The 131,333-nt window shown below is 43.5% G+C and overlaps 1 protein-coding gene across 3 annotated transcripts; it reads left to right on the forward strand.

Moving 5' to 3' along the window:
• Window positions 1–1,910: 1,910 nt before the first annotated feature.
• Window positions 1,911–59,883, forward strand: HUNK (hormonally up-regulated Neu-associated kinase). 3 transcript variants are annotated; one of them, XM_048934153.1, is made up of 10 exons: window positions 1,911–2,297; window positions 21,107–21,399; window positions 29,559–29,614; window positions 35,384–35,519; window positions 37,303–37,430; window positions 43,722–43,857; window positions 48,202–48,370; window positions 49,417–49,500; window positions 54,510–54,690; window positions 56,538–59,883. In XM_048934153.1, exons 1-10 carry the CDS (start codon window positions 2,031–2,033, stop codon window positions 57,179–57,181), a joined length of 2,094 nt encoding a protein of 697 aa, XP_048790110.1. In that variant the 5' UTR covers window positions 1,911–2,030; the 3' UTR covers window positions 57,182–59,883. The 3 variants fall into 3 exon arrangements, with proteins under 3 accessions (XP_048790110.1, XP_048790109.1, XP_048790111.1); XM_048934152.1 differs by having other exon boundaries at window positions 1,930–2,297; window positions 54,627–54,690; window positions 56,538–59,880; XM_048934154.1 differs by lacking the exon at window positions 1,911–2,297 and adding an exon at window positions 5,697–5,720 and having other exon boundaries at window positions 56,538–59,878.
• Window positions 59,884–131,333: the final 71,450 nt, after the last annotated feature.

A 131,333-nucleotide genomic window follows, 5' to 3' on the forward strand; every position in this document is an offset into this window, starting at 1 on the left:
ACAAAAAGCTGGACACAAGCCAGCAGTGTCTGCCTGCTGCTTCAAAGGCCAACAGTAGTCTGGCCTGCATCTGAAGAAGGGTGGGCAGGGAGAGGAAGGGAATTGTGTCCCCCTGCTCTGCCCTTGTGAAGCCCTATCTGGAGTGCTGTGTCCAGGCCTGGGGCCCCCAGCTCAGAAAAGACGCAGAGATGTTGGAGCAGGGTTCAGAGGAGGGCATGAAGATGTTCAGAGGGCTGGAGCATCTCTCCTGTGGAGACAGGCTGAGAGAGCTGGGCTTTTTCAGACTGGAGAAGAGAAGGCTCCTGGGAAACATCACTGCAGCCTTATAGTACTTAAAGAGAGCTTCTAAACAGGAGGAAGATGGACTTTTTACACAGCGACAGGACAAGGGCAAATGGTTTTAAACTAGAAGAGGAATAATGTAGATGTGATATAAGGGGGATATTCTTTCCTCAGAGGGCAGTGAGGCGCTGGCACAGCTGCCCAGAGAAGCTGTGGTGCCCCATCCCTGGAGGCTCTCAACGCCGGGTTGGATGGGGCCCTGGGCAGCCTGAGCTGGTGGGGGCAGCCCTGCCCACGGCAGGGATTGGGGCCAGGTGGGCTTTGAGGCCCCTTCCAGCCCAAACCATTCTGTGATTCTGTGGTTTCCAGCACCTTCTGGGGTGGCCATTGTTCCCATTGCCTTGTTTCAGTTGACTACACAGGGAATACACTCAGGAATTCTTGAACTGTCTGTTCAAAACATATAATAGGTTCCTTACTATATAGCAAATATATTTGCAAAGCCTCTTAACATAGTTATATCTTTAAATAATGATATAATATAGTCATTCCTCAACTGGAAAGCTGTGTGGCTGTGCGCTGCTCCCAGTGGCGGTGTGTAGCTGGCTACCGGCTTCCCACAGTGGAACCACACTGCTGCAGCCACAGGGAAGACACATTAGAGGCTTCTGTACAAGGAAGGATGGCAGAAGCACCACAGAGGCAGTGGGTCTGCTGCCCTCATTCTGCTTCCCTACTGCCTAAGGGCTGAGATCCTGTTCAGATTGGGAAGGCTGGATGAATAGGAGAGCCTTCAAACTGTAATTCACTGCTGTTGGGAAGGTAAAATTGTCATGTTTCTCGGCTCTGCCTTAAATGAGGAAGTTTTACCAGCACCGCGATGTCAGTGAAAGCTGGTGTGAAAGCAGAGCACGGCTCATCAGCACCTGTGCCAGCCGCAATCCTATTAGCGGTGCAGCGGAAGGGACTGGAGAGCTACAGCTCCGCATTAAGAGCGGCGCTGAGGCAGAAGCGTGGTGTAAAATTGCTTTGACATTTTTTAACGAGGAAGAGAAGAGCTTAAGAACAGGAGGCACAGCGTGCACCAGCAGCCCTCTAGCGGGAAAGCAGCAAAGCTTTGGTTTCGGTCAGCACAGCTGCGTGTGTTCCGGAGGCTCTACTAACGCGGCTCATGCAGGCTCAAGGAGAAAAGGGGTCCTTGGTTACTTTCTTATACCACTGAATCGTAGAATCGTTAAGGTCGGAAAAGACCTCTAACCGCCAACCCGACTCCACCATGCCCGCTAGCTATGTCAATAGTAGCATAAAAACTGTGAGACGTGGGTTATTCCAATGAATTAGCGGCTTTATCAGAGCACCCTGACTAGCGGCGAGCCCCAGCCGGGAGGCTCCTTTCAGCATGCATCGCCGTCCGGCTCGCCTGGGGCTGCGGACACCCCACTGCAGCGCTCGGCGGGGTCAGCACGCCTGCTGGATTCAATTACCGCGGGCTCGAGCCGAGCCCTGGCCCCCGTCCCCCCTCCTCCTCCCGCTCGCAGCGCGGCGCTCCCGGCGGCAGCGTGAGGAGAAGCGGGGTGGAGAGGAGGCGGCGCCGGCTCCGACGAGGGGCGGCAGCCCGGGCCCCCCGCCGCCAGCACCGCTCCGCCCCTCGCCGCCGGCGCTCTCCGCCGAGCAACTTTCCGCCCTGCGGCCGCTCGCCCCGTTCGAGCGGGGCGAGGCGTGGGGAAAGAGCGGCGCCGGGGCCGGGCATGCCGGCGGCGGCGGGCGACGGGCTCCTGAGCGAGCCGCCGGGGGTGGCGGGCAGCGGCGGCGGCGGCGAGGCGCGGCGGGCGGCGGCGGGCCCCGAGGGGAGCTTCCTGGCCGCCTGGCTGAGCGCGGCGGCGGCGGCCCCGCGGGAGAGGCTCCGCGACTTCCAGCACACCAAGCGCGTCGGCAACTACCTGATCGGCAGGAAGCTGGGAGAGGGCTCCTTCGCCAAGGTCCGCGAGGGGCTGCATGTGCTCACCGGAGAGAAGGTATCGGGACGGGAAGGACCGGCCGGGGCGGGAGGGCGGCCGCTCGGTGGCGCCCCGGGGGTTGTGGGAGTCCCGGCGGTACAGGGAGCCGTCCCGGGCTGGGGCTGCGCGACCTACGCCTTGCGGGGGTACTCGCCTGTGTCCCCCTTTGCAAGGTTTGTGCTTGTGAGAAAGCGCTGTTTGAAACAGCACGATACACAGTGTCCTACCGCCGACCTGCGACGTGTGAGAGGTGTGTTTTTGGTGGCACGGTACGTAGACTTCTACCACTGATCCACCGATCAGTGGCAGAGTGACAGAGTGCAGACACTCCTCGCTCATTGAATGACAGGATGTGCTGCGTGTGTCTTTGGCGGTGTTACGGTTCGGTGAGCAGAAGTTGCTGATAGTGCTGCACATCACAAGGTGCCCTCACGCGTGTTGTGTTGTTTCATCTAGTAAAGAAAATGCACCGAGGAGCTCTGCTTCTCGTCTCCTATCTGCAGTCCTGTAGTGGAGTGTTCCACCCATCAGTCAGGCTCTGTCACGACGAGATGAAGAGCAGCGGGCGCTTGGCTGTGCACTGAGCACGGCAAGGCATGCTGGAGAGCCCTGCTGCAGGGCTGTCCCGCTCGCGTTGAAGCTGGCGGGCAGAGCTCTGTTTAACATTGGGCACCCCGCTGCTGCCGGGTGAGCTGAGAACAGCAGAATCTCCTCTGGCTCCAGCAGCGCTGCACGTACGCTATTGTTAGGGTTGCATCTCTATAGGGTTCATGCAGTTCTAGGCTTGTTTTTTTTTTTCTTTTTTTTCTCTCCTTCTTCCAATAAGTTTGTCACAGAGTGAAATTTTGAGTAGAGCTCTGAATTTCCTCACGACAGAAATGATTGCTGTCATATCGGAATGCAAAAAAGATTTTTTTTGTTGTTCTTCTCTTCTGTTACCAAGCGTGTGCTTCTCCTTGGTAACAGATACATCCAATGATCCTTCTGTTGATAAAAGGCACATGCACATACACGTCCTTCCCACCTCCACTTTTTGGGTTGCTACATTTATCTCTGTCTGTGAAGAGGCAAAAATAAAAAGCCCAGCCACACGCCCCTCTATCTCAGCTGCCAGGGCTCTTGCTTTATTTATTTATTTTTTTCCCCCAATGTCTTGAATAAGACATGTTATGACAAAGTGACAAGAAGAAGCTCTAGGAGAATCTAGAGGAATGGGCTGCCCAGAGAGGTGGTGTGGTCACTGTCCCTGGAGGTGTTCAAGAGCCGTGTGGATGTGGCACTGAGGCACGTGGACAGTTGGTGGGGATGGGTGACGGTTGGACTGGGTGATCTTTGAGGTCTTTTCCAATTTTAATGATTCTGTGATCTCCCTTCCTTCCTGCTGAGCCTTGGTGTCCCTATTTGTGGCCATCTGTGGCAGTCTCTGAGTGCTGTCTGACCTTACCTTCTGTCATAGGATCAAATCAGGCTCTTGCTGTTGACTTCAGTGGGTGAAAGATCAGTTGCATAGTTTTAAACTCACTAATTAAGGGTCCATCCTACCAGAATATCCACCTATTTCGTTTCAGGTATTTATGGATAAGCAATCTGAATTAGTGGATGGAGATAAGGGCACTTAATGACTTTCTTCAGGTGAGGTCCTATCTCAGCGCGGTTCCTCTCTCTGACTGGAGGGGGAATGCTTTCCATCCCACACATGGTCTCACCTGAGGATCTCACCCCATCCAGAGAGCTGGTGGACATTCAGCTCTTCAGGGCATGTTCCTCAGCCATGCTCTTGTGTGGCCTCCAGCCAGAGGAGGCTGAGGCGTGCTCAAACTGGATCTGCCTCACAGCTGCTGGTAGCTCTGCCTACACTGAACCCACCACAGGCGACTGAGCTCTGGCTGTAACATGAGGAAGAGAAGGAAAACATCTGCTTCCTTGGACTCCTTTCCCTGGGAGTGTGTTTGGGAGGAGGCTGAGGCTGGCAAGTGTGGAAATTGAATGAGGAGAGAAGGAAAGAGGCAGCATGCGAGCCAGGATTGGCAACACTGAGGGACAGAAGGAGGTTCTGTGGGAAGAGGACATTTTCATAGAATCGTTTGAATTGGTAAGGACCCTTAAAGTCCATCTGGTCCAACACCTGCAATGAGCAGGGACACCCACAGCTCCATCAGGTGCTCAGAGTCCCATCCAGCCTGGCATTGAGTGTCTCCACAGGTGGGGGGCATCCACCACCTCTCTGGGCAACCTGTTCCACTGCCTTACCACCCTTACTGTAAAAAACTTCTTCCTTATATCCAATCTACATCTCCTCTTTTTTCGTTTGAACATGTTCTTCCATGAGAAATGTTATTGCCATGGCAAAGTCCTTCCACAAGAGCAAGCCAAGTGCTGGAGAATTAGGAACCATTTGGTACTCCAGTGTCAGAGCCCAGGTGAGCAGTGTTGGGCACAGACCTCCCAAGAACAGCTAACAGAGTCAGGTTGATGCTAACAGAGTTACCCAAGGCATGAGTAAGCAGCTGTGTGTGACAGCCACGCTTGGCCATCTCTCCATGCCCACCTCCATCCCTCAACCCCAGGAGTGACATCGCACTCATCTGGAGTTCGAGGAGAGTGTTGCCCTGTAATGGAATGGCATTGGCCTGCATTCAGCAGGGTGAGGGGCAAAGATTGGCTGGGCTTAATCTTTGGGTATGTTAATTTGCGGGGAAAGTTAATCTGCAGGAGTGTGCACTTAAAGTGTTTGCAAGTGGGGCACAGTGAAGCAAGATGAGGAAACAAAGCCCTCTCCTGCAGACGGCTCACTGGATTGCTGTAGTCACTGCAGTTTTCTAGGCTGATGCTTTATGAGCCTATTATTCCAGGATTAGTGCCTGCATGTACTTTGAGATAAAAAATAATTGACATCTGATTTCTGTCTTGTAAAGCCGTTGTTGAGCAAGGGCGCTGCCTAAGTTTCAATAAAATTGCGGTAGTAGTGTGAAGTAGGGGTCTTACTGCTAATGCCTGGTAGCTGTTTTGGCACAGTCCAAGCTGTTACCGTCACCAGAATATCTGATTTCAGCGAGGGTGCCCAAGCAGGTTTTGATTTGCAGCAGACTTTAGTGACTGTGGAGGAGTTAATGCGCATTATTGTTTCAGAAAATTGTGTATTTAGAAATGAAATCTGTGGATTAATGAGTCCCCAGCCAGGCTCAGATCCATTGCACTGACACAATGCATTGTACAGAATCAAGGCAATTGCAGAGTGAATGCCAAAAATCTGCCATTACCTCACCCTGAAACGGCTAGAAGCTGAAGAGGTCTTCAAAAGAGCACAAGATGCTGTGTGCTGTGGGCCAGGCGCTAGTTGCTTTACCAGCTGCTCCAAGGGCAGCTGGATGGGCTGTGCACATTGAGTGCAGTGCGTGGGACTGGAACCAACAGCTCCTGAGCACGAGAGGGTGAGCTAAGGTGAGGCTTTGAACCTTCACTATGAATGTCTGTAGCACTGGATTTGAAATCAAATCTTTTGCAGCACTTCTCGGGGTTTGTATTACCAGCATGTCAGGCATGTTATTATTGTCTGGGCTGGAGAAATGTTTGGTAATGCCTGATGCAATTAAGTGTATTTTAGCTGAGCACAGGAGAATGTTGAACAGATTATTCTTTCCATTGCTTTTGAATAAAAATATCACAGCCTATAATCTAACATTTTTGGGTAGAAGGCTGATTTGTTAGATCAGCGCAGGCAGTCTTTATTGCCAGTCCTAAGGAAACAGTTTCTCTCTGAAGAGCGAGCCAATTTAGATTTAAATTGTGGCTATGAAACCCTGCTGGGATAGCTGCATTGTTATCCCACTAACTTGTGGAGCCTCTGCCCAGGATACTCCCAGTTTGTTCCAACCCTTGCGCTTGAGGCTCAGCATGGCCTGTCACCGGGCAGCAGAAAGCAGCCATTGCAAGATAATGTTTTCTGTAGTTCTAAACAGCTGAAATTACATTCCTATCAGTGCAGCAGGGGTAGCATCATGCTTTGTTGGTAGGCTGACCAGATTGTACCATCTGCTGTGGACCCCGATGAAATGACTCCATAACCCTCAATAATTCCGTGTGGCACTGCAGGATGGCCCTATATTGAGGGGAGAGAATGGTGTGAGCTGAAGTCTTCATAAGCAAACTTGACCTGAGATTGCTTTTACCTTACTTTGAAGTATAATCTTTGTCTCTACAAAGAGAGAGATGGAGGTAAATTGAGTCATTTGATTTCTCATCTGCTGAAAAATGTGTTTATCAGTTTCTCTAGTGCTATTGTTACACTCCAAAAGGGCCATTTTTAGTTACAGTTAGTTGAGTAGTTTTCTGTAACAATGTTAGTGGGAAGCAGCTGCTAAAAATACAGTTTACCAGCTTTTATGAAGGTGAAGCAATTAATATTGAAAGTGGCCTTTTCACAAAAGAGTTTGCTTTCTGAATGCATTTCTGTATTAAAAATACTTTAATTTCTTTTTCTTTCTTTCTTTTTTTTTTTTTTTTTTTTTAAAGACTCGTGGAAGTGCTACGTGGGCAGCGCAAGCACCCTGTAGAGAGCTAGCAACACCCATTGCAAACCCCAGGGAGGGAACAGGGGAGGTGATCTGAAAGCACACCTGGGCAGCGGTCTCACAGGCTCTCTGTCCCCTGCTGGTGGCACGTTGGTGGCATGTAGTTTTGTGAAATGCATTCAGAGCATCACTGGCACGTTTCTGTTTGAACATCATGCGTTCATCAGTGGGTGTGAGGCTTGGAGGAGCTGCACCTTTGTTTTGGGAGCTCTAGATACCTCCAGGGAGGCAAAATGAGATGCACTGGTGGTCTGGCAGGTTGTGTGACTGCCCTGCATCAGCCAGCGTGGTTGTCTTCTGAAATCCGGCCTGTGGCTGAGAAAACTGTTAGACAGCTTTTACCTTGGTCTCAACATCTCATTTCTAATCTGCTGCTCGTGTCAAAGGGTGGTTGTTGAGTTGCTTCTGGATGTACCACTGGAAGCAAAGGCTGGAGCGATGTGTTTTGCACCATTTCCATCTTCCAGCAGCTTTCCCTAGAATAGTCACCAACCATTCAGGAGAATATAGGCAGGTGGACGTAGAGAAGCATGGACAAAGTAGTGCTGGTGGATAACAACAGATGTTACAGTGCCATATTTCCCCATGCTGTGTCAACTTGGCCTTGAGTAAATTTGCTGTTCTCTTCTTGTGTTCCACCATGGACTTGAGAGAATGGAGGCTTGACTTGGTGGCTAGATGCCTTTGGGCATGTTGGCAGATGAGATTTTTGCCTCCTTTCTGCCCTCAATGACTGTGCCACCCCTGTGGCATTCCTCTTCTCCGTTTGGGAAACAAATGTGGTGTGGGATTCCCACTGAGGACTTCTGCATCAGGATTCTCCGCTGTCAGACTTGTCTGTGCCCAAGAGTCAAAGCTGCCCTATAGTATTGCTGGCTTGGGAACAGAAAATTGTGATTTATGCTCACACATAGTCCTAGGATCTTAACCTTTGATTTGAGTTTTCAGGTCTTTGTGTGCATGCGGGTTGCTTTAGAACATCTTACCAAGCAGATGGGCCAAGAAGTTATTTCTTAGTAAACAAAAGCCAAGTTTCTGGTGTCATCACTGGTCTTCCAGTTCCACGCTTTCCTTTTGTCTGCTCCAAAAACTGTAAGGTTGCAGGCTGCTTCTCCTTCCGTGATACTTGTATATCAGTTTCTTTGACGTGTTTGTGCTCTCACTGTAAGTATTGAATGAGTAGTTCTCTTCATAGCCATTTCTCTACACATTTTTTAATTTTATCTATCTCCCAAAGAAAAGCTTGTTTAGAGAAAGTACTTACCATGAATTTGCGTGGTGGCTTTCTTCAGGGGTGCTTTTCATTTTTATTAACAGCTGCCAACCGTTACACCTGGGTGATGTGTTATGATGCTGCTTGTAATTGTAGGCACCAAGGAAATGAAATGAGGGTGTTCCTGCAGCCTTAATTTTGACATTCCTGTGCTTTTAAGTGTTTGCTTTCACAGCTTTGACACTATTCTTTTCACACAGGCTTGTATATATGCAAGTAGATGCATAATTTGTATTGAAGCCACTAAATGTGTGCTTTGTTGACATATGATACTTCAGAGAATGATTTGAAGGGTGCTGTAGCAGTTGCAATGACACGAGGGAAGACTTGGCTGGAAGCAGGACCAGAGAGCTGGTTGCTTTGTCAGCACAAAACTCCCCAGTGTGTGTTATGAAACGTTTAAGAATTTGACAGTAAGGCAGACTGCTGATGTGCAGTCACCTGCTCAGTCTCGTGTAGGAGCACCTGCTAATAGTTTGTTCACAACTAGCTGCAACAGGCGCTTGTTATAAAGCTACACTCTTGCCTCTAACCCTTTTCTATATTGCCCCCTCAGAGTAAGCAGGTATAGGCTTGAATAGGCAAGAGACTCTGTTAATTACTGCAGTCTGTCTTCCGGGAAGATTGTTTTAATATTTTTCAGCTGTAGCTTGCAACTTGCTCTGCACTGAGCCGAATTGATGCACATGTGGCAGTTGCTTATCCTCTTGAGATAATCTGCTTTCAAGTTTACATTCAGCGGTTTTAGGGATGTCACTAACAGTGCATGTCAGCAGTGTGCTGCTTTTCTTATAGACCATCACAATTTTAGTGACATGGGCGGGATTGAGGAAAGCTGAGTGTTTAAGTTGAATTGACACCAGGTGCTGATCTCATGTGGTACTCACATCTGGATCCTTGTGTTTGTTCTTGCAAGTTTTGTATTTTTAACATATTTAATGGCGTGTAAAGCTGTGAGCCTGTTTTTGCAGGCATGTGTTACCTATAAGTGTCTTGGCAATTAAAACATTTCTTTCTTTCTACATCTTGCAGTTTGCCACATCTCTCTCTGCAGTAGGAGCTGGAGAATGCTACCATAGCTTCTTGCCTTTCAGTGGACATAACACATTAGGCATCTCTGCCCATTTGCCCTTGTGAGTTGTTTGTTAGCCAGCACTCAGGAAAATTGAAGTTATTAAGGAGCAGCACTTACCCTTCACAAGGATATAACTCTGTGAGTAAAGCAGTCATAAGATGACACAGTGACCCTTCTGATGACTGAATTGAAATAATAGTCTAGAAACCAAGCTGTTGTGTTCTATAAACAACTGTATATAAATGAGCTGGAAGTCTGTGTGCTGATTACACAACTCTTCAAGGTCTTGAAGAAGGATCTTAACCCATCCATAACAGCCTGCTGTAGGGAGTCCAGTGTGCTGTAGGGAGCCTGCTTTGGCAGGGGGTTGGACTGGATGATCTCTAAAGGTGCCTTCCAACCTCTAAAATTCTGTGATTCTGTGATAACTAGTGGTTATGTAAATACTGGCCAGAAGAAGAATTATGTCAATTGTTGGCTGATCTCCTTAAGGGCACTGATGTAGAGTTGCCAGTGCTTTTGCTGGGCTGATTGAGCTGGTGCAAATGAGGAGGACCAAGAAGGCTTTTTGTGGTAGGTTTTACTGGACGAGCTGCAACCACAAGCACAACTGCGGGGCCCACACTAGGACAGAGTATGCTCATTCTTAAGCTGATAAGGTAAAGCACTGCCAAACCTGTTTGGTATCGAAGCATAGTCAAACCTCCTCCTCATGAAGGGAAGACCACTTCAGGAAAGAGGGTGAGCAGATAATGTGGTCTGACAGGGGAAAGCACCCCTAAAAACTGATCAGAAAGCTGGTGCCACCCTGACCAAGCTTCCCTTTCTATGAATGCTTTGCTGCTATACTGTGCTGCTGGGCTACAGGCTTGGCACTTCCAACACTTGTCCCAACAGAGCTCTTCTTGTTCATGGTGTGCCATCAGAGCTCAGAGGAAAATCACTGCAACAAAGGGAACTAAAAAAAGATAAGTTATATATACGGAAGTTCTTTTGCTCTCTGCCTGTTGTGGAAGATTGTCATGGAAACATTTTTTTTTCTTTTTTTTCAGGGAATAAATTTATTTTCTGTGGATAATGCCCACAAAGCTAAGAGAGAGAACATATATGTAAGAAGCTTCATTAGAGATGCCTAGCATTTGTAAATGTTTTATCTCCTATATTTGTATCACTACAAAGGAGGGTGATACCTGGTCTTCAAAAGCAGTGTCTCCTGTTGATGTAACAGGCATCTTTTTTTCTTTCTTTCTGTCTTCTCTAAGTCAAGTTTTGGATTTGATCACTGAAATGCAAAACAGGGATTGTTTAGCATGGAGTGTGGTACTCCATAATTACTCTTCAAGTCCGTGATCATGCAAGTGGGAAGCAATACTGACCACAAGGTTTCACACACATTGGTGTTGGAAGAATGCTATTTGGTATCGAATCTCTGCTTTTGTTTTCCCCCAAGCAATTCGAGATCCTCATCCATCTCACTGTGACAGAAGTTTTCAGCACTGAAAGGGCAAGTTGTAGTTTATCAAAAGCAGCTGGATAGGATATGGTTCATTTGTAACCAGAGCATAATGCATGCCTTGCTGTGCCTCAGCTCTAGCTGCTTCCCAGTGTTCTGACAGCATACTGGGACCATGTCTGGGTAGAGGAGGCCTCTGTTTCCCAGCAGTTGTCACACTAATTTTTCTCCATGATGGCTGTGAATAGCCATCAGCTTCAGACAGTGTAAGGTGAGTACTTTGCACATCTCAACTGGTTTTCTATCTGCTGCAGTGTCTGCACATCAGGTTCCCATGTGCTTGTGTGACAAGACCTGAAAAAACATCTTTCCTGCTAGCTGATAATACCTCGATCTCAAAAGAGATTTCATATTGAGTGATGGACGGTGTTTTAGCATGTCAGAGAGCCCCTTTTTGCAAAATACCTAATATTTGGAAAGTGATACTCAGCAAATATTTTTCCATTTCAATGGTAGGCAAATCCAGCTGTTCCAGGCATTCAGATACACGCTTTCTTTTGGCAGTACATGGCCCAGGCCTGAAGGCTGGTTTTGACAAGTTTCTAAGGATTTCTTGAGGAACGTCAGTATTGCATCCTCATTTATCTTTGCCTCCGGCTTTCTGCCACCACCACGTCCATCATTCCCTGCATAATCTCTTTTGGCTTGTGTAGATATCCTTAGAGGCCGGGGAGGTAAAAAAAATGTGCTCTTGTCTCTCGGGGGACACCATTATTGCTACCCCATTAATTAGCTGACCGAGAGAGCAATGAAAGGTCACCGGGTTTCTGCCGAAGGCTAGATAGACCCCAGCCATGACCCACTGTGTTCTGCCCATAGATGAACCTGTACCCACACCCATATGTATCTCATGCACATTCAGCTGATTTCGATGTATAGCACCGAGCAAAAATGTAACTTGTTTCTGTTCAGAATGTCTGGGAAGGGCAGAACTGCTGTCCTTTCTTTCGTCAGATAAGGGTATTAGCTTCTGTTTGTAAGTGGGGAGTAGGCAGTTGGCTTCACAGGAACAGCAGAGTAGTAGTATGTCCAGGAGAAGATAACAGTTGTTATTCGTGAAGTATAGCATGAAATTACCCATAAATACGGCGTGAAGTAAAAAACATATTGAAGGGAAGTATGGATGAGAATGGCTCTTCTCCAGTGAAGCGGAGCTGCTCTGTAGAAACAGACCATGTCAGACAAGGCACTACTGCATTAGATTAGCAGTTACCTCTTTTTTCCTTTCCAACTGACTGGAGGAGGAGGAAGAGAAAGAGGGAGGAGGAATTACAGAAATATGGGGAATGTCATACCGTGTGAAAGGGATTAAGGTAAACCATGAGGAAGCTCTGGAGCACAAGTGTCTCGGGGAGCAGCTGAGGGAATGTGGGTTGTTCAGTCTGAAGAAGAAGAGGCTCAGGGCAGACCATATCATTCTCTACCTCCACTTGAAAGGTGGTTGTGCTGAGATGGAGGTTGGCCTCTTCTCCCAGGTAACAGAGATAAGACGAAAGGGAATGGCCTGAAGTTGCATGAGGAGAGGTTCAGGTTAGGTATTAGGGGAAAAAAAAAATTCTCAGCAAGAGCAGTGAGGCAGTGGCACAGGCTGCCCGGGGAGATGGTGGAGTCACTGCCCAGGGAGGAGGTGTTCAAGAGCCATGTGGATGTGGCACTGAAGGACAAGGGCTGGAGAAGTACCAGGCATGGGCTGATGGTTGGACTGGATGATCTTAGTGGTTTCTCCAACTTTAAGGATTCTGTGATTCTGTGAGGCTCTCACTCACAGCCTTACGATGCTGTTTATTTTAAAGCCTTCATACGGTCTGCCCTTGCACATGGCATGGTGGGAGCAACCCCATCGTGTGTCCTTACAAAGGCCAGTGCCTTGACACATCAAAATTCCACATTCTTATGGAAAGCTAATTTTGCTGTGCTGATGCAGTAGGCAGCCAGGTGCGTGGGTGAGTTGGGCTGTCTGTAGCAGCATCAATATTTGCATGACTCTTCATGACACTTCGTGTCTTCAGTGCCACAGAGCTCAAGCAAAGATCTCAGAGTTTTCAAAATTTACATCCCCTTGATGTCGCTGCTAATGGCTCCCAGAGTATTTTGCCTAGCTCTTCTAGGACAGAGCTATTCTCCTCACATGTCCAGGCATTAGTGCATAAAGGCATCATGGTCATCGTCATCCAACTTGACTTCCTAAGTAAGCTGATGTTCTCTTTGAGAGTATCTGTATCAGTGTTTTATTGAGTTATTGCATACTTCTAAGAGTGGGGAGGGTGGGAATTCAGAGTCTACTTTCATCTCGGTAAGACAAGATGTTCCTTTCACTGCTTCACTGCACCTGAAAAACATGGATTGTATTTGCAGCCTGAGTTTGCCCAACTTTACCTTTTGGGGAGTTAATTTTATTTTGTTAAAGAGCTGTCTATTATCTGCAGTCTTTTTCTCATGCAGGTACTTGCAGAAAACCAAGTCACTGTTTATCATTCTTTTAATTAAAAACTTGGAGCTTTGGTCTGTAACTCTGTCAGGTACTTCATGGACCTCGGACTGTTCCTGAAACTCTTTTCAGAAGGAACTCTTTGCAAACGTTCAACATCGTAACCAAAGTGCTTGCACCATCAGTTGGTTGCAGTAATCTAATAATAGTCCCTAGTGCCATGTGCAGGTGCAATTAATACCTTTTCTTCCTTTAACAAATACATCCTGCTTATGCTTTTTAAGCAGGTTAGCTGTGACAGCAAGATGGTTCATTTGCTTATTTAAAATAATCCACAATCCTTTTGCATGTTGCTGGGTGCTATCTTTGTTGCATTGTAGGTAATGGTAAGATCTTATCTTCTGGCGCTTTGATTCTTTTCGTTCAGGCTGCCTTAAATCTGAAGCATATGAATGAGGATACCCGAACTACTTTCCTATTTAGAAAAGTTTATGCTTCTTTAGGGGCTGATTTAAACCTTCCCTGACTGTCTAGTCTGCCAACAGTGAGAGGTCCCCTGCATACTAACACATTTGTCCTGTACTGATCTCTGCAGTAGCTTTTTTTGTCTCTTGCTAACTCCAAAACTTTGGGCTTATGCTGTCAGGGACTCCGAAGAAAAGAGAATATTTTAACAGAAGTGACTCTTCCCCACATCTTTTTTTTAATTGTTGATTTTTTCCTAATGCCAGGAAAGGAAAGGAAAAAAAATATATATTTATTATATATATATATCATATATATATATATATGATTCAGCTATCCTACAAGGAGAAATACAGAAGTTATCAAAGGTTGAACAGCACCGCTCAAGAGTGAAATGCAGAGATGATAGTGCTTGTTTAATGTAAAATCTCAATGCAGCTCTCTCTGTACAGCTACTGAGAAGCCTCTTCAGTGTGTATATATGCATATGCATATATGTTTAACTCAGACTCAGTTCCTCCTATGCCATTCGTAGCAAGCATACCAGGCAAAGAGAAAAGGTATCAGATGGCCATGGTTGAGTGGTTGCTCTTCTGTATCCTTGATAAATAGAACAGAACAGAAATTCTTGTGGCAGATCTTTTGCGTTGCTGTAGGTTTGGTTGATTGCTGACTTTGCTGAGATGAGTGACAAGGCTGTAATGAGAATAGATAACAGTTGCTTATCTTTTTGTGATACTTTTAGAAATGCTCTGCAGTCTTGTCTGACAGCAGTTCTTGAAGGGTGAATAGGATGCTATCATTTGTGAAGGAGTTGGGAGCCATGCAGGGCAGCCAGGAGAGCTCTGCCAGCAATGTCCCCCGAGCAGCATTAAGCAGATTCTCTGACATGGCTGGTATGGGCTGCAAGGCAATTTGGCCAATGCCCAGCAGCAGGCGTATTGTCTTCCTTACATGTTAGTGATGTTTACTCCTCCAGAGGAAGTTAAATTTGTGTTTTATAATGGTGCTTAGACTGACAGTCGTGGCAGAAAACCTCTGGTTTCTTTCTGTCCCAAGCAGAGTATGTGTGGCCCTTTCTGAAAGAGTACAACTTACTGATTGCTGGTATGCATTTACTTGGACGACCCTTTTCTATAATGCTATTTATTAAGATACCAGAACTTACGACATAGGAAAATATTCTTTGCATTAGCTGTTAAATCACAGTAAATTTTATAGTACAGAAAAGTACCTTTTTCACTGCCCAGCGAAAAAGTTGACATTTTCTAATTCTTGGATTGAGTTATGTAAAGCAACTTCTTATATGTCTGGTTGGTTGGATGCCCAAACCAAGATACTCTTAAAGGGATTGCTTTCAGGAATGTACTGAGACTTGGGCAGGCTTCAAAGTTAGGTCTGTCAAATATGATTTGAATTGGCCACCCAAAATCACCAAGCAGTCTTGAAAAATAAGCTCAGATTTTTGTAGTAAGAACAGTGGTAAATACAAAGCAAGCTACGAATAATGCCTTTCACCAAAAGGAGGGAAGAAAATTAGCTCACTGCAAAAGTTGTCTTGGGCACTGCAAAAAAGAACTGGAGATTGGCTTGTAGTAACGATGGCTCTAGGGAATATCTGCACGGTATTCCTATTTGTCTCATTCTCCTGGCTTAGCTTGAAAGTTTGCTTCAGGATGGAGGCCCGGGCCTTCCTATTAAGTGTCCTCTCAGCTGCGCCCTGTAACCTGTGAATGAATGGTCAGGATGACTGGGACAGTGCTGAGAACTGGCTCTGCTGCCTGGCTTGGCATCACCTCCAGCAGGGCTGCCAGAAGTAGTTCCTGGGGAGGAAAAAGAAAGAAAGAAAGAAAAAACAAAGGAAAAAATTAAGGAAGAGGGGCAGATGGGAAATGGGGTGTCCCTCCAATAGTCCATAGCTGGAGTTTCTTCTCTTGTGTTGTGTTGGTCTCCTGGCCAAATCCCACGGTGCCTGCTGGATTCTTATTCAAACTGGCTTCCTCTCTGTTCAGCTGAAGTTCCTTTTGGCAGAGATCTGCAGGAACTGGCTTCCTCTTATTTAAAGGTAGGAGGGAATTTGCAGAGGGGAAAATATTCAAGTGGTTGGAGGAGTGGGAAAACTACTTAAGAGTCCTCAAAATGTCATACCCTTATTATGGGAGGTCACACGCAGCCTTCTGTTCTCAGTAAAGTTAAACATGTCGTAACACTTTTTTGTCAGACTGGTGCCACTGCCATGAAGTTGTTCTTCTAGTCGGTATTGCACGTGTCTGACATGAGTATTGTTTAAGACCTCTTGACTTTGACTCAGCAAACAGGTCATTGAGAAAACCCATTTACTGGCAAGCAGAAAGGCTTCTTTAGCGATGCATCCTTCTGCCAAGTGACAGCCTGCAGAAAGACACTCAATCTGGTAGGCAAGAAATCCAAGGCTGCTTTTGGACCTGAGTCCTCTGAATGCTAGCTTACCATGTGACTGCATGTCTGCAGTCATACGATGGTTAAGTTAGGTTTTATTCAGGTGGAATTATGGTATGCCTTTAACTACATGAAGCCTGATATTCAACAGGGAAAAGCTGGGTAGAGAGAGATATTTTTTATTGTAAAACCTCTGAAAAACATACTGCTCTCTGTCAATTTTGCATGTGTTTGAATATTAGCCCTATGTATTGGCTCTGGGGTTTCCTTGGGGAGCTCAACAGAAAGCCACTGCATGCTGCAGGCCAGCTGAGCCTGAGGCAATGTGTGCTGGAGAAAAGGCAGACTTAGGCTTGGCAGCAGAATGCTGGTACACTTAGCCTTTTGTGGGGGATCTGGTGAGGTGTGTTTGCAGATTTGAGGGCAGGGGTCTACTGCTCAGGTAAGTTGTTTCTCCATCAATAGGTTTTTCTCTACCTTGTAGCTGGGGAAGAGACGTGGAGGATGGAAAAGACAAGGAGGAGCCAAAGCATTCTTTGTCCTTGTGTAGGATTGTGGGGAAACCCAGCTACTTTCCCTGAACTGCCTTTTATGCTTTGTTGCAATTCCTTGTGCTGAGGCATGGCTGTTTACAAAGACGTTGCAAAATGTGCTTTCTCTGGATGCCTCAGTCATCCAGCACCTGAAGCCCGTGCTCCCAAATTTCTTCAGACAACATCTGGTCCTCTGAACTGTGTCTTCTCTGCTTTTTCTCAGGTCATTGCTATGACTGTTTTCGTGCTGTCTGGTGCCAGCCAACGCCACCCCCTGCCTCTCTCTGCAGCTCCAGAAACCCTCCTAAAACACTGACTGGCAAAAATCCTCCACCCACGTGTGTCAAACGTGTGCCTTTGTTTGGGTGATGGCACGTGTCTGTATTTGCTGATGTTGCTCTAGCTGCTGGGTTCTGCAAGCATCGTGACTGTCTCCTCCAACTATCTTTGCAGAATAGTGGTGTTTACACTTCCCCCTCAGCTCCCTTCCAGTACGCTTTAGCCCAGCCTGAACTATTTTTGTGCAACGATTGAGAGAAGCAGCAATTGCTCATATGATGTGTCACACCATAAACTTTGGAAGGTAATTCATTCCAGCAGTAATTCTAGGATTCTGGAACCAAAAATATGGCCTGTTATTCATCTCCGTATCTCATAGCATAATCTAAACCATTTATTTATTTACACAGAAAAGGTTTACCTAAAAGCAAAGTGTTGAATGTCAAGAGCCACTGTTGCTACATATTCAGAATAATTACTTGTTTTATCATTTGTTTTTTAGTTCTATGCCAGTGTTGGCCAACAGTTCAGGTCACGTGATAGAGATCAGAGAGCCCCCACGTGAAACCTGGGAGAGCAAAACAGAATAATTGTTCTATCTGGAGTAGGTTATGAAAGCTTGAACGCATTTGTTTTATGGTTAGGTAACATCTACAGTATTTTCTATTTTGAATGCATTTTCCTTCTATATGGAGGGAATTTTCAGATGCATACACAAATACATGAGGCTGTGCATGTTAAATGCATTGGGGCACATTCCTTCTCCACTTACCCTGGTATAACTCTGGGTGAACTCAGTATCCCCGATTTTGAGCTAAGTCGACCCTGGAATTACTGAGTGCACAGTTTGATCCTTAGAATTCTTCTGTATGGTTCAGAATTGAATTGTATATTCATGGAAAATACAAGAAACCTCAACAAACAATCACAAAAACGACCAGAGCTCAGACAGTGCGTACCCATTTGCACAACTCTTGTACCATGGGACACATTTCATTTAGTAAAGCAAAGGGACCCTACAAGAACGCGAAAGTGAAAAGAGCAGTGCACAGGGAAGGGCAATTGACTAGGAAGGCAGGAAAATACATGAAAGGAGTAGGACAATCTAGGATGAGCTGAGAGGGAGAGGTACAAGTCAGATGCAGTTATGGAGAGTGGATATGGAAGTCGATAGGCTGCTTATGTGCTGGGGTCAACTGTGTATTTTTCCTTCAGATATATCAAGTTTTCTTTAAAGATCTTGGTTTTTGAATCAACACTGAGATGGGGAGAACAGCATCCATCTGAGATATTCCTGTACTGTGGCATAGACTTAGGAGAGGAAGAAAGGTGCTGCTCCTCCTCCAGGAGCAAAGCAAGATGGCACTGAAACCAGTGTCCTGTCCAGTATGGGAAATGAAGTCTCCTGTAGGCTTAACTGGCATTTCAATCTTTTCCCTGTGCAAAGCCATTTTGAAACAAAACTGTTATTGCCTCTTTTGTTAGTTGTGCTGACAGACCTCTTGGACCCAGTGTAAGGGATGTGGAAGGTACTGGAAATGTAGCCCAGAGCAAAGGGTGGGTATGAAGTCAGCTCTGCTGAGGTAGGTAGGGTGCCTGTCCAAGCATCTGTTAAAATCAACGAGAGAATTTGTCCTTAAGGCACAGATAGCAAGTTCTTTGTGATAGTAAAGAAATTGCTAAGTAATCGTGTGCATGTGGTTGGCTCTGTCTCTCTGGTTCAGGTGTTTGCTCCTGTTGCCCGCAGCTTTGCTCAGCCTGTGTAGGAGACATGCCTGCATTTAGTAATGTGCTTTTTTTTAGTCGGTGAATTCAGGATGATTTCCTGATACGTATAACAGGTTGCCACTCCATTTTGTTAATAATCCGTATTGTGTATCCCACAGCTGTGGAAAATATCAACATTTTGATGTGTGGTTTTTTTTCCAACTTTCGCAGAGGTTGTGTTGTGCTGCCAGCAAACAAACTGGTATATCATGTTTCTGTTACCCATTAATTTGTTCGTCCTCACCAGAATGACTTCTGTGGTTTGCTGTCCAAATAATCTGTATAAGCCTCTGTGTTCTTGGTTTTATCTCACTAGATGGAAGAACTTACTAATCTAGGACTGTTTCCTTGGTGAATCACCTGAGGGTTTCAGAAATGGTTAAGTAGAGCTCTGATTTGCCTGTTGTCTTATCTCACAATGAAATGATCTTTCTTTAATGTGACTAGTCAGGAACGTAGCTCACAGGCATTTATGGCTCTGATGCTTCTCCACATTTCACCCAGGCAGCTGTCACGCATGTGGTGTTTAGCCTTGTCTTCTTATCAAAGGTATTTCATTAGAATAATCTTCTAACAGCAGAAATGGATCCAGATAACAATGTATACCACAACACTGACTTCTGGTTGTTAAACTATTAAGCCCAGACTCCTGTAGTTTTATTCTTCACGTCCTCTGCCAGTAGAAATTTGTCTTTGACTCAGTCAGTCAAATGACCTGGGTCAAATTTGGTTGTTGTATTTTTTTGGGTTGCTTTTATTTTCTAAAGGAAGACCAAATTGTTCACTACTTTAACCTTTCCTTGGCTTGTGGAAAGCAAGGTAAGGTTAGCCAAGCTGGGAACTGCCACATGCTTTGATGTGTGCTTGGCATTTCCCGCGTGAGGAGTGTGGCCAGCTGTGTTGTGTGTAACTTTGTCTGCCTGCTGTGGAAGACCAGCAACCCCAATGCTATGAATTGTGATGATGTAGTTGGCTGCAGCTGGAAGCATGCCATGAGTGGGTGGCTCATCAGCTGCGAGGAGGGATGCCTGTTTGACTTGGGCTGTTTTCTGAGTGCTGAGAGTTAGCAGTCGGGTCAGTAAAACTCCAAGGCTTTCTTCTTGTTCCTCCTTGTTGTAGGAGTAAGGTGATGCAGGAGGTCCTCCCAGGCCAAATCAAGGCACACAGCAGATATGCAAGTGTAGCATCTTTGTGCCTCCCTCATGGAGGGCAAAGGGATCGTGGCATTTCTTGTGCCGTTTGTTGGCCTCGTACCTGTGCAAGCAAGAACCTTTTCCATCAGTTCCATGCAAAATTCAGTGTCTCACAGGAAGACCAAGCACAGCGTTTCCCTCTCTTCATCCTGGCAAATGAGCAACTGTCACTTCGGTAACAATCACTGAGCTGTTGGGGCTCAGAGCATGCATTGAAGGACTTCCTTTGTTGCAGAGCTGTGAGGAAATGAGGAGCAGGGGAGGAGGATTCAGCGCGCCTTTGTTACTCAGCTGACATATGCTGTTAAATCATTATCTGGCACAGCTGACCTGGAAGTCTGCAGCACCCACTCTAAATAAGAAATCTCAATAAATAGATATCTACAAATTTGAAGCAGATCAAAGCAGATACTTATATTGAAATAGTTTAGTACCTCTGTTAAAACAGTAAAAGGAATCAGGTTCTTTAAGCATGCTGTAGCATAGCCAGCCTCCTCCTTTTGTTCTCGTGTGGTGTTCTGCACCAGCAGTAAGAATGAAAACACTTGGAGAGGGGATAGCAAATGCCGTGATGTGAAGTCCCCTCTCTTCTGTTATGTGCTTTCATGATGAGCTTTGGTTGACATGGACAGCTCTATATAGTGGTACATTTAAAAACAAAGTTTTGCCTTTCTGGGTTTTGCAAAGTTGCTCAGTTATAGAGGTAATGAGGAGATTGTTTCTCAAGTCTGCTTTAAAAGAACATGGAGAAAAAAAAAAAATGTGCCGGGAGGTTGGTACCAAAATAACTTTGTTTTTAGTGGTACTTTTTTTTTCTTTTTTCTTTTCAGTCATGTAAGAGCTAACACTTGGCTATAGTTTAAGAAACTTGTCATGGAAACATAGAATCTCAAATCGTATGGCCTATGTGGGGAAAAGCCAAATATGACACATCTTGTAAATATCAACTTGGAGACTTTCTCAGAAAGTAGATGACATTAAATGTCCAGCATTGTGTGTGCTGAGTATTTGAAAATGGTTAATGACATTGTTGCCTGCCCTTTGTTACTGATTTCCTTGCAATAACTTTTATCTGTCATCGCTCAAGGGGATAAAGAGCTAAATTGTCAGGCTGGGCTTGCAAAAGCAGCTGTTTCTCTGACCTGGGTAGCTGTGCCTTAAACAATGGTGTATCAGTTGAGAATGACAAAGTTTTATTTATTTATTTTTATTTTTGAGCTTGTTTGTGCAAGGTTAAAGCAATAAATCACTTATCGATTATCACAAATCAATCATGATTGCTAACAATCCCCTCTCCTCCATTTTTCACTAGGTGGCAGTGAAAGTAATTGACAAGAAAAGAGCCAAAAAGGACACTTATGTCACCAAGAATCTACGGCGGGAAGGGCAGATCCAGCAGATGATCCGCCACCCAAACATCGCCCAGCTGCTGGATATTCTGGAAACTGAAAACAGCTACTACCTTGTCATGGAGCTGTGCCCTGGTGGCAACCTGATGCACAAGATCTATGAGAAAAAGAGACTTGAAGAGCACGAAGCACGCAAATACATCAGGCAGCTCATTCTGGCAGTAGAACATCTTCATCGGGCAGGCGTAGTTCACAGGTAATCTTGAAAACCCTCCCTGGAACAAATGTATCCCAGAAGCAGTATCTATGCATGTGTTTATGTAGCAAGGTGACTTCCTTTTCAAAATGTATTCCAGCCAGCGTTTTGGCTCATCTTTATAATACTGTTTAGATGTTCAAATTTTAGACAATAAAGGTATCTCCAGAAAGCACTTGCCTGAAAGTTTAACTTTAGGTGAGCACAGAGGAGCTGCACCAACTCCATGTCCTTCAGCATAGGCCCATACTACTGTAGTACTGTTTTGCCTCTGAAGCTCTGTACTGCTGTTACCTAATGAGCAGCTGTGCTGTTCCTTTGAGGGCGTTGACTCTGCTGTTTTGCAGGTAGAAATGCAGCAGTGCAGGGAGATGAACCCATTTGCCCAATATCAATCAAAGACACAGATGGGATGAACCATAGAATCATTAAGGCTGGAAAAGACCTTTAAGATCCCCCAGTCCAACCACCAGCCCCCCCCCACGTGCACTGCCCACGTCCCTCAGTGCCGCATCCACACGGCTCCTGAACACCTCAGGGACGGTGGCTGCACCACCTCCATGGGCAGCCTGTGCCACTGCAGCACTGCTCTTGCTGAGAAGAAATTTCTCCTAATATCTAATCTGAAGCTTAGGGGATTGGTTGGGATGGGACCACAGAAGTCCCTCGTTTGTCTTTTGTTTGCTCTTTCCACTAATCTTATTACCCCAATGGGACTTCACAAGACTGGAGAAAGAGGAGTACAATGCAGAGTTTGTGGCTGTTCAGTTCATCTCACAGTATCTTCTCAGGAGAAACCCAGAGCTGATGCTCTGTGATGTATTTCTTTCTTTAGGACCTTCTTTTAATCAGTGTATAAGCAGGATGTGGATCTTTTTGCAGAAAGATACTGTAGTTAAAAGTTCACCTGAGCTCAGGGAGAAGTAGGACAAGTTAATCGTGCAGAAGTCTTCTGAGGTTTACAGAATAAAGTATAGCCATACCATATCTCTGTCTGAAGTCCATGAGCAGCACCTGGTAGAGGATGAGAGAGTGCAGGTGGAGATATCACACATGACTGCCTGTCCCTGTTTCCTTCTCCAATTCCCTGCTCTTGGCTGCTATGGAGACAGGAGGATGGTGGGCTGAGTGTACCTTTGGTCTGACCCAGTATGTCTCTTATTCTGTTCTAAGGTGTATTTATAGGGAGCTGTCTAAGAAAGAGACCACATTTTCTAAATTTGGGCCAACTGGAGTTAAGTCTGAACTCCCACGGACTTTGCCATGTGACACCAAGCAAGTCATGTAGGCCCCATCCTCTCAGTATCAGGAGCCAGGCACCTGGATACTTCTGCAGATCTGCATCCGAGTCTCCTAAACCGTGCTTACACTGTAGAAGATGGGAGCTGTCATAGGCACCAGTCCACAGGGCTGCTGTGCAGGCAATAGCCCCCCAGTTGTGCCCATCTGGCCCTAAAGCTGCTTTTTTTGGTCTTGAGGTCTCTCTGCTTGTTCACAGAATCACAGAATCACACAGAATCACACAGAATCACACAGAATCACAGAATCACCCGGGTTGGAAGGGACCCCAAGGATCATGTAGTTCCAACCCCCCTGCCTAGCAGGGCCACCAAACATACACATTCAGATCAGGTTGCCCAGGACCCCGTCCAACCTGGCCTTAAACACGTCCAAGGACGGGGCATCCACAACCTCCCTGGGCAGCCCGTTCCAGGGCCTAACCACTCTCCTTGTAAAGAACTTCCCCCTAACATCCAACCTAAATCTTCCCTCCTTCAACTTAAAACCATTTCCCCTAGTCCTGCTGTCGTCAGCCCTTTTGAAGAGTTTACTCCCCTCCTGGGTGTAGGTTCCCTTCAGGTATTGATAGGCTGCAATGAGGTCACCCCGCAGCCTTCTCTTCTCCAGGCTGAACAAGCCCAACTCCCTCAGCCTGTCCTCATAGGGGAGGTGCTCCAGCCCCCTGATCATCTTAGTCGCCCTCCTCTGGACCCTTTCCAAAATCTCAATGTCTTTCTTGTACTGAGGGCTCCACACCTGGACACAGTACTCCAGGTGGGGCCTCACAAGAGCCGAGTAGAGAGGGACAATCACCTCCCTGTCCCTGCTGGCCACCCCTCTCCTGATGGAGCCCAGGATCCCATTTGCCTTTCGAGCTGCCAGAGCGCACTGCTGGCTCATATTCAGTTCCCTGTGATCCTTTAGGATTGGTGCCACGAGGACAGATAACCTTGGGTGCACTGAGGTCTTATCTCAAACTAAACTTCTGGTACCACTGTAATACAAATATTTGAGCAGCAGCCAGGTTTAGTCTGTAGGTTCTCTATCAGCAGTTGAACTGCTGACCTTTTTAAATTATTAACCCTGCAGTTTGGGGCATTGGAAAGGAGAAAATCTACTTATTGCTTTAGGGGATCGATTTGTATCCCATACATATGGAAAGGGGGTCAGGAAGAAGGAGAAAGGTCAACATTTCTGAGATGGGCAGAGAAAATGCTGTCAGGAAGAGATGAGGATGCTGAGCTGCTAGCAGCAGAACCTCTCACTGGAAAATTTGCCCTCTTCTTGCTGGCATGATGTCCAGTGCACTTCTGGGGGGCTGGCAGGACTGGTTCCCCTCTTGATCAGAGAAGATTCAGACCCATGTTATTTGTCCAGATAACTAGCAGACCCAATTCTGTTTTTACTGTTAAAACATTTTCTCTAGTTTAATTGTTCAGCATCTTCAGTTGTGCTGTTACCAAGGTACATAGGGCAGCATGGGGACACAAAAAACATGGGCAGCCCAATCCAGATTTCTTCTCTCTCTTTTGCATGCAGAGAGATGGAAGAAAGACTGGTAGTCACTGCTAGAGCTATCCTTCAGCTTCTTGAGCTATTGACTGCGGCAGCTCTAAAAACAGACTACTCAGCTGAAGAGGGGGGGAAAAAATAGTGCAGAAGGCTGATTCATGCTCACCCTGGATGAAATGACAGTGTTCTGTTGTTGTTATTATTGTTATTTTTAAAGCAGGTAAAAATAACGGCGCTTTCATTGAGGTGGTGGTGGTGATCTGTGGGCGTTTGCAGTCGCTGTGTGTGAAACAAAACACGGCGCTGTAGGCCGGAAAGTGGTGTGCTGTTTGCCTCTCTCAAAATACTTGCATCATTCACACCGATTTGGGTAGAGCATTGAAAAGTATGCACTGAACCACTGATTACAAAAGTCACCAGCATTTTGTCTGCGTTATGCAGGGAATAATCTAGATTGCTTGCTGCCTTCTCTAATTCAGGGTGAAAAGAAGCTGAAAACAAGTTGTATGAAACTGGAATACGTTATTTGATGGATATTGCTCAGGCAGCTTCATGATTTTCAATCAAGACTTGGCATGACAGAAAAGCACATGGATCTTTGGAAAAGAGTTGGGACCCAGAGCTCAAAAGCAGTGCTTCTTTTAGGAAGCAGTAGGACATGCAAGCAGTCTGAAAAAACATCAAGGAATCTCATTTTATTTAGAGAGGGCAAAAAACCCACACATGAGTTTGACTCTGTTTTAAATGATAAGTATTTCTTTTCCTATGGTGTACAAGACCTGCAAGCTCCCCAGTGCAGGAACGGTCTCTTTGCTGGGTCCAGTTTTCAGAACTCTTTGACTGCTTTCCTGAAAAAGAAAATGCTGCTCTTCTAAATATAATTTCACACAATCGTTTGTGTTTCATTCCTTTTATCAGCCGAGTTGGTTGGCTGCTAAAAATACACTCGCAACAAGCTTAGCTGTGAATCAGGTAGGAATATTTATCTTTCCCTCTGACAGAGGAAAACAAACCCAAATGGCAGTATCTGGTGAAGCTTTCTCTTTTCAAAGGGTGTTTACACAGGCCTTCATGCTGTCAAAAGGCAGGATGAACAATAAGCCCCTTGGGAGAGTAAGGGCAACAGAGAAAACGAAGTGAAAGCCTTGGTGCTTGCAACTGCATCCCACAGGAAATTCTCAACAACCCTTTTAAAGTCATTTTAACAAAATTCAATCCCATTCAGTGCAATTACTGTCAGGATGTCAAAGAAAAGAATTTAATGATGTATTGGTAGTGAAGGTAGCTTTCTGTGTTCTCCCTTCTCCGGTCTCTGTGGCAGCATATTCATACCTTCCTGCCATTTTGTAATTAAAAGCAGAAGAGGAGTCTGAAAGACAAAAGAATATACCTGAGGCTTTGAGCAGAGTTTTTATATTATTCCATAGTCTCCTGTCCTTTCCCTGGCACACCTAGAAGAGTAAGGTGAGGTCATGATGAGTTGCTCAGGGTGTTGCAGGATTCCTGCCTTGGTACCCGCTGCTTTGACATGTTGGCTTTGGTAACTTCCCTCTTATTAATTTTAAGTGCCAGTAGTCTGCTTGCTGATGCAGTGTTTGTGACAGCACTACAGAACAAAGTCTCCTTTTGAAGTGCAAAGCTGGTTTGTCTTTCTATTTTATGTCACACTTCAAAACTACCTTTGGGCATTCTCTCTTGGATTGCTCTGCTGTAAACAAACTAAACATTGTGTTAGTAAAAACAATGGACTGAAATCCGCATGTACAGATGCCGCTGCATTGAACTCAGGGACTTTGTGACTGATAGAAGCAAAAAGGGGGAAATAACACTTTGATAACAAAGCAGTGTTTTTGGAGTGTCTGATAAGATGATGATGAACCCAAGTCTCTACACCCTTTCCAGCTCTTTCATGGGGCTACAAAGTGAGCTTGTGGGTTGGTAGTTGAGATGTGATTTTATGTGGTACGAATCCGAGATAGCTTGCTTGATGCAGCAGGCTTGTGTTGCTTAGTGGAGCTGCTGGCTTGAGTAAGGGTTTCCAAAGTGGTCTGTGGAGCCTTATGCAGAGCCAGGGAAAAGTCAGCCCTCTGAACAAAAGAAGAAACTCCAATCCCAAACAGGCTGTCCTATGGAGCATGGCCCACTCTCAAGGAGACTGAAGGTCTCTAGCAACTTTGTGTTTTCTCCCCATCTTGATTCTACCTACTGTGCTACTTGCACAGCTGCATGGCCCTCCCAGTCACAAAGCAGCTGTGTCCAACTCCACAAACCTGTTGAAAAGTGCAAGGCATGTGCAAAATTATGGGGACCTGCAGGGACCTGTGTGTATGCGTACTACTTAATTGCTCTGGGACTTCCCATTGATTTCCAAGAAGGACTTCAAGTGTTGCATGAGTCACAGCAAGTAGCTTGTATTCTGCCTTGCAGTATGCAGCCATTAAATACAAGCAAAAAAGAAAAAATGAAACCCCAGAATAAGTATGCTGGAATGTTTGTTTTTTTTGTTTGTCAAACTGATTGTAATATTGTGCATAAAATTCAGTGTTCCCTAACTTTTCAGTGCAGTGGTGCTGTTTTTCCCACTGCAGTAAGTTAACGTAAATATTCAAACCAAGTAGTGACTCAGGTAAGTCAGGTAAATACAATGATGACAATAGTAATGATGATAAACCAAAACTGACTCTGTTCCATGTGCTTGGAACCAGACAGAACTCACATAACAAAGCATTTAGGAATTGGAGCAAAAATCTGTCATGTCTCTACAAGGTGACCTTAAAACAGATATAAAACCAGATTGTATAACTACACTTTTTGTCAAAACGAAATAGCAGGTAATTTGGTGTATTGTTAAAGTCACTTAAAGCAGTTACAGAATAACCCCTCCATTCCAACCGGCCTTGTCCAGACCAGTAGGCTCTATTTGTAGTTCTGCAGCCCTGGCTATGGGTGCCAGGTTCTTGCTGAATATCAGCACTGGTCTTATGTGTGCACTGCTGGTGGAGTGACTGCTCAGAGGGATCGGGCTGCTTCATGGTACTTCCTGTGGGCTTCATGCCCCCTGGAAAGTCTGTGTCCATAGCTGCAGTGGATCTCCAACTATGGTCTAGTCCAGCTTTTCATGGTCTGGTTTTGTACTGGCTTTGTCTTGCTGAGTCTAGTTAATGTGGAATCTTCTCATTAGTCTGTACCAAGCAGTGAAAATACACTGTTGTATTTTCCAGCATCACACAAGAAGTAGGGCTTTTGTGTTGATATGGACTGACAAAAATGCAGCACATGTGAACTGTTAGATCAGCTACCACTTACTGGCAAGTCTGCTGAGAACAGACATGTGGCTGAATGGCTTTAATTAACCAGGTCTGATTGCTGACTATACTGAGGCTCTTATTTTTCTCGGGTAGCTCTAAGATTCCCCCTTAATATTTATCCTTGCTTTTAACATTGAATATTTTTAAATATCTTGCCTTTGTTTTTTAGCTCTTCTGTTGCTTATTTGTTATTCTAATTGCATTTCTTCTCACCTCAACTTACAGTTTTCGTCTTTCCATCCTCTTTCCTTTAGTTTTAAAAGCTTACCTTTTCTTTGCTGATGTTTAAGGTACTCAGAACTTCCAAATCTCCATGCTTCTTGCTTTGAGTGATTGCGCTGAGTATTTCAGCGTATGACTTGAAACCCCATTTACTTCTATTGATTTTTCAAGTCTTTTTTTCTTTCCCATGCTGGTTTTTTGGCACTCTCCCCTGTTAAATACCCGGCCCCAATATCTTTCTAGAGGCTAATCACACTGTCTGTGGAAAAACCTCCATCTGCAAGTAATAAAGGCATGACACGTGAAGAAATAAACCCTTTTTTGGCAGTGGGGGGAAGCAGAAGTGGGTTGATCTGGATCCATCTGGCAAGACATATCAGTCTTGTACCAAGCAGTTGCTCAGCCATGGTGGCTGCCATACAACAGAAGCTCCCTTTGGAGGAGGCAGAGAGGTGGATCTGTAGCATGTTGTGTTGTATGAAGTTTCCTGCAAAGAGAAGAATGCCACCGAATAGCTGAAATTCACACAAAAAAGTTTTTTTGATAGGTATATGTATTGTTTGTCCAGTTTCTTCTTGTGCATGAACTAAGGAGAATCTCCAAGGAGAGCTAAGTAGGTATGGAAACATCTGTTGGGAGATCTTTGTGAATGTATTGATGAAGTGAGTGTCATCCTACATACAACTACTTTTCCTACATGGTTTTATTTGTAACATAGCATGGGCATAAATTGAAGTGGAGAGGAACATTTTTTAAAAGGCCTGGAGTTGGTCACAGCTATTTTTCTTTCTTTCCCACATTCTTTACACTTTGTTTGGTTTGGTTGGTTTACCTGTCTTACTTTATTAAGCATTTTATCTTCATCTGCAGTATTCCTCATTACTCCCTTTGCTGTACAGAGGCAAAATACCATGGATGTCACTGCTTTCCCATAATCATAGCTGATGTCTTTATTATCTAGTTTTTTTTTTTTTCCAAATCATACTGGGAGAAGTATCACTGCCAGTCTGAGCTATTGATCTCCCAGCATGCTAATAGTTAGAAATACTTTGTGTCTGGATTGCAGAAAAATTCTTGTAATAAAGACACAAACAACTGCTAGAAGTCATGGAGTGGTTTCTCGTGTTATAATTAACTTTTATACTGTATGTAAGCAGTTTGGGACTTGGGGTTGTGTTTGGGGGCTAGGGTAAGGAAGGGTAGGGTGAGGAATCATCTCTGGGATTTTTTTTTTTAGACATAGAATGTGATTTAGGGAAACACAATCACATTCGCAAATGACGAAGAGCACATGCACTTGTGAACACTTACTTCATTTTGCATGTCAGCAGGACATTCAGTGACCATGTAGAAGAGGACTGGTTTTGTTTCTCCTCCCTCCCAGAAGGCTGGCTCTGGCCCCCAGCATTGTAGGCAGTAGCAGAGAAGAGCCATTTGGCGCCTCAGGAATCTGCAGAGGATAGTTTATTGAAGAAGCTTTGATTATCAGAAGTAATGAGAAGATAACCTGCAACTGAAAAACAGATTTGAAAGATTTTCTTGTACAAGGTTTCTGCAGACTTGGATAAGAAATCCTAAGAATCTGATTAGGTGATACTGACAAATGTTTGTAAATTCATTTTGTGCATGAAGAATTGGGGTGAACCCCTGTGTGAAGGCACTGGTAATTATGGAGAGAATACAATGCATGGAGCTTTCTGCTTTGAACGTGGAACTGTGTGTGCTGGTTTCATAATACCCGTTATTATATTTGCATCTTGTAAAGAAACTGATGAATGTGATGGAAAATTGCTTCATTATTTCAGAGCCTCACTCAAAATATTTTATTTCTTTCAGAGACTTGAAGATAGAAAATCTGTTGCTAGATGAAGACAACAATATCAAGCTCATTGGTATGAACCTAGTTTGGCAATTCCAGTATTTAAAATTGGTAATTTTATAAAGAGAATTCTTGAGTCTTCATAACCCTCCATGTGACAACTGCTAATGTTGCTGCAGAGAGGAGCTGGGAGAGTATAGATAGCAATCAAGCTGTTCCTGACAGCTTCTTGTGAAAAAATGTTCCAGTTATTTCAGCTTTAACTGGGTACGGGCACAATCCTTCATCTTCTAACAAGTGACTTTCCTATTTAAATTAGGAACCTTGAAAGCATTAGAGAACTAGCACCACAGAAGTCATTTATTTTATTATCTTTATAATTTCGTATTTACTGAGGGATGGATTCTGCCCCCATATGCATATGCTTCCGCTGAAGTCGGTGGGAGTCATACACATTTTTAGCAGCTGGCAAAATTTGGTCCTCTATTTATATTCTTTAAATTTTATTCTGGAACCCAATTATTTTAGATGGCTGTTTAAAAAATAAAAAGATTAATTAAAAAATAGAGACTTTGTTGTATTCAGGAATCAGTTGTATGCAGTGCTTGATTCATTCAAGTTGAGCAGACATTTTAGATTAATCATCTGTGGGTGTACTTTCTCACTGCCTTTGCATAACTCCCATTAACGCTAATGTGTGCACTGCAAAGAAAATATGCCCTTTTAAAAAAAAATAATAAACATTTATATTTATTTCCTTGCCTCCACTTTTGCCAACAGCAGTGTCTGTGGTTGCAGACTTAAAACGCTTGCCTGCCTTTCTTCAAAAGGTTTCATCATCTGAAAAGGAATGAAAAACACTTAACATTGAGGTCAAATGGACAGTCAGTGTAATATATGAAGCACATACGTCTCCAAACAAACAAGAAGAGCATGGTTAATTAAATTTGAAATTCTTAAAAATTACTTAGGGAATTCAGTCTCTAGAAGAATTACCACAACTTTTAGTTGGTACTCTGTAGTGAATCAAATGTCTCTGGAAAAATAATAGCAAAAGAGAATGCTGCATTACGTCAGTTACGGGTCAAGAGGATACTGATATGTTACCATGAATCATTCATCAGTAATGATGGATACCACCCATTATCTTGATTTAGCGGATAAGTGAGACCAGATGGTTTGCAACAGTGCTGTATGAACATCTGATAGATTTAAAGAATTTCTATAACTTTCCTGTTATTGAGTGTTTGATTACACAATGCTATGTGAACTTGACATCCAAAACCAAATCTAATCAGATGATATGTGTTCAATTTAGACTTACATGCCAAAAAAGAACTTCAGAGCTGTTTCTGCAGTTTAAGTTGCTTCAGTTGCATAGAAAGGTCTCCTCACAGTGGGTGGTGTGGGATGCATAGAGAAAGAGACAGATCTGTAGCCCAGCTAGCATTGAGATAAATTGTCTTCAGGTCTGCAGCCTGATGTTTTTAAGCAGATTGTACACGGTATGTATTTTAAAACAAAGCAATTACATCCCACTGTCCAGCTGGGTATGTTATTGAAAAATAAAGGTTACTTTATTAGTAATAATTTAATTGTAAGCAAAAACAGATTGAAAATCAGTCATCTTAAACACTTGCATTTTATCAACAGTCAGCTGAAGTCCATTGTTTCCTCTCCTCCCATTCCCAAAGGAAAATCTCTGATCTAATATTCCAGAGAAGCCACTAACTTGATTAAACAGCCCCAGACAGTTAGGATTTGTTTTCTGGTACAAACTGAATGTCCCACGTCCTGCTTCTGTGCAACACACTCAACGGAAATGTTTCAGCACCTGTCTGGAGCTGGTGGAATATACCTGTTCATTTTCTTCTCATTGTCCTCCATGCTTGTTCCCTCACTCAGATCATTCCACTTATAGTAAAGTATGTAGTGTCCTCCTAGAAACATGATGAATCAGTTTTGTTGTCATGTAGTGTAGCCCAGGAAAGTTCAGCGCTAGCAAAGAGTGTTTTGAGGGATTATATGCTGCTTTTCATGCTTTCAAGGAAAGACACTGAGATACAAAGCATCGCACATTAACTGCTTTGGGGTAGGAGTTTGCTCTCCATGTCTGGTGTAGCAGCAGACGCTCTAGCATCTAAAAATGGAAGATGAAAAATGTAATGTAAAGTGACATTGGAAGTTCCTACTTGTTCATGCATTTCAGTGAGAACTGAATCCTTTGAGTCCTTTCTTCATCCAGCTGCTTAATGACACTTTTTTAGTTAGAATATATTCTTAGATAGTATTATTAGAAAAATTCCATTTGCTGTGCTAAGTGGACTTATTCTTAGCTGGGTAAGTCTCAAGTCTGAGAACATTGGGAGTGGAAATGCTGGAAGTAATTCACTTCTCTTTATCTAACAGCCAGTGATGGCAGGTGTCTGATAAAGATGCCATGAAAGGTCACTCACAGAACTTGTGAAGCCCTTGGCTGTCTGCTCAAGGACCTGCAACACCAAAAGGATCTTGCCTATATGTAGCTCTGCTGAGGTCTCTAGAGCGCTGCTGGCGTACACAGGGGTCAAACTTGTCCATGAGCTCTCACTTTGTACTAAGGCTTGTGCTATTAAATAGTTTCTTTGATATCCCAACTGTCACAGCTTCAGAGATAGCCGTGTACCCATAGCTTAATGTTGTAATGTTGATTTCCTGGAGGCGTTGAGAAGTAGCGTAATGCGATACTTCGATAGCATGAAGAGTGGGGGTGGTGGTGCTTCCATGTCATAATATTTACGCTGGAAAACCAAGTGTGGCCTTTGATCTGAAATCTGTAATTAGCTAGGCTTATTGAAAGAAGCCCAAGACAGAACAGGGGTAGCAGTAAAGTTATCAGTGCTAGTGGTAATTCCATTCTTACTGAGATTAAAAGTGCATCCTTAATGCAAATCAGCTGGTGATTGCAATGCGCTGCTATGGCATTCATAGCGATATTCCCATTTATTTTGCAATGAAATCCCTGTCCCCAGTCTGCATGTGTTTGCACACATTTTTAATTCCAACAGACATGAGAAAAAAAAAAAAGTACACCAGCTGAGTTTTAATGAACAAGCACAAGTCAATGAGATGTTTGTAGCTTAAGCAAATAGGATAGTGCAAACTTTCACAGGAGGATACCTCCCTTGATAACGACAAGCAGATGCTAGTTTGCACCAGGTCAGTATATAAACATTATGTACTTGATTGTAAAGCACTGTATTGCAGTCAAATAATTTTGAGGTGATATGTCATAGTAGGATAAAGACCACAACTAATACCTTGTAGAGGTATTATTTATAGGAGTTTTTAAAAGTATTTAGCAGTTGACATAACCTCTCTCAGGCCATAGCTAATAAATAAATTAATTAAGAGGTTCCTCAGAAGTATTTGTATAAGCCCCAGAGATAACACATATCTAGCAAAGATGTTTAAACAGTGTCCAGAGACAGTTATTTTCCATCAGAGGCAAGGAAATTGCCTTGATCCTCCCTTCAGCTGTTACAGTGCGCTCCAGCAAAACCCTTTGAGCCTCTGTGACTGTTAAAATATGGTTGTGCTGCAGTTACTTCCCTCTCAGAGAGCCAGCCAGTCCGCACTGTTCTTTAAGTGCCTTAACCAGCACAGTCACTTTTATATGTGTATGTTTTGTAAGTATTATTTATTTGTAGCCCCATTTCATAAAGGAACAAGGCTTACATGAATGCCTTGCCAGGGTGCTTTTAATACCATAAGGGACTCCTGTCTGATTTCTGCCATATTTAGCATGAGTTGAATACTAAAGGACAGGGTATTACTTCAAGTCCCATGCAAATAAGCAGGCAAATAAAGGAGAGGGACCCTGATTAGTGGAGGGAGATGTGGGCTCAGCAGTTACTTCTCATTTTTGATCTACAAGATGCAATGCTCTGAGCCCAGTCAAGCAGGTGGGTAGCACACCCAGAAGGCTTTATGAGATGTGTGGATGCAAGACACAACTCTATAGGAGCAGGGTTCAGTGGTCTACTACTTTGGGCTGTCTAATTTATATGCAAGATCACTTTCATTTTAAACATGCTGATATTATGAGAAGTTTTAAGAAGACTGAATGAATAGAAAAGGAGATAAACAGATGTCAGTGTTCTTGATAGTAGTATTTTTGTTGCAGCTATCATGAAGAGCAAGCTATTAATAAATGTGAACATCTTTGATTGTGGCTATTCTAAGTCTTCTAGTCATGAATATATTGCCCTGCTGCAGAGGCAGATTTCCCAGCCCACATTGCCCTCGTCCTTGTGTGTTTGCCACCCTTCTTCCCCTTTATTATGTCATAGAATCAAATAATCTTTATGATCAGTAAAATCATCTGGTTCAACCATCAAGCCATGCCAGTGACTGCTCTAGTCCATGTCCCTCAATGCCACATCCACACAGCTCTTGAACACCTCCAGTGACTTCCTGTGCCACTGCTGAGAACTGTTTTTTCCTAACACCCAACCTGACCCTCTCCTGGTGCAACTTGACGCCATTCCCTCTCGTCCTATCTGTTTCCTGGGAGAAGACCCCCACCTCAGAATAAACTCCTTTCAGGTGGTTGTGGAGAGTGATGAGGTCTCCCCTGAGCCTCTTCTTCTCCAAACTGAACAACCCCAGTTCCTTCAGCCGCTCCCCATCAAACTTGTGCTCCAGACCCCTCACAGCTTTGCTGCCCTTCTCTGGACACACTCCAAGGCCTTGATGTCTTTCTTGTAGTGAGATGCCCAAAACATATTCCAGATGGGGCCTCACCAGCAGGTTGTTTGTCCTCTTTCAAGACCCTATGCAACTCCTCCTGCTTTCCCTTTTCATCTCTGATGCCATGACTTCATAATTGCTTTCTACCAAGCCAAGTGTGGGCCACTGGGCATGCATGCCCTGACTGCATGTTGCCCCTGGCCTCTTTTGCCACTGCTGCTGAACAAGCCAGAGGCCATTTTCACAGCTGCTCTCTCCTAATTTCTGTTCTTGCTTAGTGTTTTAATTTTTAAGATCCTTTCTGAAACACAGCTCACCCTGAAGCCATACCAGTGCTGAAGTAGACAAAGGAGATGGGGAGAACACCCTCCGTGGCGCCAGCCTGGGCTTGGGCTGGCAGAGAGCACTTGTGAAACTGCAGTCTCATTCAGTGCTGAGGGACCATGTCTTGCTCCTCATCTGTTCATGATGCCAACTTTTGCCGGTCCCTTGCTATTCCTGCCAGCAGAGAACATCAGATACACCCTGGGGCCAGAAATGGCATAATTCAAGACAGAAAGAAAGGGAAAGAGCCAAATCAACACATTCCCCTTCTTGCTCCAAGATCTCCCTGCATTGTTTTAGAATTGAAATGCTGACACTGCAACCCTTACTGTGTGTAGTAGTTATAGAAACAACCTCCCTGCCTTAAATGTGATGGCTCCTTTAAATCAAACAAAGGAAAATGTTGGAGAAGCAATACTTGGCCTCCTAGCAAAGCACCGCCACAGTACGGAACCCCTGACTGCCCAAAGTTAGTTTCTTCCCCATGGCCATCATGTACTGCATGGCACAAACACAACTCCAATTGAGCTTCCAATTTTGAGTGAAACACAGTTGCTTTGTGTATAAAACTGATATTCATGCATGTTTCCAGACTTTTTCTGTTGCTTGTCAAAACCTCTTTTGATTTAGCACAAATTGTAGACAATTTTTCATGTGACTGATTTTTTCCTAGGCAGTTCATTGCATAGCTTTTGGTTAAGATGTGCCTTTTCCCTTTTCTGTTTTGCTGTTTTACAGTTTTGCTGTATCTGTCTCTTTCATAACTGTGTCTCTATGCTTTTCACAGACTTTGGACTGAGCAACTGTGCAGGCATCCTGGGTTATTCTGATCCATTCAGCACCCAGTGTGGGAGCCCAGCATATGCAGCCCCTGAACTTCTGGCAAGGAAAAAGTATGGGCCCAAAATAGACGTTTGGTCCATGTGAGTTACTTCTCTAGTTTATAATTTGTTACTTTTATTGTTACTGGCTGCTGAAATGGGAAATAAGCAAGAAAATCTGTTTAATTAGCATGACTCTTTGAACTATTTTATACTAATATCTTGATTTGAAAGAGAGCTTTTGCATAACCGTATGTAGATTGATAGAAAGCAGAACAGGGTGTGATTGCAGTAAAGCCCAACTTGATCGATGACTTTGAGACACATTAGTGAGACACGTGTTGTGTCTTCTGGCACAAGATGATGAACATCTTTTTCGTTTTCCCTGAAGGATCCTCAAGCTTTTACACAGTCTCTGTGCACTATCCACAGTCAAGTCTGGCAGAAGTTGTGAAATCCATTCCAGTCATCATTTTGAAAGCATAGCAGTTAGAAGGGAAGAAGAAATGGCCAGAATATTTGTGATGCTGAGCACCTAGCAGTGTTCAGGCAAAAGAATAGACAGCTACGGAGGAAGCTGAAAAGATGTTCTGGAGTCATTTGCTTGTGGTACTGTCAGTACCTTCTGCCCTCCTGTTGGCTATGGTGTCAGTTACCACTGCCTGTCCTGAAGAAGAATTAGATGAAATCAGCTAACTTTTAGCCTTTATTAGTATCTAAGGGTTTTCCCTCACCAATGAACTGGGGATAATAAAATATTAATAAATTTAAATAAAATTATGGAATTGCATTGTTTCCGAAGTTGAAGTGTTTGAAATGCTCTGAAAATACAAAGTACTGTATAAGTGCTGCTCCTGCTAAGAAATGTTGGCCATTGTTTATATGTGAGACTAGGGCATGGATTAATTAATCTCTCATATTGGTCAGCATTGTGATACCTAAAGACTCTAGAAAACTTCCCCTATGGAAGCCTGATCCTGTAGCCCATGCTCCAGGGAGACCCACAGCTAAACTGTCAAGCAGCTACTTCATTTCTTACCCTGCAGTGGGCCATCCCTCCACATCAAGGGTGAGATTACCAGCCCTGAGGAATGCTCTTACTGGTACTGGAATGCAAACAGAGCACAGTCATTCCTGTAAACCATTTAAACTTCTCCAGTAATAATATCCTGCTTTTTTTTTTTTTTTTCATCTAAGAAAGAAAAATATGGTTAACCCCTGCCCTTCCTCATAGCTGAACAAATGGTTGCTGTGATCATAGTTCATAAAAGCACACTGGTTTGGTTTCTTTCTGTTCGCATGCATTCATTCAGCAAACTGGGAAAACCAATTCCCAAAAGGAAGGAATTCCACTCAATTGAATTTAAAGCTCTTTTAAGAGGGAAAAGAATGAGAATCCACTTTTCATCACTGGCTCTGCTGGGTATAAATAAGCAATAACTTTTCTGCTCTGAAAAATGTGATTGTTCACACCTGATCTTTGTGCTGCACCCGAGGCCATGAGGGTCAGCAGAAACTTTTGTGCACTGAACCAGGACCAGTGATGTTCCTGTTGACATAGGCAGTCATACCCAGGGCAGCAGCGGGACATGGCTGCTGAAAGCATGGCATTTAAGCAGCCTGATGGGAGACATAACTGTGAAGCAAAATTGACTGAGAATTTGCCTAACAGCTGGGCTTGGTTCTGTGAGTCCCAGCTTATGTCCTACAAGTTGTGTGACCCTCCATGAGCAAACCTCTGCAAATTCGTGCCCAATCATTGTGCGCAACAGAAGAGTTCCTAATAACTGTCAGACATTAAAGATGACATACAGTCAGAAAGTCTAAGCCTAATTATTTCCTTGTTCCTGATTATTTCCATTTCTTTTTCTGTGTTTTCTTTAAGTGGGGTGAACATGTACGCGATGTTGACTGGAACATTACCTTTTACTGTGGAGCCGTTCAGCTTAAGAGCTCTGTACCAGAAAATGGTGGACAAAGAAATGAACCCTTTTCCCACCCAACTCTCCACAGGTAATCAAAAAAGTGCTTTCAGACTTATTCAGATCCAGTTGGTGGGAACCATTGCATTGAATTTGGGATTGCATGTTGTGTTACCAGCATGGTATGCTAATCATGAAAAATGGTCTTTTTGATTTTAGTCTTGAGCAGATCTGCAGGAGTTGTTGCAGTATAACTCCTTTTGCTTTAACTTAGGTGTATAAGCTGGAGAAACACCAAGTTGTACTGAATATGAGAGAGGAACAAATCTGTGAAAGCCTCTGAAATTGCTTTCAGAGAATAGCTGGTCAGTTTTTCATGTTCAAATATTTTAGCATAGGTTATGGATATATAAACACATTATTTTGGAGTAACACATTCTTGGGAGTTTTCATGATTAGGATTGTGTGATCATAGAATCATAGAATGGCTTGGGTAAGGTGGCCTTGAATGACCTCACACGGGTCATGAAATAATGACACACACACAGAAGGTTATTTTGGAACAGTGACCTGTGATAAACTTTGTGTGTTCATAAAATGCAAATTTGTTGTTGCGTTAATATTAGAAAAATTAACTTTTCTTCAAAGCCATGTCACTAGGCAACAGAATCATTTTTCAGCTTATAGCAAGACTGTGTCAGCATTTGGAATGAACTATGCTTTGTACTTTATTTTTGTGTGCTAAATTTGATGTTCATGGAGAGCTTCTGTTCTTGTCTGGCAGACTGTTTGCAAGGAAATTAAAAGACTGCTCATAGAAAAAGGGTGAATGATCGTGTATTTTCAGTCAGTACACTAATGACAGCAAACCACTATCATGGGGTATAAAAAAAGCCCTTACAAGTTGTTTCACAAGATGAATGCTCCAAGTACAGATTTCCCTGCTTGCAGAATAAATAGTTAAGGATTTTCTCACATGGGTTATCTGTGAATGAAGTGGAATATATTGTTCCTCTTTCACTCAGCATCTGTACGAAGTACATGTTTTCTGCCAGGAATAAATGTTGCTGGCGTGTTATAAAGTGGTAGGTTTACAAGTGATGGGATGCTGCAATCTTGCTTTGTATTTTATGTGGTTGGAGTATTTGCTCTTTCCATTCTGGAGACTCCCCTGTAGGATTCAGTTGCACAAAACCACTGTTAGAATGTTCTACCATACATGGAAGCCCTGCTGAGTAAATTAAAATAAAGATTATACTGACTGTTTCACACTGTACTGATCTAGAAGCCAAATCTTTTGCATCAGTTGCAACAAATTACTATTACTCTTGAATTCAGGGACTTGGATATAGTTGTAAAGATTTGCCAAGTTTGCCAAATAGTTTACTGAACTGACCTCCCACAGTGAGGCTTTTACCAGAAAACAGCTGTTGTTTAATGGCTGTGCAGTAGCTTTGAACTGATGTACTGCCTTCCCAATCATTGTTTTGTTTCAAGCACAGCTATCTTTGTGTGGGAGGTTTCACTGACTTTACAGGGAGAACTCGTGTTGAAGTCTGAATCACCCATGAAAGGTCTGGAGAAGACCAGACCTTATGTAGCAAAAAAGATAATACTACTTTTGACAGGTTTCCTTTTGCTGTTTCATTCATCCTACAGTTTTATCATGGAGATCAAATTTTCTCACAGTCACATCTTTTGACATTACAGTCTCCAATGAAAACAGTCTTTGTTTATCCTCTAAGAACAATAGAAGCTTGAACTTTCAGAGATGATGGAAAATTAGTGGAACAGATTTAAACTTGTTAACCTTTATTCAACAAAGTGTGAACAAAGGTATGCCTCACTCCTTGATTTAAGCCAGTAGGTTTGCACATTCGCCAACATGGCAAACTGTGATTTAACATGACATTTGTTCTTGCTACATTTAGATTTTGGGTCAGTAGATAGAAAATCGGCTGCTCTGCCCTGCAAATTGTTTTATTGGTTAACCTCTTAGGTAGAGTGACCTTCTTTTTCATACATCATGTTTCCTTTTTCTGTAAATTCACGTAGAGATTGCAGAAGAGATATCTTGTAGTAGTATGTTTTGCTTGTTCCTTGTGTTCTCTTTTAACATTTAACTTCACAGCTGCTGAATGCAGGGCTCCTTTATAAAACTAGCTGTTCTTATCACTAAACAAGAGTATGCTTTATTTGTATTAGTTACAGTTTTGTGTGACTATGGATACCCAAAGGAACTGTGTAGCAACAGAGAAAACTGTGGAGTTAGTATTTGATTTTCCCACTTAGGAAACAATTTTTCATTAAGCTGCTTACACAACAGAGCTATCTGATTATTGATTTGAGGTGAGCACAGTTCAGTTATTAAGAAAGTTGATATTCACCTTGCACGCATTCCTTTTTTTTCTCAATTACTGCTTCTGTGTGTTTATGGTCTTCCTTTCAAACTAGAGAAGTGCATTTGAGGCTAAAGAATCTCTTTAAAAAGGTGTGTTTTTAATCCTTAGCTCATTCACTTGATAAGCTTTCTGTCTAGATGATGGAATTTTTGTTAGAAAATCCCACCATTCAAATCTGAGAGTCTGAAAGGTAACATCAAGTGGTACACTATCTTTTAATCATCACTTACATGTTATCCCCTTTTTAAAGCCTGTCAAACACTATGTACCGCATGTGCAACTGTGTATTCCATGCTTTTGCAGCAGAGGAGAAGCATTCCCCTTTAAGAGCATTCAGAAGTCAATCACTTAGAACTTCAACACACGGGTCAACTGATAACTTCCATTTCTTCTGTGAAATAGAGATTAATTGCTATCATGGAATCATGCAACCATCAAAGACCTCTAAGGTCACCCATTCCAACCGTCAGTCCACCCCCACCATGCCCACTGACCACATCCCTCAGTGCCACATCCACATGGCTCTTGAATACCTCCAGGGACAGTGACTGCACAGCCTCAATCAATCAGATCCGTCCTGAGAAGTTATTGCATCTCAGCTAAATGTTAACCGCTATCAGGAACGGAGAGGCAGTGCTGTTGCATGGAGGTGCGTGCAAATTCTTAACAAACACAAGCAATCATCTGTCCATGCCTGTAGTTCAGAGCTTACTCTGGCATTGTAAAATTAAACAGCCTTATTTCATTTTCTCTGTCCAGTTTCATAAACAACAGCTGTATGCCTGGTTTTAGTCAGGCACCCACTTATACTGTGGCATCCTCTGAACGAGACACTAAGTTCATTTTATTCATGACAAAGAAATTGGAAGCAACAGAAGTCTTGTAGCCCATACCTGAAGCTCTCCCTATTTCTGTTCATTACTGAACTCAATCTATTAAAGAAGCTTTAAGAGAAAGTTGTTGGGTTTTTTTTTTTTCTCATGGTACTAATCTCTCATTTGTCTAAAGAGCAAACTTTGCCCCAAAGTTACACCATGGAAACAAAATTCCATCAAGTGCAGCTCACTGGCTAATCAGATTAGTGCTGTCCTCGAGTTCGTCATAAATGAGGCCCTCACATTCCCTCACATAATGAAGCATTGGAGGGATAATTCACAGCATCCTTTGTTCATGAAGCTACTTGGTTCAGCATGAAAAGCAGCTTCAGATGGGTCCAAAAACCGGTTCATTCACTTCATGTTTACTTCCTGAGGGATTAATTTTGCTGTCCTGCAGCTGTGTGGCTAAGTGAAAAGGACTCATTCTTCTTTCTACCACCTAACAGCTCAGGTGGGCAAAGGTGCTGCACCAAATCTTCTCATTGCCTGGGTAGCACTGGCAAAGGAGCTTCTCTGGAGGGCTCCCGTATCTGGAATCAGTTTCCCCTGGTCTGAACCTGCTGCACTTCATACTGCTTCGCAAGCCGCCTTTAATCAGTCTGTCTTTTGCCAAAGGGAAAAAAACAGGGTCTTTAAGGAGCTGTTAGCTGATGTGGGGGCCGAGGGGGATGGTGGCTGGTTTGGGGAGGGGCTGTTTTGTGTTAGGAAGAGTGCTCTGAACCCATGGGATGTGTGCGGTTTCTAGCAGGAATCACTGGGAAGAGAGGAACTAAAATGGCAGAACAATGGGTTACTTGTTTCCCATAACGGAGGGGTTGGCGCCCAAGATGTGTTGACGTGCAGGCTTTCAGGGTACGCAGGGAACAGCCCTAACATCAGCTTGCAGGAGATTTATGAACTTGGATGTAGTCTCTTCCTGCTGTTTCCACAATGCTGCTGTCATAAGAAAATAACAAAAATGTTGGGAAAGACTTAAATTGAAGTACCTGACATAAATCAGTGATTTGTGAAGACAGAGCTTAGAAAACACCTAGCTCATGCCTAGCTGGAATGGTAAATACATAATCATAACTCTCTCTCTTCTTAATATAAGCTTCTCAGTGCTAGACCTGCATTGCAATGGATATCCTCTCAGGGCTTTCTCCGGCTGATGTCTGATGGTTGCAGGATGGTGAAACTAGAAGTTATCCATGCTGTCTTGGCACCTGTCAAATTTAATATTGACTTATTTGATGAGAAACCCTCCCTTGCCCACTGCTCTGCTCTGATGCATCAGCCCAGCCAGTCTGTCACTTTGGACTCAGAGATCTGAAAATGCTTGGGTCGACAGCCAGGCAAACACAAAGAAGTCTTGTAGAAGAGAACCCCATAAAGGCAATGGCACTGCATCTAGGCTCCTGTTTCCAGACGAACACATTGTGAGCAGGCATATCATTCTCTTTCAGCTGAATATGGGAGGAAGGATTCATAAGGGTTTCACAGTGGTGCTGGTGAAGAAGATGAATCATGGCTGCTGTCCTTCAGAATAGGGATCAGTATTTCCATTTCAGGCTCTTTAACTCCCACATAGAATCCTGGAATGGCCAAGGTTGGAAGGGACCACAAGGATCATCAAGTTCCATCCCCCCTGCCACAGGCAGGGCCACCAACCTCCAGATCTGGTGCCAGACCAGGTTGCCTAGGGCCCCATCCAACCTGGTCTTGAACATCTCCAGTGATGGGCTTTGAGAAAAATCCAAGGATATTAAATATTTCACCAAGTCATGGGCAAAGTACACCAGTGGTCCTACTACTACTGCCCAAGGTCTCTACACAAGATCTCTGCAAAATTTGGATTCAAGTAGATAAAACATGCACAGTAGAGTCTAGAGAGTGAACTGTAGCTCTGTAGCAGAATGAGGTGGAAAAAAGCTTCCAAATTGCTGTCCTTCGAGCTGGAGAAACCTGCTGCAGCCATCATTTCTGTTTTTTGGTTGCCATTGACATCATTCAGGGTGCACTTGCTATCTCAGTTCACTGTATCTCCTCTACAAAATTATTCTGGTTTTGGCTTTCCCAGAATTAGGTTTCTTTGTCTTTTCTGTAGGGAATGGTAGAGGACATATTTAACTTGTCATTGATTTGTAGTTGATAAGCTGAATGTAACCTTGATAATTTGAGGAATGAAGACTAGAAACAGTTAAAACAGAATTTATCTTAAGCTCAGACATTGACTTATTTTGAGTCTTAAAGCAAATCACTTGATTTCGTCGTTCATAAGCATGTAAGAAGCGCATGACTTACAAATACAGGAAAACTACTTTTGAGTTTTTTTGCAAGAAAATCCCAAGGGATGGTTGAATGTTATTGGAATTTGAAAGTTCAGTATTTGAAAAAAGAATGAAGCCCATTAATTTTACTCTTTTAATTTGGCCAAAACCTCCTGCAACTGATTGTAGTCTGGATGGAAGCCAGAAGAGAATTTCTCCAGTCAATGGGAGCAGAAAACTCAGTTTTCCATGTCTTTCCTCCCAGCTCTCCATCCCTCCCCTCCTCTCTGCTCAGCCCCTGTCTATCTTTCTGTTCTGTACTCTGTATGAGTGATTTTTTGATAACCTCATTTCTCAAACAGAAATGAATAAGTTTTGACTAGCTTGCTCAGAAACTTCAAACAAGCTCTGTAACAAAAGGTGCTTTTTCTCATCCCCCTTATGACTCTATAAATGTTTGTTTATTTCAGTTACCAATCCTGTATCAAGCTTTCTTTGTTTTTCAGGACATTTAAGCATACTGTATAGAAAAAGTTGCATTTTAGTATTTTAGCATTTAGTTCTTGATCAGGCTACATGGCATAACAACCCGACTATTGTGTTAAGTCATAAAGTATATCATAGAATCATAGAATCGCAAGTTTGGAAAGGAGCTACAAGATCATCTGGTCCAATCATCCTCCCACTACCCTTGCTACCACAAGCAGTAAACCATATCTTGTAGCTCCTCATCCAGATGCCTCTTGAACACTGCCAGGGACAACGACTCCACCACCTCCCTGGGCATAGGGATATATATACATATATATGGCATATATGACATAGCTATTGTCTTTTCTTGATTTCTTCACAGGGGCCATCAACTTTCTACGTTCTCTACTAGAGCCAGATCCTGCAAAGAGACCAAACATCCAGCAGGCCCTTGCGAATCGGTGGCTTAATGAGAATTACCCTGGGAGAGCACCACCTAACGTCCCATATCCAAACAGGTACAAAAGAGTGGAGAAAACCTGCCAGTGTGTATGTACATTAAAATGTGAACAGCTCTGATGCTACATTTTCATTCTTTATATGACAGCATCCCACTGCATTTTCTGAGGTTGCTTTTTTGACTCAATTTTTAAAGCTATAAGGATTGGTCATTAAATGTGTGCTTCCCGAAGTGGTCAAAAACAGTAGCTTAAATTAGAAGATGGCATATGATACAGTTGTGAGGTAGTCTGAAGTGCAGATCACGTGAGCTTACAATGGACGTGTACAAAGACATCACTTGTAGTCTTGTTCTTATTTGTCAGTAGAGCCAGGATGTTTTGCAATAGCTATACCCATTTCTGATGCATGTGTGAGGGTTCTGTGTATTAGGTAACCATGCAGACCGTGGTGAGAAAGCTCAGAGTTAAATAATCTTGCCTTGTTGGTTGTTGATCTTTAATACCTGTGCTGTACTAAGTGTGGGACTAAATGCAAACAGATAACAAATCTCATGTCCAGACCAAATTGCAATCTAAGGAAAAATAAGGAAGAAAGAAAAGTACTTCTGGTCCACTTCAGAAATAATCTTTCTTAACTTTCAGCATCTTTAGTATGGAGTCTTCGCATGATCCAGTCAACCTGGGCTCTCATTATAGTCAACAGAGAAAAATTTTTACAGAATGATTTGTCTGACTTCTCTTTGATTCTGCAGCAGTGACATTGTGCCCAGGAGATTCTGCTTTCTCTCCTGTGACTGTAAATGGAGCCTCAGGCAACTCACTTAGAAATGCATGTCTATATTTGATCTGATAAAACCTCCTTCCTGCATCAAAGCCTTTCCGCTGCGTCTTACACACAATCTTGTACCTGCAGAAGATGTTGTAGGAGTTACTAGCTTGCAGGCCAATACACAATCCAGCACTGAGGCAGATAGAGCAACTTGAAGCTTAATTTTGGAGCTTAAAATTTGATAGTACTCCAAAATTTCAGTCCTAACTCACTAATAGGCAAATCACTATGAGAAGAGCCTGACTTCTACCCTACTATTTATTCAAGTGCTAGATCCTGATACAGTATACATCTAGGGGTGTGACAGTCTTTCTTTGAATGTCAGAACCACTGTCCCTACTCCAAAGTGATTTGTTGTTCACCAAATAGGCCGTCTTTCTGTGTTGATGCCCTGAAGGTCTAAGTGCCTAGGCAAGCTCAGACCGTACGTACAGACAGCCTTGAGCATTCATCTGAAATTGCAATTTTGCTGTTAAAAGTGCCTCCCCACCTGTTTTCCCCTCTGGTACTGCTATCCAGGTGAATAGGACATGTTTAAGAACTGGAGGACCTAACTCTGTGGGGCTGAGAGACACTTTTCCTTCTATGCACAGGGAACTGCGGTGCAGTAGCTTACCAGCAGGCATTTCCCTTCCAGAGTTAGTGTTTCAAGTATTGTGTTGTGGACAATGATTGTGACTATGTATTTCTTTGACCTGAGCAGAATAAGATGTCTCTCACTCACAGAATCTGGTTGGAGAGACATTGAACAGTTTGGATACTTGTTATCCAAAGGGTGATATCGCTAGATCCATCCACTGAAGCATATGTGAGGCTAACTGCATGCAGTGGGATCATAGAATCATACATAGAATGGCTTGAGTTGGAAGGGACCTTAAAGGTCATCTAGTTCCAACCCTCTGCCTTGGACAGAATTGCCAACCACAATACTCAGACACATAAGAAGGATTGTTTTGCAGGGAGCAAGACGGAGAACAGGCAGACTCATTATCTCAGCATTACTGCCTGAAATTTAAGGTCAATTGAGTTAATTTGTACAACAAATGGAAATCTGAGTTTCCATGGTGCACTGGACTGTACTGAAGTGCACTCTACATATGAACATTATATGGTAAAGAAGGAGAAAACAAGTGTAAACTGAATGAGTCGTTAAGCTAATGAAATCACTGCCATAATGAGTCTAATCAATCTACTAAACGTGGCATCTGTTAAATGAATGTAAGTGTAACTGAGAGCTGTATGGGTAATTTAATTCTCTTGCTGAGTGTGTTCTATCTAGGAAGAGGAAAAAAGAAAGAAATACGGCTTGAATGTGATTTCAGAATTCTTCTGCATTTGCAGGTGCATTTTCATGCCTCTGTTTTTGAGTTGTTAGCTTGCAGTTATCAGGCCTTAGTCAGGCTGTGATGGAGGTACCACTTCAGAGCTTGCTCACTGGTGCAGTTAGGTCATAGACTCATGAGAGGCTGGCCTCTACTGGATACCATAGCTGTGCCACGGTGCTTATGGAGTGCCTATTAATCATTTTCTCCTAAAGGCAATCATATGTAAGAACAGAAGAAAACACAGAGCTGAACTATAGAGAGGGCATATGTTTGTTCATGCATTTATGCAGATAGGGTGATGATAGTATTCCTTTCCCATTACAAACACTTTTAAACAGCTCATTAATGCAGAATGAGCTGCTACCCTTTCCCATTAAAGAAATTTGTTACTTTTTTTTCCTCATTGCATTGTTTTTTCTCGTTGTTTGATGTGAAAACAAGAGCAAAGTAACTACTCGTTCTGTCAGAACCCAAATTGTATGATGAAGTCAATGAAGCTGTAAAGGATGAAAGCCATACAGAATCCTTCTTTACCTTCTTTTTTTTTTTATTTTTAATTTATTTCTACATTATATTTCATACATTATATTTCTACAGTTTAATTAGTTTATTCCTCAAGATTGGCCTACCTAGAATTTGTCATACTGAAGCCTTGTAGGGAAAATACAGTAAAGTTTGAAATATTCAAAGACTTGGCTTGCCTCTTTTTAAACTTGTTCAGAAAGTATTGCTGGGGTCAGACTCAGCAGGGTGTCCAAGTTTCTGCTAGTGTGCAAATGTGGGTAAGATAATATCAACATTGTTCTGAAATACCCACTACTTAATTTGCAAGGAATCATGCTTTCTATCACAAACAAGAAGCTATGTTCTGTTCTTGCAGTCCTCTTCTACCAATTTCAGGTAACAACCATAGTTACTGAGACAGGAACATAGTAGGAAAAGAGAAAGCATGGAGATAATGTAGAATAACAGCAGAAACTACATTTTCAGGAGAATGTTCTCTCAGGCTTTTTAAAAGCTTGCTGTTATTAAAGAAATTCCCTGAAGGCAAGCAAATATTTCCAGTTTTGCTCAGCACTTCAAGCAGAAATTGCTTAAATTTTTTTTGCTGTCCAGATGCCTTACTGTGCAATGGCCAAGATGAGTTTTGGTTATGAACTCTAAGAAAACCACCCAAGCATTCTTTAGCTGCAGAATGCGTGTTAATAAGAGTGCTGAGTAAAGGAAAACAGTAATTGGAGATTTTCCATACTCTGTTTTCCATCTCGTCTAAGTCCTTCTCATATCAGACCCAGACTGCACACCAGGCATTCCTCATGGCAAAGGTGTACAGAACAAGGGTGTAGCAGAGAATGGGTGAGAACCGTAGGTAGTTATACCTTTCTCTCTATATATACATAATAGCTCATAACTTAAGCTTCCCTGAGTTGCCCTGGGCAAATATTAGGCTTGATGTTGGAAGCAAGGAATATTTTTTAGAAAGCAAACAAAATCCAGCATTTCTTTGGAGATGGATAGGAGTTGATGGGTACATCTGGGAATCTGGCCAGCACATTTAGATGCCTAAATAAGAGTCCTCTGGAAAATCTGTTTTTAACATAGCCTGCAAAAGTTATTTACCATTTCAGAGGCTGCTGTACTGCATTTCTCACCTTGGCTAAGTCTGTTACAGACTTTACAGAAAAGCACATCCATAAACTTGTATTGCATTTCTGCTTTTAACCAACATGATTATAATAGCAGCTTTACCATTTTGAGAGCTGCTGTAATAATCCTTCCTATATGTCATCTTTCTCTGTGGTAAAGTTCTTTAGCTATTTTGTGCATGAATATTGTGCAATAGATGAGGAATGGAGCTGAACACTGGTGTTTGGTTACAAGAATCATTTCAGAAAGCAAAATGTCACTACCTAAGATAGATTTTGCCTCTTTTCCTTCAAAATCAGCCGGATTCTCGTGATGGTTTTCATCACCATTGATCACATCTAGAATAACAAAGTGAGACATCCTGAGCATCACAGTGCTATTTCCCTTCATAAGGTCAGTTTGAACTGGCAGGAAGAGTTCTGTTTTTTCAACTGCCAGGATGTTCCATCTTGTGTGTGGTTCCCTAGCAATCTGCCTTTTTCATACCTACTCATGGCTGCACTACTGAGCCTTCCAGATCCCTTCTCCAGTGTTGCTAACAAGGCTCTGTCGCTGGGAAGACAGTAGAAGCAATGTGCTCTGCTTCTCTTCTTTCTGCAGAATCCACTTGGAGGACCTCAGCCAAAGCGTGCTGCTCCATATGACTGAGAAGCTTGGCTATAAGAACAGCGATGTCATCAACACTGTGCTCTCAAACAGGGCAAGTCACACACTTGCTATCTACTTTCTTCTTAATAAGAAGCTGGAGCGCTACCTGGCAAGCCTTAGAGTAAGTACTGCTTGATGTTGATTCTTTGGACAAGCAGGTGAGAGGGTAAAAAATGCTTAAAAGTTTCTTAAGGCATTACCCATGTTGGTTTATTTTTTCCCAATTCTGTCATAGTAGCCATGAAACGGAGGTATTCCTTGCAAACTAAAAGCATTATTTCAAATAATAATTCTCCAGGTTACTGAGATAACTACTTATAGTCTTTACATCTCGTGAGAAGTGTTTCCAGAGAAGTACATTAGTTCTCCATAGAAAACTAGTGATAAATTTGCCATCCCAGGATAGGCTGTTGTGCAGTCAGTGTATATGTATGCAGTTTAGCCCACTTGACTTGGCAAATGTTCTCCCAGACCATTTTTCTCTCTTCTTTAGCATTGCTCTTCGTAAAATCCATGCCCTTCAGTGCCTGTGCTAATGGTGCACAGCTGCCCAGCTCACCTAGCTGAGATCCCTGAAGGGAGCACCCCTGAGAGCCTGCAGTACCTTGTGCTTCCTTCCCTCTGCTGTGGAACTGCTCTGTGAGTGGCTGAAGGGAGCAATCACCTTGCCACACCACCCTTTCTTCTACATCTGGGGCAACTGAACTCCCTAGCTGTGTTTTGCATCACACTTGCTCAGGTATTAGGATGGGCAAGGTGCACAAAGACAAGCTGCACTCCCTCTTCTCATGGCCTCTCCACATAACTGTCTGTGTTCAGGCGAGAAGTCTTAAACAGCTAAGAGTCTGTGGGCTCCTACATCACATTGTCAGTAGGGTGGGTTTTTTTCTTTATGAAATGCTTTTTCCCTTTGAGAAATTACCCCGGATTACCTTTTCTTCTGACAACAGCTTCTCAGTTTTCTCTCTTTTCAGTTCTCATAACAAGTATGTTTTAATGATGGCATCAATGATGTTTAGAACGTAATGGATCATATTTATCATCTCCATAAGTTGATGCGACTCTACTGAATGCCTAGAGTGGACATGGTCCATTAAGCAGTAGCTAAACATCAGTTTTCTCTAATTATCTTACATACTTTGATTTTCTGTGCTCCTCTCTCAACAGAAGTCTGAACTCCAGGACAATATTTGCCACAAGAACCAGCTGTACCAGATTGACAAGTACAAGGCAAATAAAGACTCCTATGAGGTAAAGCTCATTAAAGCTTCTTAAGGTATTTGAAAAGCAGGCTGAATTTGAGGATCTCCAGCAGTTGCAATTAAGACAATGAGTTTCTGGAACTGTGAGGAAAAAAAAAGATCCGCACAGAACAGTTCTCTCAATTTCTTTTTGAAAGAAAAAACAGCAGCCGCCTGGAGTGGAAGTTTCAAGATGACTTTCAGCTTTCGTGAGGAAAAGAAATCCTCTGTTTAGCAAAGTAAAACAAAATTTCTTCAGGGGGCCCTTTAATTTCCTTCTGAGCTGCAACTTGCTCTAGAAAACCGTATCTTCATTGTCTTGAGTTGAAAGACCTTGGTGGTGCAGGGCAAAAAGCTGAGTGACTGCCAGGGTTCACCTTCCAGGATAGTTTGGTGTAGATCTGCATAGCAGAGTGCACTGACCTGGCAGAGCCCAGGCTTAACTATTAGAAACAGTAAAACTATATTAGCACAAAACTCTGCCCAAGTGAATTTTTTGCTTCCCAGCAGAACTGATTGAGAACTAGCCCACTGTCTTGTGAGGGACTTCCCTTGGCCAGAGCAAAGATTGAACCAGGTTACTGTTCAGTCTGTCTCCAGTCTTCTTGCGCACATTAGAGGAGGTAGTTTATATTAAAGGAATCCTCTCCTGTCTGCCTGTCTGGATTTTTGTTCTCTGGCTGTTACTTGGTGAAGCACTAAAGTTACAACGGTTGTGAACTATACAAGTTGTATCTTACAACATGAGTAGCAGTGTTCCGGAGGAGCTTGCTACTCTTCAGTGCTGGATTGATGATTTAATTGCAGGGACAGATCTGTTTCGTGGCTGGTTTTGTTTATTTTAAAGACTGCTTGCAAATTTAATAGAACAGCTGAGTCGCAAGCCAGATGGAAATATCAGGGCAAAGCACTTTTACCATTCTTTTCTCACATAAATTGAAACCACCTTACTTAAAATGTATTAGCAGTGGGTAGACTCAGTGAATATTGTATTTCAAAATGCTCTGTGGCAGTTTACCTCAAACTGCTGCAGGCAAATGTCCTCTCAGAACTCAGGCAGGTCCCCAGAGGTTGCGATGCAGGCATCCTGCATCCTGATGCTGCACAGTGCCCGAGAGCCCCAGGAGTACTCTGCATAGCATTCAGGCACTGGCTTACTGCTTCTGTATCCATGCTGCATGTAGGGGAGTCTGCAGCAAGGCCTGTATGAGCACCTGCACAGAGCTAGTGTGCATAACTAGTAATGGTGCAACTCAGTGACCCTAGTTTTGTTTGTATGCATCCTTAGGGATGAAGGCTCTCTCCAGAGCCTCTCCTGTGCTCACAGTTAGTCCCAAAGTAGCTATTTAGAGGATGAGGGTGTGTCTTTTTTATCTTGAAATGGTTACCTTAATGCAATCTCAGTGCAGACACTGTGATAATGATACAGTATAATCTCTTTCTACATGGGCACAGCTGAATATAAAGCATGTTGATATTGCGTTAGCTGTATTTACACGAGGGGATTGTATAACACCAGGACAGTTAAAGCGGCATGCCTGGGTGAATGCAAGCCCCGAGATGCTCCTGCTGCTTACAGCTGTGGTAGATGTCTGCTAAAATGCTGTCAGGGGGATGGATGGAAGTGTCTGGATTGTGCCGTTGGGATCAGCAGGTGCTGCTGGAGCTCAGGGTGACAGAATTCATAAGCTGGGAGTGATTCGTGAGCTGTGATCATGGTCCCCCTGCCACCCTCTGTGCCCAGCCTGAAAACAGAGGCTTTACCTCAGAGGCTTTACCTGGTTCCCAGACAGATGTCCCCAAGGCAGCATGGCTTTGTGTTGCCGTGGCAATACCAGGAGAGAGGTGGTCAGGCATGGCAGAAGCAGCTGACTGTGTTTCTTCTGCCTCACTCTGTCATGTGAAATGAGGACGCTCGGTGGGCCACAACCAGCTGCCAGCAGCACAGGCTGTTGCTGGGCCATGCAATGTAGCACATGGGCAGGGGACAGGCCTAGCCCACCTGTACCTTCAGTGTCCGAAACTGGGTGGTAGCACTGGTGTGCCAGGTCTGAGGTGCTGAGAGTTTCTCTCAGGGCTAAGCATCTGGGTGGCTTTGCAGGCTGGCCTTACTTTAGTGCCTGGGGCAGTTGAGCAGTGTCTTTTTTTGCTGGAGAGGCCACAGGTGGTGAGCAGTCATTCCTGCAGCAAACCCAGGGACCAGTGCTGAGGATTCCTGCTTTCCCTAGACGAGCCGGTGGGCTCAGGCTTGAGGAATTTGTGATTTTAAGAACTTACATCGTCATCCTATCACAATATCAGGCATGGCCAAGGCAAATACCTGTTATCTTCCTTTCAAGTCCATTGCTAGGACTAGTGTGGATTTTAGGGTCGAGGTCAGGGCAGGAAATAGCAGAGGCTGATGTAATGCTGAACCTATTCAAGTATAACATACCGGCACAACCCTTTCATTGTGCAGCAGCATGCCATTGCGTGGCTGCATACAGCACGGTGAGGAGTGAACTTCTGTAACTCCCCCAAAGGAACACTTCCTTTCCTTCTTAAAATATAATAGCATGTGGAAACTTGGGAATTTAGGATTTTCATTGTTCCCCGTCCTACAATGATCATCAAAGAGAAGGAATATTAGTAAATTTAAAAAATAAAAATAATTTACAGCATTCTTCTGGGATATAGTAATTCATTGCCGGATGTTTGAATTTGCTTTTTCATCAGTGCTTCAATGGTACAACACAACTGTGCTGCGGCTGCTAGTAAAACATTACAGCAGCGTAAAAACAAAGTCATGGGCATGTGGAACAAAGAATCATAGAATGATTAAGGCTGGAAAAGACCTCTGATGTCACCCAATCCAACCATCATCCCACCCTACCATGCCCACTGCCCACATCCCTCAGTGCCACATCCACACGGCTCCTGAACATCTCCAGGGACGGTGACTGCACCACCTCCCTGGGCAGCCTGTGCCACTGCCTCCCCACTTCTGCTGAGAAGTTGTTCGCAGTATCCAACCTGAACCTCCTCTGGCACAACTTGAGGCCATTCCCTCTCATCTTATGGCTACTACCTGGGAGAAGAGTCTGACACCCACCTTGCCACAGCCTCCTTTCAGGTGGTTGTAGAGAGTGATAAAGTCTCCCCTCAGCCTCCTCTTCTCCAGACAAATATCTTCTCCAGCATATTTCAGAGCAGAGCAGTTAGCGGTTCTGGCTTGGCACTTGCAAAAAGGCTAAAAGTATTGCAGTGCTGCAGTGTCCTGCATGCTGACAGATGCTGCAGCTACCAAAATGCAGATCACCTACCCAAATAGCAGAAAGTTGTTAAACAATTTTAATGGACCCCTTTAGGCTTTATGTAGTCACCCACTTTGCAGTCTCACCCACTTTAAAAAAAAAAGATATGTGGTAGAACCTAGTCTCTGCTGAACTTGGCAGCAGAGTCTTGCAGCCTTGGGAGAAAAAATAGTTTGGTGAGCTCCAAATTAAATGCGGAGCTCCCGCTGACTTCATTGTTGTAGTCCGTTATTCACACAGCATTATTATTATTGCTGCTATTGTTGTTATTACTGTTGTTATTATTTCATCAACATCAATAGTGACTGTGCTCCTGGTCAGGTGTGGTGTTATTTCAAGCACAGCACAGGCAGAGAGGAATAAATGTTCTGTCACTGAGATGGCCACAGCCTGTAAAAGCAAGGGGGAAGGGATCAGGCTGATCAGGAGGTGTAGCACAAGGAAAGCGATGGCTGATCCAGATCCAGAAAGTGTTATTTTATTCTGTGTAAGAGTTAGCCAGCCATAGTTGGCTGAGGGAAAAGCAGTTTGAGGAAATAAGGGATGAATGGAGAGAAGGCTGGGGAACAATGAATCTGTGATAGTACACTGAGAGGAAGAAGGCAGTGAGGGGCTCCCAGAGATGTCCCTGGTTCTCTCTCTCCTATGTCACCTCACATCTTCTGTAATAAAACTTAAAATGGGAACATGTTCCTGAAGGTCTTCATTCTGATTCTGTGACTTCTGAAAGTTCAGAGATTAATGATCCCAGCAGTGCCAAACACCATCTGTGCGGAGGGCCTGATGTGATCAAGAAGAGTTCTGCTTTATTATTTTCCTTTTATGTGTCTTAACATGTTTCCTGAGTTGTTTAGTGGACAAAAAAAAAAAAAAATTGTCTTCTGCATTCTTTCCCTCTGTCCCACATGCATACACATTGCTTTCCATCACACAGATGCCCATCTAAGAAAACAACCCCACAGAATCACTAAGGTTGGAAGACCACTAATGTGATTCAGTCCAACCATCAACCCATGCCTGTGACTGCTGTAGACATATCCCTCAGTGCCACATCCACACGGCTCCTGAACACCTCGGGGACGGTGACTGCACCACCTCCCTGGGCAGCCTGTGCCACTGCCTCACTGCTCTTGCTGAGAAGAAATTGTTCCTAATATCCAATATTAACCTCCCTGGCACAACTTGAGACTGTCACTTCTGATCCTATTATTGTTATGTGGGAGAAGAGGCCGCTGAATTACAGAATTATACACACAGAGAATCAGAGCTCGGGGATGTGCAGCAAAGGCCGCGTTCCTCAGGATACTGTGCAGACAGAAGATGAGTGACTCGAAGAGTTTAAAATACATTAAAGTTCTCCAGATCACCTTTGGAAATGCTCGAGGAAGTGCAATAAACAGAAATCAAAGACAGTTCTTTTGTGTGTGTGTTTAAATGGGCAGGCAAATTTCAAATCTGAAAGATCATAAATCTTTGTGTATTTGCTTGAACAATGTATCCTAGCACAAAAGGTCTCTGAAGACAGGCTTGATTTTCTGATCATGTCAAACAGATCAGAGGAAAATATGACTTGGAAGATGCAGTTATTTTGAGTAGTCAGGATAAATTCCTTGTAAATATTTTGTTTTTAATCCAGCTTCAGTAAGCAGTGTATCTCTGGGGGGTTTAGGACATTTCAATTTCCTTCAGTAAACCAGATTGTTCTTGTTTGTTTTACAACCTAAAGGACAAAAAACTCAGAAAACAAGAAAAGAAAGGGGAAATTCTTCACCGTCAGCTCCCAAAGAAAACTGAGAAAAGTCCAGTTTCATATAGACAGCCTTCTTCCTGTCTTATCTCACAGATACAGAACACCAAGGCTCTGCTGAGGGACCGAAAAGCTACCAAGGCTGGAGGTGCTGAGAAAGGTCAGTGGGAGAAGTGTTGGTCTGTCTATGGGCATGAGCCTTCCTGTGCCTGTGCTAGCATGGGCCCGTGTAGTGTCAACGTCGTGTGTGGGGTGTGGTTGTGTGTAAATAGTCCTCGTGTTTGCTGCCTGCTCTGGATGTGGTTATGTGAAAGAGGATGGAATCGTGTAATCAAACATTGAACATGACATCCTAGGGAAACCATGGCAGCTGGCACATTGGCACTTCAAAAGCATCAGCAGTCACCCCATATCAGTGCTGGCCTCTGGGGAGAAGCGGTGGCAAGCAGCTGGTAGTGGAGAAAGGGGAGGTGGGCAGGCAAAAGGAAATGCAGAGGGGAATACTGACCACTGGCAGTGAAAAGAAGAGGAAGAGCATTAATAGAAAAGGGAAACAATGAGACAGCCGTTGGGGAGAAAAGCATTCCTGATGCAGGGGAGGAGGTGGCCTGGGGAGAGCTGGATGGGACCTGCTCCAAGGATGACAGGGTTAAGGAGGTGTGGAGAAGAGCAGCCAGTGGGGAAAATAGGGAGCATGTGGCTAGGGAAATGCAGTGGGGAGCAGGAAGGGGACATAGCTGTTGATCAAGGGAGGTAACTACAGAGCCATGCAGAGAAATTTGGTGACTTGAAATGCTGAATATGGTGCCAGGAGGCTGTTTAGAGGCACAGGGGGACAATAAGCAGTTGATTTTTTCTCCTTGGCTTCTACTTGCTTTTTTGAACTGAAATCCGAAAATCATTCAGATCTCAACTAAAGCATATCTCTGCTTATGGAAATTGTGTTTTGGCACTTGTTTCCTCAAGTGGTCAAGTGATTTTGGCCAGTTTTGGAAATAAATAAGTCAGATTAAACCCTATCTGCTTTTCCCAAGCAGCTCTCAATGCAAGTGATTTCATCCTATACAACCATTTAGACCTCAACCTCTGCCAAGACCATCCCTTTGGAAAGAAATACACGTGAGATTTGTGGCTATTACCTGATGTCCAAAGTCTTGCATTATTTTCTATCCCTTTTATATAGTTTGAGACCAGGAGAAGTCACAGACAGAGATAAGCTGCCAGTCCACTCTTCTTTCAGTTAGGAGCATTCTAACAAAGCAGGCTGCTTGGCTAGCGTTTCCTAAACGCAGCAAAATGTACTTTTTTTCTTGCAACTAGCTTGGCGTGAGTGAGTGCCAACATTCTGTAGAAACTGAACAGATCTTCTCCATGGGCTGTTTTGTATTATTGGGCCAAATCCTGAAAAGATTGTTCCATTTATATTCAGTCCTTGCTCAGGGAAGATTGTTGCTGAAGTCAGTGCAGCAAATCTGTTCCAACTGTAACAGCCTGAATCTAGCCAATGCAGTTACTCCATATTTACATGTGTGAAACCAAGAACAGATTTTATTCCAAAACGCAAGTAGAGACATGAGGAATTAACTCCCTGTTGTCCCCTATGTTTGTAGGTGTGTCAGGGAGTACAGTGCACAGACCCATCTAAAACTACCCAAAGAAATGTGAGATTTCTCAGACATTGCCTTAGAGGATATGATTAATACAACAGCTGAAAACATCCATGGTTTCCTATTTCATGTCCTTGTCTTACTCACTTTAAATGCTCTTCCTGCATTTGAGGAAGGCGGCAGATAAGTTACTCGTGATCAGCAGTGTAAGTATCAAATGGGGTCAAGGAATCAGGTTCTTTGATGTTGTGTTGTGTGCATCCCCGAGACCACTTGCTTGAGCTGGTACATGTGTCATGCTGTTATGCAGTCTGTGAAAGGTAATGTCTGCCACGAGGCAGAGAAGGTGATGCTACTGAATGCCATTTGCTCTTCTGGTTCCTTTTCTGGTTGCTTTCAGACTCCACCAGTGGGCTGAGCCCCTTCCACGAGCCCTTGGCCACCAAGGCTGGCTGCATCACCTCCAGCTCCCTGGAATACCTGGAGGCCCAGCAGCCGCTGCCCAGGACCCCCCGGCTCCTGAAGAGGCAGGAGTCCCCACAGCAGGAGCCGGTGCGGGGCGGGAGCCGGGCCAAGGACTCTCCCCTCATCCTGAACATTGTGCACTCCTTCGAGTCCGTTGACAGAGAGGACCAAACAGACCAGGTCTCCCCCTCCCACCAGTACAAGATTTTAGGCTCACCGATGAATTTTCCTTCCAAAAGCTCGAGTGAAAGGACACTGTCCCCGCTTTTTCAGCCAGGAAGTACATCCCCCATCCACCCCAACCAGGTCTCTTTTACATACGAAGAAAAAGCATATCCCACCAAGGAAGAAGCTGTGTCCTCTACTCAGCTGGTTTCCAACAACCCGTTGGGCAGCCCCAACTGTGTTAAAAGCAGGGGCAGGTTCCCCATGATGGGGATTGGACAGATGCTGCGGAAGAGGAACCAGGCAATGCAGTCGGTGGGCGACAAACCGCTGGAAGCACGGATGCCTCAGCTGCAACAGATGAGCCCCACGCAGATCACGTTCAGTGCAGATGCTGTCAGTGGCCAGTGTTAATCTGGCACGCCAGGATTTGTATTTCTGTTGTCTGCAACCCAGCCTTTTTTATTTTTAAAAAGAAGGGAAAGCCACAGGCATGTCACCATCTCTGCATAACACAGTTCAGTGGTCCAATGTAGAAAATAGGAGGTCCACTTGTAAGGAAGGGGTTGTCCTATGTATTAAAGTGAAAAGAAGAGTGCTCTGCTTGTGCTGTTAAGAAATATTAGCATTAGGTATCAGACTGTACAGTAAAACATGTCTTGAAAAAGCCCTGTCAACATGTATTTTCACTGTTCAAAATTTTGTATTGTAGTAAAGTTAATTGGAAGAGCAACGAGCATTACCAATGTGATTCAGCAAGGTGATCGGTGTGGTGCTGTGAGTGTTGGTCCCAGCTGGGGCCATGGTAAGGCTATCTGTGCTCCTTCTGCCTGTGCCAGGCAGTACGCTGTTCTGTTACAAGCATCATTCAAGGGGAAGAACTCAAGATGCTGTTTCCAAAATCAACTTGCTAAAATGCACTGCCAGGGAGATGAAGTTTGTAGAAGCTTGAATCAAGACATGCGCGATCTAAACATTCAGAAAAAGTGATACTAATGAAAGTCAAACCAGATCTTACTGTTTATTACATAAAGTAGCTAGTAATGGCATCATTTGTTCCTAAGGAAAATGATAGTTTAATCATGTCATTCAGAAGGAACATGATTATTCAAAAACAAGGCTCATCACAAGACAACTGCACTGAAGGCCTGTTCCTTTCATGTCATGGGTTTACAAGTGGATGCTTTAGTCAGTGATCCCCATTACCACATGCTGTCTTTAGACAATCCGGTCACCTCCAATTTTTGTAGCTGTACTATTTCCACTCCTGTGTGCAGGTTTGTGTTAGCCCCTGTTACAGCTACACAGCACCTGAAGGCTTTTCTGAGAGACTGCAGTGAGTTGAAGAGACTCATAAAGGACACACAAACCAGTGCCGTTTTATACTACAAGATCGGTTATGTGGTGGTTACCAAAAATTTGGTATTGTTATGAGCTGTGAAGATTAAGTTTCTTAAAAAGCAACATGTTCTGCATACTGGTCATGTTTTTCTAAGTAAATGATCTGAGAGGCTGGCAACATTTTTGGTTCTGTTTTTGTGTTCACACCGTTTCCTATAAATTAGAAGATTTAGCCAAAGACTACACTTTTGTATTGTGTGTACTGTGCTTGCATATGTGTTTGTGTATATGGGACATCTCAGCAAAGCTCGTACTGATCTGGTTCCCCCATAGGTGCCCCATTGCCGCCCACCCACTTCATGTTGTTCTGCAAACAAGGCAGCAGAAGCATTGCCCTGCTACTGGGGCTGCTGGCAAACAGAGGGATTTTGCATCAGATTGTCATAGAATCACAGAATCACAGAATGGTTTGGGTTTGAGAGGATCTCAAAGCCCACCCAACCCCAACCCCTGCCGTGAGCAGGGCTGCCCCCCACCAGCTCAGGCTGCCTAGGGCTCCATCCAACCTGGCCTTGAGCACACCTCCAGGGATGGGGCACCACAGCTTCTCTGGGCAGCTGTGCCTCACCGCCCTCTGAGGAAAAAATGTCTTCCTAATATCTCACTTATAGTTCCTAAATTTCATCAGTAGGAACCCAAGCCCTTTTTTTTTTACCAGTGTTACTGCAAATGATTTGGGGTCCCATTTCTTCAGTTTCTGTACGAATGTGAGGAGTTTCCTTTCTTTGACAAACCTTCCATCCAGTTTCATGAAGTGGAGAAGGGCCACCACAGGCAGGTGGAAAGGTCCCTGACAGAGCCCACAGCTCAGCAGACATTCCCAGTTCTCAGTATAGCTTAGGCCATCATCAAAATCTGCTGGGAAAAAAAAGGTCACCCATTCAGATGATGACAGAACAGATAATTGGGACCGTTGAGTACTCTGAGTGCTTGCTGGCAAACCCAGCAGCATGTGACTGCCCAGGGCTTCCTTCTCATCCCCACAGAAGGGTGCTTCACCACAGCCTTGAAGCTGCCCATCATTCAGTGCAGGAGTGTCTGAATGCTTTTGGCCATATGCCTCAGTGTGGTGAAGGCACCACTTTGGTCATAAGCCAGTTGTAAAATGATATGCATGGAAATCTCAGCATATTAACAAAGGCCTGAAATACGGTGGCTCATTTTTATATGGAAAAATGCCATCTTCTGTTGGTACAGAACACCCGTGTATCCCTGGGGTCCATTGTAGCTCTTCCTTTGGTTTAAAAACATTGAAGTGTTTTCTTTTCCTTCACACCAAGAATGTATTTGTGCTGCAAAGCTGGTGAGCAAGAACAATGGCAACACCGCCACGTGTGTGCATCAGACCTGTGCACCCCAACAGATAGCAGGTACTGACTTGAACTACAAACTCAGGTTTATTTGGAACCCAATAAGAGGATGGGGGAGGTAGGAAAGAGACATGTATTTTTGTGAAAACTCAGTAAATATGTGTAAGAATCAGAATGAAAATAGAAATGTTAAATCTTTTTATTATATTTATAGAGAATATATGAGTACTACACTGCTAAAACATAAACATGTATCCAGCTTAGACAGTAGCTATGTACAGTCAAACTGCAGTGGCCACATAAGGGACTTCTTGAAATACAGTAGTGGAAATTCCAGGGGAAAAAATGTATTTGTTATCATTATTAAATACACGTACTTTTTGAACAAGATTGCCATGGAGTGCTGACTTTGTTTGCCAGGTCACTGTGTGGCAAGGAACATCTGAGTACAAAACAACTAGCAGAACAGTGAGTTGGTGAGAATTACCAGCACCTTTACCTTCACTCAGCAAAGGCTGTTCCTTTGCAAGGGACCAGTAACTTGCCTACAAGCCCTGGGTTGCACAGGGTTGGATTTCCCTTGCTTTACATGAGCACTTTTCATGTAATGCATCTTATTGGTTATCCAAGCTCCATTTGTCACCAGTGCAGGCAGATAGACATCTCTAGTTCTCCCTTCCTTAAAACAGAGATTTGAAATAGGGAAGTGAATCACTCCCCAGCAGTGCCTTGCCACTCTCAGTTATGAGAGAGGGAATTAGAGTTGGCCTCCTCAGAAGAAAACCGAGCTCCTAGGCAGCCAGGCGAGTCTCACAGATAAGAATTCACACTGATTCAAGCAGAGGAATTTGCTGGTCATCCTTCTGCACTTCTGGAGTAAACCGTTCCAGTTGTAGGGGCTGGTTTCATGGGTCCCTTCACCAAGTTCAGCACGCCCATGCAAACAGACAGCTTCAGCTGGAGCATTTCTATTCTTGTTGGTGTCACAGTTCCTATCAGTGCTGTTTCTTCCTCCTCTTACCTTTTTACCTTTTTAAAAATCTGTTTCATAGAGCAGCAGATCTGAGGACGTCCTCAATTGGCTGAGGTTCTCTTTCAAGTGTTTGCGGTAGGCTTGGCACCAAGCCCATGAAGAACCTGTTAGGTAGATCTGAAAATAGGCCTTACGTTTCATGTCATGCCCTGCGGGAAAGAGAGCACAGCTGAGCTTTTGGGTGCAAGGTGAAAGTACTGGAGCTTATGGGTGCCTTTTGAGGTGCTATTTATGCCCAGAACCCAGTGGAAACAGAGAACCAGTGGTGAAGCACTTGAAGAGTTTGTACTTTACATCACTTGACATTTGCGACAAAATCCATCTGTGTAACTGCAAAATGATGGAGTCAGGTCTAGGCAACTTCTAAGCCGCAGTACACCAGTAAGAGGTTTTGCTAATGCCAGCCTGGGCACATATCTGGCCGATACACTTCCAGGCTTTGCTTATCAAGGAGCAAACAGAAATTTCAGGGAAGCTATTTTTGTGTAAAGTAATTCCAAACTTGCCTGCCTCCTCCCTGCTTGTTTAGCACTCTATGCACTTCCCCTTTTGTTCTCCCCCACATACCTTCCAGAGCACAATGAAACCACAAGGTGCACACTGCCTGTGTTTCCTATTAAAAAGTTATCACAGCTCTGCAAAACAAGAGCCATAAATCACTTGTGTGGAGAAATACAACCATGTGGCAAAATCATTCTTTGGTTGTGCCTCCCACTGCCTTTCAGCAAGCTCCCTACCTCCCGATCTGCATCCAAGGTGGCCTCTTGTAGGAACGGTATAGGAGCAAACTGGGAGATGGCTCACTGCTCATCTCCTTGGAGGGGAAGGAATGTGCGATCTGAATCATAGAACAGAATCGTTAAGGTTGGCAAAGACCTCTCAGATCCCCCAGTCCAACCACCAGCCCACCCCCCCCACGCGCACTGCCCACGTCCCTCAGTGCCACATCCACACGGCTCCTGAACACCTCAGGGACGGTGACTGCACCACCTCCCTGGGCAGCCTGTGCCACTGCATCACCACTTTTGCAGCAGGTTTCTATCAAACGACCTTCTTGAACACTCATTCCTAAGACACAGACATCAGCATGTGTTTCCTGGGACTTATGTGCATTACACGTACTTGTCTTTCATGAAGATGGCTTGCAGATGTGTGTAGGGCGAAGCTGGGTTACATCAGTTTGAGTCCTTTAAATATTTAGCATCAAATGAAGCTCATAATATGATGCCTTCTATTATTTAGTTACAAGCAATTAGCTGCTGTTAGAAACAAAGGGTGTTGAGGCTGAGCCTAAAATATAACTTGGAGTTCATCTGAACCTCCTTGCAGCGTGGCTGCTGATGCCGGGCAGTGAAATACCTGAGAGAGAAGAAACAAGAAGAGGTGTATTGGTTAAAGGCAAGGTGCTAACCCTGTTTCAAAATTCTGGTTAACACTCTAAAAAAAGGACTATTGCATTTTTGTCATCTTGAAGAAACTTTTAAATTCATGTTTGTAGGAATTGCATTCCTAACAAATGTAAAAATCCCCAAATTCACTGTATTTCCTGCTACCTGTAAAGATAAAATTGTAGAGTCATAGAATCACCAAGGTTGGAAAAGACCTCCAAAATCACCCAGTCCAACTGTCCACCTGCCACCAACATTTTGCCAGTAAACCATGTCCCTTGGTACAACAAATAATACACAATCTAAAACAAAGACAAGGAAAGCCACCAGAGGCTTTATTTCAAAATAGCTTCAGTCCTTCACAGAACAAAACATCATGGGGTTGGTTCTTAGACAACACAGTACCATCCCCCCCCCCCCATCTCTACCTGCTCCAGGGCAACCTCTTCCCAATTTGCCACAACCATGATCTTGTGCCTGCATTTCCAGCGTGCCTCACTGAGTTGCATTGTGTTTCCTTCTCTACCTGACCAGTGAGACCTGTGGGAATTTGGGATTTTAGAGACCTTCTTTTGTCAGAAGCAGCAGGAAGGTTCAGATCTCATTTGCAAGAGACCAATGGTTGGATAGATAGACAGATCTGGGATCTGGGATGAAAAAACCTTTTCCACCTTACATGGACCTAAGTGTTATTCCAGAAAGCACCTGACACATTCTAAGGCCAGCTTTGCAGTTTGGGGCCTGCAGTGTGTTCATCAGCCTGCCCTGCACAAGCTTCTGCATGGGGAACAAGAGGTTACCCTCCGTGACAACTCATCCTACATCTGTACCACCAGAAACATCTTCAACACTGCCACTTCCATCAGGAAACTTGCTGACATTTCTCTACAATGATTCTTCTTACATTTATTGATTGTCACTTTCCAAGGAGCAAACACCTTTCCTACGAGGAAAAGTTGAGGGACTGGGCTTGTTTAGCTTGGAGAAGGCTCCAGGGAGACCTCATTGTGGCCTTCCAATACTTGAAGGGAGCATAAAAGCAGGAGGGGCACGGCTGTTTAAAAAGGGTGGATAGTGACAGGACAAGGGGGAATGGTTTTAAACTGAGACAGGGGAGGTTTAGGTTAGATATTAGGAGGAAGTTTTTCACACAGAGGTGGTGAGGCACTGGAACAGGTTGCCCAAGGAGGCTGTGGATGCCCCATCCCTGGAGGCATTCAAGGCCAGGCTGGATGTGGCTCTGGGCAGCCTGGTCTGCTGGTTGGAGACCCTGCACACAGCAGGGGGTTGAAACTGGATGATCATTGTGGTCCTTTTCAACCCAGGCCATTCTGTGATTCTATGATTCTATGACTGGTGCAGAATTCTTTTGGCTGAGGAAAAGAGTCCATTTCACAGTGTGCCTTCTGAGCAGAGGAGTCAGCTATCCCAACAGAAAATGTCCTATTGATGTGCTTAACTCTCCCATCCCTGCTGAGGCCAGCAATTTGTTATGGTTTATGGATTAAATAAATTTCACTTTGAATCCCATGGGCATGGGTAACAACTTCAGGCTTTTTGCTGATGGGTTTAAGGCTTACCTTCGTAATAATCACACAATATAAACCATGTTATTTAATTAATTAAGCACACAGCAAAACTGCAAGTTAAAAAAGCAGCTTTTATTTATGAAAACATCAGCATGGTGAGTGTTGCAGCCAGCATTTTAATGCACACAGCTGTTTTCTCACATACTCTTGAAGAAGAGAGAAGGGGAGAAACAACAGCCTCCTTCTCCCTCATCACGCAGGTGGGAAAGGTAACCTCAGCCTTTACACAGCTATGTGTTGTTGTTCATGAGTACATGCTGCACAGGCTTTATAGAGCCCATCTAACTAAAAGAGGGAAAATTTAGATGAGATATAAGGAAAATTTTTTTCCTCAGAGGGTGGTGAGGAGCTGGCACAGGTTGCCCAGAGAGGTGGTGGATGCCCTGTCACTGGAGACACTCAAGGTCAGGCTGGATGGGGCTCTGAGTACCTGATGGAGCTGTGGATGCTACTGTTCACTGCAGGGAGGTTGGACCAGATCACCTTTAAGGGTCCCTTGTAACTCAAACAGTTCTATGATCCTATGAAATCTGCACATGCTTGCTTCAGCAAAGCTCTGCCTCAGCCCTCACAGCAGACCTTGCTCAGACTTCCATGTGCAGGCTCACAGAAGCAGCACGATCTCTTTTTCTTGTGTTTGGGAGAATGAGGACACAGTAAACATGTGCAAAGGAGTAAGGAATCAAGTTGGCAGCAATGGGGCAGACCCCATGTGAAAAAACATGTGCATGGGCAGTGAGAGTGCTGAAGAACATAAAGCTGCCAAAAAAATGTGTACTGGATGATGCTATTATATATGTAGCCAAGATAATTTTGTGTGCAGAAACATTGCTAAACAATTGTAATTTAATGTATTTTTAGTACAACTCAGAGAAAAATGGGGATATGTAACAGAGCCCCTGGTTTTCTGGGGATACTTTAACTCCAGTAACACACAGCCCAAATCTTAAGGCATGGATTTAGATGAGAATGTGTCTGATTCTTTCCCCAGAACTGAAACAAGTTCTGCCATTTGAAAACAAGTGGAACTGATGCTTTCAGAACCATGCCTCACCTGTTCTAGCAGATGCATTAGGCATTTCTTGTCTGAACCAGCACTCCTTGCTGAAATGGGAGGATTATTTGAGGGTCCACATCTGCTGTCTTTACTGTACATCCATAGTAATGGAACTGGGACAAAGCAGAATCCCAGAGCAGGGCTGTTTGTCTCGTGCATTACAAGGATGTTATATTCCCAAGCCACAAGGGCCCCTTTCACAGCATTTCATTTCAATATTTCATCCATGGATGCTTCTGGATGTGACTTCCTTCCCTCAACTTGTCCTCTCTTGGATGCTGGGTGAGGAACTGAGCCTTTGACTGCAATGGGCATTCCACATGGGGCTGTGCTGATGGATTTGCATCAGCAGCACCTGGTTAAAATTGCCTGCCTTGCTGTTCCCAGGTGCCTCCAAACGCAGTTATTCACCACCACTGCTGTGCACAGTGCCTGTCAGAGCGTAGATTGAGCTCCTGGAAGCCTCCAAAGTCATGCAGTCACGACTCTGACACGATGCAGTCTTTACCCATGGCTGTCACTGCTCTTCCCCACAGGCTATGATGTCACGCAACGGCTGGTAGAGGGGGCAGGGACAGGGCAGGGATATCTGTGCAAATTCAGCAAGGAGCTGACAGTGCTTTTGTACTGTTTGTCTCTAATCTGGCAAGTACCATGGATGCCCAACGTTTGCTTTTCCTCAGAGCTCCCACCCTCATTTCCACATGGAAGAGATGACATAATTAGGTCTGCTCTCCAGAAATATGCCTTAAAACCCCTCCAGCTGACTTCAGCCTTAGTCTGTTTGTGTGCAGGCACAAGGAAAGGAGCCATGGCTTACAGTTATGTGCTGGTCTCAGCTTCAAAACAGGTCCCTACAGAGTGGCATCCTGACTCCCTCACTGTTGTGCCAAGAGCAATGGGGAGACTGATGCGAGATGTGTTGCTCCAGCCTCACAGTCTGAAAAGCCAGGCTGGAGATTGCCTGGAGTTGCAGCTGGAGCATGTAGCATTCTTACTGTTGACGGATGTAAATGCAGACCTTCCAAACCAGCACTGAATCCTTCTCCCTCCCTGAGCCACAAGGTCATATCCATATCACAAGGTTTCTTCCACTTCAGGAAATCCCCCCAGCCCATGCCATTATTTAGGAGCAGTGCTGCAGTGGCACAGGCTGCCCAGGGAGGTGGTGCAGTCACCGTCCCTGAGGTGTTCAGGAGCCGTGTGGATGTGGCACTGAGGGACGTGGGCAGTGGGCGTGGGGGGGGTGGGCTGGTGGTTGGACTGGGGGATCTGAGAGGTCTTTGCCAACCTTCATTATCCTCTGATTCTGTGAGTATTTTTAGCTGCAGGAAAAACCTCACCTTCAGACAATGCACCTCAGTGTGAATAAAGAGCTTTCCTCAAAGCCACCCAGCACCTGTTATTTAGTGCTCAGCTGAAAGACCAATCCAAAACTGGTGACTTTGCAACAGTCTCCATAGTGATTAACTGCAATTTGCAAGCTGTGACTTGATGAAGAAAATCAAATGCTGAGGCAGGAGGATTCCTTGCTGATAAAAAACTGGGGAGGGACATCTTTCATAGAACCACAGAATTGTTTGGGCTGGAAGGGACCTCAAAGCCCACCCAACCTCAACCCTTGCTATGGGCAGGGCTGCCCCCCACCAGCTCAGACTGCCCAGGGCCCCATCCAACCCAGTCTTGAGCACCTCCAGGGATGGGGCACCACAGCTTCTCTGGGCAGCCATGCCAGCACCTCACTGCCCTCTGAGGAAAGGATTTCCTCCTAACATCTAACCTATATTTCACATCTTTTAGTTTAATAGTCCTTCCCTCTCATCCCATTACTATCGGAGCATGAATAAAGTTGCTCCCCCTCCTGCTTACAAGATCCTTTCTATGTCACAAAGTGGTCTGCTTAAAACCTCCTTTCCCTTCTCCAGGATGGTCAAACATTGCAGGGGAAAGGATATCACAAAACAAATTTCCTTCAATTGTTTCATCTTTGCAGATGTCTTCTGGGGGAGCCCAACATCCGCTTGTTCAAACAATGGCTCCTCCTTCCAGCTCATCCTTTTCTCTTGGTATTTTCCGCTTCTTGGATTGTCATTGCCAGGAGAGCAGCATGCATGGATAGTGTCATCTCAGGCAGTCCTACCTTACTGTTAGTCCGTTACCTGCAATCCTCTTTGAAGGAAGACACTAAATCCCCAGTTCACAGCCAGACTACAGAAGTGATTAGTTACTTGTGCTCCCATGTCAGAAATATAAGATTATATGGCAGTTAGGAGGGATCAGACTCAGTCTATTTAAAGGGATGCTGATGTTTAATTTTTACAAACATTTTACTCTGAACATCCTTCCCTCAAATCTTTTCAGCAATGTCAAATAAAACCTTGATGTTAGTTTCTTAAGATCACTCTGTTTCATGTTTTATGCACAGGTGGTGAGGGATAAGAAAGGCAAACTGCTGTGGTTGCATTTGTCACTGAAGTCTCCAGTGGTGACAGCACTGTTGAGGCCCAAGTACCAACCTGAAAATATGATATAGCCGAGTGCACTCAGGGTCCTCTCCCGCAGGCCTGTTCTCCTGCAGCTTTATTCATTGCATCAAGCATAGCTGCATAAGCAGGACAAAAATAGCATCTCCTCTAGTGCAAAGTCCTTCCAAAGGCGCAGTGAAATTAACAGGAAGGGGCAGAGGGAGGAACCTTTGCTTATTCCAAATAATTTGCTTATTCCATTCCATTTTCTTGTCTTCCAGAAGTTCTTCTAGCTTCTTTGGGAAGGTTGTCAGGACTTGAAAGATCTGCAGAGGAAAGGGATTCTGGTGGAGGAGGGACAGAGCTGAGAAAGTAAGGTTAGAGCTAGAGTTATCAGCAGACCCAGACTGCATGAGACTTCAGCTGAGGCTGGGGTCAGTGATGGTGCTGCACAGGAACACGTGTTAGGGCAGCAGGAAGGGGGCTGGTGTGCAGGAGCGTGGATGTGGGTGGATGTGACTTCTGAGAAGGGAGAGGGGAGTTGTGTTTCTAAAGACAGGGATATAGCAGAACCTGGAGGGAAGATAGTTATATGAAAAACATCATTTATTATCATGTGTGAAGCCAAAGTACCTTTAAAAAAGAAATATACATGCAAACACGACAATCAAACAAACAAAAAACTCACAAGGACAAGTGCTATGAAAAAGTTGTACTGTGTGCCAAGTTGTGGCACAGTTTTCTCTAAAAAGACACCTAATGATGATGGACACATTAGCACTGCGAACAAACATCTGTCCTCCCTCTGATCTGAGAGAGGAAGGGTGGGCTTCCCCAAACTGCAGGCGCCCAGAAACATCTGAAACCCGCATTGCTGCCTGTCCCTGTAGGAGGGAGCTGCATATGCATTGAGGGCCAGCAATCACTCTTGCATTATAGCAGCAACTGAAGGGAACAGCATGGGGTTTACTGGGCAATAAACATCCATCTGGCACATTATCTTCCTGTGAAGCGTCAGACGGATGACAGTGCTGCTTTACAGCAGTCGTTCTCAGGGAGAGAAGCCACATCTACCAGATCTCTCACTCCAAAGTGTAGCAGGATACCAGTTCATTTCAAGCAAAACTGGTGTGTCTCCATGCTTTAGGCTACAAATCAGAGAAACTTTACATATATATATATATATATATATATATATATAGGACAATGTTTTTTCTACCTTTGTTTTTCTCTTTGTTCTCCTCTCTAATCTTCTGCTGATTGTAGTGGTATAGATTGGCCTACGTGCCACTTGGGGATAGGACTGCTCTTATCACAGGTCTAAGGCATTACAGGGCCTGGCAGAAATCCTAATCTTCAGAGACTGGTGTTATTTACATTCACATCTTTATCCGTCCTTTAATTGATGCCTGGATTATCTCTGCAAGATTTTAGTAGGTTTCCTGATTGTCAGGCTTTAATTCTTTCTCCCTTCTTCTCCATAATGTGTGTAAATCAGATATATAACTATATTTTTCATTTTAAATATAGTTTACAGTTACATTTTTAAATTCAAGACTTCTGCTCTGTACCTTATCTAAGAGAAGCAAATATTATTTGTTGTGTTAGTTAATACTTTCTCCATTGCATGTATGGAAGATCAGGGCAGATGTGAAAGGTGGGGATGAAACAAGGAGTAGCCTGGGACATTACAGCTTTGTCTGGAACAGGCAATGTTAAGAAAAAAAAGAATTGTCACGGGTTGTAAACTTGCTCCAAATGAAAGCAGGCAGTGAGGGAGACAAAATTCAAGAAAAGTACATGGACAATCAGCCAAGAGAGTTACTGCTCTGTTGCTAGGTGATAGATCTGTTATCATGCTAATGACAATAAAAGATGATACTGGTACCAATAAAACATCTTTCATCACAGAATTACCAAGGGTTCTCCAGGCAGCGAGGCTGTATTATTCTCATTTTTCAGAGGAACAGACAGAGATGAATTGGTTTGCCAAAGGTCACCCAAAACAGCACTGATGGATTTCAGAATAAGAAATTGTCCCATTTTAGTTCTATTAGGGCAATGACTGTCATAAAACCTTTCTTTGCAAGCAATCCCTCTCCTTCACCTCATCAATCACTCCAGTGTGCATCTCTCCTGAGGGGACATCCTCCTGTCTTGTTTGTATTTGTTGTCTCATTTAGATTACAATATCTTCTGGCCCAGGAGGGTAGATTACCAAGGACCAAAGGGCAGAGCAAATGTGTGGGCTGAACCATGCTGTTTTTGGGTATGTGGGCAAGAAGAAAGCACAAGGCCCAACTGGACATAGTAGGATGAGACCTGATCAGGTGAGGCAAGAGTGTTCTGGGCAGCAAGCTGACTGGGCTTGCTGGCTGTTTTAAACTAGATTCAACAGGGGAAGGAGATGTACTTCTGAGTGACAGAGAACATCCAGTGAACACCAAAAATGTAGGAAGCAACAGGGAAATACCTGTGAATTATCCCAAAGCAATTAGGCTCCTCTAAGAAGGTAACACAGTTAACAGCTCAGTTGAAGTGCCTCCACACCAAAGCATACAGCATGGGAATCAAGTGTGAGGAGTTGGAAACTACTGTGCAATTGGGAAACTGTGGCCTAATTGCTGTCACAGAAACATTGCAGGATGAATTGCATTGCAATTGACGACAGCAAGCTTTTCAGAATAGATAGGAAGGGAAGGATTGGCAGGGGAGTTGCCCTCTATGTTAAGAAATGGAGAGATTGTGAAGAGTTGCCTATGAAAATCAGCCATGAATAAACTAGGAACTTGTGGGTAAAAATTAAGGACCAGACCAATAAAGAACAACTAGTTAGGATCTGCTACCTGATCAGGCAGCCTGTGGGTGGATGGGCCTTCTTGCTACAAGAGGCATCACACTTGCAGGCTGTCATCCTGATGGGGAATTTCAACCTGAACGTCTACTGGGAAAGCAATGTCGCAAGTTTCAAGCAGTCCAGGAGATTCCAGGAGTCCATTAAGAATAACTTCCTGGTGAAGGTATTAGACAAACTGACTTGGTGAGAAGCATTACTGGACCTGGCTTCAACCAGGAGAAGACAGAAGCTTAAAGAAGCTGAGATCAGAGGCAGTCTGAGCTGTAGGGACCCATGTCCTGGTAGAGTGTATGATCTCAACCTAACAAGGTTCAACAAGGTCAAGTGCAAGGTGTTGCATTTGGGTCTGGGCAATCCCAGATATGTGTACAGACTGGGAGAAGAACTCAGTGAGAGCAACCCTGCAGAAAAGGACTTGGGGGTTCTGGTGGACAAAAAGCTTGACACAAGCCATCAGCGTGCGCCTGCAGCCCGAAAGGCCAACAGTATCCTGGGCTACAGCAAAAGAGGGATGGCCAGCAGGGGGAGGAGGGGGGACTATCCCCGAGTCCAGAGGAGGGCCATGAAGATATTCAGAAGACTGGAGCACCTCTCCTAAGAAGACAGGCTAAGGGAGCTGTTCAGTCTGGACAAGAGAAAGCTCCTGGGAAACCTTTCTGCAGCCTTCCAGAACTTGAAAGGAGCTTATAAATAGGAGGGAGGCTGATCTTTTACATTTAATAGTGATAAAACAAGGGGGAAAAGATCTGAACTAAAAGATGTGAAATATGTTAGATGTTAGGAAGAAATCCTTTCCTCAGAGGGCGGTGAGGCGCTGGCACAGCTGCCCAGAGAAGCTGTGGTGCCCCATCCCTGAAGGCATTCAAGGCCAGACTGGATGGGGCCCTGAGCTGGTGGGGGGCAGCCCTGCCCATGGCAGGGGTTGGGGTGGATGGGCTTTGAGGTCTCTTCCAACCCGAGCTGTTCTATGACTTTATGATTCTACGATATTTTTAGCAGGAAAGCCCAAAGGGATCCTCACCGGCGACAGCTGTGTGACTTCAGGAGGGAAGTCTTCCCTTCTAGGTTGCCCCCCATGACTTTGCATTAGACAAATGCCAAGGGTCTGTATGAATACAAATGTAAATGTTCCTGAACCCATCAAATAACAGCTCTCTCTGACTGTCTGCACATCTTTTCCAACACTGAAGCTCCTTAGGTGTGAATCAGTAAAAACGTGAGTCAGGCATAATTTTGTCTGTTCTTTTTTCTTCTTTTCTGTTAGAGATCATGAGGGGCATGTAAGCAAACCTACATTGTAGTGCTTGTAGGAGAATAGCACTTTTGATTTCCATTTGAAGAACAGTATTTCCATGATGACTAGGAGTTGTCAGTTTGTTGATGCGTTGATGTAGTCTAGTAAGGATAGCAGGGTTGAGAACACAGAGGGGATGCCTACATGAGTGATTTACTGAGTCACTGTTTCCTCAGGGGGCTGAGCTGTACGTATATTCCAGGAGGTGTTTCCTATGGGGCTTCCAAAACACCCCTGGTAGTTCCCACTGTATCTAAGAAGAATTTCAAGCCCCTCATAGGCATTTAAAAAAAAATAAAAAAAGGCTTTTACAATTCGTATTTCCCTTTCTTTATGTGCAAGCTGGGGACACATCTCATTTATTTCTGAATATCACTGTGAAAATTCAGCTAATCTTTCTACAATACAACAGAGATGCAAATTGCATGCACAGTAGGTGCTAAGCATTTTAATGACTCTTCTCTCCTGTTTTTTCCTACCTCTCAGAGTCTTGGCAAATTTCCTCATTCTCAAGTATTTCAGCACAGGAGGATACAGCCCCAAAGCAACTGAAGTGCAGGAGCCACTCAACAGTTTTGTGGTTTTTGTTCAAATTATGTAAAGACTAAGACAATTTAGTACCTCAGGGCATGTCTGTAAAATAGATCCTACTGGAGTGATAAACCCTCCTAATTGTTGTAAGGCTGCCACTGACTGGCTTAGAGGAAGATCTAGTCCAGCACAGCATTCATGTGCTTTAGTGAATCGGGATTTTTTTCCTTTCCTTAGGAAAAAAAAACACCAGAATGTGAATTGGCAATCTTTTAGGTGAGTGCACACTCTGGCCAAGCAGAGATATTAGCAGCAGCAGTGTGGGGTAAGACCAGCTAAGGAAAACCCTGTTAACAGCGTCACAGCTCTTTCGCAGTGTGAGTGCTGCTCAGAGACTTCATGTTATTCTTGAGCCTGGCTTGCCATGGAGTCTGAAAGCCCTGCACATGATTGAGTCCTTCCAAAAGACGGAGATGCCAGATGCATGAGTAAAGGTTGTTCTGCTCAGGGCACTCTGAAATGTCACTTCTACTGCTTCTCTCCAGGTGAGAACTCAGTTCTGCGGAGAACATCTGCAAACAGATGTGGTTTCTTTGGTGAGTTGCACCCTCTCCATCTCTCCAGTGCTTCAGTGATTTGTCCCCATGGAGAAACTGCTGGCAGCAAGGTGTGAATAGGTAGCATTTTAATCAGTGAATCTAGTGAAGATGCAACAAACACTTCTTCCAGCAGCTCTCCTGACCCTTGAGCTTCCAGTTTAATTGACTGCCAGAGTACACTGCTCCATGGCCCAGGGAGTATTATGGAGAAGAGGCTGTCTCTCAAGCTTCTGCTGGAGAAAATATGTTTGTGTAAAGTTCCCCAAATACATTCTCCAGAAAGGCTTGTTCCCAGCTACACTGTTGTGCTGGGACCCCATAAGTATGTTCCAAGGACAAGAACCCGAGCCATCAGAGAGGAAGGACACAGCCAAACAACACTGCTGCAGAGCAAGATGCAGGGACGGGTGTAGCAAGAGGGAGGCAGAATGGGCTGATCACAGAACTGTTTAAAACTTGGCAGTTGAGCTCATCTGTGGCAATAACACTGCCACCCCTTCACTCCCAAATCATGACTAGGAGAAATAACACTTCTTTTCAAACTAGCCCTGCAATGTAGATAAGGGCTATGTGCAACAAATGGAGAAAGTTTACGTTTGGGACACTAGAAGGAGGTTAAACAGGAATAATAGTCTTAAGCTTACATTATAGTTTTCTGTTATTCTCCATGTTCTGACTAAAAATGACAGACCAATTCAGAACTGCTTCAGATTTACAACAGTTACTCAGTGTAGGGTCTGGACTATGCCCCAGGCAAGTAAGATGGACCCAAACAGGAGGACCTGAATGAGTTGCTTTTAGTTTGCAGCCAAGAGTTTCCTCAGGTGGTCTCTTTCCAAAAGCAGCCCTTGGCTTTCTCTCTCGGCTACAACCCTGTGGAAGCTTGAGTGCTAGTCAAGGCTCCACAGATATATGCCAGACAAAACTGTCTCACAGCCAAGTTCTCCCCACAGCTTACCTTTCCCTTTGGCAGCTCCTTTAAAGCTTCTCATGGTTCCAGACTTACTCTGAACCCTACGCCCAAATCTCACTTAAGCAGAGATGGCCAGTCTTTGGAGAGGTAACCAGTCTAAAGGTACCTTGCTGCCAAGATCTCTTAGATCCAAGACTTCTCCCTCTCTCAGACCTAACCATAATGGAAAATAACAATTGGCTTATGGGCAATGAGCCTCAGGAATTGCTCAAATAAAAATAATCTTGTTTCCTTGCTTTCTTTTCACAGATACTACCTTCACCCCAAGATAACAGCACCTCCAGCCATTTCCTCTTCTTAACCTCAATGTGAACCACAAACCTAACTGCAGCTGATGAACAATCTTTGGATAAGGTGTCCCAGACATTGTCCAAACTGAAAACTGATTCACAGACAAATTCTCTTGGAACTGCACTTGCTTTGGGAAATCTCTTTCCACCCAAAAGCCAGCTGCAAATCCAGGCAGCCTTCCTCCCTCAACCCTAGAGGTAACCCTACCATTATTTGAGGAACAACCTTTGGACGTAGCCTTCCAGATACATCCCATGCAAAAAGCATCTCATAGCCGGACCTCCTGGCAAACTACTTTTTCCTTGTGCAGACATCTTCTTATTCCACAACAATTGTACCTCTGCACTACCTCCATCCCTCAACCTTAATCATAGAATCATAGAATCACATAAGGTTGGAAAAGACCTTTACGATCATCAGTCCAACCACGACCTAACCATCCTACCCTAACTCTAACAGCCGTCCACTAAATCATGTCCCTGAACACCACATCCAAACGGTTTTTAAACACTTCCAGGAATGGTGATTTAATCACCTTGCTGGGGAGCCTATTCCAGTGCTTCACAACTCTTTCTGTAAAGAAGTTATTCCTGATACCTGACCTAAACTTACCCTGGCACAACTTGAGGCTTAAATCTAACAGTAACTCTACATGAGGTGTGACCTTTGAGTGGGTCATTCACACATAGCCCATGCATAAGATAGCTCAGAGATGATCTCTCAGCAGCTTGCACTTTCTCTGGGCAGCCCCTCACCATTGCACTGAAGTGCAACTCCATGGTTTCTCATTCTTTCAAAGTGAACCCCAGCCCTAACCACAAAGATAACCAAGGACTGAGCTTCACACTAGGCACACATTAACCAGACAACGTATATTGCATGAGCAAGCTGTTTTGGCAACCTGTTCTTCTATTGAGCAGGACTTTATGGAATTTTAAAGGCACTGATGAATCAATGAGTGTACACCCTCCATATGCACATATCAGGTTGGATATTAGGAGAAATCTCTTCTCAGCAAGAGCAGTGAGGCAGTGGCACAGGCTGCCCATGGAGGTGGTGCAGTCACCGTCCCTGAGGTGTTCAGCAGCCGTGTGGATGTGGCACTGAGGGACGTGGGCAGTGCGCGTGGGGGGGGGGGGTGGGCTGGTGGTTGGACTGGGGGATCTGAGAGATCTATTCCAACCTTATTGGCTCTAAGATTCTGTTCTATGATCTACTGAGGATTTGGGACCCCTGACACTTTTCTTTAGGAAGATATCACGAGATGTGGGAAAGAGTTAAAGAGCCTGAAATGAAAATACTGTTTTCATTTGGAAGGAAACCAAAGAGAATAGGTTTTTAAAGGAACCAACAATGGATGCCTGTCCTAACTGGAGCCCTGTGAGAGAGCTACTTGTTGCTTTAATATATTATGTGGGTAGCTGGAATGCCTGGAAGATTTAGTCAAAGACCAGTGAGGAATTTAGACTAAGTGCTGTGCAAATAAATGTTGTAAAGATGTCTCTCCTTCAAAGGATACTGCAGTCTACAGCAAACAAATGGAGAGGGACAAGGCAACAAGCAGTTAATTTTGGTTAGCATGATAAATTCTCATCTCAGCATCCAGTGGCCAGAAGTTGTGTCTAGTTTCTACACACCCTGCAAAAGGGAACATTTACATCAGTGTTAGGAGGAAAAGATTAAATTAGTTTTACAGATGCTTATAGAGAATTTCCCCTCAAGTACCATGGGGAAATTAGGCAGGGCCTGTTTGCTGATGCTATGCATGTAGCTTTCCTCAAAGACTCCTCACAGGTGGGAGATGGCCCATCAGTACTGAAGGGAGGCAGAAGGCTCAGTGAGGGCTGCGAGTATGTCACAGCATGACATAGGAAAGGGAGGCAGGTGGGGGTGGGCTGGCTCCTGTGTACATCTCCCCCAGCTTCCCACAGGGACCACGTCATATATCAGTCTGCTTTGCATCAAACAGCTGACAACAGCCTTCCTGAAAGCAGAAAAGAAAAGGAAAGAGTCCTTAAAATTCAGTCGCTGCCTCTTGCTTTTGTCAGTTGCCCTTGTCAGAGCCCATTTGTCAGAAGCTGTGCTCTGCAGGCTGTCACGTCACATGGCTGGGCACCCATGGCTCTTCTGCTGCCCCACAATAACCTTCACAGTAGATGAAAGACGGAGCCATTCTTCCTCCCTATCTCCTCATTTTCTTCTTTCCAAATCAATGCTAGCTTATTAAGCCAGCATTTATACAGTAAAAATTCCTACAATCAGATGAATGTACTGGCTTCGTAATGATGATGCAGTGGATCCAAGCCTGTCCTACTACTAAAAAAGTCCATAGCAATAATTCAGCAACAAAGGACATGCTAGAAAAACAATTCCAGGGACTGCAGGGGTTATAAATGCTGCCACTTGTTTCATTAACTTGTGTCAGCTTTGCATGGTCACACACATGCCAGCTTGCACTGAAAGAGAACTTAAGGACACTATGGTCTCAGCTTTCCCAGCAAGTGATGGCCCCTGGCAAATGTTTATGAATCCAAATGTATTCTGTCACCAAAACTTGAAAAATCCCTCTGTGGTACATCTATGCCTATATCTGCCTATGGCTCATTTCTGCTAGCTATTTATTCCTTCTGTTTCAGATCTTCATGTTTTCCTGAACTTGATAGTTACAACACAGACATAATGGCATTTTCTGTTAATTCTGCACTACACAGAAGAATGCAACATTTCTCTGGGAAGTTTGTTTGTTTATTATAATGGTAATTTCTTTTCTTAGAGGAGGTATGAAAGAAATCCCAAAGACTTATTATAATTCACTGTTTTATTTTTATGTTTTCTCTAAGTGACAAATGAAAGCAGGAGATTCTGATGCTACACAATCTTACTTTTAGCAGCTGAGTTCCTACGAGTTTACAATTTAGTCTGCGGAGCTGCTCAGTGCTAATGGGATGACTTAACCTGGGTGGAGCCTTTCCGATTTGACAGCAGTGGATTGTGCAAAATCCCAATGGAGAAACCTGCAGTTCTGCCAAGCCACATGCACTAACCTGGTTAAAATCACCAGAGCAGCACATCACCTCCCCTGCTGCCCCTGCAACAGGGATGGTAGCTACATGACATGGTAAGAACAGGAGCAGTAAACTTTTAGATTGCCCCTTGTGCAGGTGGCCAGGATTTAGCTGGAGGCAGCCTTGTTTATCAGTAATTAATGCTGGTGTAGGTTTATTTCTCAAAGCCTTAATGTGTAAGAGCCTTTGTCTTGTGCTTCTGATAGCAGAGTATGGCATCAAAAGGGACAGAAGCCTCTTTACTGGATAGTTTATGATGTTTCACCTCAAAACATCAGGCTTGGAAAAGCCATTCACTTTCTGCTCAGCATATGGGTATTTAAATAAAATGGATGCTCCATCGTATATACATCATGATGACTGCAGGACGTATTGGTACTACAGATCCTACTTGACATGAGTATTTTCAGCTTGCATTTAAATAAGAGTGACTGTATCTTTCCTGCAAGCATAAGCCAGTTAAAAAACACCCTGTGGCTACTGCTTTGAAAATGTCTTAAAAACAACTTAATCTGGTCACATAAGATAGGGCAGTGGTGACAGCCACCTCAAAACACCCAGCTGCAGAGCGTGTATGCATGCAGCTCTGCCCCTGCATGTCACTGGGAAAAGAACTTGCTGTACAGAGGCGCCTTTCCAAAGCCACCACAGCTGCTTCACTGACCTTCAGGCTGACCTTACAGTACATTAGATGCCCATGTACTCAGGAGTTGTACCACTGAAGAACATCAAAACAACCAGCGGGTGGATTGGGCTGCTAGGATTGAAGTGGCTTAGGTAGGTCTGGACTGGCAACATAAAGGTGAATTATTTCTGGTTCAGAAATGCTTCAGGCCATCAAGGAAGAGATGCAACATATTGATAGCTTGCGATCGACCTAATGGTGAACTTGACCATGGATGCTATTGTACAGGCTATCCATGAATGTGAAACCTGTGCTGTAATTAAACAAGACAAGCAGATAAAGTCTCTTTGGCATGAAGGGTGATGGCTAAATACAAGGATGAATACAAGGCAGCTTGGCAGGTGGATTGCATCACACTTCCACAAACTCACCATGGCAAATGCCATGTGCTTACAATGGTAGAAGCAACCACTGGATGGGTGAAAACATTCCCAGGCATAGAAGTGGTTGCTGGTGACTTCATAGAGAAACATGCCTGATTCCACTAGTGTCCAAGCACAGGATCTCTGCCTTGGACTCCTAGCACGTGCGTAGGCTGCAAGATGTGCTGTCCATCTCTGTCCCTAGGTCCATTTACAGAATAAAATCATAGAATCATTTGAGTTGCAAGGAACCTTTAAAGATCACCTGGTCCATCTCCCCTGCAATGAACAGAGATGCTTATAGCTAGATCACATTGCTCAGAGCCCCTGCACCTCTGCCTACCCTGCTATGAAACTACACCCTCAAGCCCAATTGCGGGCCTTTTCCTTTACAGTTTACTACTTCCAAAGGCTTTGTGAAGATAGCTCAAGACACAGAGAGGCCTTGTGAGAGTTCTGAGGCAAACCACTCTTTTTCCGTTAAGAGAAAGCATAAGGGTTATAGATCTTTGGAAAAAGAGCAAATTCCCCGAGCACTGTGCTTCTCAGCTTCCCTCGGACTTCCCTCTGGAGGCTCAGGTTGCCTGCTGCTGCCTGAGCACCTGAAGTCTCAAACCTTACACATTTGACTTTCCGTGCTACAAAAGCCATAATGGAGATCCCAGAGGCCCTGAGCAGCCCCACTTGGGATCCCTATCCACACTCTGCCCTAGAAAGCCCTGTATCATTCCCATGGTCTGCTCAATCCTGCTTGCTGCGCCTGCTTCTGCTGGCCCTGGTGCATTCACCAACTGCACTGGTGGACCAAAAGGGAATGGCTTCACCTGCTAGCATGGCTGGTTTGATCTTGAAAAGTGTGCTGGGAGAGCAGCTGGCTTTCAGATCTTTCAGTTTTCCTTCCCTCCTACTCATTCACTTCCAAACATGATCCCACCTTTTCCTTTCCTTTCAAATTCGTCACTAACAAGGAGGAGAAAATTGCCCCCAGGTCGGGACATCTAATGTAGTGAAATATGTAACGCTGTTTGTTGTCATCTCACTGACAGTTTGTTGGAAGGTTGGTAACACAGGGAAGATAAAACCTGCTCAGTTATCTGTTGAAAGGTACAGCAATTTCCACAGTTGCCACTGACCATCTTCCTGTTGTCTTACCCCTTCTGGCAGGATACAGCTTGGGCTCAGAAAATGTCATGAGCACTGCAAGTACAAGCATAGTCCCACCAAGTCTTTTCTTACCTCGACCGGGAGACCAGTTCTCTGACAAACACTGCAGAAACAAGAAACAAACACAGTCTGATGAGGAGGAACAAAACCTTCCTTATTAAACAGCTGAAGCAGCATCCCAGTGCCCTCCCAGCCTGCTGCAACCCCTTGTCATTTAAGTCTTCCTAGAAATCATTAGGTGGGTTTAACCCTGGACCCTCTTGCTGCTGCCCCAGCTGGTGGCTGAACTCCCTCCAGCCAGGGTCACCTTGACATTGTCTCTGCTTCCAAACAGGGCTGGCTACAGGCCAGTGTATTTATACTCTTGCTATGGGAGAATTCCTCCTGCCAAGTGCTCCATGCACCAACACAGTTTATGCACTGCAGTTCTGGCTGGAAGCAAGTCAAGTCCTCCACTAGTCTTTCAAGAACAAGAAGCAATGCACTTTCCACCTGGCTGTGTTGTGGTTCACCATCTCATGTGGTACAGTAGTTTACAGGGAAGAGAATTGCTGAGATGTCTGGGCCCTTCCAAGTACCTTTTGGTAGCACAAAGCACAGCTCTCCTTTGTCAACTTTAACTTTAAAATTTTATACCAAGTTTCTGTCTATTGCTCTATGATCTCTGATGGAGAAAACCAGGCTGATTCTCAAGTACTTTGCTCTACCGAGGACTGGAAGAGATCTCCTGCTGACTTCAACAGCAGACTCATTGTCCTCCAGTTGCTCCATGCTTACTGCAGGAACCAGTATATAAAACAATCCTGGTGGGAATCCTGGAAAGAAGTAGAAAGAAAACATTAGTCCTCACTAATATTATTCTCCTTACTGCACTCATAGACAAACTCTTTCAATGACCAACTTATTTTTTAATGACTGACATTTGGGTCTGTATAAAACTGGGCACTTGAGCCGACTTTCCACACATTGCTGACTCTCTCTGAGGGTATCCTTTGTCTAATTAGTAGAATGTACTGTGCAGAGGCTGTTTACTGCTATCTGAAGAAGTAGCTATTCACTCTTGAAATCTCATGATTCTGTTGATTTCAATTATTAAAATCATTTACAAAGCCCTAGGCTCATAAAAGAACAAGCATTCAACCAATACATGGTGTTTTCTCTCATGCAACTCTGGTGGTGTACAACACATAGATCCATGAGTTTTACTTCTTGGAAAAAGTGGAGCATGTTTCTGCTATCATCATGATCACCTGAATCACAGAATGGGATTTGGTTACTCCGAAGTGTGTTATAAGTACAAACAGATGCAAGGTCCAGACCCAGAGCTGATCCACGGATTTCATCTCACAGTAGGAAAGAGGGGCCAGCAAAAGGTCCAAACTCTGAATTTCCCTGTAGCCTGAGTTCATGTGTAACCAATGAAGCTCTCTCTCTGTATGTACAAAAAAGCAAGATACGGTCCTTAACTGTACACCCAAGTTATCAGACTCTCTCCTATTCTGGCTAAGGATGTAAACCAATTTCTGTGAAAAGGACACTTCAAATTCCACAAAGCAAATGTCAGAGAGATGTTAAGTTTCCTCCTGATAGGGAGGAGCTGGATAAAGTGCTAAGGCAGAGTAGTAAGGGATGATGCAGTGCCAAGCAATTGCTGGTGTTTGGCTGCATTGTCAAGTTAGTTGCTCATAACTTCATTTAAACCAATTCCAGTGGGAAACAAAGATCATTAATTTGTCCTTCTGAACCTGGGGGGAAGAGCTGATGGAGCTGCTCCAAACCAAAGCTCAGGGGATCTCTTGTCATTGCTGTGCGTGTAGAGTGGATTAAGACCCTGTCAGGCTCTGAAAGCTAGTTAAGACTCAGTTACAAGATGGCATTTTACAAAGAAATTCATTTTGACATACATAGATTTATTTGGTTTATTTATACAGCTATGAATATATACATACACATATACGTGCATGTATATATACACAGATGTATTAAGAGGAAATGAAAATATGCCATGTCAGCTTCATACAAAAAGACACGTTAATTCACATGCAAAAGTCTCCTGGGTGCTTAAGTGAAGCCAGGATGCTAACTAGAAAACCCACCCCAAACAAAGAAATTCTAGCAGCTCTTGGAAAGTCACAGAGGTGGTCAAAGGCCCACATGTCTTATTATTTCCACACACACATTCGTAATTTCACTGCACCAATTGTTTTTGATTGATTTCACTTCTTTGAGACAACACACATCTGGAATGATTCAGAACATAACTGTACATAATACTATGCTCGAATAATTGTTCCATTTAGCTTTATCCCATAGCTTACAATATCTTAGAGGAATTTAAAATACTCGTAACATTCGTCTGTGCATGTTGGCCTGTTTGGTTTATGAATCTGAATGACAGTGTGAAAATGCCATGCATGCCACTCATTTGTGCAGCCTAAACTGAGTTAGGGATTTATTTTAATATTATCACAGATTCACCCTATGATCATGTGTTATGCCCTCCCATTTTGTCTGTCAAAGTGGGGAAGGAACAAAGTGTTGGCTTCATTGACAGTGATGCAAAACCCATCTTATTTATAGAAGAATGGGAAAAGGAAAGTCGAAAATTCTCAGAGCTTGTCTCCTATGGCGAGTTAGGATCAGTTTCTGTGTCGTTAAAGCTGAGCTGGCCAGAAGGAAAAGGGTGTTTGCACTTGCTTTAGATTCTGTATGTTGAGTGAAGGTGATGTCAGGGTATTTGTTTGATATGTGCATTTAAGGGAAGATGGATTTCTCATACCTTGCTATGGGAACTGTTTGGATTTCCCAATTTGTTTGATCATTTTGAGTGGGTCTTTGGAAGATAAGAAAACCTGTCCCAGCTCCATTTTCATCATGAGGAGAGGTGGACAGACACTTCAGAAAAGTGTCCTGAATTTATTAGCAAAGCCAGCAAACAAGATGGCAGAAAAGGCTATCGATTCACTGACTATGGTACTGTCATGACTGCATCTTATTCCTAAGGGACCACCAATTATCCCACTTCTAAAAACAGTACGACTCAAAACTTTAAGTAATTTATACATTCACAGTAAAGGAATGTCTATGATGTCTCTTAGGAGATGTAAATTGCTGTAATTCCTTCAGTGCTGATGAACAGCCACACTGAGGACATGCCAAAATGTTAAAGATTTGTCACTGCCAATTGCATTTTAGATTCTTTGCTCTCACAGATTTAGCCCAGTCACTCTGAAAGTTAACACGTGTGTATGGTAGAAGGATTTCCTGAAAGGCCAAGGCTTAAATGACAGTTCTAGCATACTTCTTATTGGCATATTTTTGCCAACATTGCTGTTTTGTACAATCCCATACAGAAGAAATAGCTCCTGCCGTACACATGAGAATCTCTGCAAAGCCGAGGCTGTTTTAAGACACGCTGTTCATCCTGTGTTTTCATAGGCCCATTTTTTTTTTGCTGCACTTTACAAGGTTTGTAATGTTTATCTTTTTGCAAAGCCCTGACTGTTTAGCTAAAACCTGAGCTGGCTGAACACTTCATTTGGGTACCAGGGTACTCTCAGAATGACTGAAGTTACACTGGTGAAAAAATATCTTATGGCTAGTAAATAATCATCATTGAGAACCCGCGTGCTGGTGGTAATGGATATCTTTGTGCCAGCACAGCTACATCTGTGTTAGGGATGGTAGTAATGAAACTAATTTGGCAAAAAGTGTAGTCCTCATCAAAACTATATAAGCAGAGCAGAAGGCAAGCAAACCAGCAGCCATCAGGCTCTTTGCAGCTGGTGGGGTCTCCCTGTGCAAACTGATAAAGTACAGAAAAAGGAATGATCCCTTTTTTCTTGCATCTATTTTGAAAGGATTTGATTAACATTTAAATAAAAAGTTAAGCAGTTGCCCTATGTCGTATATCATGCATATCTGCAACCTCCTCCTGTTTAAGTTAGTTGACTGTTCAACCTTTTGCCTTTCTTTTTATAGTTCTCTTGGTAGCTTCCTTACCTCATTAGGCTTTTGAGTTCTAAAATAAAAACTTGATGCTTGACTTCTCTGTCCCAGGTCTGTTTTTAAAGCCCCTTTTGAGAACATTAAATCAAGATCAGAGCCAATAATATTCTGCTTTAGGAGCACAGAGTGACTATTTAAGGTGTTTGGGACCTCCATATGTTCATTTATCATAACATTATTCCAGTTCAAATTCTTAATTATAGAATATTTTCAAATCCCTTTCCAGAAGTTCTATAAATACCTTAGCAACATCTAAAGACCAGTTTGCCTGTCAGTAACTAAAACTGTCTTTTCATACAGACTGGCCTGTGCTTTCTCCTCTACTAAAGCATGTTCTGATTCTGATTCTGTGTTTTAACTCTAGGAGCCCATGAATGTTCTTCCTTCAGCTGGCATTTGCTGGTTGCCATTGTATGTTGAACAACTCACTTTGAGGACTTGACAGTGGTTCTAGCTTGTTCCTTCAAGGTAGCAGACGAAGGGCCTCCAAGACAGGCAAAGGTGGAGACTGAAATATCCCCTGCCCAGTTCATGTTCCTCCATGTGTGCTCAACTCTACTATCCTCATCAGGAGCAGAGTTTGGCTTCAGTCCCTCCTTGCTTCTATCTGATGGACACTCACGTACAAGAAATGAGGACACAGCACACTGGAGAAGATGCGCTACCTGATGGTCTTGCTCTTGGTCACAGGAAGAACAAGACGTTGTTGAACAAGGACCCCATAGATGTAAAGCTAATAAATGAAAACACTTTCCCATTCATACACATTTTTGCCAGAAGAATATGAGGCCACAATTATGGCTGAGGTAAAAGTTTTACTACAAGTCTAAAAACTCCCATGGAAAATAGCCATGATTATCCTGGGAAAAAAAAAAAAAAATTAGAAAAGGATTACAAAACATTTAGGATTCACCACCCTAGCAACTGCTAGGCAGCACAGCCAAGAGGAGTGATCCTCTCTGGGCAGCTTATCCCCTGCTGCGGTTGCACGTTTTGTCCTAGGGCCTGTGGTACTGCTCACCCTCAGCACTACACAGCAATTCTACCCCATAAACAGCTTCAAGATCACAGATTCACAGAATCATGGAATGGTTTGAGTAGGAAGGGACCATTAAGATTATCTAGTTCCAACCCCCTGTTATAGGCAGGGATGCCTCTTTCTAGACAGGGTTTCTCAAAGCCCCATCCAGCCTGGCTTTGAGTGCCTCCAGGGAGGGGGAATTCAAGATGTTTATATCTGAAAACCAGTGCCACACAAGGATGTTCTGGAGTTAAAATCAGGGTGAGTCTTCTCTTTGGCTCTCTTTCTTATGCAAGTGAAATGGAAACCTCTGCACAGAAAGAAAACAGGAAGGTTCCCTGTCCCAGAGCTCTGCAGCAGTGGAACCTGTACACTGTGGTCTCCGGGTATTTGGTCTCGTTTTCATCCCTTTCTGAGGTGCATGAGACCTCACACACACACAGCAATTCCAACCCTCGCTGAAGAAAGACATTTTAAACCCAACTTCACAGAGCCCAATTCTGTAGGATTTAGTTGCCTTCTGTCTGGAGCACTGGAAAGCAACTTAAAAGCAGACATTTAACACATGGATGAATGATATTAATAAGACTCTGTGCAAGATTGAGGCAGAGCCATGTATATATATTGGCAAATAGTAAATTCATTGAAAAATGTGACCTCAGTGTTTCTGGAACCATCAGTGGCTTTAGAACTGTTTGGGCTGGAAATACATTTATTTGGGGAAGAGATTCATAAAACTGCCTGCAGACCAGAAGATGGGATTCAACTCTCCTCAAGCAAAGGAAGGAAGGGAACTAAATGTACCCACAGCCCAGTGTGTTCTTTCAGCCCTGAAATGGTGAGAAAAGGGGGATGTTTCTTCTTACAGGTTTTAATACCCTGGCTTTCCATTTTGTTTGCTTTTCTTCCCCAAACTCAGAAATCAGCAGTTTGCTCAGGTTGAATGGGTTATTTTGTGCAGAAAAGAATGCTTTCTTTTGGTTTTGATTTTTTTTTTCCCTCCCAGAAGAAGGGAATTTGAAATCTTTCATAACTTATTTCACTCCAGAGGGATTTTCAGCTGATTTGCTTTGTTTGGCTGATGTTCTGAAAAATCACTTTTATTTTCTTAGCCCTAAGCAGCATCCAGCAAGCTCTTCAGAAATGCTCTATGTCTAGTCTCATCATTTAATGATGAATCGGAAGAATTAAGAAGATAAAGGAACATTTTTATCTTGCAATTATAGTTTTCCTGTTTTTCTGTTGAAAATAATACAGAACCCAAATCACCCTTATGATTAACGTATGCATCCACACTTAAATTCTCATCTCCTGAAAAGTTGTAAAGTAACAAGAAACCAGAGTGGCATTGGTTATGAAAACAAATCAAAATTTCCATCATGCTCGAGCACCAGTGAAATAGTGAGACTTTCAAGGTGAAATATGTTAAGCTCATGCCATTTGTGGAAAAAGTGTGAGGTTAGAGCCAACCACTTGCACCTTTGCTTAGTTAATCAGGGTCCCAGTAACAGGAAACTCTGATTTCCAAGTCAAGCAAGGCCTAGAAAGTGACCGTGCTTATGAGGACCAATGTGTTGCCTAGTGTGGCTTCATAGGTTAAATTCTTTAAAATGTTTTTGTAACCCAGGGCAAAGCTGATTGGTGGGAGGCACACCTGGAAATCCATGGCCTGGGAAGGGCCCTGCGGTGCCCTACAGGGCACATCTCACCTCTGCTGAAAGCAGATCTTTTCAGTAGCTGCAAAACGTGCTGCAAAATCTATATGCTTTTACCAAGTAATACTGAAAACAAGAAGATTAAATAAATATTAATAAAAACAAAAAAGCAAACAAAAAAAAATGGGAACTCCTACTGCTAGGAAGATGTCAAGGTGCACTGCTTAAAAACTTGAGTAGAATCAGAAACTCATAGAATGTCTTGGTTTGGAAGGAACCTGAGAGATCATTTAGTTCTAACCTGTTGCAGGCAGAGCTGCCAACTGCTAGATCAAGTACGAGACCAGGCTGCCCAGGGCCCCATCCAACCTGGCCTCGAACACCTCCAGGGATGGGCCATCCACAACCTCTCTGGGCAGCCTGTGCCAGCACCTGACCCCCCTCTTTGTGAAAAACTTTCCCCTGACATCTAATCTAAACTAAATCTCCATTCCTTTAGTTGAAAATTATTCCCTCTTTGCTCTCAGCTAAGAGAGTATACTAAAAGCTCACACTTTACTCCAGTCCCATGAACATTTTAAGATATGTTTCAAAGTTCGATGTGAGCAGGTCCTACTGCTGCTGTATTTTGTAATTTTCAAGAGTCCCTTACCTTTTGGAGAGTCTAATGTCAACTTTTTACTAGTTGAATGACTTAGCAGGTGTTACTCTTTTCTCCTAGGCCTGTTCATGGTCTTTTCTTTTTAGTAATTCACTGCATTTTTTCTGGTCAACCGTGTTGCACCTGGCGGGTGGAATACGTCATCCCACAGATTGTAGAAAATGAGAGAGATGTTTGTGCTGAGCTGCAGAATAAAGAAAAGAAATAACTCGTGCTAGAAAGCCAAAATATGAGTGTGCTTGAGTCAAGGATGACACCATCTCCTGGCCCTATTTCGACTGGCTCTTTTCCAAGACCACCCACTCTCAGTCCCTGGTCTACACTACTGGCCAGCACCCAGCAGACTCTCTTTAAAAAATCTTTCGCTCCTTTTGGTTCCCCAAACCTCTGCCTGACAAATAGCTTTAAAGTTCCCATCAATAACTCAGCACTTAACCATAACATTGAACGCAGGTTCCATTTTTCATTCGAGTTAAGAGGACCTGGAAAGAGAACAGGTAATAATTCAAGCACTATCCATTTCGGAGGTCCCTGCAAATGTCCAGAGGAGGCCCCTGGTTTTGCTGGGCTCCAGAAATACCACCCGATTAACAGCAATTTTCTGAAAGGCTCTTTGCTCCCTGCAAAATCTCTCTGTGCAGTGAACAAACTCCCATAAAAGATGGCAACACCTGTGAGAGGAGCTGGGGGGCATTCTCTGTTGCTACAGCCCCTGGCACAGAGCACGTGGCAAAAAGCTGGGATCCATGGCAGTACTGGGTGAGACTGGGAAGAAGCTGAAGTTCAAACTTCTTCTGCTTTCAGTTGAGTTCAGCATTTCATCTTTTGTAATTTACCTCTTTCATAGAATCACCAAGGTTGGAAAAGACCTAAAAGATCACCCAGTCCAACCGTTCACCTATTCCCAATAGCTCCCACTAAACCATGTCCCTCAACACAACATCCAGCCTTTCCTTGAACACCCCCAGGCTCGGTGACTCCACCACCTCCCTTGGCAGTCCATTCCAGTGCCTCACCACCCTTTCTGAAAAGTAATACTTCCTAATGTCCTAATAGAATAGTCTATAATACAAAAGTTACAATATTTGTACTTTTGTACTCTTTCTTGCATCTCTCCACTGCATTAGCTCATGCTGGGGAACATAAGCATAATCCTTAGCATATTGCAGTAACTGTAGGAATGTATAGTTGCCTAATTGCAATTAAGCAGTAATTTAAATATCTGCTTAAGCACGATCAGTATATAACTATGAATGCACAATCAAGTTACCAAATCCTAAGGTGACCTTCAAATAACTTCAGGTTATTCTCACATGTGAGAGTTTCAGAACTGTATAGATACAGAAACACTAAAAATACAAACACAGAAATACTGTCTGTAAGTTTTATTGCTGTTTTTGCATTATTTTACTGTAACTCTGTATTCAGAACACATGTGACTTTGTAGGATGTAAACCCCTTAAAGTTGCCAAGTGAAGAATGGATTTCTTGTCCTCATCCTGTTGGCTATTTATTGAAGGCTTCAAATTGTAGACAGAAGAGATGTGGACCAAAGTTATTTAAAGTTTCACTGGATTAAAAAAAAAAAAAAAAGGTCTACTGAATATTCTCTTAACAAAATAAACATACACAATTTCAAGACAGTGTCACTGCAGAAAACTTTCCCTGTCAGTCCAAACTCTCCTTCTTCAACCTTTTTTCTTTTCAGTACAGAGTCTAGAAGAATTCGGTAAAGCCTCATATCTTTATCCAGCTGTGCATAAAGTCTGAAAGACAGCACATGTTGTCATCTCTTTAAATCAGGTTTGTGCAATTCCCGTCTATGAACTGTGAATTTATTTTTCATTCAGCCTGGATAACAATTAATGGCGTACTGCTAAGGAAATCTTTCTCGTTAGTAGCGTGAGGAAATCATAAAGACACAGCTGGGTTCCCAGTAACAGCTTTTATTGAGTAGGTATATAAACAAACACAGCTTAGCTCCATATGTGGATCTGAACTCCGGTGTCTTTCATTGTAGAAAAGTGGGAAATGCAGCAGTGTGTCCCACAGACCTCCATACACCACAGTCTGCAATGCAGGACCGTGCGCAGGAGTTGCTGGGATCAGCTCCTTTGGTTTGGTGTCCTTCCAGACTGTATGCACCAGGTTCTGAAATCTCCAAGGGCTTCAGAATGCATGGAACCAGCTTCAAGTTCCAGTAAAGCAATGGGCTTAAACCCCTTGAAGGCTTAAAGTAAGAGAGGGTTGATTTTGAAGGAGCTACAGGACACACATTAAGAACATGAACATTTTACTTCTGCATTCACATCGGTTCAAATATTCCAAGTTTGAGCTGAATTAGGATAGAGCAGCCACCTCAGCAGAGCTTTCCCATGAAGGCTTTACAGGGTAGTTCAGGTGCCTTTGGCACAAAAGCAGGGCCAGCATTTTTACCCACAACCACCACAACCACCACAACCACCACAACCACCACAGCCACCACAGCCACCACAGCCACCACAGCCACCACAGCCACCACAGCCACCACAGCCACCACCCTGCCCAAAGGAAAATGGTAGCCCTAGCAGTCACCTCCTGCTTCAGCTGCCCCAAATGGATATTTATGCATCATTTTAACTGAAACAGACCACTTTCTTACAACATTCCCTGCAGGTGGACACAATCAAACACTAAAAGGTATTTTGGAGGAATGTAAAAATGAACTTTGCAGCTGTCTTTTGACATTATGTTCTTGTTGTTTTGGTTTTTTAATTAAAATGAAGCAGGTTACAAAGTGCCCTTTGAAAATGCACTATCTTTCTACCTACTTTTTTCTACATTAGAATTTGAGCAGAAAAAAAAAGTCATGCTGCTTGTATTTTAGCTGAGGTCAAGTTTCTACATAAAGGAGCAGAACAGTGTGGAAGATGTGTGTATAAACAGCTGACGCTCCCAATGTATGGACCTTCCAGTCCAGGAAATTAATGACAACACAGAACCCTGTTCCTCTACAATTTCCTCCGCTAATGCACATGAACTAGTTGGAGCACACAATTAGGAGAAGGCTGCCTGTTTCCAATTAGGTCTGAAGAGAGGACCTGCCTCCTGCCTAAATGAATTGCAGATAAAGCTTGCCAGAAGTGGGCCTCCTTCTGTCTGTGCTGGCTTAAATAAAGGGCAGCAGCTTGCAGCATCACACCAGGGCAAACGGGGTCCAGCCTGCCCCATGAGTGCTGCCTGCCTGACCAAGGATCCTATCCCGCCATGGAAGAGCAGCCACAGTTCAGTCAGGCCAGCTTTGTCCTTTCTTTTTCGACCATTTTCCAACATTCCTTGGTTTGTAATGCTTAGAACATCTGTATTTAATTCCCTCCCTTCAGTCTGAAGGGTCGGTGGTCTTGCTTTCGAAATCTTTGTCAAGAAAATGAAGATGATGGAGCAATTTGAAGGGGAATGGTGAGTTATTTTTGCTGACAGGATTTCAACAAATAACAGTTCTGGCTAATTATGCTGTAATTGATTTAGCATGTTTGTATGGACTTCGAGGGACTCTTTTGTGTTTTTATCCATTACAAAGGGATTTTGAAATACTGGCTGTTTTGCTTTGAAAAAGAGAAACAAAGTAAATAAAATTGAGCAATTCAATTAATTTACTCAGCTCCCTCGGGGCCAGGCAAATAGCAGTTATGACTGAAAAAACAGATATTCCCATATGAGGAGCACTCTGAGGAGCTGCAGGAAAGCAGGTGACCAGGATAACTGCGCGCTGACATTAGCTGCAGCCCAGTTTTTGCCAGCATTCACAACAGAGCTTTTTCTGTCCTTTTAGTGACCAAAAACCTTTGTTTCACAACATTTCTTTTTAATGATCATTTTTAAAAGGAGAGAAAATAGCTATGCATTCATGTGGGAAAGAAATACCTCAGTTTCAGATCCACATTAAGGAGAATTTATGAAGTGCAGCCTCTCCCTTCTTTTTCCCCCATGTATTTCAGAAGTTAGGCCAAACTTGCGTTTCAACCTAATACTGGGAGATATCTTTCTTCTCGTCCAGGATGTTCTAAAATTCTCCAGTCCTTGTTCTGCAGCATCTGGCAGGGGTCCCTTCTTGCAGTCAGGCTATAAATGATGAATGTGAACCTAAAGAAAAGAAAAAAAAACAAAAGTTCTGCTTGTATGAGGATATTAACATTGTTTCTATAAAACACAATCTCTATAGTGCAATAAAAGTTACGTTTGATGGCCTGTAGGTGTTCAGCTTATACTGTATGCTCAAGAGCACCACATGTGCTTTGGTTCATTCAGTCACACAGCAGTTCACTCATCAGAAGTGTGGGAGACGTAGGTTATGTTTCCCTCTGGGAATAAATATATTTGTTGGGACTTAGAAGTATGGCATCAAAAAGCAGCACTGAATTCCATCATCCCTCACAAAGGTAATGTGGTTTTAATATTGCCAGTGTGAACACAACACAGTTTGCCTATTTAGCTTTTTCCTTAATTACTTCCAATTGCATCATCTCCCAAATGCACTTTTACACAGTAGGTGCTTCATTTTTTTGAATTATATGTCACCCAAAAAAAGTTTCAAAGGAAGCGGCGCATTTACACAAATCAGTGCCTTGTAAGAATAGGGTATTTTGTCATGAAGTACAGTGAAACTCCTATCTCTGAACAAGAGCGATGGCTGTACATGGCTGCACTCAGGGTGCAGACATGCTGGGGATGTGTCGCCATGCCTGCAAACAGTGCAGTAAGGCCTGCAGCCCTGGGACCTTTGGAGGCCATGGCCCAGGTTCACCCCACTGCAGTAGGGCCATGATAGAGTAGGCCAAGCTGGCCAAGCACCACAGTAACAGAATGTATCACACTGCACATATTGCCCCAACCTGCTCCCCCTGCAACTCCCAACAGTCAGTATTACATCTCACATGAACAGAGTCTCTGCAAGTGATGGATAGAAGGGAAAGAAAAGCAGCTTAAGCCTTTTGTGAGTTCATGCGCAAGGACTAAACATGGCTCTTATGCCAAGTACCACTGCAAGGACCCTCTGAAATAGCATTCAAAATGTATTTTTAGGGCCTCAAAGGTACGCAAAACCTTTTTAGATCCTCTGCACGATGTTAGCTTCGTGATCTCTGACTTTTCTGAAGAAAAACAGTGACTAGACACAGCCCGCAAAACACTGTGGCACTGTTATTACAGTGGGACGTATGGTGCAGCTTGATGTATGTGTTCACTGATAGCAAAGGAAAAACTTTCATTCAATTAAATGGGCTTGAAGCCAGGCCCACAGTGAAGCCTTGTCTGTGGCTGTTACTGTGATGGTGGATTCTATAACAACTGTATCATAAAACACTTTCCGAAAGAGTCGTGAACTCTGGGAAAAAGTAGGGCTTACATCGTCTGTTTAAACAGAGGAAGTTGTTCAGTGACTTGGCAGCAAAGCATGACCCCCAGTTATGGGTAACTGAAGCCAGCATCAGAAAAATTATAGAAGCAGATAGTTAATATTAAGGCTCACATCTTTCCAGTCTGTTACTGATTCTGAGCTGGACCCAGGGACAGATGAGAGGAAAATAAAAGTGATGTGCAATGAGTGTGACAGCCCCCTGCACGCAGAGCCTGGGCGTAGCTTTTTGCAGTCTGTCAGGTCACTGTTTGAATTTGCAATTTCAGTGAAATCAACAGCTAAATTCCTCTTGACGTCAGCAGGACCAGAGTTTCCCATTTTGAACTAATAAAATGTCAGAGAGTGAAGGGAAGTTGCTATCACAGAAAGAGAGAATGCAAACGTAAATAGAATGGGGATGAATTAATAGCTAACAAGCACTCTTTCCTAGTCATATAGAAGATCTGGAAGAAAAAACAGAGCGTAAGGAGTAAGTTAATCCCCAGATTTCTGTTTTGGGATGATAAATAAATGTCTGAATAAAAGGAGAAGGAGGAAATGAGAGGCAGGATCACATAACTTTTCACTCAGAAGAGTCTGAATCTTGGCTAGAGAAAGGTTAGAGTGTAAAATCACTTTCTTTTATTCTCAGGCCAAAGTTTGAATAGAGGCTTTAGTGAGAAAGTGGCTTAAATAAATGCCTTTTTTGGCCTCCTTTCCACTCCTGAGCACCAGAACAATGTCCCCATACTTCATCGATATAACTGTGGAGCCATGCTCTAAACAGGCTCAAATAACTAAGCAGTTAAAAAAGACAGTCTCTACGGGAATGTGTTGGGAAGATGGTGATGCTGTCAGACCTGGAATGGGCATGGACCTGGTGACACCAAGATGCTCGATCCCTGTCTGCATGTTCTCTGATCAGTTGTAGAGGGCAGCCCTCTTTACCACAGAGGAAGGTTTCACTTGCATGGTATGATGAGGGCAACAGTTTTGATACATTGCCCTGCAGAAGCTGTAACAAGCTTGATGTGCAAGCCTGATTACATTACTCACATATCTCTGTTTTTCTTTTTCCTATGAATTAATCCACCTTTTTGCTGTGCTTTGCTTCTCCCCCCATCCCAGGCTTCCTCCAAATAAATCATCAACTCCTAATTAATTTTTTTTTCTTCATTTGGCCCACTTCTGCTTTAGCTGTACTAATTTTAACATTGCTGATACTGGTATCTAGATAATACATGCTTATATGTTGTTCTTGGCCTTGCAAGATCCTACTCCCTAAAGATTCCCTTCAGTTATCTGTGAATTTTGGCCATTGCTCACTAACACCTCCTTAAATACATGCAAAATCCAGCCACCCTTCTAGCCACTATCTGTACTTCTGTCAGCTTCCCACTTTGTTATCTCTCACCTTCAGCATTTTCTTGTGTCTTCTCCACTAGTTTCCCCACATCCTGTTCTGTTAATTTAACCAAGCCACAGCCAAGGCAGTGGCTGTGACATCTGCCCATAGCCCTAAAAAAAGAGGAAGGAAAGACAGTGAGATAATGTTTCTCAGTCATTCACTATCAAGCTGGGAGACTGTATTTGGCTGTGTTCCCCAGGGATCCTTCCTGGAGCCCATGCCACTCAGTATTTTCAATAATGACTGATGAGATAGATAGGATACTTAACAAATATGCAAATAGTACAAAGCTGTGCAAGACTGTAAGCCAACTCAAGGACTATGGCACAGAAATAGATTAATCTTTTCCATCTGGGAATCTAATCTGGAGAAACATTAGTTGCAGTCCAGCAGGGAGAAGCACACTGCTCTGTGTGACAGTAGGGACCACCTGCACAACCACAAGAAGGAACAATCAGTTTGCAGAAAAATAGTTTGGATGGTTTAGTGATAGTAGGATTAACTTGAATCTGTAAGCAACAAACTGCTGAGAAGAAAACACACAATGGCAAGAGGAATGAACAGGAATGCCCTGCATAAGACAAGCAAAAATAATGCCCTCACTCTGTTGGGTCCAGTCATGAAGCTGTTGGTTGGACTGCTCTGCCTAGTTTTTGAGACAGTTCTCTAGGAAGGGTGAAAAGAGCAATGGCAAAGAGAACCAAGCCTAAGAGAAAAGACTTGTGAAGAAATGTTGGCAGAAATGAAAGTGTTTCAGACTAAAAAGAAGAAAGGGAAAAATGCCAACAGTCTTCAAATTCATAAAAGTAGCTGCAAGGAAGAAAACGTAAACTGTCCTTCATGTGCTCATGGCACAAAGATAAAATGAGTTGCCTCATGAGAAGATTTAGGTTAGTTGTGAGGAAAGATTTTTAGTGAGCTGTGGGCACAGCTCTGTGCCATCTTGCCTGAAAAAACTGGGGAAGCTCCAGGAGTGGCAGTTTTTGAAAACAAGCTAAAGTAGCATCTGCCAGGAGGGGTTAAGAACAACTGGTGCTGCATATAGCTGGGTGACTGACCTCGTGAAATCTCTGCCAGCCATCTCCTCAATCAGCCCATGAAAGTTCCCAGAGATGAGAATTTGCTCAGTATATCATTAGCCCTTCTGATCTGATCCATCTGCTGCAGCCAGGGCTCCTTCATCTGTTTCTGCCAGGAGGAGAAACTGATGGTGGAACTGGGAATTTGTTACAGAAATCTGTTTACAATAGATGGACAAAACCTTGTTGCACCGAACTGAGTAGAAATCCTACAGCAGAAACCAACTTCTTTGCTTAGAGTTTTTAGATTCCTTTTAGCCAACTCTCAGATCGAAAACATTCCCAGAGGAGTTTTGAGCAAGTGCTGAGTCAAGATGCATCTGGTGTTTTTTTAATGCCTTCTCTTGGACTTCTTTCCATCTATTTCCCTTTTAAAAACACTTAAGTCTTCACTCTTGTTTTTATTTCCCTGCATCCTATCATCCCTTTGTACATAAGATTTCATTCTGAGAGGGATACCTGGTTGTGCAGAGACGTTTCTTTCAATCTGTTCTTCTAAATAACCAGGGGATTATTTAAGCATGCACATTCAGACAGATTTAATTCATATCAAGAGAATATTATGAATGACTAAAGACTCCCCACAAACTGCAAAATGGCAACATTTGCAGGCAACAAAAATGACTTAGTATTAGTCATAATCATGAATGATGATTTGGGTGGAAAGTTTGTGAAGAGGAGCCTTAGAAGGCTGGGTGAATGAGAAGGCAGATATCTAGTTTCGCACTGGCAAGTACTGGAGCACACACAGTCTCTTGAAATTACACAGGTGAACTCTACTTCAGCTGGAAAAAAACAGCTGCAAAGAGGTTCATGCTAGTGACAGATGTGCTATTCCTGTTTAACAAGTACCTTTGGGCTTTTTTGCATGAAGAGCAGCGTCTCCTCGCTCACGTTAATAGTGATGGTTCTTTTAAAAGCACTATGTTAAGCAGCAAAGAATAAAAGATATTTATTCTAAATGGAAAGGCAATTACCTGACTGATGTTCCCCTGTGGATAAAAACCTACATGTGCTGCTCAGTAGAGCTACAGTAACCTGGTTTTGCAAGTCATTTAGCACGTGGAATTGAGTTGTTTTTAATTGCTTGTTGAATTACCTGGGTTTTAGCTCTCAGCCTCTTGCAGCTGTAACTTAGCTACAAACAGGGAAGGTATTAATCTGTGGGTTTCAAATGGAAGCTGCAAAGTTCTTTCTTTTACAGGTAAGGTATTTCCAATCTGAATTTAAATTGTTCTCCTACTGGAAAAAAAAAAAAAAGAAAAAAAAGGAAAAAAAAGGTTGCTGGGGATTCACCCTTTAGATCTCGAAAGAGATTTCTTGATCAGGTTCTCCTGGATGGAGAGAGACCAGCTTGGGCTTAGTTTTCTACCTATTAAAGGCAGTGGATTATCTCAGTTTTGTCTCCAGCCATATGAGAGAACAGGTTCACACCCGTAATAACCAGGGTTGTTTGAAATCTGTTGATATTCAGTTGGATTTATAAAGAATGGCTGTTCTGAGTTACTCCAGATGCGGGGAAAGCCATTCTGACCCCTGCTGTTAGTTTTGAAGAAAATAACATTTTTGGCAGCAACAGCAATGCAATCCTGGAAGCTGATCTGGAGAAGAAATGGTATCACTGCAAAATGCCATTGAGGCTGAACCAGACTTTACTGGTTGCTGCAGTGCAGCAGTTGGAAACTCCTACTGAAGCCCAGGGCAAAGAGGACTGTATTAGCTCCAGCCGCCTGCCCTGGGCCCTGCAATTGGAATCTCTGCTACACCTCCCACATTGTCTCTTGTTTGAGGGCTACAAAGTCCCTTCCTTTGCTCTGCTCTGGGCATGTTTCAATAGCAGCAAGGCAGATTAGCTCTTCCGTGAGCAAAAATAATAGCAGCTGGATTTTTTTTGCCTCAGTCTCTTAATCTTCCCATGCTCTTTCATTTTTGCCTGAATCTCCAAGAGTTCAAAAATCTCAACCTGCTGTGCCCCTGAAAATAATTTCCTCTGCCCTTTAGCAGTCCCCCTGCCCACAGCGCTGTCTCTGTGCATTTCCACTGACCCCACACTGTGACAGCAGCTAGGCTGTGGTGTCACCTCCACAAGCATGTAATGGCAGGCTTTGGGGTAGCCTTGATGTGGAAGATGACCCTCTGCTAAGTGAGTTGAAAAGCCACGCAGCAATGAAGAAGGGATGCATCACAGAGTGGAGGAAGAAGGTCGCTGCTTGTAGATGGAAGATTTTCAGTATTTCAAGCACCCGGGAAGCTAGATGCTCAAAAGCAACTCACACGCATGCTTCAGAGTACTACAAAATAAAGCCGTGATGGCAACTAATAGCAAACCCAAGCCCTACTCTGAAGATACCGCTTAATTCTTTGCAAATGTGCATGTTTCCTTCTGTCATATTTGTTTGCCAGATTCCAGCCTGATGCAATTTGAAGCAGCTGGGTCCTTTAAGTCCTGTGGTGATTGGCCTGCATAAAATCAGAGATTTCAGCACTATGCTGTTTCCAGTCACCACGGGACTCTGTCTTCTTTTCATCTGGCAGCAAAGGTTGTTTCTTGCTACCCACTGTGGGTGACTAAACCCCATTCTGGGGAAGGCGATGCCAACAGCTCCCACATGCCACGGCTAAGAGCACATGGTGTACGGTGCTTCTTGGTGCTTCATCCCAACGTTGTTAGGATTCTGCCTCTTAGCAGGACATCATTCTTATAATATCAGGTTGGATATTAGGAACAATTTCTACTCAAAAAGAGAAGACAGGGGCTACTCAGGAAGGTAGTGAAGTCACTGTCCCCAGAGGTGTTCAAGAAACGGGTAGATGTGGCACTGAGTGGTCTCATGCGTGGGCTGATGGTTGGACTAGATGGTGTTAGTGGTCTTTCCAACCTTAATGCTTCTATAATTCTAAGCCAGCCAAGAAATTTGAGATTCCACCTTGTTTGTTGCTCACAGGCAGTAAAGCTTGGAAAGTGAGTCAGAGGAGGAAAGCACATGCTCTCTGCTGGAGAAGCACAGATGCTACACATCCAGGTCCGGAATAGGCAGCGGCAGGGAACACCGTGAACCAATAATATGCTAAAGTTCTTCTAGAACTACAGTGAAGAGACAACCCAGAAAATAATTATTTCCATGTGCTACTGCTTTTGTCAAGCTAGCCCCTATAGAATGTGCAGCAGGTAGGCTTTCTAGACCCTGCTAGGTTGTGTGCTGCACTGAGCTGCTGATGCCTGAGATAGGCAAATAAGTCCAGTCAGCACATACATTATATTACACTTTTCATTTTCCTCTTTCTTTTTTTATTCCCCACTGTGATTCAAATACCAGTCTGAGGAGGTCATTTGGAGGAAGGATTTGTCCTAGCTGGCTGGAAACCAGTGTTAAGCTTCAGACACGGATGTGCTTTAAGAGCCAGCCAGCACAAAGAATGCAATGTGTAGATGTCCTTTACAAGGCTTTGACCTCTCTCACAGCTCTGCAGTGAGTTACCTGCTGGAATACAGCAGCAAGGTATGTTTTCCTGTGCTAACATAGCCACCACAAGCAGATACAATGGCACTCCAGCACACTCAGGTCACGAGTTCTGTTTTTGACCCTGTGATGAATTAAAAGCTCACAGACACTGCTGGAAAGACTCCCACTGACTCCAACAGTCTCTGGAGCAAACCTGAACGCAGTGTAAATATCTCACAGTACACTGCAGCTGCATGTCAGGCAATGTTCAGAGCAGGGATTAAATCCAGCCTTGTGTCCTCGGTTCTGCATGTAGTCAGAAGAGAGGAAGAGTGCACGTAAAGTCAAGTAAGAGTAAATTTCCCAACTAGAAGAGTAATACAGTCCTATTCCATTATCTACAACCGCTGCTGCACTTATGCTGTCAGCTATGTGATGTGGCCATGTAACTCCTGATCTCTCCTTGCTCTTCAGTCACACAATAGCTGTATCCAGCCCCATGCACACACAGAAATGCCACTGTGCAAGTCGTTCCAAACCCAGTACAGCTATGACTTTGCAGAGCCCAGCTCAGCAAGCTGGCAGGGCCAGCAGCACTGTGAAGCTGCTTTTAATGCAGAAGAGGTCTCAGCAAAATCCTTATCTTCTTCCTAAAGTAAGTTTTTTTGGCACGGCTTTCGTCTGGCTGGCTGAATCTGTCAGATGGGTAAACCTGCTCTGAACTTCATGATGTTTTAAATGATATTGACAAATATGTCAATTGCCAGTTGGTATAATGAAAGAAGGGAGAGGAAAGAGGTAGTTTTAGACATATGGGACCTTTTGTTCTTAAAAACAAAATAGGAGGTTAAATCAGTCAATGCCTCGTATGGGCCCAAATGATCTCTGCAGGCAATGGGAATGCAGATAAAGTGGGTTATTTTAAGAACTCAATAAGTAATCAAGTTCCCATTTAGTCTTGGCTGATCACAAGCAAATGAATAGTTCCTTTAAAAAAAAAAAAGTAATTTCAGAGCATGTAGCCTTGAAAAGTCACTGTCTACAGTGGTTAGCCTTTAAAGTAGTTTGCTGCCTCTCTGTAGGAGTTAAATCAGGGACAAAGGAAATCAAATAGGAAGCATATCACTTTGATGATATGTGATGTGTGTCTTATCTGTTACAGAAAGCGTTTTCCTACTGAGAGGAAAAAGGAGTTATCTTCACTGGCACAGTGAGGCCTTTCTGCTGACACTCTTACAAAGGGTCTGAAGCAGATAAAAACCTCCAAAATCTGTCTCAATCATCCTCGCATTTCAGAGAGAGGACTATTCAGCTCTCTTTGAAAGTAGCTGATAGTGTCACTGTCTCCAAGAAAAAAAAAAAGGCTCCTGAGGACACTTAGGGTCTTAGAAATATCCCTTTTGGCCTAATGCAATAAAAGAATATGGCTGTGACTGTAATTACATATACCTGTACTGACAGCAGAGTCAGAGACTTCTGTACCCAGACAGGACAATTGCTCATGAATTCAACTGAATTTCTGTTGCAGATGTATTCCTAGAGTTAATACAATTGTTTAGATGTACAACAGGAATTTGGGATGAACGTAACATAGAAACTGGGTATACTGAGCAATTGTCCAGCAAGACAGGCGGGATGTTCTGTAGATGTACACTGACAGCAAGGATGTCTCATCCTGGGTCTGAGGACTGATGCCTACCCAAGGTGACAACTGACACAAGTTTTTCAGTCTGACCATCTGCATAAAGAATAGGGACAAATGGACAAATACACACAACAAGCAGAGCGAAGGGATTTTAGGAAAGCTAAATTGAAATAACTTTTGGTTTAGAGTTGTTCTGCTACTTTAATAGTCAGATGAGTGAGTCGATAGCTGCTAGAAAGCCATTTTTTGTGCCTGTATGTATGTATCAATATCCGTCTACGTGTGCTAATGTATAAAGTTTGCATAGAGCTTGCATTTTCCTCAGAATTAGCAGTCCTTTAGGTTGAGGACTAAGTGCAATTTCTATTGATCAAAGAGGTAATTATGGTTATTAGTAGACTAGGTGCTCAGTTCTCTTTCAGTTTAGAGTACTGCCTTTTCTTTCTATTGAATCAATGAAATATCACTTTGAAATAAATACTGAAAGGTGCAGTACAAATCTAAATACCAGTAAGGAGAAGAAAAATCCTTTTAAGCCTAGAAAAATCTTCTTGTTCTTAAACTTTGTAGGCAAAATCTTGGACAGATTGAAGACAAAGTCAAGACTCACACTTATTTTTGTGGGGCCAAGATTTCAGTGTGCTTTATGTATTCTCAGTGTGTATAACTTCATTCTTTCTAGAGAGACTTATAGCAGACAGAAGAAACTACAATGCTATAAAATGCTGTTGTGTACGTACAAAGTGAATTAACAGACACCAAAGATTTGGCACTTAAAAGGTTTGAAAATGTGGTCCTTTATCAGCTTGAACAAATACATGTAGTGAATCCTGATAATGCCTGTGGAACAGTTTGCACATTTTTGAGACTATGGCTTTTGGGTATTGCAGAATACCCAGCTTTGCTTGCCTAGCACTCGAGCCTGTAATCAGTAGCAGCTTCATCGAGTCAAGACCAAAGAGCAAGTCCTGGTAATGCATTGCAGAATACTCTGCTCCCTGGGTGTTATCTCTGCAGACATTAAGTATAGATCTGGAAACTTTCTGTGAGGAATTCAGTCCATTTCCCATATACAAAAATTCTGCCTATACACTGAAGCAGATGAACTCTTGTTTGTAGGAAAAAAGTCATAGACCTGGACACAATGCAGTTTTGAACTATTAAGCCATGCATTTTTCAAAATGAGGAAACATGATTGAAGAACTCTAAAAAGGCAAACTGTGATCTTTTAAGATGGCCTAGGATGAAATGCATATTTCTGATATTCATACTGGCAATAAGGGAGAGAAATCATATCAATAGGCTGTATAGTTGGACTCAAAATTAGTCTTGAAAGAGATCTTCAAGCAGCAATATCCCCAGCAGTTATGAAAGTAGAAGTGGACTATCAATCTGTAATGAAAACTGATTTTAATCTCAGGATCTCCTGTGAAATGGGAGAGCTGGCTGATTGGCAGGTTAGAGGATAGCTGGTGCTTGATCTGCCCTTGGAGTGGGTCAGGTACTTTTACCTGTAAATCCAGCTCCTGGGAAGCAGCTGTCATTCCAGGTATTGTCATCTTCTGCCTTCTCCTACCAAGTGGGAGGCTGGGCAAGTGGAAGGAGCTCCTGCTGGAGCTGGCTGAATGAGGCCCAGAGCCCTGGCAGGGCAGGCAGAAATACTTCATCAAAGAGCCTGCTAGATTGTGGATTCAGCTGGGCTTTCAGGAGACCTATATGATTGTCAATTGCTGCTGTTAGGTCGGCTGAGGACACTACACAGCATCTGATGACTCCACCAGCTCACCAGAGATACACCTTCGAGGTGACTGTGTGAACTGTGTGCCTTGTCAGGAAGAAATGATTCTGTACTTACTGTGTGGGGACAGAACAGGGACACTATGGAGCTACATGTCTGATGAAAGCAGGCCACCAACACACACCAACTTCCTCACAGCCTTGCCATCCTGGCCACCACAGGAAGGAGGGCTCTCCCATGACACTAATGGCACACCGGAGGGGAAAACACTGACTACATAGAATCACTGAATCATAGATTCATGAAGGTTGGAAAAAACCTCTACGATCACCCAGTCCAACCATCAGCCCATCCCCACAATGCCCACTGACCACATCTCTCAATGCCACATCCACATGGCTTTTGAACACCTCCAGGACAGTGACTCCACCACCTCCCTTTACAGCCTGTTCCTTTACCTCATCATTCTTTCTGAAAAGAAATTGTTCTAAATACTCAGGCTGAACCTCCCCTGGTGCAACTTGAGGCCATTCCCTCTCGTCCTATCACTGTTACCCAGGAGAAAATGCCAACCTCCATCTCACCACAATCTCCTTTCATGTGTTTGTAGAGAGCAATGAGGTCTCCCCTAAATCTCTTCTCCAGGCTGAACAATCCCAGTTCCCTCATCTACTCTCATGAGCCTTGTGCTCCAGATTCCTCACAGCTTCATTGCCCTTCTTTGGAAGGGCAGATGAGGTGCCATCAGACGAGATGTGATCCCAAACAAAACAGCATGCATCTCGAGACTTACTGCTGCTCCAAATTTCACAAAAACTGGGATTTACCAATCTCTGTGCTGCAGCACTTCACAAAGCAGAAATAGGAAGTGTACAGAGTGGCACCTCTCTAGGCAAACAGGACAGCCATTGTGTGCCTGGAAGCACACAGAACCATAACACTGGGGTCTACCTTATTGAGGGAACAAATGCAAGTCAGAGGGATGAGGTTGTCTTCTCAATGAAAAAGACCAGCAACCAGACAGACCTCACTGAATGAGACTCTTTTGTCTCTTTCAGGCAGGTTACTTTTCAAACGCAAAGCATTCAGGCTGATAATAAAGGCATTAATCTGACAGACTGCTTATGCATTTACCGAAATGTCCATAAACTGTCAGACTGTAAAAGGAAAATGTTGTATTTAATTCCAAAATAGACTTGCATAACCTTAACTCTCAAACTTGGTGAAAGGAAAACATCATGTGTATAAAATGTGTTATTTGTGATCCAAAGGCAGTACAGTTTTAGCCTCAAGCGTTTCCACAACTGTTGTGCTTGGGGCTACTATTAAACTTTTCAACTTGGAAAAGAAATATTTTTAAAACGAGAATAATCCTCCAAATTATTCTGACACAAGTTGGAATGTTTACTTTACATAAATCAATGAGGAACATTTCTATATCCAGTGTGGAACTTTAAACAGGATTCAAGGTGCTGCAATAAACTTACCACCTACAATATTAAGGCCAAGGCAGTATGGGGAGCATTTCATTGACAAGCAGAGATATGCGATGGAGTTCAGGGGAAATACTGATTTTCCTCTCTTCATAGGAAATCGATTTCCTAACATCTTAAAGCTATTGAAACACTATTCCTAAAGCTTCAACAATCTAGGGCATGCATTATGTACATGATACTCCCTTGCATATTTTGCGAAGGATTAAAATGATTAGTAGATATTATAAGAAGTTGCTGACATGAGCTGTATGTGCTACAGATGATTATAAATATGTCTGTAGAAGCTTGATTCAAAGGATTTCATTGACCAACAGTGTCTTTCTCTCCCTTTTTTTTTTTTTTTTCCCCTATGAATAGTGAAATATTTTAAGGATATCCATTGCAAAGACATTCGGGGCAATGATGGCATTGAATAATCAGTCATCAGATAAACAACAGAAAAGCTGTCAAGGCAAATGTGTATGCTTTTACTGTACTAAAGTAGTGTGATCAGAACTGTCCTACACTCATGTTTCTGAAAGGGGTGAAGTATCCATTGGGAGGTTAGCCATGCTTTGAGCACAGGCAATAGAAACAGTTCCTTCACCCTCCCTCTGCCTTGCCAACACATGAGCCCCAACAAGGGTCAAGCTGCCATTGGGATGGGCAGATAATCATTTCTGAAGGAAGGAGCTGAGGGCTCACTTGTTCAAAGTCCTGGCAAAAGAAATGGTGTAGCAGTACAGCCACATGTACACGCATACACGCTCTCTACTGCATGACTCTTCCAGGGGTAGCTCTTCACAGTGTTTTAGGGACATATACATTAAACAGGATGGGCAAAATGTGCTTCTTCCCAGCAAAACATCTCTGCTTCCAGAAAGCAGAGGATTAGAGACAATAAGAGGCACTTAAAATCACAAATTTAAAGAAGTCAAAGGTCCTTCTTTAAAGCTTGCTCTGACCACTTGCTACTCAGATAAATCCTTTACATATTTGAACTCCCAGGATACTTTACTAGTTTTCATTTGTTGAACCATTTCAGTTCAATCCAAGTTCAGAGCAGCAATTTCTCTTTTGCACTGAGCTCCCCACTTCTTGCCCTGCCCCATGATCAGAACAAAAGTGAGACTGAGTATACAAGATACTTTTATGTCTTGTTCATACAAAAATGAATGACAAACTTGTGCTCAGTCATGACTGTCTGCACAAATGGGACATCTACTCCCACATGACTGACTAATTCATATGCTGAGAAAGGTGAATTGTATAAACAGATAAACTATTTGGCCTTTTCAAAGTAGCACTTCTTTCTGCTCCTGCCACGCAACAGAAGACTTCTTTTCCCCTTTGTATGAAAATTTTAGAAGAGATTGCTTCAAGACAACCGCAAGATGAGCTTAAAGGATTCCTATCTCCATCACAAAATTATGTATGCAGTCTTCCAAAATATTTTCAGTTTTTTAGAATCTACGAGTTACCTGATGGTTCATACTATCCAACAGGCAAATCGCTTCTGGTTGACATGTTATTACAGTTTCTTGGACTCTTTCTGTCCTTTGCTGTCTTGTCTTACCCAGCTTGCAAATTCTATGACAAGGACCATCTTCTTACTCCCTATTTGTGGAGTTCCCAGCAACGCTAATTCCCCCCTGAGCTGGTGGATATTGTCATCACCATAACGATTGCAAATATCACATTTACAGTGGAGCCTCTTGAGCCCTTCTGAGGTTACACAGCTCTGCTTCCTTTAACTTGACAGCCCAATTTGCAAACTGCACTTATTCTGGGGAGTTTCTGACAGAAGCTTGGCTTTTAGCAAGGACTTAAAACCACAAAATGTTGCTATATTATACTGTAAAGAAAAGTCTTCTTGAACACTTGTGAACTGGTGTCCATACATGTGCTTTGCTGTAGGTGGTTATCAAAGCCCTTTTCCATAGAAAGATGTGCTGCCTTACTCTTCTCCAGTCCCGAATTTCATGCACTTACGAGCCAGAGAGATTCTTTGAGGTGACATAGGTCCTCTTCCAGAGTCTGCCACATTGTTAGGGCCTTTGGGGGAAGCATGGCCCCATGTAGAAGGAAATAGGCTTCCTACATGGACCTTGAGCTTCTGGAGCTTCAAATACAACACTCTGTGTTATTCATGAAGAAAAGGCCTTCCCTCAAGATACCGTCTGTGAGTATCCATAGCCAATATGAAGCATCAACTGCACATGCTGCTATTCTTGCTTAGATTATTACTAATATGCATTATAATAAGGAAGCTGCTCCCTATTCCTAATGAACAGAGATGATTTAAACATCTTCCTTCGAGAAAAAACAGGTGATTCATCTCTTACTGGGAGGAAAGACTGACATATGCTGAGCATATTGTACTCTCTCTTGTGAAGTTATAAAGCTTCCTCTGTAGGCAAGGATCACTGAGAAGAAAATGCCTTCCTTAGCTCTCCCTTCCCCCTAGAATGGAAACCATTTGATCCTTGTCTTTGCTATAAACAAAGCTGCCTGTGTGCAATTGAGAAGAGCTTTCAAAGATGTGAGATATACAGCTGAAGTCAACCACAGAAAGAATGGCTGAAGCTTGGCTATAGCTAATTAAAGTCATTCCCTTACTTGTGCTGCAAATCCAGACAGTCTAAAAATACCTTGGCTCTCTTTTCTGCCTCTGATTTAGGCATATGCGCTGTGTTTATTTTGTTTCCTAAGAAAATGTTACCTAAGAAGTTACCTTTTTTTTCTGAAAGCCAGGGCATAGATACTGCAACAGCTGGGGGATGTCCTTTGTGTTGGTAAGGTATGCCATCATCTATAACCATTTGTCTGTTGAACACATACAGGTACCTGGTTGCGGCGGGATTGTTTTAAATTGCAGAATAGCAAAACAACTGAAGCAAAATTCTTACCCTTAAATTTTCTGCAAAATGTTCCTGAAGTCGCTCACAAAACATGCTGACATCTGAGTATGTGCAACACTGTCATCTCAGAAAGAAAGTCTGATCTGGTCTTTCTGGCTAAATTTGAAATAAATCAAGAGAATTTCTCCAGCTTCCTCTGGATGGCCTTGGCTCAGGGCCTGGATTATAAAAATATGTTGAAGGTCATAGAATCCAAAGGATGAAGTTTTAAAAGCTTTCAATAAAATAGGTGTTTTGTCATTGTTACAAACACAGACGCAGTAAGCAACTCATTCTAACTGCTTTTAGGTTGTTGAATACTCTTTTCAATTTTATTAACTATTGAGGAATAAAAAAAAAGTCCTGCCAGTCTCACTGGCATACAAAAAAAAAAAAAAAAAAAAAGGTTGATTGAAAAATGTATTTTTTCCCAAACATGGTGATGAAAATGCTGTCTTTAACCAAAACTTCAAATGTCAACCAAAGTGATGTCAGTTTCAATTTTTTAAAAGCTTCATAGCTGATTGGAAACGAGATTATATTTTCAACCTTTTCAGCTGAAAATGTTGATTGGAATTAAATATCTAGACCAAAATAGCAATTTTTGCATATTACATGAGCAACAGCTCATTTCTTGTGCATATAAAAGTAAGCATCTCATGATATGGCTGCAATACCTACACCACAATCCAAGGCATTATGAAAGAGTTGAAAATATAATCAGTCAGATCACAGAACCACAGAATTGCTAAGTTTGGAAAAGACCTCCAAAAAAAAGATCCCCCAGTGCAACCACCAGCCCACCCCCCCACGCCCACTGCCCACGTCCCTCAGTGCCACATCCACACGGCTCCTGAACACCTCAGGGACGGTGACTGCACCACCTCCCTGGGCAGCCTGTGCCACTGCAGCACTGCTCTTGCTCAGAAGAAATTCTTCCTAATATCCAACCTGAACTTCCCCTGGCCATTCAAAACTTGAGGCCATTCCATCTCATCACTGTTACCTGGGAGAAGAGGCTAATACCCACCTTGCTGAACCTCCTTTCAGGTGTTTGTAGAGAGTGATGAGGTCTCCCCTGAGTCTCAGGGAACAGTTTCAGTTCCCTCAGCTGCTCCCCACCAGACTTGTGCTCCAAACCCTTCATCAGATTCATTGTCCTTCTCTGCACATGCTCCAGGACCAATTCTCCAGCATCCAGGGCTACTGCAGTTACTCTGGACACTCAAAACTTCTCTGAACTTTTGGGTCTATTTCCCAGCCCCAGACACTGCTGCACCAATAAAGGATCTGTTCTACAGCAGCTTCCCCCAAGATAGATCTGTAGTCCTGTTGTCTGCTTCCTGCTTCCCTTCTCCCTCCTCCTTCTCTCTGTTTGTTGGTTCAGCCTCTTCCATGTTCACCAGCAGATGAGGAATAAACTGTTGCTCTCACAAATACCTTAATCTCCTTTTGGATAGGCTGCAGAACGCGTTGGTGAGACCCTATTGAATATATGTACCACTGCACAGAGTACAGATGTGTACTTTAAAGCTTCTTCTCAGATGTCTGGCTCATAAACCTTCCTCTCCACCCCTCTGCCCTCACACTGCCTTCAACTGCTGAGTCCACATGTCATGGGTAGACACCCATGACTAACCACACTTACGCTGAACATACAAACACACATGTGGAAAGACTTGCAGCAAAGTATGATTAAGACCCTCAGCACTGCCAAAGCAGAGCAATGGCAAGCAGATGTTTGCAGGGCCTTGTGGAATGCCAGCACCATGGTAGGAGGGAGTGATGCAGTGTCAGAGACTCACAGAAGCCCCTTCTTGGCTCCATTTTGTATGTCTGAGCGTTTTCTCCCACTCACTGCACCCTTGTATTAAAAGGAAATTGTGAATTGCAGAGAGATAATATGATTTACTCAATTCTGTACATTAGGTCAATAGCACCATCCAGAACAGCTGCAGACATCACATTGTGGCAGGCTGAAAGCTGCACAACTTCCAGGACAGGTGGCCTTTGCACAAAGTGAAATAAATTACCTACAGTGACAGCTTGACAAAAGGGTCAGGGAAAATACGTTAAATAAGACTCCAGAGTGGTGGCTGCTCAAGTACTGAGAGGCAACAAATCTGAACCACATGCACCAAAACCAACTGTTGTCCAAATAGTAAATAAAAAGAAAGGGAGGAAAAATCACACACAGAATCACCAAGGTTGGAAAAGACCCACAGGATCACCCAGTCCAACCATCCGCCTGTCACCAATAGCTCTCACTAACCCATGTCCCTCAACACAAAGTCCAAATGTTCCTTGAACACTTCCAGGGTCAATGACTCCACCACCTCTCCAGGCAGCCCATTCCAGTGCCTGAACACTCTCATAGTGGGAATACGGGAATAAATAGAAAAGAAGGCTGCCCTGTGCAAGAAGCTGTGGACCAACTCCAATGAGACACTACCAGCATGAGGCTGTGCTGTGGGTTCTGCAGCCATTGAGAACATCGTATAGCAGCACACTGTGCCCAGCAGCTTCCCTGCAAAGCCCCTGCCTCCCTGCAGCTCCTGCATCCCTGCAGGGCCACAGCAAAACCTCATGATGCTTGCGAGGCAGAGCACCCAGATGGGAAGGCTCTCTTTAAGTCTCTCTATCTTTCTTTCCCCTTTTATTCTTATAATAACAAGATTTTGCACCTCCAGAGGCAGAGACAGTCTTTTTGGCAAACGTGCAATCTCTTTCCAGACAGATGTTAAGGGCTGAAAATATTTCCCTTTTGGGTGTTCTTTTATACTCCCTTTCTGAGGCATAGCCAAAAAAATGACCACAATAACTTTCTGTCCAGGCTTTCCCTGATCTCTGTCAAAGGGTGTGCAGCTGGCTGAGATTCTGACTAATTAATCACAGCACACAAGGCTTTAACCTTTAAATAGCTGAGAAGAGGCCACCCATAGCAGATGTAAAGCTTGATTTTATGGTCAAGTTGCAACGGAGACTTTATGGCACTTTTCCCCACTGTTTTTATGTGTTACTGTTGTACTGAAATCTTGCTATATAAAAACTGTCCAAAGACTTGCAGAAGATGGATAAGAAAAAGAAAAAACAATTGAATTTCTATAGAAAACAAATAAAATGATTCCAATTGCACCTGAAACTTTGGGTGAAAGGAACTTCAGAACTTCCAGGAAAATGTCCAGTATTCACCCCATAGAAGTTGGATTGCATAGAGCAGGTGATTTTTTTTTTTCCAAGTAATAAAATCACTGGAAAATCCAGTTGTGAGTTAACCAAAAATGTTCACAACTCCAGGTCAAAATCCCATACAGCGCTTCAGTAAAAGGGGGGGAAAAAAACATTCAGAGAAGTTCAAATGTTTCAGCTTCTATTTTTGTATTGACATTTTCAGCTTCTGAATTCACAATGACATTTTCATTTAAAATTGACCAGAAAAAAAGGTTATCAAAAAAGAGATGTAACATTCAGATCATCCAGTGGCACTACCTTCCTTTATCCTCCCTTTCTTTGCTGCTAATGAGTCAACTTCAATCTGCAAACCATTAGCATTTTAGCTGTTTTGTTTTTAAAGGAGAAGGTATTCTTCCAAGAAATGGAAATCTTTTGCACGCAGCCACCTAATTTTTTTCTGAGTTACATATAGCACAGGTTCTCTCTGGACAAATCTAGTGAGTGCTGAATTCATTTACTCCAGAACATTTTTAGCAAATACCAAGGATGGCCTCATTAATATTCTGCAAAGGTTTCAGGATCAACAGTAGCATGCATAATAGTATTTAATGACAGCAGGGCTTATTATCAGAACAATTTGGCCTCATCTGGCCCCTTTTGGCAAAATAGCATGCATAATAAGGTATGTTAATGTTCGGCTCTTTGGCAGGTCTTAGAAGATGAGACAGTACAGCTGGCAGGATGAAATGAGAGCAGCTGGAAGTGGAAGACCTGACTTCTACATATTAAAACATTTGACATTTGGTATCTGAAGGGAACACTGTTTGTTTAGAGCTAATATATAACTCGCCAATGATGACAACTTGTAATGACAGCTTTTATTATGGTCTGGTTAATCCTCAAATTCAGCTTTGTCCTTTTAGACCATCTGCCACCAATTTTTTGCTGTTGTTGTTAAGTGTCGTGCACTTGAGATGCCATAGCCATGCAAATACGGAGCATGTGTCCTGGTGCCTCTGCTCACAAGGGGCAGACCAAGAGATATGAGTACAAAGATTATCAAATGGGCAAGCAGGGGTTTTACCATAGGTCACCCAGCATTCCCCTTAGGATAACACTCGATGGATGCTGGCTTGTATGCAGGTCCAGTTGAAGTCATTTTTCTTTTCCACATTTCCAGGCATGGGAAAATGCTACTTTTTTTCCCTCTGAGTGAATGTGACCTGTTTCTGCCAGAGAAATTACAAGCCTCTCTCTCCATAAACATCAAACACATGCCAGCAGCAATGATTCCTCCAAAGCCTGCGGTGATAACTAGGCAAAGCCATGTATATTCATCACAGGCACATCTGGTCACTGTGGATGTGATGTTGTTATTTCTGTCACAGTCCTCATGATATCTGATGTCACTCATTTTTGATATGTCACTGGATCTAATCATAGTCCACGGAAAAGATTGCTTTGCACGAGATTATGCAGACCGTCACCTCTGCATTCAAACTCCTGGCTCCTGTGTAGTGCAGGACTGTTCTGTATCTTTATCCTCTGAAAAGGACCACACCATGGACACTCTCCCAGGACACATGCGAGCTGTTAAGGCACTGCAGACCCGGGAGGTGCAGCTGCAGCACTGGTTGTACTGTAGGAGAAAGATGCCCATTTCCTTGAGGCATTGTGGTTTGCTCAAGGATGTCTCTTGGCTGGCTTCCAGAGACCTTGAGACAGGACAGAGTCAGCCAGGGCCTTGAGGGGCATCTCCCATGGCATATCTTCATAATCTTACAGTGCCTCAGACATCTTAGTAAATCCATGCTCACATGTTTGTGCAGACGTATGTAGTTAGCACTTAGAACTTCCACATGCTTAGTTGTTAAGGGAAGTGACTATCGCACTCTATATTGCACTGGTGCAGCCTCATGTTGAGTATTGTCTGCAGTTTGGGGCACCACAGTGCAAAAAAGGACATAAAACCATTAGAGAGCATCCAAATGAGGGCTACGAAATAGTGAAGAGTCTGGAGGACAAGACGTATGACGAGCAGCTGAGGCCCTTCGGTGTGTCCAGAGCAGAGCAGAGGAGCTCAGGGAAAGCCTCATGGTGGTTTGCAGCTCCTCACAGGGAGCAGGGGGACACACTGTAGAATTGTAGACACATAGAATGAGAGTTGTAGAATGGCTCAGGTTGGAAGGAACCTTAAAGATCATCTGGTTCCAACCCCCAAACAAATGTTTTAGGCCAAAGAAATGTCACTGATAACTTAGTATATATTTTAAAAACATTCTTCTGCTTCTTTTGGGGAAAGAAATTAAAAACTTCCAAATGAATAGTTCAGCCTTCATCTGTGTGGGTTTTCTTTTGTTGTTTGATGAGTAAGATCCTAAAGAAGAACTGACTGCCCTTTTCAGAGAGTGTTTCATGCAGAGTGTTTTTTCACCTGTTAATAGATTTCCATCACATTACTCATGTTTTGAAGTACACATCACGGCGGCTTTTCCTGAATATTAAGCGCATTATACAAAAACAGGCCTGTCTACTGATCATGCATTTAATCATGTCTAATAATGCTTAAATATAACCACTGAGAGTAATTAGAATCAAGAGTGAATATCTTACTACTGATTTCACATGATTTTTTTCTGTGAAGTTGCCTTTGAGATACTGAATGAATCAAGCAGAATATTTTAACACATTGCTGCTTTAGAAGTAGCTTAGAATGACCAGTAATTCCAAACCTATTTAGAAACAGGCTCTAATTAAGCCACTTATGATAGTGAGGCAACACCTATGTTTACATGGAAAGCTGCGTCTCGTCTTCAGTGTCAGTCCCATGGGGGTAATCATAGAATCACAGAATAGCTTGGGGTGGAAGGGACCTCCAAGCCCATGCCTCTCCAACCCCTGCCATGGGCAGGGCTGCCCCCCACCAGCTCAGGCTGCCCAGGGCCCCATCCAACCTGGCCTTGAGCGCCTCCAGGGATGGGGCACCACAGCTTCTCTGGGCAGCCAGACACTCCAGTAGGTAAAGGCAATGTCCTGCCACAACTGAATACTGCAATAGAGAAGTGTCCCTTCAAGTCACTCCCTGCCTCAGTCTGGCCTCTTGTCTTCACTTCTACCTCAGCCTGCAGCAGGCTTAGACCTTTGAACTCAGGAAGATCTCCTTCTTCAGATGCAAGAAGAGCCTCCTGTGTCCTGTCTTAGGCAGCAAGAAGCTGGCACTGTGGTGAAAGCACTAGACCATGTCCAGCCCTCTTGGGCTCATTCTCTGAGATGGATGGTGGACAGCTACCTGAACTTTTTCCTTTGGTTCCCTCTCTGCAAACAGAAAATGAGACTTTCTTGTGTGCAGAGATGGCTTGAATTTAATAAATTAATGATATCCTCAGCCAGCAGAATTACAATAGCTGAAAGACACGAATGTCTCAACCCAGAGGTCAAATATATTTTTGCACTTATGTTTGTGTTTTCTAGTCCTGCTTTAAACCAGCTTCCAGAAGAGTACAGAAACAGCATCTCAGGAGGCTTGAGATCCTGCCTTTAGCACTGGGCAACCAAGCCATGCCGAGTTCTATGGTATCAGAGCCACACTCTACCAGCGCCCACATATGACACTTCAGAGCATGTTTGCTCGGTCTTTACAGGCTGGTTTTGTATCTCTGCCTGGAATGTGGCCTTAATCTTCCAGTTGGCAGTACCCTGAGACAGTGGATTTCCAGCCCAGCACAGGTACCTTCAGCAGCACACAACTACCTGAGGTAGCTTTCTCTGTCAAAACATCTCTTTATAAAGCACTTATAAACCCAGTAATAAAGACCAGAAGAAATTCAGGTCGCTCAAGGTTTTTTCACACTACCCTGAATATGATTAACATGACAAATTAGATGAACTTTGAAGTCTCTTCAAACCCAAGTCATTCTGTCATTCTATGATTCTATGATCGTTAGAGAAACGTACATCAGAAAAGACCAGATAGTCTTGGATTGTTTTACACTAGATGAGCCACAGATGTCCTTTACAGAGTGAAGTATAAAATACATGTAAATGTTTGTTGCTGTGTGTTGGGGTGGCAGGGGGTGGGGGTTTGTTTTATTTTTAATCAGTCTAACTCCTGTCTTTCAATGGGACTTTGATTTGGCTTCTTAGGAAAAGCAATGAAAAAACTTAATTAAAATTTTGCAGCTCCCTGGACATCTGTTCTCAAGTGTTATATAAAATATTACACATCGTTATAAATATACATTCATGTTTTATTTTAGGCACATTAGTAATTGGGATTTTATAGGGCCATAGAGATTTAAGCATAGGACTGCAGTAATAGAGGCTTGTGAGCGCACACATGCACAAATTCCTACATAGACTTTAGTATACATATGTATGCCTGTGTAGAATTTTGTGAAGTAAAAAAAAAAATTCTGGAAAAGCTTTTTTGGCAAAGAAACAGTCAACTTTCACATTTACAATGTGTGCCTTCTTCTAATGCTTGTGCTAGACTTGCCTTTGCTCTTGCCACTGCAGTAATGATTCAAATGTCCTGTATGAGAGGGTATTCAGGGACAGTAATAACCCACAGCACTTTTCATCCTGTTTGGTGCTCTATAAATGGATATCTGCTACAAGGCATGCTATTAAAGCATCTCCTAAGGATGTGTTTGTAACCACTAGTCAGTTAGGACTTATGCTGCATCCAGTGCATCCATCCATTACAGCCAATGCTGCAATATTCAAAATGTTGCAAAGACTGCGAAGGCTTATCATTTATTTATTCATCTGCTCTGAATGATTCAGCTGATGTGATTTTTTTCCCCAGATACATGTTCCTATAGGCCTCAGTACAACTGCCCAAAAGCTGAAGGTGAGGAACTGTCTGTAGCAGTACTGGCCAAAGAAAAATCTCAGTGTTTCTTCTCATGTCATGTCATGTCATGTCATGTCAGAATAAATAGGATAAGTGTAGCAAGTCAACCATTCCACAGATTCTGTCAGATTGGCTCATTATTGAACTTTGGACTTTCCCCAGTCTCCTATCCCTCTTTGTTTTCATTCTTTTTCCTTTTGGACTCCAGAAAATTCTGCCCAGGGAGGTGGCGGAGTCACTGTCCCTGGAGATGTTCAAGAGCTGTGTGGATGTGGCACCGAGGGACATGGTCAGTGGGCATGGTGAGCTTGTGATGATAGGTGATCTTAGAGGTCTTCTCCAACCTTAATGATTCTATGATCACCTTTCCCAACACGTGCAGATGCACAGAGCTGTTCAGCTCACCAACACAAACTTGAAATGGAGACGGTCTGATGTTACTGACTCACTGAACAAGGAACACTTTGTCTGAAACTAGCAGGTTCAGTGACCATATTATCCAGCTCAGTGCACAGAACATAGGAAAGAACGCAGGTTAGATCCATGGCACATTGCCCTGGAGCTGCTGTCCTTGTGGGCTTGTGGTCACAAGGTCCACAGTGACTTCCAGGAAGATCATGACTTCTGCAGTGCTGCCTGGAACACAGCTGCAAGCCTTCACACCTCTGGGATCCATCTGAGCTGGGATTCTCCTGTGTTTTCTGAAAAACACCTGGTGCCTTAGGATTAAATTCCATTTCACAGGACTGTGATATTCTAGACAGACTTTTTTGTAATGATTGTTTTCAAATTAGACTTTCTTGGAATTCTGCAGCTTGTGGAAAATTGAGAATATTTATGAATTTTGTTTAGTTTGGGGTCAAAACCAACAGAAGAAAAAAAACTGCAGCTCAGATGTCCTGCTTTCTAGCGTGTTTAAGCACTTGTTATAACCAAAAATAGTCATGATACTTGCTGCTCAGGAGCATAAACAAGTCAGAAACAAGAAAAGGGTCAGATGAGGAAGGATTCCCACCACAAAAGTTGCCTTAAGGAATTTCAAGGTGATTTGTAAAGTTCCCCAGCCATATGAGAGGTATGTCCAGTGATCTGTATAGCTATATGTCTCAGCTAGGTTTTGGAGCTCCTCAATATTGCATCTGGGCTTAACGGATTTTCAAAGCCTCCATCTCATTGATGTAGCTTTTATGTAGATGTGGTGCTAGGAAATTGGAGCCAGCACCAGTTTTGGGCCATCCACGCGCTTCATGACACTATGTTTTAATTTAATATTACACAACAGGTGAGGAAAATCTGTCTTAATAGCACTCTATCATGGGAAACAGATGCCTCTGGGTATGATGTATTATACATGGGAATTAATGGATCAGATATAGGACAACTTAGCGATTTGAAGAGTGCTTTATCCAAGCAGAGTGTGGTTGCTGGGGACCAGCTATGCCACCAATGCACCATGAGGTAACTTCCTCATTTCTTCACCCAAGGCATCACGTTGGCCCCAGTGCTGAAGTCCCTTACATAGCAGACCAACCTCAGCACCAGCAGTGATGGAGCAGGAGTTCTTTTCAGCCCTAAAGCCACCAGTCAGCAGGCAGAGTTGCAGGATGCAGGCCAAGGCCTGGCAGTGGGAGAGGGAGTGAGATCTACCCACTAGGGAAGAAAACAGCTTGTTTCAGGCAGAAGAGGACATGGCAAGTCTGACCTAAATCTGTGATGGCTCTGGTGCAGCAGACTGGAAACTCAGTGGCAGCTCCAGATAAATTAAAAATGGGGCAGGCTTTTGTTGGATCGTGGAAATGATTAGCGTGAAACATGATTGTGTCTTACTTAATTGCGTTAATTGAGTGCTCCCACATCATGCTTCATATTCTGAGCACTGCTGAATATTGTATGGAAAATAGCCACACAGGGGAAAGCTAGATGTCTAGCCTGGCAATGAGATAAAGATTTTCTGATTGTGAAGGCATAAGAATACATCCAGAATGATTCTGTACATTTTATGCTTCCACTAAAATGATGAATAGGTAAATAGTCAGGTCACAGTTTTTGTTTCTGTGTTCCAGAGTTAACTCTTACATGCATTTTTCAGCAAGACTGAAAAAGATTCATCATGAGGCTGCCTGCAGGCTCAATCAGGCCTTACTGACAGATGTTATAGTGGATTTCTCTGGGTCACATCTCAGGATATTCTTTACAGCAGTGTAAGCCAAAAATTAGAACTGGCTAAGAACAGGTATTTTGCATATTCATACGTATGCTCTAAATCTTCTTACACCTCTACAATTCTCTAAGCCTTAGAGGGCAATTTTGCTGATAATGTTATTTTTGACATTGAGGTTGTCATAGACATTTTAACTGGAATAACTAGTAGCTGTTTGGTGCTAGTTTGGGTATTTTATGGAAACCAATTGTCTTATGAATATGCTGATCAAGCTTGCAAGTAGGCAATTGTTTAAATCCTCCATCAAGCTCTGCACAGACAAATACAAACCCATTTGTAAGGGAGAAATATTTTTTTCCTGACAAGCACAATGACTAGCTACTTCAACACAAGTTCTTTGTTGTCTGATTAAAAGATCAAGTCAACAAGTTCAAGCCAGTATGACTGCTCAAGTCAATTCACCGTGCTCCAATGCATGAACCCATAATTATTTTAAATTGATGGATCTGAAAGGCAGTTCTACTCCAATATTTTTTTAACTTTAGAAATTACCAGTCTGATGCCTGGATATCAATTTTCAGGCAGCTACCACAGGAAAATGCTGAACCATGATGATCTAATGAGGGTTTCTGAGCTTATATAAAATGTGCCTGCAGTATAGGTGTCATTAGCCAGGTGTCTTAAGTCGCAGGGACAGAAAACCTGAAGCAGAATTTCTGGAATGGGCATGGATGCCTAAGCAGAAGAAGAAAAGCGGTCAGCAGTGATCATGGCAGGCTCTTAGACGTTTACATAGAACCATAGAACCACTGAATCATAAAAACTGGAAATGACCACTAGAGTCACCTAATCCAAGCATCAGCCCACCCCCACCATGCCCACTGGCCACTGCCCACGTCCCTCAGTGCCACATCCACACGGCACTTGAACACCTCCAGAGATGGTGACTCTACCACCTCCCTGGGCAGCCTGTGCCAGTGCCCCACCTGTGATTTCAAGAGGCCCACTTGTTCCTGGGAGAACTTGTCTCTCTTTAAAATCAGTGTTTTTTCTACTTTTTCCTCCCCATAATTCTTCCCAGAAGAAAGCCCCCATGCAATGCCATGCAGAGTTGGAGAGTAGCAACTCCAGCAAAAAGATCTCAAAAGGTGGGATGCTGACAGCCTAAAAGCAGAAGCAAAACTTGAGGAATATTTCCTCCTCATCCCATATAAATGTGAAAGGGGACTCTCGTGGTCTCTTTTCTCTCTCTCTTTCATTTGTAGTCAAAGAAATATTAGGGCTCAGCTGGGTGAGCTACCATAATTCCTTTTCCAACTGGACTGCTCAGCAGCATCTTCTGCACCCTGTGAACAAGGATCCCTTATGGAGGCTTCCTGAGCTCTTTTATTTACATACCCTGGGCATAGAGGCACTTACAGAAAGGCCAAGACATTGACACAGCCCTGCTAGATCTCTAGCAGATGCATGGCTCTCAAGCATGTGTCATTTTGGGTGCCCTTAGAAAGCCGACTATGGTTGGGTAAGTCTTTAATTTGAATTAATGGACCATGTTCATGCAGCACTGTATTTCTTAATATCAGACATAGGGAGAAAATAAAATTGTCCCCCAAAAAACCATAAATGAATGACTGCTGTCTCCAAAGAGAAATGGAATATTTTCCTCATAGTGAATCACAAAATGATGTTACTATATCCTACTTCTTGTATGGTCTATATATAGAACAAGGAAAGGAATGACTAGTCAACTGTTTGACCTCAGTTTGGGGAAAAAATCTCTCAAGAAACCTCAAGAACTCACCCCCTTCAGCATACAGGAAAATGTCACAGACCTGGAACCTTAATTATATGCTCGTGGCAACCTACTAGAGAGAAAAGCTTCAGATGTCTGAAAAAAAGTATTTGACTGGAAGGGCTTATTCATGCTCACATAGCATTTTCCAACAACTATTCCTTTCTTATTTTTTTCTTTTTCTTTTTAGCTTTTGAAAAACAGAGGTCCCTTCTGACCCTTAATGTTCAGTGATTCTGCGGAAAAAAAAAACAAAACAAAACAAAACACCAGGCTGAAGAACCAGGTGAACCTTTGACATGTTTGATTTTCAGCCCTTAGGCATAAACTGAAACAAAACAAATCATGCTGTAGAAAGGTTTGCCAAGTTGTGTAGACTCTCAGTGACCCTTCTGTTCATAATACTTTCTTGATTCATTTTTTGTTAAGGTTGCAAAGGGTCTTTACCCCCCACCTCCTGGTGAACTTGTCCACAAAACACTTTCTATTTTTCAATAGATTTATTTGCTACACATGAGAAAAGATCTCAGCTGGCATAAACATGTAGCAAAATTCAAAAATGTATGCCCGGATATGGAACTCAAGTGCCCAGGATGACTTTTGTTATCTTAGTGATTTGTTCAAATCATTATTTAACGAGGACTTCTGCATTACACCTGAACACTCGTAGAACCCTGTACTAACAGCAGAAGCTAAAGATGATATTTAATTAGACAGATTTTCTGACTCATATTTACATCTACTTGCACGTGGCACATTTATTGTCACTGGAATTATGCCTATACTTTATTATTAAATATTATTTTGCAAAACTTCTGGCTGAGGATCTTTACAGTGGTTTACACACTGATTGTTTCAAGCTTCAGTTTGATTGGTACTCCAAACCAGAACTGAATCTGGTGGCAACGAAGCCATGATTCATCTGCTGGATCCCAGAGAGGTACGAGGCAGCCTGGTATGCCCAAGTCTTTCTTGCAAGAAGTTTTTGCAAGTGGGAAATGCTCCATGAGGTTCCAGTTGTCCTAGCCTGGTGGAGCTCACTGCAGTAGCATATGCATTCAGCTCTTGTTGCAAGGCCTGCAGACATCAGATGTGAACAGAGAGTCAAATCTGCTTGCATATTTAAAAATTACAATGGAAACAAAACAGTACCTTCAATCAATGTTTGGAAATAATAGAAAGAAGAGAAAAATAAGAGAAGGCGGCAAGATGAGGCAAGGCGAGTCAAAGAAATACAAGGCAAGGCAAAACAAGGTAAGGCAAGGAAAAGGATACTAAACATTCACAGACACGCTTCCCCCTCACAAAAAAAAGAAAAAAAAAGAAAAAAAGCCTCCATCATGATGAAGGCAATCCAAGAAATAATGGTGGAAAACTTGCCCTTGTCTGAACTGACTGCTAAAATACCTGAGCTAACATGGTACCAGTGGAAAATACTACCTGGAGAAACTAGCAAAAATGGTAATGGTAGAGCACATGCTCCTGTAAAAGAACTAGTGCATTTCCAGAGAAATGTCATCATTCTGGAATAAAATCGTTTTCATTCTTTTATTTAATAAAAAAACAAAAGGGCTATCCTTTGGGGTAACTCTGTGGCAACCTGGAGTGACAATTATTTTCTCCAAATGGGCAAATGTTTACTTACAAGGCTGGTCTTACTGACTCCTCAAGAGTGTTTCATACACGGAAATGCTGCACACTTGAGATCACCTTGCTTCTTACAAAAATACTACAAAAAACTGTTTGACTTTTCTTCTTACTTTGTTTCTCATTTCTTCTCTGGGATGGCTATTTTTACTTTTCACTAATTTTGGTGTCTATAATTCATAGAATCATAGAATCACCAAGGTTGGAAAAGACCTCTAAGATCATCCAGTCCAACTGTCCACCTATCACCAATATTTCCCACTAAACCATGTCCCTCACTACAACATCTAAATGTTTCTTGAATACCTCCAGTGTTGGCAACTCCACCACCTCCTTGGGCAGCCTGTTCTAGTGCCTGGTCACTCTCCCAGAGAAGAAATATTTCCTTACTTCCTACCTGAATCTCCCCTGGTACAGCTTGAGGCCATTCCCTCTAGTGCTATTGCTAGTTATATGGGAGAAGAGGCCAACTCCCACCTCACTCTTCAGGTGGTTGTAGAGAGCAATAAGGTCTCCCTCGAGCCTCCTCTTCTCTAGACTGAACAATCCCAGCTCCCTCAGCTGCTCTTCACAAGACTTGTGCTCCACACCCCTCATGAACTACATTGCCCTTCTCTGGACACACACCAGGTCCTCAATCTCTTCCTTGTAATGAGGGGCCCAAAACTGAACACAGTACTAGAGGTGTGGCCTCACCAGAGCTGAGTACAGAGGGATGATCATTTCCTTGCTCATGCTGGCAACACTGTTTCTGATATAAGCCAGGATGCCATTAGCTTTCTTGGCCACCTGGGCACACTGCTGATTCAACTGAGTGTTGACCAATATCCCCAGATATGTTTCCTATACACAGTTTTCCAGCCACTCTGCCCCAAGCCTGTAGTGTTACCTAGGGGTTGTTGTGGCCAAAGTGCAGGACTCAGCATTTAGTCTTGTTGAACTTCATCCCACTGGCCACAGCCCAACTCTCCAGCCTGTCTAGAGCCCTCTGAAGGGCCTGCTTATACCCAGGCAGATTGACACTTCCTGCCAACTTGGTGGCATCTGCAAATTTACTGAGAGTGCACTCAATGCCCTCATCCAGGTCATCAATAAAGATATGGAACAGGACAGGCCCCAATAACAACCCCTTGGTTGGTGGTCCTTGGGGGCACCACTCATGATCAATTGCCAGCTGGATTTAACTCCATTCACCACCACTCTCTGTACCCAGTCATTCAGCCTGTTCTGCAACCAGCAAAGAGTGTATCTGTCCAAGCCACAGGCTGCCTGTTTTTCCAGAATACCGTGGGAGACAGTGTTGAAGGCTTTGCTGAAGTCTAAGTAGATTGCTTCAACAGCCTTTCACTCATCCACCAGGCATTTCGCTCGATCATAGAAGGAGATCAGGTTGCTCAAGTAGGATCTGCCTCTCATGAAGCCATGTTGGCTAGGCTTGATCCCTCAGCTGTCCCATTCATACTGTATGATCTTCCTCAAGACGATCTGCTCTGTAACCTTGCCTGCCCCCAAGGTCAGGCTGACAGGCCTGTAGTTCCCTGGATCCTCCTTATGAGGTTTCTTGTAGATGGGAGTCACACTGCAAATCTCCAATCCTCTGGTTCCTCTCCGGTTGATTAGGAATGGTGATAGATGATGAAAAGCAGCTTGACTATCATCTCCACCAGCTCTCTAAGCACCTTCATTGCAGTGCAAGTAGTAGGTCTCTAAATGTTTCCACTTGAATCATGGGGACTTTATTCTGTTCCCAATCCAAGACGTCAAAGTCAGGGGGTAGAATACTGTGATGACAATACTCAGCAAAGGCTATGAGATAATCCCTTTTCATTTAATTTAATATTTGAGAAATAGTTGTGCTACTTCTACAACAACAACGGTTTTGTTTTCTTCTGCAGGAAATAAATGGTGTTTATTAGATTTAATTTATTAATCTGATGAAAAAACGCTCTGTTTAAATTGTGCTAAAACTATTAGCCTTGTGTGAGTCACAAGGATTAGCAGTCATGGGGAACAACAATATGGTTTTAAGAAACATAGAATGGAGACAGTTGAAGTTAACAAGAGGTTTTCTTCATTGCTAAAAGATGTGCTGCTTCCTTCACTATAGCCAAGTCATATGGACTAGCTGAAAGCAAAATCTCATTCTAAGCTATCTGATATGAGTTTGCTTTACTTTGAGATGGTCTTGCCAAGATTAGCCTTATCCTCCTACCACTCTTGTTAACATTAGAAGGTCTGTTTAAAGATAAAACAGAAGGACGGGGTTCATCATCTTTGTTGATACCATTTGTGAGTGTTAGCTTTTGTCTACAAGATTACCCTGTTAGTATCTTTCCACTGAAGCCATCCTGATATGGGAGCATGTTCAAACATACAGCATCCACTCTGTGGCATTCTTACTTCACCTGTGGTCTTTGTGTTAGGGATAGGATGCAAATGCTTTTTGCAGTGCTACTTGCAGCCAAGCACTTTTATATCTAAAGGTGTAATTCTTCTCCTATTTTACAGATAAGTAACTCAAGGACAGGTAAAACAGGGAAGATTTGCAGGGGGGATGCATGATGGTATGGGCCTTGTTGGAACAACCAATCATACCAAAGGTCAAAGTGTTAATTAGACATTTTCTCTGTGAAATTCATGATCAGTAATGTAGTATTAGGCTTTTTAAGAGAAAATGTGCCTGGTGTTATTAACACCTGAAAGACCTCATAGCAAGTTACTCTGCATGGACAGGTTCCTCCCCGAATTTCATCCCAGATGAAGGAATACGGCCATCACTCCTTATTAGCATTATTTGATGCTCTCTGCCATCTCTGTACATAAAGAGCCATCCCACTCACTGCATGGCTGTTTCCAGTTGAGGTTAACTGCAGGCTGTATGTTTGAAGCAGCTGGTATCCACATGAATGGAAACAAACAACAAGAGCTTCTATTCAATCAAAAGGGACCAACGGGGTCAGGGAAGTTTTCCCATACTCTCTGCTGAGCACTTCAAGCTCACACAGCAGCACTAAATGCACTACTTTTCACTCTCGCCTGCTTGATGGGGCTTCTAACTCTTTGCAGATGAATATTGTTTATTTAGTTCATTGACTAAACCAGCTGCTGCAGCTAACAGGAACCTAACATTTTGCAGAAAGACTGATATGAAACTTGAAATGTGGTGACCCTTCCCCTACCCCACTTTCGAGAGTATATAACTGCTCTTTGTGAAGAAAGACAGTTTGTGCTACAAAAAGCTGAGCAGCCACAAGACCTGGAATCCTGGTGAGAAAACTGAAGGTGTTTTTGCTAAAAGGAAATTTCTGAAGTTTGTGTGTCTGTTTCACTTGTTTAGCAAAAAATGACTAACTTACGTTAGTGTGAAAGGCAAAGTGACCTCAGAAAATACAGTTGCTAAACCAGCCTGATTTACAAAAACCTTTCAACTACCTTGCCACATCGATCAGTGACCTGGTGTACTAAACAAAATACTTTAATCTTGAATGGAGAAGCATAGAAAATGTATTTTCAGTCACTGTAGCTTCACCTGTGTTAATAACACGGTTCTCTGTGAGTATCTGAGGTTACCTGCAAACTGATTTTCTTAGGGAGTTCATCACCAGATCATCCCATGTGCATGCAAGAGCTAAGGTCTCATTTCCTCATGGTGTAAAACTATTTCTTAGCTGTGCTTTCCAAGCACGGAACAAGGAGTGATTTGGACCAGTCAACACAGTTGCCTGATGATACACCTGGAAACAGATCTCAGCTCACCTCCTTGCTTGTTATTTTAGGTTAAAACCAGATTTCTGCTGTTAGCCATGCCTGTGGTGTACTTTCTTTTTTTAGTGGGAAGTGACATGGTTTCTGTCTATGAGGAAACTGTTAACTCATCTGTGCACCTGGATCAGTTCTGATCAGTACAAAATTGCATCGGTGCAGCTTTTAGTATAATAAAATGTCATTCACTCCCTTGCTGGCAATTTTTTGGCAGATGGTGAGGCAACAAGCACTCAAGCTCACCCACCCAGCCCACAATATCACTGTGGATCAAGAACAGTGCACTGACTGCACCAAAGTAAACTGCACAAGTTTTCCTTGATGTTATCAGGAGAAAGCAGCGCTCACTTGATCTGCCTTTCCCCTCTGTTTAGAACGTGCTGGTCTTACAGAATCTCTCTGGCATGTGCGAGCAAGGTCTTATTTCCCAAGCTTCAAATATCTTTGCAAGACTGATGAAAATCTCTGGAGGACAAAGGGACAAAAGGATAGCATTATTATCAGGCTGCTGAATCTGAACAACAGCTCTGGAGCCATAAAACTGCCTAAATACTCTGTGCCTGAACATCTGAAAAAAAGAGCTGGGCGGAATTTAAACCAAAGTGCCAAAGAACATGTTGTCTTGTTATGTTTCATCCCCAAGAGAAAGAGGAGCACAACTACTTGAGGTGATCAGTTAGACGTTAGGACATCCATCACAAAATCAAACAAGCACTGCACCTACAGAATTTCTTCTGAAGTGATGACTGATAATCACTCCCTTTGCCAACACTGCAGTAGCTCCAGCTCCTCCATGTGCCCTGTAACATACACACCAGATTAGTACTGTCATGTGCTGTAGTTCTTCTGAAGCTCTGAGTCCAGAATATACAGGGATTTAATTCCACCCCCTTTCCCTCAGTAGGACAATATATACTGCTTCCCCACCACAGTGCTGGATTTCACAAAGCTTACAGCCCTCAGCTGGACACTCTTGCTGCTTTGCCAGTCTTGGCTGAAATGTCCACCAAAAAAGGTTGCTACAATCAGAGACAACAGGCAGATAGGCAAGCCCATCTCCATTAGGAAAAAAAATCATACCCATGTTCTTACACATTTCATGTGAAACATGTTCAAATGGCAGCTTGTAGAGGCTCAAAGCTGTGTGATGGGGCAGTGCCACAGGCTGTTCTGTGTACTGTTTCCATGCCTGGTGAATTGGCTCCCCATAAAGCAACCACCCTTTGCTGGTTACACTTCCAGAAAGAGACTTGGCACTGAGACTTGGCAAACAAACAGAGAACATGCTGGAAGAAAATGGCCTTCTTGTTCCTTCCTGATAGGAAGTTAATCTCCATCACCATCTTCTGCCAGACAGTTCTCACCAGAAGAGAGCACCAGTGATGGGGATGAAGAACAAGACTGGGTTCCCTCTTCCATGTTTATCTGGAGGCTCCAACAAACCCTCTAGAGAAAATAATCCTAACAGCAGTCCAAGAAGAAATCAGATTTGCACTCAATTCTTGAAACTTCCTGCAAGCAGCAAAGATTCTCATTGGCTGTAATGGAACCAGGCTCTTGGATGGCTGCTGTGAGTAAGCATGGTTCCTGTATGGACAGGCTGATTCCCCTACAACTGCAGCTGCCAAGGATAGAGATGCACTACAGAGACAGTGAGTGAGATTCACACTTATTAAAAGCCACATTGTTAATACAAATAAAGGCAGATGGCATCTCCACTGGAGGGATCACAAGCCTCTGAAGAGCTTCTGAACATCCTGAGAGCTTTAATGACCCGTTTAATGCTTTAGTGATTTTGCCCTTCACTCACAGTTCAATAGCTTCAAATATGGAGGAAGAATGGTTTCTATAAGGGACAGGGTTTCTCAGGTCTTACTAGTTAGTAATGTAAACTGTCTTTTTTTCTCTAGTAAGTATGATTTTTTTGCAAGACAGAAATCATAGAAGAGGACAGTGGACTTCACCAGAATCCATGTAGGGACTGAAGCACTTATGTATTTGTTTCTGCTCATAATATTGCAGATTCACAAAGGAAATTGGTGTTCAGTGAGCTCCACACTCTGGGTCTAGTATAAGTGAGGGCAGTGGCCCTTACAGCATGACAGTCCCGTGTCTCTCTGTTTCACCTCTGCATTACCCTTCTCCTTTGCTCAGATCTTCTCTTGCCAAGCAGTGGGTCACCCAGGCAGTAGTGATACAGTGGTGAACCTGATATGAGAGCAGATCTGCTCTAAAACTAAGCCCCAAAAGTCTGGGCAGCTTTCAGCTTTCCCGCTCACTACATGGAAGTGCAAAATGGCACAAGGCACAAGGAAGGAAAAAGGGAACAGGACAACAGTCTCTCTGTGGCAGTGCTGCCGTATGCTGTCTTCAGCGACTGCTTGAACTACCCCCTTGGTACAACGCATAGTGCTCAGGGTGTTAAAGAAATGAGGTTTTGCTATTTAAAACACTTCTCAAAGTGATATCCATTGTAACCTTTATATAACAAGAGAAGCTAAATAGTTATCTTTTCAAAACTTCTGAACACCACTGTCTGATTTTTAAGGAGCGACTTCTCCAAGGCACATGTTTTCTTACAAACTTGGGAAGCATTAGCTCAGAAATTAAGTTGGGTTATTACTGCCTGAGAATGTAGAGAGATACTTTGTGAGCAGTCATCCTACTAAGAAGGTGACATTGTCTTTCTGAATCTTCAATAATTAAAATGCTGTTATTTAATTAGTCTCTCCTAATTTTCTCTCAGAAGACATCATTAAGATGAGCATTCTCAGTGCATGCAGCATGAAAACATCAGCCAGTCTGTTATCCTCTCCAGCTAAGAATCCAGAGCTTGATTGTCACAGAAAATCATTAAATTGATGCAAGAACCGTTGTTTCTTCTGCCTTTTGAGAAAAGAAACACAAATTCAGATGAGATTTTACCACTGAATGAATGAATGAATGAATGAATGAATGAAAGGACATGACAACTGAACAGGTTTATTATTCAGGCAGTTTATTTCCAGAACCGTTAAATGAATGAACGAACAAAAGAATGGATGAAAGGGTATGACAACTGAAGGGGTCTGTTATTCAAACATCTTATTTCCAGGACTATTTGCTCTGACTAAGTTTGCACTTGCAGCCATCTCTGTGAGGAGCCGCTCTTTGCCCTACCAGTTGGCAAGTGAAATCCTACAGAGCTGTCAGGGGTTCAGATGATCACCATGGCACCCACGAGTCATTGCAGTGGAAGGGAGTAGCTGTGTGTGCAGGCAATGTGCTGCCATGTCAGCCATCTCCCAGAGGCAACTCTGTGGGTCCAACTGGAAAAAGACCCTGAGTGAATTTTGCTAATGACAGAAATAGGAGATGTGCAGCCCCTCTTTTCTTTTAACTAGTTCCTGTGCTGTTATTTGATATTTTAGAAGTCTAGAGAGCAATCCAACAAAATCAGCAATGTTCTCTAAGCCATTTAAATCACATCTCTCTCTACAGGATCAAGGGCTCTATCTATAAGGGAAAGATTTGATCTAGAGAGGGTGTCTAGATACAGGACTCAAATGTATGTTGAGTTTGAGGACAACACTAAATTGGGAGGAGCTGTTGACTCCTTCAAGAGTAGAGGCCTTACAGAGAGATCTTGACAGATGGGAGGGGTGGGCAGTCATTGACCACATGGAGTTGAACAGGAGCAAGTGCTGGAGTCTACCCCGGAATGGGACAACCCTGGGTGTGTGTACAGACTGGGGGTGAGGGGCTGCAGAGCTTCATGAAGAGGGATCTGGGGGTTCTGGTCAGAGGTAAATTGAATCTGAGACAGCAGTGTGCCGGGCAGCCAAACAATTCAACCATACCCTGGGGAGCACCAGGCATGGTAAACACACTCACCACTGCAGGACTCTGTCACCACTGGCATTCAGAGAGGGAGAAGGGCTTCCATGGACTTTTCTAGCAGCTACAAGTCCTGCTTGCAATTATGTTGCAGAGGGCTTTTGTGAACACATTAACCTTGTTCAGTTGAGGTCTTCTCTAGATAAAGCTCACATGTTGCATGTCTGGTGGTAAAGATGCCACTGAAGGATGGAAACTCCTAGGAGGTGATTGCTTGCTTTGGGGTAGTAAGCACCAGACCCCGACTCTGAAACATTGAAACTCTAATCAGCAGTGACGTGGCAGCACTGCATGTCCATGAGGTACAAGCATGGGGTTGGAATAGCAGCAGGTGCTCTTGCAGTGAGTGCTGATGATAATCTCATGCTGCCCATGCATTCCTATGCTCTCCTTCTGGCTAATTAACTGACGTTAAGTCAGAAGCTTCAACATGGTGGTGAGGACTCTGTTGTTAAATAACCTAGAAGTTTTTAGATTCAAGAAAGCTAATAAAGACAATTAAAAATTTAAACCTGACTGGACAATGCTGTGCTGAGAAAAAGTGTCCTGAAAGGAATCTGGCCCAATCATCTTCCCCAGGATTATTTGGAATGGCTCATTTCTGTGGAATAGAAAGCCCTTGGGTCTAACTAACACTGCAGTCAAATGATGCATCCAAATAAAGAAAAAGGGTTGCAAAGCTATATCCCTGAGCCTGGGCTCTCCAGCTCTGGAACCCAGCTTTCACCATGTCTAAAGGGCTGAATTGTTCGAGGAGGCTAATGAGGCACCGGGATAGGTAAAATAAGCAGCCTAAAATTTAACAGCGGCATTATGAATGGAAGTCTGCAGACTTTCATGGCTAAGCCAACCCAGCACCCCATATTCATTGAGGCTGGGGAGGAGGTGATTTAAGAAACGATCTTTTCTGATAGTGGCAATCGGGAAGAGCTGATGTAGTTGCAAACTGCTTCCAAGCGCTGTTAATTCCTGCTCACATATGAAGCTTTGTAAGCTCTTTCCTCATCACCTGCTTTCAGAAAAGCCCCACTGGCCCAATATAATGCAGATCTTTGCTTATGCAAATCTTAAAGAGCAGCCATTAAAAACTATTGAAAAATCCGGAGATTTGGAGAGAGGAAAATCCCCACCGTCACCTCTCGGCAGCAGCGGAATTCTTATGGAGATGTGCCCTCTCCTGGCCTCGCTGGGGAAGCATGGAGGGACGGTGGTTGCGTGTGGGCACGGGCACTTCGGTGTGGTTCGGGGAGCTGCACTGCCATCCTGAAACGTTAGCAAGCAAATAAATGAAATGTGTATCATCCTGGATATCTCGTACCAACTGGGTATTCGGGTCAAGATTTAAATAAATGAGGCGACTGCCCAAAGGTCACTTCCCAGGTGGCCGTTTGAGCACTGATTTTTCATAAGAGATGAAACACTTGAGCCTAAAGCAGACTTAATCCCCTTAGATTTCACTTGGATGGTTGCCAGTCTTGAAAGTCACACCTCGGGTTTAGGTGCCTGAAAATGGTAATATGAAACCAGCTTCCAGTCCCTGCTTTGTTGTTATTGCTGCTCTTGTTTGTTTGTGGTTCTGAACTGGGGCCCTGAGAGGAAAGTTTTACCCAAATGAGGCCTGGGAAGGCTGCCCAAACAAGCTCTGCCAGGCTGCATGGATCCTGACTGCGTGCCCTGCGCCTCACAGGGACTTTGGCACAGCATTGCAGTCCAGGGACCCCACAGAAACGTACAGGCACAGCTGCCAGCAGTGCCTATCTTACAGATTTCCAGTTATGGAGCATATCTTATGTGAGTACATTCATGCATAGGAGTTGGGTTATTGGTTGTTAAAAAGCACAAGCTTCATTTCAAATACAGGTGTTGTGTAGCTTGCAGTCCATGTCGCTAGTTCATTCCTTTATGCTGCTAGAACAAGCATGCTTCATGTTTGCAGACCTCCATTACTCAAGGGGGAACCAACAGGCAACACACTTCCAGTTCCAGGACAAGCTGAACAGTTTGTATGGTTAAAATATCTAATGAAATAAAGCATGTTACAGAGGGAGTGGTGAGGTGCTGGCACAGGTTGCCCAGAGAGGCTGCCCTGGAGGTGTTCAAGGCCAGGTTGGATGGGGCCCTGGGCAGCCTGAGCTGAAGGCTGGTGGCTCTGCCTGCGGCAGGGAGATTGGATTTCAATGATCCTTGGGGTCCCTTCCAGGCCAAGCCATTCTATGATTCTATGTTTTCTTAACCTTTTGACATCCTCCTCTTCAGAATCACCATAGCCCTCAAAACATGGATATCATGGAAGGATGTGACCTAGGAGTCCTTTCTCAGTATTTCTGTCTTTAGACTATGGTCACTATTTAAGTAAAGTATGTGAGGGACTGTGATGCATCTGACATCTTTATGTAGCCTTTGTGTTGTGTAGTTGGTCCATATGTATGGCCTGTGAGTGTGTATGTATGTTTGTATTTGTTTATTTTTACACTTTTGTTTGCGTATAAAATCATTAAGGCTGGAAAAGACTCTCAGATCCCCCAGTCCAACCACCAGCCCACCCCCCCCAAGCGCACTGCCCACGTCCCTCAGTGCCACATCCACACGGCTCCTGAACACCTTGGGGACGGTGACTGCACCACCTCCCTGGGCAGCCTGTGCCACTGCAGCACCGCTCTTGCTGAGGAGAAATTCTTCCTAATATCCAACCTGAACCTCCTCTGGTGCAACTTGAGGCCATTCTCTCTCGTCCTATCACTGTTACTTGAGAAAGGAAAAACAACCTCATGAATTTCTCATGCACAGTTAGATCTCAGTTGTCAGTTGATCAGGACAAGTTATCATTTGGAACATTTGAGATGTCCTTCTGCTTTCCTGAGTGTTTTATTTTGTATTTCTGTCCAAGTGTGGATATAACATAAATAAATCACAGCCACCAAGATGCTCCTTTTAAATCCAGTGGATCTCAAATGTGGCCCCACTGAGAAAAAAATGATGGTTAGCAAATCTTGCAGTTATCTCACACTATTTAATTCTTCCCTCTGAAAATGAGAAACACACATGTCTAATCCTCCGCTAGGAAATTCTTACCAGAGGAGAAAGTTAAATGGAAAGCAGTTCTGAAATGTTAAAAGCGACGTGGTTCTACTGAGTGGATTCATGTGATGTTGTACAGTATCATAATGTAATTTTGACAGTCTGGTGTATAAAAATAAGTCAGAAAATATATATATATATTTCTGGTTTTTAATCCCTTGCTGTCTGGTCTTTCTAGTAACTGTGACGGAAGTTTTGGGAAGAGTTTTCTCTGTTTACAAAAGCTTTAAAAACAGATCTTCTGTCATCCTAGTATAAGAACTAGCTCTTGGAGCTCATGGGGGAAATTTAGCTTTTACACCCTCAGAAAGTGAAAACAAGGGGATCTTGCCTGATTTATGGCCCCAGCAGTTCCGCTCTAGCAGCAGACATAAAGCCTTGTACTATAAAATTACATAGGTTTGGTCTCCTGGGTGGCTTGGCCGAGCCTGGAGTTGGTAATCTAGAAGAAAACACTATTTAGTTTCTGTGCTCGTTTTCAAGTCGATGACGATACTCTGTTCCTCTTGCCACACAGGATGAAGCCATGGGAGACATAAGGAAAAAAATCGCCTGGGCGGTGTCATGCTATTTAGCTTTGTAGAAATGAGGCTTACTTCTGTTGCAATCCTGTAGCATAGTAAATACAGCGTCTCCATTAGCAGACCACAGTCCCTGTATTCTCATAGCAATAAAAAGGCTAAGAGTTTGAGAAACATTTTTGGCGTTTGTCCAGCCTTGAGCTTATTTAGCTTGGTTGTAGCTGTAACAGCACATTGCCAGTGGTGTGTTGGCTGGAGTCTGATTTGTTTTAGCTACACTGACAAAACTGTCTAGTAAGCAGCCAATTAGTGTTTAATTTGTTTTAACTTTGCATTCATTTTGCATAGCTAGCTATTACACCAAAGTATACTACATATGATCACTAATTTACTACTTGTTGCCATTGTAATATTAAATTCACAGACCAGCCAGGAAGATGTGCTAAAAAACAGCTGTTTGGAAGTGTGCAGGATTCAAGTTGTCCCAAGAAACTGACTATGAACACATCAGTACACATCACCTGATGAAGAACCTAGCACTGGCAAATAGCTGCAACATCACAGCTGAGGAAAAATTATCTATGGACTGTGGACACACAGATGAACATCTCAGTGGAGAAGGAGAAGATGGTGGAGAGGGACGAGAGTTAATGTCCTCAAGTTGTGCCAGGAGGGGTTCAGGTTGGATATGAGGAAGAATTTCTTCTGAGCAAGAGCGGTGATGCAGTGGCACAGGCTGCCCAGGGAGGTGGTGCAGTCACCGTCCCTGAGGTGTTCAGGAGCCGTGTGGATGTGGCACTGAGGGACGTGGGCAGTGGGCGTGGGGGGGGTGGGCTGGTGGTTGGGCTGGGGGATCTGAGAGGTCTTTTCCAAACTTCATGATTCTATGACCCTATGATGAAATCAGTATGTGACAGGTTTGTATGGGAACTGCTGAGTCATGGCCTGAACCTCTGATTGATCACCTGAGGCGAGCCATGAGTCAGCCAGAGGAGCACAGGTGAAGGCAATTCAGCTGTGCTGCTGGAAGGGGTGCAGCCGGGTTCCACCTCTCCTAGACCTATTTAAGAGCTGGCTACCAGTGGGGAAGGATCTCTTCTGGAGGTTGTCTCTGCTGGTGTTTTGTGGGTGAGCCCAGGATAGGGGTAAGCCTTCTATTTATTCTCTTTTGTTATCATAGTCTACTTTGCCTAACTCTCTTGTTTATTCTGTGATTATAGCATCCTAAT

Source organism: Lagopus muta, chromosome 1 (assembly GCF_023343835.1).
Source record: "Lagopus muta isolate bLagMut1 chromosome 1, bLagMut1 primary, whole genome shotgun sequence".
NCBI lineage: Eukaryota > Metazoa > Chordata > Aves > Galliformes > Phasianidae > Lagopus > Lagopus muta.

What these genes read in the sequence shown, in the direction of transcription:
- HUNK (XM_048934153.1), top strand. Translation starts at nt 2,031, where the DNA reads ATGCCGGCGGCGGCGGGCGACGGGCTCCTGAGCGAGCCGCCGGGGGTG. An exon ending in ATGTGCTCACCGGAGAGAAG is followed by an intron (nt 2,298 to 21,106) that starts GTATCGGGACGG and finishes ATTTTTCACTAG; the next exon opens with GTGGCAGTGAAAGTAATTGA. An exon ending in CAAATAAAGACTCCTATGAG is followed by an intron (nt 49,501 to 54,509) that starts GTAAAGCTCATT and finishes TACAACCTAAAG; the next exon opens with GACAAAAAACTCAGAAAACA.